This window comes from Haematobia irritans, chromosome 1 (assembly GCF_050003625.1).
Source record: "Haematobia irritans isolate KBUSLIRL chromosome 1, ASM5000362v1, whole genome shotgun sequence".
NCBI classification, from domain to species: Eukaryota; Metazoa; Arthropoda; class Insecta; order Diptera; family Muscidae; genus Haematobia; species Haematobia irritans.
In genome coordinates, this window is record NC_134397.1 from 114,326,418 (window position 1) to 114,470,596 (window position 144,179).

General features: G+C 32.4%; 1 long non-coding RNA gene and 1 other non-coding gene across 2 annotated transcripts; both read right to left on the reverse strand.

The window, feature by feature from the left end:
* Positions 1-47,220: 47,220 nt before the first annotated feature.
* Positions 47,221-105,310, reverse strand: LOC142241504 (uncharacterized). Its single transcript, XR_012723660.1, has 4 exons — positions 104,725-105,310; positions 81,570-81,619; positions 59,443-59,548; positions 47,221-47,571 (listed from the first exon to the last, which is right to left on the reverse strand). It is a non-coding gene; the product is annotated as an uncharacterized LOC142241504 (long non-coding RNA).
* A 24,888-nt stretch (positions 105,311-130,198) lies between these two features.
* Positions 130,199-130,271, reverse strand: TRNAK-UUU (transfer RNA lysine (anticodon UUU)). Its single transcript has one exon. It is a non-coding gene; the product is annotated as a tRNA-Lys (tRNA).
* Between the last annotated feature and the right edge of the window lie 13,908 nt (positions 130,272-144,179).

Sequence of the window (144,179 nt, forward strand, 5' to 3'; positions counted from 1 at the left end):
GTAAATGTCTAATTGAGTCTCGAGTATCTGGCTATCACTACAACCTAATCTATCCATCTTAAAAAAATTATTCTGTACACGCACAGAAAAAACTTGTGTGGACATGGTTGCCGCATCCATTTAATGCTTATCTAGACCATGAAATTGCCCGAAAACCATGTATTTGGTCTTTGTAAAAATAATTTTCAAGCAGAGAAAAATGTATGCTAAAAATGTAATAAGCATTTAAATTGTTCTCAAATGCCGCAAACATGTTCTTTTATAATATATAATGATAGAATTTGAGACCATTACATGGTCGGGAAAATCATATACCTGACCATTATTTTTTTTTTTACTTTTTCGCAGAGAAAAAAGGATTTTTATAGGTTACATATAGATATGTTAGAACCATTACATGGTCATAAAGACCATATACATTGTTTTCGTGACCATTTAAGTTTTTAACTTTCTTGCAGCGAAAAAAGTTTATAAAAACATTGAGTAGGTACACACGATTTTCATTTTGCGCGTCAGTCGCGTGTTGAATGTTGCTTGGAATGGACGGAGAATACGGAATTACTGTGTTTTGTGTTTATTTATTCAGAAGTGACACGTGGTTTTATGTTAACACAAACAAGTATAAACGGCCGTAAGTTCGGCCAGGTCGAATCTTATGTACCCTCCACCATGGATTGCGTAGAAACTTCTACGAAAGACTGTCATCCACAATCGAATTACTTGGGTTGTGGTATCTTAAATCGTTTTCTAAATTGTGAGTTAGTCCATACGTGGTATATACTAGACAAAAAAGGTATGTGTAGGTAAGTCTACAAATAATTATGAATCGATATGGACTTTTGCACGGTACGTAGGGAGCCAGCATTGAAATATGGGGGTCGCTTATATGGGGGTTATATACAATTAGTGATATGGACTAATTTTTGTGTGATCCCCAATTTTTGATCGATCCCCAATTTATCTGTGGGCTATATATAACTATAGACCGATATGGACCTAGTTAGGCATGGTTGTTAACGGCCATATACTAGCACAATGTACCAAATTTCAACTGACTCGGATGAAATTTGCTCCTCCAAGTGGCTCCAAAACCAAATCTCGGGATCGGTTTATATGGGGGCTATATATGATTATGGACTGATATGGGCCACTTGTGGCATGGTTGTTAAATATCATATACTACCACCACGTACCAAATTTAAACCAGATCGGATGAATTTTGCTTCTCCAAAAGGCACCGGAGGTCAAATCTGGGGATTGGTTTATATGGGTGCTATATATAATTATGGACTGATATGAACCAATTCCTGCATGGTTATTAGATACCATATACTAACATCACGTACCAAATTTCAACCGAATCGGATGAATTTTGCTCTTCGAAGGGGCTCGGGAGGTCAAATCTGGGGATCGGTTTATATGGGGGCTATATATAATTATTGACCTATGTGGACTAATTTTTGCATAGTTGTTAGAGGCCATATACTAACACCATGTACCAAATTTCAGCCGGATCGGATGAAATTACTTCTCTTAGAGCAATCGCAAGCCAAATTTGGGGTAATTAAGGACCGATGTGGACGAATTTGTGCATAGTTATTAGAGACCATATACTAATACCATGTACCAAATTTCAGCCGGTTTGCTTCTCTTAGAGGCTCCGAAAGCCAAATCGGGGGATCGGTTTATATGGGGCTATATATAATTATGGACCGATGCGGACCAATTTTTGCATGGTTGTTAGAGGCCATATACTAACACCATGTACCAAATTTCACCCGGATCTTATGAAATTTTCGTTTCTTAGAGGCTCCGCAAGCCAAATCGGGGGATCGGTTTATATGGGGGCTATATATAATTATGGACCGATGTGGACCAATTTTCGCATGGTCATTAGAGAACATATACCAATACCATATACCGAATTTCAGCCGGATCGGATGAAATTTGCTTCTCTTAGATGATCCGCAAGCCAAATCGGGGGATCGGTTTATATGGGGGCTATATATAATTATGGACCGATGTGGACCAATTTTTGCATGGTTTTTAGAGACCCTATACTAACACTATGTACCAAATTTCAGCCGGATCGGATGAAATTTGGTTCTCTTAGAGGCCTCGCAAGCCAAATCGGGGGATCGGTTTATATGGGGGCTATATATAATTATGGACCGATGTGGACCAATTTTTGCATGGTTTTTAGAGACCCTATACTAACACTATGTACCAAATTTCAGCCGGATCGGATGAAATTTGGTTCTCTTAGAGGCTCCGCAAGCCAAATCGGGGGATCGGTTTATATGGGCGCTATATAAAATTATGGACCGATGTGGACCAATTTTTGCACGGTTGTTAGAGACCCTATACTAACACTATGTACCAAATTTCAGCCTGGTCGGATGAAATTTGCTTCTCTTAGAGGCCTCGCAAGCCAAATCGGGGGATCGGTTTATATGGGGGCTATATATAATTATGGACCGATGTGGACCAATTTTTGCATGGTTGTTAGAGATCATATACTAACACCATGTACCAAATTTCAGCCGGATCGGATGAAATTTGCTCCTCTTAGAGGGTCTGCAAGCCAAATTTGGGGGTCCGTTTATATGGGGGCTATACGTAAAAGTGGACCGATATGGCCCATTTGCAATACCTTCCGACCTACATCAATAACAACTGCTTGTGCCAAGTTTCAAGTCGATAGCTTGTTTCGTTCGGAAGTTAGCGTGATTTCAACAGACGGACGGACGGACATGCTCAGATCGACTCAGAATTTCACCACGACCCAGAATATATATACTTTATGGGGTCTTAGAACAATATTTCGATGTGTTACAAACGGAATGACAAAGTTAATATACCCCCATCCTATGGTGGAGGGTATAAAAAGGAAAGTGTAATTGAAAACAAGTATATACGGCCGTAAGTTCGGCCAGGTCGAATCTTATGTACCCTCCACCATGGATTGCGTAGAAACTTCTACGAAAGACTGTCATCCACAATCGAAATACTTGGGTTGTGGTATCTTAAAACTTCCTAACATCGTTTTCTAAATTGTGAGTTAGTCCATAGGTGGTATATATTAGACAAAAAAGTTATGTGTAGTTAAGTCTACAAATAATTACGAATGGATATGGACTTTTTGCACGGTTTTGCTTTTTGCTTTTTTCAAAATAGCTATTTTATTAATCCATTTCATTCTATATATATATGACAAAAATAGCTTAATTGTAATTCTCAAATTATTATACCCAGCTAAAATTATCAGGGTCTATCATATAAGTTTACAGGAGTAGCAACAAGTCACACTCAAATATGAATAAGTAAAAAGTAAAATAAAAAGTTAAATTAGATCGCCACAAAAATTAGGATGATTATAAAAAAGGCAATTCTCTCAAATTGAATTATGTAAAGCTTAAACTAAACTTAAAACTAAAAGGTAAAAGAAGAAAAAGAATAAAGAAAAACTTATAGCCTAATATTTACAGTATATATAATATTTACAAGGACTTTACAAAATGTAAACTTTTCTATTGTTCAATATTAAAAATCAAATTGTTGAGCTCAAGAGATTCATGTCTTCTGTGATAATATAATAAATTGTTATTAGAAAATAATAAATTAGCTTCCAAGAGAAAAATTAAACCACACGGATGAAAAAGGCTGTTTTTCATATGTTTGGCTATAAACATTATATGTTTGGAACACAATTTTTTTAACACAATATTTTTGAGTGCAAGCATATAATGTTCATAAACTAGCATAACATGTTTGGGACATATATGTTAATATGTTAGAACATGTTATGTTTGGGACATAAAATTTTTGTAAATATAATATGCTTGGATGCAAACATATATTAATTTAGAAATAGCCTATAAACATATATGTGTTTAGTAGCGTGGAGCGCTATTTAACAGGGAGCGATATTGAATTAAGTTGGTGGTTGTTGCTTGTTATTACAAAATTAACATTTTATTTTTCCTTGGGCAATTGATCAGCTACTTCTTTGATCCTTACAAACTGTGTGGTCCGCTGTTCGAATCCCCGTCCGGCAAAAGGTAAAATTAAAATAAAAAAAATCATACAATTGAATAATTTCTTCTACAATGTTTGTATTACAGAAAAAGGTGCTAAGAACTAAAAAATCTCGTGGAAGTGAGAAAGATGTGGGGGAATATACAATTGGGCAGAAACAAAATTTTGAGCATTCAGGTCGAAAACCTATGTTGTTAGCACCTATATTACCTGTTTATTTTCATAATTCATTATGATTGTAAATATATAAATAAATAAATAAAATTTTGAGCACAATATTGTTTGGGAGAATTTTTTTTAAGCATATAATATTTTTGGGTGCAAAATGCTTCCAAACTATGTTCACATAATAACATATTGTTTTTTGGAAGACAACATTATTGAATTTGGATGCAAAAATACAAAATGTTTGGAACTTAGACTACCCAAACATATATTGTTTAGACCAATATGCTTTCAAACATATTATATATTGGAAGAGATCAAACATATAAATGTTTGGGCAATACCCAAAAATATATATGCTTGAAGCAAAATATGTTTGGGAGTATATGTTACAGAAGCGATTTTTTGTGAGCGTGCAGCTGGTCTCAAATGCCTTGCCATTATACCATTATTAACATCATACGCATGGCAGAATAAGCCCCTTATTATAGGATTACCGAGGTCTTGACTTTTTTCGAGTTCCGCAAGAGCATTTTGTGTCATAAACACGTCAATCCTGGGAAAATTAATTTTATCATAAATTACCCTGCAGGAAGGTCTCCTTATTGATCCATCAGTTAATCGCGTAAAACGAAGGCCAAGGCACGTCGAAATCACTCTTCTCTCCCATCTACGGATTTTCTCCATCCATTGAGAAGAAATACTGGACCAAGCACAAAATGCATATGATATAATGGGTCTAATAATTTGAGTATAGATCATCAATTTAATTCTTTTATCCAGTCCTCCCCTCATTCGTAAAACCCGACTATATCCAAAATACGCCCTCTTTGCCTTCCTAAGCACCCCTTCCACATGTCGTCCAAAGTCTAGTTTGGAGTCATATATAACACCCAAGTATTTTATACAATCCTGAATCTGTATTACCTCATCCCCAATTTTCAGAATGGGCGAAAATCTTCTGAAATTTGGATATACCTCACCTGGTCTCCCTGTAAAAACAATCGCAGTACATTTGGAGACATTAAGACCCAATCCCCATCTCTCAAAATATTGTCGAAGAATCTCCAGATATCGATTCAACTCTCTAAGCACATCATCAGCATAGGTTAGTAACAAACCTTCACCAGTAGGGCCAGGGATGTCACTGACAAAGATATTGTACAATATTGGTGCCAAAAGTGAACCTTGCGGAACACCTCTCAAAACCGGATATTGCCCAGATATCTTGTCTCCAACTCTGACCCTATATACTCTTTCTTTCAAGAAGGCTGCCACCATCCTACACGTCTGATGATCAAAACCAAAGACTGCAACTTATGCAGTAAGCCCGCGTGCCAAACCGAATCGAATGCCTTTGCGAAATCCAATCCGACCGCTAAGGTCCCATACTTCCTCTCAAGACCTCCAATGACATAGTCAGTAAAGGCCATGAGAGCATGTTGAGTACCAAGATCAGATCTGAATCCGAATTGGCAATCTCTTAGGATGCTCACCTCATCAACCCTTTTTGCACGGTACGTAGAGAGCCGGAATTGAAATATGGGGGTCACTTATATGGGGGCTATATCCAATTATGAACTTGATATGGACCAATTTTTGTGTGATTGGAAATCGATTTATCTGAGGGATATATATATATATATATATATATATATATATATATATATATATACATGGTTGTTAACGGTTGTTATATATACACAGTCTTACACAAGTTTACATACGGTTTAAGAAATATATATATATATATATATATATATATATATATATATATATATATATATATATATATATATATATATATATATATATATATATATATATATATATGTATACATATATATATATATATATATATATATATATATATATATATATATATATATATATATATATATATATATATATATATATATATATATATATATATATATATATATATATATATATATATATATATATATATATATATATATATATATATATATATATATATATATATATATATATATATATATATATATATATATATATATATATATATATATATATATATATATATATATATATATATATATACATGGTTGTTAACGATCATATACTAGCACAATGTACCAAATTTCAACTCACTCGGATGAAATTTGCTCCACCAAGAGGCTCCAAAACCAAATCTCGCGATCGGTTTATATGGGGCTATATATGATTATGGACTGATATGGACAACTTTTGGCATGGTTGTTAAATATCATATACGATCACCACGTACCAAATTTCAAGCAGATCGGATGAATTTTGCTTCTCCAAAAGGCACCGGAGGTCAAATCTGGGGATCGGTTTTTATGGGAGCTATATATAATTATGGGCTGATAGGAACCAATTCCTGCATGGTTGTTGGATAATACTAACATCTCGTACCAAATTTCAACCGAATGGGAAGAATTTTGCTCTTCCAAGGGGCTCTGGAGGTCAAATCTGGGGATCAGTTTATATGGGGCCTATATATAATTATGGACCGATTTCGACCAATTTTTGCATGATTTTTACAGACCATATACCAACACCATGTACCAAATTTCAGCCGGATCGGATGAAATTTTCTTCTCTTTGAGGCTCCGCAAGCCAAATCTGGGGATCAGGTTATATGGGGCCTATATATAATTATGGACCGATTTCGACCAATTTTTGCATGATTTTTACAGACCATATACCAACACCATGTACCAAATTTCAGCCGGATCGGATGAAATTTTCTTCTCTTTGAGGCTCCACAAGCCAAATCTGGGGATCGGTTTATATGGGGGCTATATATAATTATGAATCGATGTGCACCAATTTTTGCATGGTTGTTGGAGACCATATACCAACACCATATACCAAATTTCAGCCGGATCGGATGAAATATGCTTCTGTTAGAGGCTCCACAAGCCAAATCTGAGGGTCCCTTTATATGGGGGCTATACGTAAAAGTGGACCGATATGGCCCATTTTCAATACCATCCGACCTACATCGATAACAACTACTTGTGCCAAGTTTCAAGTCGATAGCTTGTTTCGTTCGGAAGTTAGCGTGATTTCAACAGACGGACGGACGGACGGACGGACATGCTTAGATCGACTGAGAATTTCACCACGACCCAGAATATATATACTTTATGGGGTCTTAGAGCAATATTTCGATGTGTTACAAACGGAATGACAAAGTTAATATACCCCCATCCTATGATGGAGGGTATAAACATTTACCTGGTTTTGTTCTGCATTTTGCTTATGGTATAATTTATTTTTATTTGCAGTTACATGATGCCTGCGTTTGTACATTTGATGGGAACGACGTAAATATGGAATGATTACTTATTGTTGAAATTGAACCAAAATAGAGTGTGTAAAAATATGTGATGTTTGCTTGCACGACATTTTAAATACAAATAAATAAAGTTAATTTTGTGTTTTGCTTTCTCAAGTGGCGCCCTTTTTTCGACGACGAAAAAAGTTTTTTTAAAGATCAAAACATTTTAGGTTGTGACCATGTTCTTTTAATTGGAAGAAAAAACATTTTTGACGAATACCATAACATTTTAGATCGTGACCATTGTATTTTGATTCAAACTAAATTCTTTTTATCAATATAATAATATTTTAGATGAGGACAATTTTATTTTTCTTAGAACCATGTTCACTGAGCAAACATGGTTGCATGTGAAAATGTTACATGGTCGCCGCAAAAATAGCTCCTATCATGTTATTCTGCTCTTCGAACATGATTGTGACATTCATGTTTCTTCTCTGCGTGTGGCAAATATGCGCGGAATATGTGGTAAACTAGATCAGCGTTGCCACAATTGTTTCACCAAAAACCGCTAGATTTGCCCAAAAAAATAGCTTAAAAATCTAAAAAAGCTAGATTTTTTTGTATCAAAAGTCACATTTTTGATTGAAATTTAACCAACTTAAAGGCTTTATTTCACTTAAAATGCATATTATTTTAATTGTATTCATTTTAATTCTACTTCTGTGAGACTGTAACAATATCTAAGTCATATTAGCTCTGTTTGCGTACTCGATACATTTTGATTACTATCACACATTTTTACTGGAAGTCCTTCGTTTACATTTCCCATTAAAAACATTTTTCCCAGTAAAAACTTGCAATTATCAGCTGGTTAATCATCAACAAATCTAATGTGCGATATACTCGTAATAAGTTTGATCTGCCAAAAAATGTGCCTACCAGAAATATTGACTTTAGACCCCATAAAATATATACCGATCGACTCGGCATCACCTCCTGAGTCGATCTAGCGCTTGGTGTCCTTCCGTCCGTCCGTCCATGTATTTGTTGTTCGCAGGATTCCAGTCGCAATTATTAACCGATTTTGATAAAATTTGGTATGTGGCGTTTTTTTGGTACGACGACGAATGCTATATAGAACTAATAAACCGGATCAAATTTAGATATAGCTCCCATATATATGTATCGCCCGATTTCGATAAATGGGGTCAGATTGCGTTCATTTACTAACCGAACGGCGTTTTCCACAAAGTAATCCAATAGACCACCCATTAAGTGTGTCAAATATCATCGAAATCGGATCAGAATTAGATACACCCTCAAAAAAATCGCTTCTGTAACATATACTCCCAAACATATTTTGCTTCAAACATATAAATTTTTGGGTATTGCCCAACCATTTATATGTTTGATTTCTTCCAATATATAATATGTTTGAAAGCATATTGGTCTAAACAGTATAATACGTTTGGGTAGTCTAAGCTCCAAACATTTTGTATTTTTCCATCCAAATTCAATAATGTTGTCTTCCAAAAAACTATATGTTCTTATGTGAACATATAATATGTTTGGAAACATTTTGAACCCAAAAATATTATAGCTTAGAAGAATTTTCTCCCAAAGAAGATTATGCTCAATTTTTTTTTTCTGCCTAATTGTATATTCTCTCACATTTTTCTCACTTTTTCTGTAATACAAACATTTTAGAAGAAATTATTATATTTTATAATTTTTTTAATTTTACCTTTTGCCGGACGGGGATTCGAACAGCGGACCACACAGTTTGTAAGCCAGCGCACTAACCACTGGCCTAAGTAGCTGTTATGGTCATCAAGAGATAATTATCGTTATAAGTTATATTTATATAGCATAGCTTGTGGCGCCCACGAGCCGATGCAAACATAACATTGTTTAACAACATAACATTGTTAAACATACATTTGTTGGCAGCGTGGAGCAGTGGTTGGTCGTCCGCCATGCGTTACAGAGGTCCTGGGTTCGATCCCTGCTTCGGCCAACACCATTTTTTTTTTATATATTTTTTAACATATATTCCATATACGTTCGGAAGTTCCCGAAAAGGTGTTCAGCATTACATACTATTATATTAAATTTTTACTACGAAATTGTAAAGTGTGTTTTATAAAAGACTTAAAGTCAGAAAAGAAAAGTGCTTGATATAAACGAAATGGACTGAGTTCAAATCAAATATTATTTTTTTATTGCAACAATAAAAATTGTGTAACAAATAAAGGTTTTTGTATACAAGTTTAAAATTTTTGAAGAAATTCAAAAACTCTTACAAAGGTTAGGTTAGGTTAGGTTATGTGGCAGCCCTATGTATCGGGCTCACTTAGACTATTCAGTCCATTGTGATACCACAGTGGTGAACTTCTCTCTTATCACTGAGTGCTGCCCGATTCCATGTTAAACTCAATGACAAGGGACCTCCTTTTTATAGCCGAGTCCGAACGGCGTTCAACATTCCAGTGAAACCACTTAGAGAAGCTTTGAAACCCTCAGAAATGTCACCAGCATTACTGAGGTGGGATAATCCACCGCTGAAAAAACTTTTTGGTGTTCGGTCGTAGCAGGAATCGAACCCACGACCTTGTGTATGCAAGGCGGACATGCTAACCATTGCACCACGGTGGCTCCCTAAAACTCTTACAAAAGAAGAACGTGAAGTCGAGTATATATAAATATTTTTCCATCGAATCCTAAGGTTAACGATAACCATTCAAAAGCACATTATATTTAAATTCTAAACAGTAATTTTAAAACAGCACATAAATTTATTTTGGTGTGAACAATTGTTTGCTAGCATGTAACACCATTAATTTAGAAATACACATAAATATGAATTTTTATTAACGAATAATTTTCTACTTAATTTAATTCTTAAGGCTGGTATAAATTGGCATTATCACGTTAAAATGGCCATGTTTACCCTTTTACTTTTCTTTAACAATTTCTTTTAAAGAAAATAAATTTATTCAATTTTTGCTTTGGACCTTTCCCCACCATGTTATAATACAATTTACCGGATAAAGTTGTAATGTTATTCTGGTTTTGCCGCTAAAATGAGAAATAATTTTAGCGGCAAAACTCGAACTCATTGCCCACTTTTATTTTCGAAAAAAAAAAAAATCCGTCAACTCCTCATTAATAAAGAGGAACTAATCTTTGTTTTTATAGATCTTCAAAGGTCGATACTTTCAATGAAGTCGTGTTGTCGTTATAATTAAGTGATTTGACTTAAAAATGGGTATCATAATATGAAAGAACAAATTTTGGACTAAGGTCAACTTGACTTTAATAACTCAGAAAAATTCTTTAAAATTAATGAAACTGTCTTTAAATTTGTTGCATTTTTCCATCTTGACTACAAGGCAAAAATCATTCAAATATAGGATATGTTTTTCAATACTTTATTTTAAAGACATTTTTTACTTGAAACAGCATAATTTCTACTGGAAGTCTTGTTTTTAACGGACATTTTATAGAATATGAAAAAAAAAAAGCTGAAAAAGCGAAAAATTGAAATGTGCTTCGTAGAGTCAAGTACACAAAACCCCATTTAAAAGAGAATTGTGTCTTAAAAGCATCCCTACTTGTATTCTCCGCTTCTTTGGTTCGGAATCAATATCAAAATTGTTAAAGTGGAGACACAATCTTTGGAACCGGACATGCTTTTGATTCAGTGTATAGTGCCCTTTCGTTAGTTTTTATGAAGATCCCTTTAATTACATTTGTTTGAATATTTTGACTTACTCTCCTACGTTCCGATTTGTTTTGACGAAACAAACAAATTGTGCCCGTAATGCGAAAATGATAAACAAAACTCATGCTCTTTTTTTTAAATATATTTTATCTTGGTTCCGAATGAATTTTCTCTCCGAATACGCATTTTAATATTTTACTTAAGCATATACAATTTTTGGCTAAGTCTTATATTACAACATATATATTTTTACTCATAATATGTAAATTTATACTTGTTTATATTCACACATAGTATTTTTTTCCTATATTAATTAAATTTTCTTTGTGTATATATATTTGTAATGCGCCAATTGGTTACTTTCATTATTTTACTTCCAGCATACACTTTGTCTCACTTTGTAAACACATATATGTTTATGGGCTATTTCTAAATTAATATATGTTTGCATCCAAGCATATTATATTTACAAACATTTTATGTCCCAAACATAATATGTTCTAACATATTAACATATATGTCCCAAACATTTATGCTAGTTTATGAACATTATATGTTTGCACTCAAAAATATTGTGTTTAAAAATTTGAGTTCCAAACATATAATGTTTATACCCAAACATATGAAAAACAGTCTTTTTCGTCCGTGTATAGCTCCCAGTTATATGTATCGCCCGATTTTCCCGAATTTGGCCCTTATTTATCAACCGATCTGACTCAAAGTTGGCCTAATCTATTTTTCTATAGTACTTACTATATGTGCAAAAAATCATTGAAATCGGTTCAGATTTAGCTATAGCTCCCATACATATGTATCGCCCGATTTTCAGAAATTTGGCCAAAAAACCCTTATTTATCAACCGATCTTACCCAAATTTGGCTTACTATAATATTCTATAGTACGGACTATATGTGCAATGTATCATCCAAATCGGTTCAGATTTAGATATAGCTCCCATATATATGTAGCGCCCAATTTTCCAAAATTTGCCCCTTCTTACCTTATTTTGTACCGTAGTGGCCTCATTTATAAACCGATTTTACTCAAATTAAGCACAAGGTAATCTCCTGTGATATCAACAAAACCTGAAAAATATAATCCAAATCGGCTCAGATTTAGATATAGTTCCCATATATATGTATCGCCCGTTTTTGAAAAATTTATCCCATACAAATTTATTTCTGACCATAATAGCTTTATTTAGTACCCGATCTTACTCTAATTTAGCACAAGGTAACCTTCTGTGGTATCAACCAAATCTGGGAAATATCATCGAAATCGGTTCAGATTTAGATAGCTCCCATATATATGCATCGATCGATTTGTCCAAATTTGGCCATAATACTCTTATTTATTAACCAATGTTGCTCAAATTTCAAATGTACGTGTATTAGCTGATCGTATTTAGACTTAAGGTGGGTATTAAGATCGAGTTTAGCCGCTAAAAACGTCATTTTTTCACGATTACTTTTCTTTAATAATCCATTTTAAGGAATACAAACTTTGTGAAAATTTGCTTTGGGCTTTTCCCCATCAAGTTATAAAAAAAGTTGCAACAAATATGTATAATTTCATGCATTTTTCTTACTGATTTAGTTTTCACTTTAGCGATTTTAGCGGCTAAACTCAAACTTAATACTCACCTTTACATGTAAATCTTACATATATCTATTATCCTATTTTCAGAAATTTGGCATTATTACCCACACTAATTGAGCGATTTCATATTTTTTAATAATGGACTCAATACACGCACAGAAAACCCATGTTTGGATATTGTTGCCGCATTCATTTAATGCTTATCTAGAGCATGTAATTGCCGCGAAAACCATGTATTTTGTCTTTGTAAAAATAGTTTTCGAGCGGAGAAAAATGTATGGTGGCAATAAGCATTTCAATGGTTCTCAAATACCGCAAACATGTTCTATTATTTAAATGATAGAATTTGAGACCATTAAATGGTCGGGAAAATCATGTGCCTGACCATTAAATTTTTTTACTTTTTTACAGGGAAAAAAGTATTTTTATAGGTTAAGTATAGACATGTCTAGAACCATTACATGGCCATAAAGACCATTTACATTTTTTCGTGACCATTTAATTTTTTAACTTTTTTGCAGCGAAAAGAATTTTATAAAAACATTGGGCAGGTACACACGATTTTCATTTTGCGCGTCAGTCGTGTGTTGATTATTTCTTGGAATGGACGGAGAATACGGATTTACTGTGTTTTGTGCTAATTTATTTATTCAGAAGTGGCACGTGATTTTATGTGAACACAAAAAAGGAAATTGTAGTTGAAAAAAAATTTACCTGTTTTTTGTTCTGCATTTTGATATATGGGATAATTTATTTTTATCTGCAGTTACAGCAGCGTTTGTTCATTTGCACGACGCAAATATGGAATGATTACTTATTATTGAAATAGAGCCAAAATAGAGTGTGTAAAAATATGTGATGTTTGCTTGCACGACATAGTAAATACAAATAAACAATGAATTAGTTTATAAATAAATAAAAACAAATAAATAAAGTTAATTTTGTGTTTTCTGTTCTCAAGTGGCGTCCTTTTTTCGACGATGAAAAAAGTTTTTTCATAAAGATCAAAACATTTTAAATCGTGACCATTGTCTTTTCATTCAAACAAAATTCTTTTTATCAATATCATAACATTTTAGATGAGGACAATTATATTTTTCTTAGAACCATGTTCACTGAGCCAACATGGTTGCAGGTTAAAATGTTACATGGTCGCCGCAAAAATAGCTCCTATCATATTATTTTGCTCTTCGAATATGATTGTGACAATCATGATTCTTCTCTGCGTGTATTAGTGGCATACTAAATCTGTAGGTTCAGAATCAACTACAGCTCCTAATATCAGACATTTCTGTTCAGATTGTGATAAAACTACCATGTACCCCTTAATGTTCTTAAATGTGGATATGCGGTTTTTCCCCAAACCTATACTATTGATACCCAACAAACAATGTTTACTAATTCAGTAGGGGTGGTTTTGGGTATGATATAGTCGGCCACGCCCGACTTTATGCTTTACTCACTTGTTTACTGTTGCAAATGAAGGAACACTTTCATCTAACACATTCACCATATCATTATGAATTTCTTGTCCCGATAAACCTTTTTTATGTAAATACAGCACGCATTTCTAATTTTTCCATTGTAACAAAATTGCGGATGCGTCTTTTTTGAACACCTGTTTCTATATGAAGGAGTTGCCAGATCGAAACAAAATTTAACATGTGTTCATAATAGAGATGGAAATTTACAAAACACTTAACTTTTTTCTGTTTATACCGCGCTTTTTGTGATAGACTAAGAAGTTTTAATTACTTACAACCGCTGAATTAATGATAAATTCGTGAAGTTGTACACTTCTTCTAATTTTACCCAAGAGAATAAAACCCATTCTTACTGCCTTGTAAGTTTATACTGAATAACTATTATTGGAAAATTACCCAAACAAACCTATTGTTGTCCAATTTTCGTAAATGCAAAACCATTCCATTAATAAATAGCAGATTTGTTTTTATCGCGGGTTTAAAAATGTTTTGATCCTATCATACGATATTTTTATTGTATTTTTTTGATGTTAAAAAAATAATTCCACATTCAAAACTTTATTACCTTAATCATTCCAAAGATATTGTACACTAATGAATTTGGTATTGATTTCGAGTCAAATTTGAATTTATTAGTTTTTTTCAGCTTTTTCTTCATGAGCTATCAAAGTGCTTTAAAAACGTGCGAACGGCAACTTAAATTTCCAAATTCAGACTCGACTTGAAGTAGAAATTATTCTATGTATACGTTTTTAAAATTAAGTGTTGAAAAACATCTTCTATTTTTGAACGCTTTTATGGTTTGTGGTCAAGATACAAAAACTCCACAAATTTAAACACCATTTCATTAATTTTAAGAATTTTTTAGAGTTGATCATAGCCTTCTTTCATGTAAAGATACCCATTTTTAAGTTGAATCACTCAACTAGAAGGACAAAACGACTTTATCGGCTTTTGGACCAGGAAAACAGTTTATTTTAAGGACATGAAATCTTTGGCCTCACAACAATATTTTTTCAGTGTACAAAGCAATTCACATCTACTATTTTAATTTAGTATTTAATTTAGTAATATCATAATAACTTGATAATATTATAATAACATAAAAGGATAAAATGATAATATTCCTAATAATTTACTGACAGTTTATTTAAGGAATTTGTATGGCAATAGTAGATTTAAAGTTTGCGATAACTTTTATGAATATGAGGAAAAAACTTTACAACAAGGTGCTTTTGCTGCAAAAATGCCCGCATAATGGCTGGAATCATTATTAATGTTTCAATTGAGCTCTGAAATATGTGGAAAACCTTATTCATTCTTCCTATAAAAAAAATAATGAAAAGTTTGTAAATATACCGATGCCTGAGGTGAATCCTGATTTCTATAGTTCCCGAACTGTAACTTCCACCTCTCAACGTGGTTTTAGTCTAAGGCATGTATTTGATAATGAGGTGCTCAATAGTATGATGACAATAAAGTCAAACGCTGTCGGTACTGACGAAATTTGTCCAAATTTGTCAAGCTTATTACTCCGAGTATACTTAAATACATTACCCATATTATAAATACTATTATAACAACTAGTTCATTTCCAACACTGTGGAAACTGGCCACGATTATACTTGTTCCAAAGGGTGCCAACGAATTCCGTCCTACTGCGATTTTACCATTTATCTCGAAAGTGTTTGAAAGACTTGTTAATCTACAAATTCTCCAATATTATAACTGACCGTCAATCTGGATTCAGACCGATGCATAGCTGTCTTACTGCCTTAGTAGACGTTGTAGAATCGATACGTAACAATCTTGACAAAATTAAAAAAAAAATCTTTCATTCGAATGCTTTTGACACTGTCCACTATCCGACTTTGTATTATAAACTCATCCACTTGTTTTCTTTCTCTGAATCTACTGTACGATTAATGTCTAGCTACTTGGAAGACAGAAAGCAACTAACTGTTTATGGTAACAATGCATCGTCACAGTTGACAACAAACAAAAAGGGGTGTTCCTCAGGGGTCCATACTTGGACCCTTGCTATATACGATGTACTCAAATGATTTACCGATCCAGCTAGAACATACCAACATAAGAATGTATGTTGATGATGTCCAGCTATAGGTTAGGTTAGGTTAGGTTAGGTTAGGTTATGTGGCAGCCCGATGTATCAGGCTCACTTAGACTATTCAGTCCATTGTGATACCACAGTGGTGAACTTCTCTCTTATCACTGAGTGCTGCCCGATTCCATGTTAAGCTCAATGACAAGGGACCTCCTTTTTATAGCCGAGTCCGAACGGCGTTCCACATTCCAGTGAAACCACTTAGAGAAGCTTTGAAAACCTCAGAAATGTCACCATCATTACTGAGGTGGGATAATCCACCGCTGAAAAACTTTTTGGTGTTCGGTCGTAGCAGGAATCGAACCCACGACCTTGTGTATGCAAGGCGGGCATGCTAACCATTGCACCACGGTGGCTCCCGCTATATACATCTGCCACTACTGATACAATCGATAGGTGTGTAATGAATGTTAACAATGATCTCAACAAGATCCTGGATTGGGCGAATGGCAATGGCCTGGCCCTAAACCCCAATAAATCGAAGGCAATTTTGATTCATAAGAAGTCCACAAGTGTGGGCAATGTTAAAATATTTATGGGTAACTGCCAAATAGAACTTGTCAAGAAAGTGAAGAACTTTCAATGAGAATTTAACATGGTCTGATCATATTAATGCTAACTGCGGTAAAATATACGGTATGTTGCGTAATCTTTGGTATACTCAATCGTTTACACCTTTTTGTATAAGACGGCTGTTGGCCAAATCCTATGTTCTGCCCACTTTATTGTATTGTTGTGAAAATTTCTCTGGATGTAACACCACTGACTTAAAAAGACTAACAACCACGTTCAACAAGATTGCCCGCTATGTCTTCGGATTGAAACGTTACGATAGTGGGATACAAAATTTTTGGTAACCCTTTTGACAAATACGTTCAACTCAGAACTCTGATATTCCTCCAAAAAATTATACACACAAAGGAACCATCATACCTCTATGAACGATTAACATTCGCTAGAACCAACCGTGGTAACAATTTGATACAGCCTCCACATAGAAGTCTGACCGGCAGTTTTATATATATGCGACACGTCTCTGGAATCAGTTACCCAATCAACTTCAACTTATATACAACACAGCGCAGTTCAAGACGAAGCTAACGAAATATCTAATTCAGGGCAATTAAATAACAAAACAAAATAAATATAAAAAGCAATATTAATATCTAATTTAGTATCATATTATATGTAATCCCTATTCATTGTTATTATTATTATATTATCTTTCTACTTATTATATTTGTTATAACATTACTGATTCTAATACTCATTATAAGATATATATCTTTTGTATTAGGAAACCAAAATAAATAAATAAATAAATGGTTTGCTACCTAAAAAGTGTCTAAGTTTTAAAGAAGCCGCGTCTTTGGCTCGAATTCAATACCAAACTTTTAAGACGTGTGGTTCTTCATTTAAGATGTTTGGCTAACCTAAAAATGCTGCTTTGAGCTTTGCATTTCCTTTTCGGTAATTTCAACATTTCGTACTGGTACAATATTTTTGAGCACATTTATAACTCCTAACAAAAGTTTTGTCTCTACACTAACGATTTTGGTATTGATTCCGAGCCAAAGAAACGGAGAGTTGAAGTAAAGACAAATTTAAGACACAACTCGCTTTTAAATTTAAGTTTCGCGTACTTAATTCTAGGAAACAAAGGTTAATCTATGGGTTTTTAATTTTTTTCATGTGCTATCAGTCCTTTAAAATCATGTTTAGGTTAGGTTAAGGTTAGGTTAAAGTGGCAGCCCGATTAAATTTCAGGCTCACTTAGACTATTCAGTCCATTGTGATACCACATTTAACTAAAAGTACCTATTACATATGGGCACTTCTAGTCTTAACCACTGAACCTTCTCTATTATTTACTTTTGTGGAACCAACCAGATTGCTCCAAAAACATTAACAAACTGCTTAAGTTAACGTTTTCCAGGTCAGCCAGTAATCTAAAGCTATATGCTCCTAAAATTCGCTTACGCCTTACACAAAAAGCAGGACACTCACACAAGAGGTGTTTAATTGATTCCTTTTCCTTCACATCATGACAGCTTATACAATAGTCACTATACTTCGCACCTATAGTTTTTGCAAATTCGCCTATCAGGCAGCGACCCGTTATAGCAGATATCAGGAGTGCTATCTGACGCCTAGCATATCTAGTGTGCGGTTTAAATTTAAATGGGGCCATATTTGCTTGGTGTCGTTGCAACCCTTGCAATTTTCCCATCGAATATTGGCCATCATAACAGCCTTCTCACGCAGCAAGAGCTTGCAGGTGGCCAGAGGCATACCAACAGATTCTAGTTCCCCTGGAATATGTAAGGTAGTTCCTAGCCTTGCTAACACATCTGCTTCGCAGTTCCCCGGTATGTTCCTATGGCCAGGCACCCATATTAGGTGAATATTGTACTGCTCAGCCATCTCGTTGAGAGATTTGGGGCAGTCTATGACCGTTTTTGAGTTAAGGAACACAGAGTCCAAGGATTTTATTGCAGGTTGACTGTCTGAGTATATATTAATGCCAATATTTGTTGGAATATTACTTCTCAGCCAATTCGCCACCTCTCTTATTGCCAATATTTCAGCCTGAAAAACACTACAGTGATTAGGTAATCTTTTCGCTATTCGAATTTCCAGATCTTTAGAATATACTCCGAACCCCACTTGTCCATTCAATTTGGAGCCATCAGTATAGAAATATATATATCTTTTATTCCCCGGGGTCTGTGTACACCACGCCTCACTGTTGGGGATTAGAGTCTCAAACTTTTTGTCGAAAAGTGGTTTTGCCAGGGTGTAATCCACTACGTTAGGCACATCTGGCATTACTTTGAGGACCGAACTATGACCGTAACTTTTTTCCGACCACAGCGATAGCTCGCGCAACCGCACAGCCGTTGTTGCAGCTGACTGTTTGGCCAAAATGTCTAAAGGCAATAGATGTAGCATGACATTAAGGAGTCTGTTCCTGTCTTACTAAATGCGCCTGAGATACATATGCTCGCCATACGCTGAACTTTATCTAAACAAGTCGGTTTCTGAAGTGCCGGCCACCAGACTACAACACCATATAGCATTATAGGTCTAACTACTGCCGTGTATAGCCAATGCACAATTTTTGGTCTTAGTCCCCACTTTTTCCCTATTGCCTTTTTGCACGAGTACAAAGCTACGGTGGCTTTTCTCGCCCTCTCTTCAATATTAAGCCTAAAATTCAGCTTCCTGTCCAAAATAACGCCAAGGTATTTTGCACACTCACCAAAGGGAATTTCAGTACCCCCTAACGAAGTGGGCCTAACCGTGGGTGTTTTGCGATCTTTGCAGTACATGACTAGTTCTGTCTTTGCTGGATTTACACCAAGACCATTATCTTTCGCCCATTTCTCAGTCATCCGGAGAGCTCTCTGTATAATATCTCTGATTGTGGATGGGAATTTTCCCCTGACTGCTAGCGCCACATCATCTGCGTATGCCACCACTTTTATTCTTTCTTTTTCTAGGGAAACCAGAAGGTTGTTTATAGCAACATTCCAAAGAAGAGGTGATAGAACTCCTCCTTGGGGAGTGCCTCTGTTCACATACCTTTGCATGTTCGCTTGCCCTAGTGTGGCTGAAATACGTCTCTTTATTAGAAGTTCGTCTAACAGCCTAAGTATACCTGGATCAACATTCAGAGTTGTCAGTCCATTTAATATCGAGCTCGGATAGACATTATTGAACGCCCCTTCGATGTTTAGAAACGCCACGGTTGTGTATTCTTTGACAGATAGTGAGCTTTCAATAAAGCTGACTAGTTCATGCAATGCGGTCTCAAACTTGAATTATTAAAGCCAAGTTGACCTTAGTCAAACAAAGTTTCCTTTCATTTTTAGATCGAATCACTTAACTACAAGGACAAAACGACTGCATTGAAAAGTTTATCAACAGAGAAATGCGTTTAAGGACATGTAATCTTTGGCAATATTTGACTATATTTTTTTAGTGTGTTCACATTAAAAAAAAATCAAAATGTGCTAATAATATAATATAATATTATATAATATATTTTATATAATATATTTTTTAAAGCTCAAAGATTTTATGTCCTTAAAATGCAACTGTCATTTTTTCGTAGCATAGAGTCGCATTTCTCCGACACAAAAAATTTTTGCTAAACCAAAAGTTTATAAACTACACACAAAAATTGTTTTTCTGATTCCATCACGAAATTAATTGACCCAATTATTTTTTCAATTGAAATGTTTTCAATCACAGAAATGATAGAATCAATTAAAAAATTTATTGAAGGCCAATTAAAAATTTTAATTGATCCAAAATTTATTGATTCTATTAATATTTGTGATTGATTTTTGTTTCAGTTAAAAAAAAATGTTGAATCAATTAAATTTTTAATTGAATATTTTTTAGAACTCAATTAAGACTTTAATTGGAAAAAAATTCGTGAAAATTTTTTTCTGCTTATTCATTAAAGACGTTTTGTTCTTAGAGTTAAGAGGTTCGTGTGTAAAAGGTCGACTTGTACTGAGGACAATAAATCTGAAACAAATCTTCAATATTAACGAAATCGTCTTAAAATTGAATTATTTAATGTATCTTGAATAAAGCTAAGAAACATTTAACGAGAGGGGACGTTTTCCAAGGCTGTTTCATAGAGAAAGCTTCCATCGTGAAGTTAACAACGACACATTTTGTTTCTTCAAAATCTATAAAATGTACTGTATATTTTTAGTCTCTTGCTTCTTTTACGTTTTCTACTGATTTTTGATTTTTGCATCGAAAATGAAAATCACTTTGAATGGCGGAACATGGGATAAAAACAAGTGGATTTCAAAAACGATTTCGAATATCTCCCTATACTCGAAACAGCTAGAAGTCGCAAGTGTAATCTTGATGTTTGAAACATTGAATGTGGCGATCTATTAGTTTTGAAGATGAGCGGTAGCAATTTACCGTTTTCTCTTTTGATCTATTAAAATCCCAAATTATAATCTGATAGTTTTCAATCATAATTAGACCTCCATCCAGGACATTAAATATTTGGAAGTTTTTCTCAAGTCATTCCTTTTTATGTACATCCAAAAATACTCTTCTTAAGATGGGCTTAATTTTCACATCAAAAGAAGTTCTTTTAGAATTTCCCGGGATCCCGGTCAAAGGGAAACTTGCTTCGATGTGGAATATATTTAGACATTTAAATAAATTAGAAATCGCCTAAAGCTACGGTTATAAGGCGCTGTCTGGACAACTAACAATGTATATTATGTATGTTATACTAAAATAAGAAACATTTTGTAATTACAAACTGCAAAAAGATTTTACAATGGTCACAATGAACAGTCTCTTCCGATATAGGGATTTTTTTGTAACATTAAAACAGAGTCACTAGATGCACATTTTCGGTCAATATTCGCAGAAGGAATACACCATCTATATTTAAAATTAAAGTAACTATTATAATAAAAGTTGCCATTTTTGTATTTCATAAACACATCCATGCAACAATTATGAAAATATTTTGAAATTATGCAATTGCAAAAGTGGTTATATAATGTAAAATTGCCCATTGTTTATAAAGGTTTACTTAGTCTGTCAGTCTATTGGAATGCCGGTTTACAGAAATAACATATGACGATAAAAAATTAGGACGAGCAACATTCTTTTAACCAATTGGTAGGCCGTTAGAACCTGGGCTCGAACCCACGGCTATTTATGTCGGACAAGGCAACTATTACTACTTGGAACATATTCAAATAGGAGAATGCAAGTTCCAAAGTACACCTAGACCTCGCTTTGCGTCGTTTCGTTTTAGGTTAGGTTAGGTTAAAGTGGCAGCCCGATTAAGATTCAGGCTCACTTAGACTATTCAGTCCATTGTGATACCACATTAACTAAAAGTACCTATTACATATGGGCACTTCTAGTTTTAACCGTTGAACCTTCTCGATTATTTTCTTCTGTTGAACCAACCAGATTGTTCCAAAAACATTAGCAGACTGCTCAAGTTAACGTTTTCCAGGTCCGCTAGTAATCTGAAGCTATATGCCCCTAAAATTTGCTTACGCCTTACACAAAATGCAGGACACTCACACAAGAGGTGTTTTATTGATTCCTTTTCCTCCGCATCATGACAGCTCATACAATAGTCATTATACTTCGCACCTATAGTTTTTGCAAAATCGCCTATCAGGCAGCGACCCGTTATAGCAGATATCAGGAGTGATATCTGGCGTCTCGAGAACACTAGCATATCTAATGTGCGGTTTAAGTTTAAATGGGGCCATATTTGCTTGGTGTCGTTACAACCCTTACAATTCTCCCATCGAACATTTGCCATCATGACAGCCTTCTCACGCAGTAAGAGCTTGCAGGTAGCCAGAGGCACACCACACAACAGATTCTAGTTCCACTGGAATATGTAAGGTAGATCCTAGCCTTGCTAGCTCATCTGCTTCGCAGTTCCCCGGTATGTTCCTGTGGCCAGGCACCCATATTAGGTGAATATTGTGCTGCTCAGCCATCTCATTGAGAGATTTGCGGCAGTCGATGGCCGTTTTCGAGGTGAGGAACACAGAGTCCAAGGATTTTATTGCAGGTTGACTGTCTGAGTATATATTAATGCCAATATTGCTTGGAGCATTACTTCTCAGCCAATTCACCACTTCTCTTATTGCTAATATTTCAGCCTGAAAAATACTACAGTGATCAGGTAATCTTTTCGCTATTCGAAGTTCCAGATCTTTAGAATATACTCCGAAACCCACTTGGCCATCCAATTTGGAGCCATCAGTGTAGAAATCTATATATCTTTTATTCCCCGGGGTCCGTGTACACCACGCCTCACTGTTGGGAATTAGAGTCTCAAACTTTTTGTCGAAAAGTGGACTCGCCAAAGTGTAATCCACTACGTTAGGCACATCTGGCATTATTTTGAGGACCGAACTGTGACCGTAACTTTTTTCCGACCACAGCGGTAGCTCGCGCAACCGCACAGCCGTTGTTGCAGCTGACTGTTTGGCCAAAATGTCTAAAGGCAATAGATGCAGTATGACATTAAGGGAGTTTGTTCCTGTCTTGCTGAATGCACCTGAGATACACAAGCACGCCATACGCTGAACTTTGTCTAAACTTGTCGGCTGGTGAAGTGCCGGCCACCAGACTACAACACCATATAGCATTATAGGCCTAACCACTGCCGTGTATAGCCAATGTACAATTTTTGGTTTTAGTCCCCACTTTTTCCCTATTGCCTTTTTGCACGAGTATAAAGCTACCGTTGCTTTCCTCGTCCTTTCTTCAATATTAAGCTTAAAGTTCAGCTTCCTGTCCAAAATAACGCCAAGGTATTTTGCACACTCCCTAAAGGGAATTTCAATACCCCCTAAGGAAATGGGCCTAACCGTGGGAGTTTTGCGATCTTTGCAGTACATGACTAATTCTGTCTTTGCAGGATTTACCCCAAGACCATTATCTTTCGCCCATTTCTCAGTCATCCGGAGGGCTCTCTGTATAATATCTCTAACTGTTGATGGGAATTTTCCCCTGACTGCTAGCGCCACATCATCTGCGTATGCCACCACTTGTACCCTTTCTTTTCCTAGGGAAACCAGAAGGTTGTTTATAGCAACATTCCAAAGAAGAGGTGATAGAACTCCTCCTTGAGGAGTGCCTCTGTTCACATATCTTTGTATATTTGCTTGTCCTAGTGTGGCTGAAATGCGTCTCTTCCTTAGAAGTTCGTCTAACCGTCTAAGTATACGTGGATCAACATTCAGAGTTGTCAGTCCATTTAATATCGAGCTCGGATGGACGTTATTGAACGCCCCTTCGATGTCAAGAAATGCCACGATTATGTATTGTTTGACAGATAGTGAGCTTTCAATAAAGCTGACTAGTTCATGTAATGCGGTCTCAGTAGACCTGCCTTTCGAGTATGCATGTTGTCGTTTCGAGAGCAAACTTGAATCGACGCTAGTTCTAAGATAAATGTCTATCATCCTCTCCAGAGTCTTAAGTAGGAATGATGATAAGCTGATTGGTCGGAAATCCTTCGCATTCGAGTGAGAGGCTTTTCCCGCTTTAGGTATGAAAACGACTTTAGATTCTCTCCACTTTCGTGGAATATATGCTAAGTTGATACATCCTATATATATCGCCGACAACCAGGGGATAATTCTGTCAGCCACCGCTTTTAACTCCGCCGGAGTAATTCTATCAGGTCCGGGGGATTTGAATGATCCAAAGCTATTTAACGCCCATTTCATTCTAGATTCTGATACAATTTCCTCGATAGGAAACGACCGCTGAGCCACTGTGGCACCGCCAGTTCATGGTTCAACCGTCTGATTTCCGGGAAAATGTGTGTCCAATAGTACCTCCAGCGTCTCCTCACTGGACGTTGTCCAATTGCCCTCCGATGTTTTAATGAAACCTGGAGAGGAGCTCGTGGATGCTAGCACCTTCCGTAGTCTGGAAGCCTCGGACGTTTTCTCAATGCTGCTGCAGTAATCATTCCAAGAGTTATGCTGAGCCTTTCTCAGTTCTCGCTTGTATCCTCTCAGATTCTTCTTGTAAGCGTCCCAATCCACAGGAGCTCTGGTGGACTTTGCTTTGCTTTGCTTCCTGCACGATTTCCTCATATTACCTAACTCCGTAGACCACCATGGTGGTCGATTTTTCCCCCTTGGCTTCCCTTTAGGGCATGCAGCTTTCAGTGAAATGTTGAAGGCTTTAGTAATCCTCTCCACTGCGTGTTCGATAACTTGCACAGTGCTCATATTTGTCTCTGGTATTTCCGGTATCATCATATTGAACGATTCCCTATACATATTCCAGTCAGCTTTCCTAACATTTGGCGGAAATATGGTCTTGGTGGTATGAACATCAAATTTGAAACTGATTCAGTTCTTGCGAGGCCAAGGTGATGTCCAAAACCTCTTGCCTGTTTTTAGTGACAAAGGTTGGGGCATCTCCCTTGTTGCAAACTACCAGATTAGTACGCAAAATAAACTCTATTAGCGACTCTCCCCTTGCATTAGTATCACTACTTTCCCATATACTATGATGCGCATTCGCATCGCATCCCATAATGAGTTTCGTCTTTGTTTTCAGTGACTCCTCAACTAAGGTCTTAACGGCACATGGAGGCATCTCCCTGTCATGTCCCATATAGACCGAAGATATCCAATATTTGCATTTGGCTATTTCTAAATTGGCAACGACAGTGTCTGCATTGCACATTGAAGGAAGCAGAAACAAATTAAGCTCGTTTTTAGCAATTATACAGGCTCGAATTACATCATTACCAGTATACTGCAATATTTTGAACCCCGGAGTACTTAATTCACATATTTTGTTTCTATAAACATATGGTTCTTGAATAAGAACTATGTCTATGTCCCCTTTCATCAGGAGAACTTTTAAGGCAGCACATGCAGCCTTACAATGATGAAGATTTATCTGGAGGATCCGTAGGACCATCGAGATTTTCAACAACCGTCACATCAGCCGCTTCAATCGAGTCATCAAGAATGTCCTCTTCAGAGATATCGGTGACTCTCGCAATAACCATAGGTTCAACTTTGGTGAGTTCTGAGGCAGTAGAAGCCTCCTCACGCATACGGTATCTATCCATGTCTTCAAATGTCGTGGTATCGACATTTGAAGACATGGATCCTCGACTTCGCAAGAGGATCCGCTTACTTCTGATTCAGACAGAGGCTTGTCCATTTCTGAATCCTTTAGCTGATCGTTTGTATACACTTTCATTTGGATATAATGAAAGCCATAACCTACACGGCGCTGAGACTTTGCTAGATGTGGCAAAGACTGAGTGTTCAATATAAACACTGCATGCCGTTTTGTCCCATCCACTTCATCCAAACGGCCAACCTTCCAATTAGCTGTTGGAAGATCTGGATTGCATTGTTTCAGTCTATTTAAAATAGATTCAGGGTCAGGAGGGTTTGCAGGTATCCACGCATGTGCTCTTGGTCTAGCCGGTATGTCTTTCTTCTCGACTAACTCTAGAGCAGCTCCTTCCCAAACTTCACCAATTAGTATCAGAGCAGCTTTAAAACATTCTATAGACCTCTGGTCCTCAAATGCGACTAGCTTAAATCGTCCTTGATACCAACCAGCCTCTTGGTGTCGAGGATCTGGGCCGGGAAACTTTTCCAGCACCTGTGAGTAGACGCCAGACAAAGCATTCTCAATTTCCCCCCATTTTTGCTTTGGAACCATACCGTCTAATGCCCCTTTATTTATGATAGCCATCACAAGGCTGTCTTTAGCAACTGAGGCAAACGATCGTTGATCCCTTTTGGAGGATGGCAGCTCATCCGGTGATCGTTCCCTTTTTCCAGCCTCAAGAATTCCTTGAGCCCATTTTAAGGAATCGCTTTGTTTAGCCGACAACGTGCTTTGGTCGACTGATCCTAATTTCTTTAGGATAAACAAAGCATTTCTGCGTTCCTTGAATCTCTTTCGTGAGGGATTACCTCCTTTTGATGCCGTTACCTTGGTAAAGTTTCGACTTGTCAAATTGTCGCCACCTGTCGACCCGTCTACAGGTCGACTAATTGGGCCTAACTCTTGGTCATTGCCCAAATTTATAACTCCAGTCGATACCTGTCCACTGGGCCCTGAAGTTAGCAACCCAGTGGATGTCTTTGAATTTCTCTGCATGGTGGCCTAATATCCCACCACACTTGAAATTCGTAGAAGGTACTTATTACGATGATTTTATCCGCTATTAAAAAACACGTCCGTTCCGTTCGACGGTTGAATATTATTATATTTCGTTTTGCGTTGTTTCGAAGTTGCGTCGCTGCTGAAATAGTACTAGTTTTCACTCTGCGTCGTTAGATTTTCGAAGTTGCGTTGTTATCCATCTCCAATCTTTGCATGGTTTGCCATAGAAACTCAAAATTCACTTTGCGTCGTTGCAGTTTGCATCGTGTTTTGTTTTTGGATCGTATCTGCGACGCAAAGCGAGGTCTAGGTGTAATTGAAAATTTTTACTCAAATCATTTCATAGTTTATCTTATCTAAACAAAAATACCAAAAACAATTAAGTTATATTTTTTTCTCAAATGGATGAGCCTCAAAATCTACACAAAATGGACTTGAAGTCCCTTATTTAAAAAGAAAATGGCAGTTGAAAATAGTTAAAGTAGATTTTGGAAGTGTTTACCCAATGGTACTAAAAATAATGTTTTTGTAGTATTTACCCCTCCATTTTATGTAAAGTACTGCAAAGAAAACTTCACGGGAATTCCCGCACTTAATTCCCGGGAAAGCGGGAGCGAAAACATAGCGATTTCCAGGGAATTCCCGGGAACGGGATCGCGGGAAAAAACCCTATTTATATTACACCCAAAGAAATGTTTATGTGGATCGTAATATTTTAATCATCCTTAGAGGACTTTGGTATTGCGATGCGACTTCCTTAACAAGTAGATATTTTAAGGAGCTGACTATCTTTAAATCTATACTAAATAAAAGTTCACTTGGATCGAAGAATTTTGACCTTCCCTTAAGGATTTTGATACTGAATGTGGCTTCTCTATAGAGAATTTCATTTTTTTATAAAATAAATAAAATTTAAATTAGGATACCCATATCATTTATCGTATTTTCATTCCCTTTTTGCGTTATATTAATAAGGCTATTCATGTACAATAGAGCTTCGGCATTCGGCCAAAAATCGATAATGGGCCACGAATCGGCCTTTGGTGTCCAGAGGACGATTAACCGAAGCTTTTGGAACAATTTATTTCATTTCGAATTGTCCCAGAGTTGAATTTTTCTCGGTCAAACACCCAGTACAAATAAAATGTAAAAAATTAACCCTAGGATAGGCTGCTTGGTCTGGCCAGACCAAATTTGACTTTGAGAGCTTAGTGATCGAAAGCTTATCGCCTATCCTAGGGTTAATATCAAACTACTAAATTTGGAATGCTTAAAAGCCTGTTAGCTCTATAAAATATTATAAGGACTGAAATACTTTTTATTGTTGTTTTTATGCCTTTGTTCAACAAAATATGCTAATATTGAACTAAACCACTCCATATTTCATCAATTACAAATATCAGGAAAATAATAGGCTTCGGCTGGTTATTGCTTTTTTTTGCCGAACATTGGCTTCGGCCAAAAAAAAAAACCTGCTTCGGTCGAGCTACGAAATTCCAAAATTTAAATTTTCACTTTAACGTATTTTCTAGGACTGATCTAAACAAACTTCATCGGAAGTTGAAACAATTGGTGGAGGATGCCGGTATGCTCTTTAGGAGAAATGTTAGTGGAACAACTTCCAATATTTTTTTCCCGGGATTCTTTCAGTGCATGACAAACCTATGTAAAATTCTTTTCTTCTCCTGCAGCACTTGCGGATCTAAAGTCAACAATATCATTGCTTTTTTATCTGATTTTTTTTTGTTGCAGTATGACTGATATGTAATGCAACCAACTTGAGATTGCTGCCATTTGTAAACCGCCACAACCACAGCCACACTGAAAAAAACAGTGGACCCACCAGGAAGAAAAATTTTGGTTAATTTTAGAAAATTTCGATTATTTTTAGAAATTTTTAACTAAACAGTACTACAAACGCTGACATCACGCCGATATCACAAAAATAAGTAGATATTTTTCGACAAATTCAAAAAAAATTATTAGACATAATTAATTTTTTTTTACTTGTTAAAGAAAATTTTATAATTTGAAGGAAAAAATTGGAGTTCAAAATTGCAAGAATATCTTTAGTGCCATACGAAGTTCAAGATGTCTTGAACTATTTTGTGGTAGACACGAATTTAGTTAATCTTTATGCTTTGTGTATAATTTTTCCTCTGTTTTAGTTAATTTAACCAACATACACAACAAAATATTAAAGTCATGGAAACTTTCTTAAAACGTAATAATTATGTAAACTCAAAGAGGCTTAAATCGGCTTTAGTGAATTATAGGGTTAATTTTTTTTTTTTTTTGAGTGCACCGTTCATTTTATTGTTTACAAGCTTACAAAAGCGTTTGAATTTTTTACATTCAGAAATAAAGTTATAAAGTTAATTCATGCGTGAATTCCATTACGAAATGGCTATCGTTATCTAGCATTTAAATGTGAATAAATCTTTAGCTTCTCGTGCCATTGCTCGTTACCGCGATACTGTCAATGTTGCAGCGTGTCCAAAAAGTGGACGAAACTAAGAAGTCCACGGCGCAGTTGTGGAAAACATGTTCGTGAGTTAAACATACATATCACGAGAACGGATGCAATACATATTGAAAAATGATCTTGGACTAAGGCCCTTGAAATACCAAATAGTGAACGTTAGACTGGAAAGAGCCAAGGTGTTGCTTCGCTTGGTAAACTTCATTCGCTTAAGGAATTTGGTTTTCCCCGTCGAGAAGCCATTCCAAAATGAGCAGTTTTTGAACAAACAAAATGATCGGGGTTGCTTGCCAAGAGGTCAGCTTAAAATGGTATGGACTGTCGTAATGGCATTTGGAGGTCTTGCCAGTTCCTGCATTCTTGTAATCAAAGTAGAGGTCTTATAAATATGATTCAATCGTAACGCCGTTCGGACTCGGCTATAAAAAGGAGGTCCCTTGTCATTGAGCTTAACATGGAATCGGGCATCACTCAGTGATAAGAGATAAGAGATAAGTTAACCAATAGACTGAATAGTCTAAATGAGCCTAATAGTCTAAATGAGCCTAACCTAACCTATCGTTTCTAAAATAGCATGAGTCACTTTCTCAGTCAAAGGATGAATAGAGAAAAAATCAGTCACCTAGCCTTTGATTACAAGAATACAGACCGACAGACAGACAAACAGATGAAAATGCTCCAGGCAAATCGAATCAGTGAGCGATTATGAGTGGATTAAAATAAATCAGACAACAAACCACCTACACTCAAAAAAAAGTGAACTCACTATTTCACTAAAGCCAATTTAACTATATTTTAGTTCATGAAATTATTATATTTGGAGAAAGTTTCATGTACTCTAATAATTATACCCTTCACCACTACTGTGGTACAGGGTATAATAAGTTTGTGCATTTGTATGTAACGCCAAGAAGGAGTAATCATAGACCAACCTTTTAGTATACGGATCGGCTTAGAATTAAATTCTGAGTCGATTTAGCGATGTCCGTCTGTCTGTCTGTCCGTCTGTCTGTCCGTCTGTCTGTCTGTCTGTCTGTCTGTCTGTTGATGTATTTTTGTGTGCAAAGTACAGCTCGCAGTTTTAGTCCGATTGTCCTAAAATTTGGTATAGGGTCCTGTTTCGGCTCAAAGACGATCCCTATTGATTTTGGAAAAAATCGGTTCAGATTTAGATATAGCTGCCATATATATTTTTCGCCGATCTGGTCATAATTGACGTGTATATCAACCGATCTTCCTCAAATTCCGTACATCCGAATATTTTATGGGTCTCGAAAAACTTGCAAAATACCAGCCAAATCGGTTCAGATTTAGATATAGCTCTCATATATAGCTTTTGCCCGATTTACACTCATTTGCCCAAAGAGGCCAATTTTTAACTCCGATTTGGTTGAAATTTTGCACAGGGAGTAGATTTAGCATTGTAACTATGCGTGCCAAATTTGGTTGACATCGGTTCAGATTTGGATATATCTCCCATATATAGCTTTCGCCCGATTTACACTCATATGACCACAGAGGCCAATTTTTAACTCCGATTTAGTTGAAATTTTGCGCAGGGAGTAGAATTAGCATTGAAACTATGCGTGCCAAATTTGGTTGAAATCGGTTCAGATTTGGATATATCTCCCATATATAGCTTTCGCCCGATTTACACTCATATGACCACAGAGGCCAATTTTTTGCTCCGATTTAGTTGAAATTTTGCACAGGGAGTAGAATTAGCATTGTAGCTATGCGTGCCAAATTTGGTTGAAATCGGTTCAGATTTAGATATATCTCCCATATATAGCTTTCGCCCGATTTACACTCATATGACCACAGAGGCCAATTTTTAACTCCGATTTAGTTGAAATTTTGCACAGAGAGTATAATTAGCATTGTTGCTATGCGTGCCAAATTTGGTTGAAATCGGTTCAGATTTAGATATAGCTCCCATATATATGTTTTTCTGATTTCGACAAAAATGGTCAAAATACCAACAATTTCCTTGTAAAATCGCCACTGCTTAGCCGCAAAGTTGTAAAAATGACTCTAATTTTCCTAAACTTCTAATACATATATATCGAGCGATAAATCATAAATAAACTTTTGCAAAGTTTCCTTAAAATTGCTTCAGATTTAAATGTTTCCCATATTTTTTTACTAACATTGTGTTCCATCCTAGTGCATTAGCCGACTTAAATTTTGAGTCTATAGATTTTGTAGAAGTCTATCAAATTCTTCCAGATCGAGTGATATTTAAATGTATGTATTTGGGACAAACCTTTATATATAGCCCCAAACACATTTGACGGGTGTGATATGGTATCGAAAATTTAGATCTACAAAGTGGTGCAGGGTATAATATAGTCGGCCCCGCCCGACTTTAGACTTTTCTTACTGGTTTTTTGAGTACGTTAGTTAAATAAACTAAAAGACGGGAAAAAATTGTACACAAATGAAGTAAAAAGTTTTACTAAATTCGTACTTCTCACAAAATAGTTCATTATTTCTTTAAATTTGTAAATTTTACTACAACAGCGTCCATCATGAACTTCGTATGTCACTAAAGACATTCTTGCAATTTTGAACTCCAGTTTTTTCCTTCAAACCACAAAATTTTCTTTAAAAAGTGAAAAAAATTATTTATGTCTAATAAATTTTCTTGAATTTGTCGAAAAATATTTACTTATTTTTGTGATATCAGCGTGATGCCAGCGCTTGTAATACTGTTTAGTTAAAAATTTCTAAAACTATTCAAAATTTTCTAAAATTAATCTAAAGTTTTCTTCCTGGTGGGTTCACTGTTTTTTCAGTGTACACTTTTATTTGAAGAATGCAACTACAGATAAACACATCGGCTGCATTGTAATATTTGTGTGGAAAACAGCGTATACATATATGTCGCAGATATGCAAAAATTTGCAAATGTTATTTATGCACTACTTTTCGGGGCATTTTGCAAATGACTTCTTAAATGAGATTAGAGTGATACTTGCTGATTCAAAAAAGTTGCAGTCCAAAAAATTTCACTTGGTTTTTAATTTCCATCAAAAAGGTAGCCTTTATTTTATTATTTAGTAGAATACTCGCTTTGTTTTCGTAAAAACAAAATTTTTCATATAACACTACTATTTTTCTACACCATCTACTCCATCGGCGAACCGGACCCAACTGGTTGTTTCACTTGTCCTAAAGGAAGAGGACTTAACTTTTTTTGGTGAAACAATCGGTGAAATTAACATGGGTTGCTTTCAACTCATCAATTAACCATAGGGGAACTGCATCAATTTCCCCTAACTAGCCGCAAAAATGAGTAAATATTTTTCGAAAAATTCAAGAAAATTTATAAGAAAAAATTAATTTTGTTCATTTGATAAAGAAAATGTTGTAGCTTGAAGGAAAAAAATGGAGTTCAAAATTGCAAAAATGTCTTTAGTGCCATACGAAGTTAAAGATGGGCACATTTCTAGTAAAATTTACAAATTTAGAGAAATAATGAACTATTTTGTGAGAAATACGAATTTAGTAGGTTAGGTTAGGTGGCAGCCCGATGTATCAGGCTCACTTAGACTATTCAGTCCATTGTGATACCACATTGGTGAACTTCTCTTTTATCACTGAGTGCTGCCCGATTCCACGTTAAGCTCAAAAGGAGGTCCTTTTTATAGCCGAGTCCGAACGGCGTTCCACATTGCAGTGAAACCACTTAGAGAAGCTTTGAAACCCTCAGAAATGTCACCAGCTTTAATTGTGTCTAATTTTTTCCGTTTTTTAGTTTATTTAACTAACGTACATAAAATTAGACTAAAGGAAACTTTCTCCAAACATAATAATTCCATGAACTAAAATAAAGTTAAATTGGCTTTAGTGAAATAGAGAGTTCACTTTTTTTGAGCGTAATGTCTAGTTCCATTGCTTTAGATGTTATGTTTAGATCTGTCGCTGTTACAGATGTCCAGCAAAAAAATTGGAAGATGTTCGAAAGGCACAACTTTAAAAGCACTTCCAAAAATGTCCTCGCAAAGGTATTCTCCACAGGAAGTTATTTTAATACAATTTTTTATAACTCGCTTTTTTCATATTTTTAATTGTTAATTTAACTTTTTTTGTTTCAAATTGGTTAAAAACAGAGTATGAATTCATAAAATGGTACAAATTATTAAAATTTTGTCGAAAGAATGCTAAACCAATGTACAAAAAGTGCGATTTTTTGAAAATATTTTAGGTGAAACGTTTCAGACAAACGTTAGGTTAAAGTGACAGCCCGATTCAGATTCAGGCTCACTTAGACTATTCAGTCTATTGTGATAAACGTTAGAATGCATTAAAATCAAAAAAAAAATATGTGTATATAAAAATATTTATTTGGCAAAATATTACAAAATTTTTTAATTCATATCCAAAACACTGAATTCAAATCACACCTTATGAAGTGTTACAAATTCATATGACAAGCCCATGTTAACTTCATCGCTTCTGCACCAATTTTGCACCACTTCCGGATCCAAAAAGTACATTTTCACAACTTTTTGACAACACTTTTCTTCCCGGGTAAATGTAAATAAAGACAAATGCATGAAGTGGCCAAAGACAATAAACTTGAGGAAGATAGGAAATTGGCTTGCGTCATACCAAATGTTGCATTTACCATGTTAGTTCAATACATGTTTGTAATCTTTTAGTTGTTTTTCGTTTTTATTTTTTAAATGAAAAATTTAATTTTCTTAATGAAATGATGCTAAATTTTAGCCAACAACAAAATAAATTACATTTTCCCCTTTATGGAAATTTATTTCGTGCACTTAATTTCTTTTTATTTGCATTTTAATGCTATGTCAATACTTGTCGTATACGCGTTTGGTTCGAGTATTAAACTAATGTGGTAAATGGTTTGATGTGCTCAGTAGCCAATCTCCCATCTTCCTCTTCTATAATCTTTGGAAGTGGCTACCAATCAGCTATAAACAACCAGTCTCATGACAAGTATAAAATTCCAACTACTTGAAAATAGGGGTCAATTGGTATCCAAAAAACTGAAGGGTGTTTTTTACGAAGAAAGTTATGGCATTTTCTATTTCTGTGACGTTGAAATTTATTATTTATTTTTGTCGTGTCAGGTTGGTGGTATAGAAAGCCGTGCGATGGTCTTCTACACATATACATATGCTGAAACATTTTTGTCTTGGAATAATGAAAATCTTTTGATTTAGGAATTAAAAAATATTTATTTATAGTTTTATTTTGATTTTTTTTTATAAAAAATGATCACATTTAAGAAAAAGTAAACGTCCACAAACGTATTTGCACTGTTTTCGTTGAACTGTGAACCACACAAACCTCTCTAGAACCGAATTTGTCTTTCAAATACCAGAACAAATTCGGATCTACAGGGTAGATGTAGAACATAAACGCTATTAAAAGCGTTTAACAATTTTAAACACCATTTCGCAAAATGCAATCCATTAATGAATTAGAAATTCATTCATGTTAATGTTCTGCATAACAGCCATACTAACTTTTATCCTTTCGTGATAATATGGAACATGGTGAATGAGGTCATATCCAATGAATTGTTATTGACATGTAATCACCTAAAATGGAAAAATAAAATATATTATTAATAACAAAAACACACACACACATACACATCATTTTATAAAAATTATAAAATTTTCTAAAACAATTATGGACGCACTACATGAATAGGTTACAAGATATAAGCGTGTTACACGCTTACCTTGTCGCAGGGACCAAGAGTTACAAAAATAGAAACTAGGCTAATTGGGCCTACGCAAATTTGAAAAAAAATGCAAATATTGTTGCACACCTTTAATGATAGGTTGTTCATGGAGCCCGGCCATTTTAGTAGCTTGTCGAATGAATATTTCCATGTTAGACCACAAACCTCCAACAATGTCGTGGTGATGATGTCCATGTTGTTCCTATGAAGAATTTCCTTAATAACCCATAATTCATAGGTATTTCATTTAATGCTTTCGTCAAAAGCATTTCTCCTGGTTTTCATTTTCCATGGAAGTGACAACTTTTCTGGCCATAATTGCCCCCTTCATAGTCCACTTTGTCGAAATTGGTTTTCTAATGGAATAGAACTTTTGAAAGTTCTTACATGTTTGACACTCCAAATTGGACTGAATAAATTTCTCATTTCTTGGATGACAAGTTACGTTTGTGATAAGAACCATGAACACGTACACGCACTCCGGACGAATGAATCAATTATGATTTATACACCCAGGTGCTCATTGTTAAGTCGTTTTTCAAAAAGGAAACTTTTGACTTAAAGATTTGATAAAGCATAATGACGAAGTGACGAAGTCTTTAGTAATTACTTCCCTTCCCATTAATATCTTAACAAAAAATATTATAGCAAATACATATAACAAATTTCTACATTATGAGATAGCAAATCAAAGGAAAAGGGGTGTGAGTTTTAATGGGCAGCATTATAAGGTAGCAGAGTCGAGAGGTTTTTGTTGAGATTTAATGTAACCCAATGAACATATTGGTTTAACTTTTGAATATAAGCTTTAGTTATAAATTCGACTCGACACCATTGGATAGGTCGTAAACAGATTTGCCAAAAATTGAAGGACAAAGGAATTTGTGAATAAAAGAAAAATTAGATTTGTTTCTTATTTCGTTTATGACAAATTTTAAAGTTTTGTAGTCTTGTAGTTGTTGCCCTTTCATTATAATTATTTGTAGATTTTGTAATGCTTGAGGTCATATTGTAATAAACCAAATAAAATCAGGATTTTTATAGTGTTTTATTGTTAAAATCTTTCCAATATTTCGAACAACACCTCAGGGATTAATTTCCTTTGTTAAAGTTAATTTCCCTGGGGATGGACAACGATGGTGTTCGATATATTGAAAAGATTTCAACAATAAAACACTTTAAAAATCACACCAGATATTAAGGAACCGTTGAAACATTGAACTACCCAGCAAAAAAATTTGGAAGTTCTTCTACACTAATAGAAAAAATTGCGTTCCGCAATCGTGAACGGACGGTGACAAAATGAAACGGAAACGTTGACAAAAAAAATCAAAACGGAATGATCACGATTTCGTCCACGGGCGTTCACGATTTCATGAACGGCATTCGTTTTTCTTTGGCCATGAAAATTCTTAAAATAATCCTTAGACGTTGTTATGGCAACTCCGCCGGTGGTGCAATGTGCTAAGGCGACTGCTAACGCGTATGGTGCAGACGACACAGGTTCGAGTCACGGTAGCGGAAATCTTTTTTTTTTTTTTTAATTTTGTTTTTAAATTCGTAACCATTACGTTTTCAGATCATGAACGCTGGTTGTTGTTTTGACAACGCATGGTGCCATTTTAACGTTGTCAGATTGACCCCATATGTTCTCAGTTTGACAACACACTTTCATGAACGGATCGTTTTGAAATGACCACGCCGTTCATGATTTTTTCTATGGGTGTAAAGACACAACTTTAAATGAACTTCCAAAAATGTTCTCCCACAGATGTTCTTTATTTTAATTACTCAGGAAGTTCTTTTAATTCATTTTTTTATAACTCGCTTTTTCATATTTTTAAAAAGTAATTTTAACTTTTTTTGTTTCAAATAGGTTAGAAATGTAGTAAGGATTTAAAATATGGTGCAAATTATTTAAATTTTGTCAAAAAAGAAAATGAAAAATTGCGCATTTTTGAAAATAATTTAGGTTAAGCGTTTCAGACAAGCGTTAGAATGCATTAAAAATCATAAAAAATTAAAAAGTATTTTTTTTATCAAAATATCACAAAATTTTTCAAATCACATCCAAAACACTGAATTCGGATCACACTTTAAGAAGCAATGCATATTCAGTGCAACGGCTGTTGAAATGGTGGACATCCGACCTATGACAAGGCCATGTTAAATTCATCGCTTCTGTGCCATTTTCATTACTTTTTTGGCGACGCTTTTTTTGCTGGGTACATACTGCTAATGTGCTCCAAAGAATGCGAAAGCAGTCCCGTCGGCCGAAACGAATATTGGCACTTTCGTCTGAGACTACCTATAAAACCACACGATTAAAGGGCTTTGTTAAGTATCTTGAATTATTGGACCGATTCTGTCGCTAATTAAAAAACAAGGCACTTCTTGGTGAAGAACAAAATTGAAATTTAACCAAGATCACACCTACTGCATTGTCACAATGAACTTGGTCGAATTGTGCAGCTTATTTTAATGTATTATCATGATTTGGCACCGTGCGACTTTGAAGTTGACACTAACAACCGTAGGTTAGCTTAGGTGGCAGCCCGATGTATCAGGTATCACAATGGACATTCAGTCCATTGTGATACCACATTGGTGAACTTCTCTCTTATCACTGAGTGCTGCCCGATTCCATGTTAAGCTCAATGTCAAGGGACCTCCTTTTTATAGCGGAGTCCGAACGGCGTTCCACATTGCAGTGATACCACTTAAAGAAGCTTTGAAACCCTCAGAAATGTCACCAGCATTACTGAGGTGGGATAATCCACCGCTGAAAAACTTTTTGGTGTTCGGTCGAAGCAGGAATTGAACCCTCGACCTTGTGTATGCAAGGCGGGCATGCTAACCATTGCACCACGGTGACTCCCCTAACAACCCTAAAAATTGTTGTTTTAAAAAATGCATTTGACTATTATGATTAAGAAGGACACTTTGAGATTAAATGTTTCCTGATGGAAGAATTAGTGATATATTTCCAAAAGTCTAAAAATATGTACACAGCGAAACCTGTCAAATTTGGACACACTTAAAAGCGGACCCAAAAGTGGACAACTTTCGGCAAACATTTTCTATATTATAGCATTAAAATTAACTTTTCATTCACCCAGAGAAGGAATATGATCACCCCAAACATGTTTCAAGAGCAAAATGTTTTGTACGCTGAACATGGAACATGTTTGTCGCAACCATGTTATTTTCTCAAAAATTATGTACTTGATATCGGCAACCATGTATCTGTTTGCCGAATATAAACAATATTTGTGCGAGAAAAAATAATATTTTTACATGCTCAACGTCCAAAAATAATATTTTGTTTGCGTGTAAGTGTACACCTCCCACATGTGCATAAAATTTAGGCCACCGTGAGTGTCCACTTTTGAGAGGTTTCACTGTATTTAAATTATGGATGGTAATGATAATCGCAAATCCTACATTTAGATTTTATTCAAAATTGGAATAGGGCTATTTTTGACATTTGCTAGACTCAATATTTTGATGTTACGGGTTTTCCAAATTTGTGATAGTAGATATTTCGACATGTTAAGTTTTGAAAAAGTCGATTTTAAACTTTTTTTAGGCTCGAGTCCTCACGAACTGATTTCACAATTGTAGAAAAATGTCTTAGAGAAGCAGAGTAAAATTACAAATTAGCGCTTGGTCCCCCCAAAAAAACTTATGTCCGTTTCTAGTCCAAATGCTGTAATCTAATGCTGTACGTTCCAAAAATTCGCTTACGCCTTACACAAAATGAAGGACACTCACACAAGAGGTGTTTAATTGATTCGTTTTCCTCCGCATCATGACAGCTCATGCAGAACTCATTATATTTCGCGCCATGAGTTTTTGCAAATTCGCCTATCAGGCAGCGACCCGTTATAGCAGGAGTGATATCTGACGTCTTGAAAACACTAACATATCTAGTGTTTAGATGGTGCTATATTTGCTTAGTGTTGATGCAACCTTTGCAATTCTCCCATCGGACATTTGCCATAAAAACAGCCTTCTGACGCAGTATGGGCTTGCAGGTAGCCAAGAGTTTCTATTTCCGCCGGAATATGAAAGATAGTTCATAGCCTTGCTAACTCATCCGATTCTCTGTTCCCTGGTATGTTCCTGTGGCCAGGCACCCATATTAGGTGAATATTGTAGGGTTCAGCCATCTCATTGAGAGATTTGCGGCAATTGATGACTGTTTTCGAGTTAAGGAGTCCAAGGATTTTATTGCAGGTTGACTGTCTGAGTATATATTAATGCCAACATTTATTGGAGCATTACTTCTCAGCCAATTTGCCACCTCTTTTATTGCTAAAATTTCACCCTGAAAAACACTACAGTGATTAGATGATCGTTTCGTTATTTTAAATTCCAGGTCTTTAAAATATACTCCGAAACACATTTCTCCATTCATTTTGAAGCCATCGGTGTAGAAATCCATATAACGTTTATGCCCAGGGGTCTGTGTGCTCCACGCCGCATTGTTGGGATTTGTTTGCTTTTATAATTTCAGGCTTTCTCGCTTTCATGGTCACATACAACTATAAATAAATAAAAGATGACAACCACAGTAAGTCCATTATAAGCAACGACTAACACTCGACCAAAGTGCAAAAAGAAAATGTTATGTTTATACTCAAAGTATTAATAAAATTCTTTTCAACGCAAACAAGTCGAAAAATTAAATGATCATGAAACAAATACACATAGTCATTATAACCATGTAATGATTCTGGATGTATCTAAACGTAAACGATAGAAAAGTCAATAAGAATTTATTTGCATATTATAGTTATTCTATTGTACTTGGACAACTTCAGAGTTAAAAGTATAAAGATGTTATCCGATGTCATCAGCACGCACAGAAAAAACTTGTTTGGACATGGTTGCCGCATTCATTTAATGCTTATCTAGAGCATCTAATTGCCGCGACAACCATGTATTTTGTCTTTTTAAAAATAGTTTTCGAGCGGAGAAAAATGTATGGTGGCAATAAGCATTTGAATGGTTGTCAAATACCACAAACATGATCTATCATTTAAATGATAGAATTTGAGACCATTAAATGGTCGGGAAAATCATGTACCTGACCATTCAATGTTTTGACTTTTTTACAGGGAAAAAAGTATTTTTATAGGTTAAGTATAGACATGTCTAGAACCTTTGCATGGCCATAAACACCATGTACATTATTTTCGTGACCATTTAAATTTTTTGCAGCGAAAAGAATTTTATAAAAACATTGAGCAGGTACACACGATTTTCATTTTGCGCGTCAGTCGTGTGTTGATTGTTTCTTGGAGTGGACGAAGAATACGGATTTACTGTGTTTTGTGTTAATTTATTTATTCAGAAGTGGCACGTGGTTTTATGTGAACACAAAAAAGGAAAGTGTAATTGAAAAAAACTTACCTGTTTTTTGTTCTGCATTTTGCTTTATGGATCATTAATTTTTATTTGCAGTTACATGATGTCTGCGTTTGTACATTTGATGGGCACTAGTGTTGGGAAAGTAACGAGTATTTGATTACAAGTACTCGTTACTGACTAATTTTTTGAGTACTCGTTACTAGTAAAAGAGTACTCAATATCTTCAATGCCCGTTTTTTTCTTCTGACGGTAAGTAAGTTGGCGGTTTGGAAGTAAAATTCTTGACTTCTTGGAAAATATTAATTGAAGTTTTCGAAAATCGTTTTATCAGTTAAAATAACACGAAAAGGATATATTGATTCACCTTTGAACAAAGTGAAAAATTTATCTGATTTCTCAAAAAAGTTTGCATTAGAAAAAATTTGCATTGGGTGTAGGTGGGAGCTATAATTTAAAGCATCACATGGATCACGTCTCATGCGAATAGTATGAATAATAATGTCGTTGACTTCAGCTGGTTCAATCCAATTGTTTTCAGAGAACCCTGACGAAAAAATTCCAAATAGTGAATACGAAATTGGCTCTAAATATTTGAATGATTGGTGAAAATCTTTTTATAACGAGACCCATATATCTACAACACCACATTTTATAACACTAGAATAAAACTGGATAATGTAATTTGCTTTTCTATACTGTTTTTAAATTTAAAAAAGAGGAAGATATTATTAAAAAGTGCCCACAATGTCTTTTTTAATTTTTTTACAAAAGTAACGAGTAGTAACGAGTACTCAATTGAAAAGTAACGAGTAGTAACGAGTAGTCAAAAGTAATCAAAATTTACAACACTAATGGGCACGATGTAAATATAGAATAATTACTTATTGTTGAAATTGAAATGAAATAGAGTGTGTAAAAATATATGATGTTTGCTTGAAAGGCATTATAAATACAAATAAACAAGGAATTACTTTATAAATACATAAAAACGAAAACAAAAAGTTAATTTTGTGTTTTCTTTTCTCAAGTGGCGTCCTTTTTTCGACCATGAAAAAAGTTTTTTCATAAAGATCAAAACATTTTAGGTTGTGACCATGTTCTTTCAACTAGAAGAAAAACATTTTTAATGAATACCATAACATTTTAAATTGTGACCATTGTCTCTTCATTCAAAAAAAAAATCTTTTTATCAATATAATAACATTTTAGATGAGGACAATTATATTTTTCTTAGAACCATGTTCACTGAGCAAACATGGTTGCAGGTTAAAATGTTACGTGGTCGTCGCAAAAATAGCTCCTATCATATTATTTTGCTCTTCGAATATGATTGTGACAATCATGTTTCTTCTGTGGGTGAGGTTGTACTTTCTAACTCAACGAAATCTTTTCTGGGTTATTCTGTTGATTGGCAAATTATATGATAAGATAAGATTCCAAACCAAAACATATCCACAATTCCACCCCACTACAATTATGCCACTGTCCCCATGCACTCCTCTTTACCTTAAAGTGAACTTCAAACAAGAATATTTTATAGATAACTTGCTACCATCCACTATCCACAACTTGTCCATTACTCATGTTTTTTTTGCTATAGATACATTTCCCCAGCGTTTTGTTGTTGCTCTCGTTTATCTAAATGATTGTATATGGATTTAATTGTATGTTGAGAGAATTTTCAGTGTGATTTTTTTCTTGTTTTAAATATTTTACCGCAGTAGTTTTTCGTGAGTTTGTTTTGTATTTTTCTAAAGTAAAAAAGCCGCCTTAATTTTAGATAATGGACAAGTTGTCGTATCGCTTGGCCTTTTTTTTCTAATGAAGGATTGGAGTATAGTGTTTATTTATTGTTTTTTTTTCGGCAGAAAGCAAAAGTTTTTTCTTGCTGTTGCTGTGTCGGAAAAATGGAAAGAAATAGAATGGATTTGTGTCCTAATAAAATGGAATCAATCAGATGTGTCATTATTGATATATGTGGAAACATAGGGGGAAGTACAACCATACCGTGGACTTTTAATATATATAAAAATATAAGAAAATAAAATGCATTAACTTAATTGAAAAAATTAAATATGGTTATTCATTTAGTTTTATGGATTTAATTGCAGATGTACTATCAAAGATATTTTGGCCAAGAGCTTATAGAATGAAACCCATGGTGAAAGGTGTACAAGCTGCAGGCAAACTCTATATACAAAAGACTGGAATTGAACCCACGAACGGGAAGGTTCGTGGATTCTATAAGGAAATTGTGATTCTTATTTTTGGAAGTAACTCACGTTCTACTGGGCAAAGAAAAAAGTATTTTATAACCATGACAAAACACAAAAGCTGACATCGCAATCGATGGCTATGAATTGCTATATCATCCATGGTCCTCTTCTAACTTGGCGGCTACTTTGTTTCTAAACTCGAAAAATCACTCGATGGGCACAACTATCAGTCAAATAAGAAGGTATTCTACACCGTAGAGATTTATCAGTGTGAGAAATCCTCATTCACAGATATCCTGTATAGGGATTTATAAGCAAATCTTTGAAACAGCATAGATTTATAACGTTTTTTGGTAAATATGACTTATCTTTCGAAATAAAAGGAACGAAATCAATTTTCTTTCCTTTGAAATACACAAGAAAGCTGACATAAAGGGTGATTTGGTCAATATAAACTTGACGTATTTCTTTCAATTTTGCATGTAAAAAACCTGAACACCCCTCATTTTGAAGGTGTGTGTGTGTGTAGAATGTTGCTCTTATTTTGATTTTGGAATTCACTCTTCAGTTGTCAAAATGCCGTCCAAGCAAGAAGAGCAGCGTATCAAAATTTTGATCGCGCATCGCGAAAATCCGAGCTACTCGCGCGCAAAGCTGGCAAAATCGCTAAAAGTTGCCAAATCAATCGTTACAAATGTAATTAAAGTGTTTGGGGAACGTTTGTCGACAGCCAGGAAGTCTGTATCGGGGGGAAATCGAAAACCGGAAGCCGCTGAGACGACAAAGAGAGTTGCCGGTAGTTTCAAGCGAAACCCTAACCTCTCTCCGAGATGCCGCAAATAAGCTGGGTGTATCGTCTACAACCGTGCATCGAGCCAAAAAACAAGCCGGACTATCGACTTACAAGAAGGTAGTGACTCCAAATCGCGATGATAAACAAAATACGAGGGCCAAAGCGCGATCCCGGAGGCTGTACACGACGATGCTGACGAAGTTTGACTGCGTGGTAATGGACGACGAAACCTACGTCAAAGCCGACTACAAGCAGCTTCCGGGACAGGAGTTTTATACGGCAAAAGGAAGGGGAAATGTAGCAGATATTTTCAAGCACATAAAACTGTCAAAGTTCGCAAAGAAATATCTGGTTTGGCAAGCCATCTGTACCTATGGCTTGAAAAGCAGCATTTTCATAGCTTCCGGGACTGTCAACCAAGAAATTTACGTGAAAGAGTGTTTGAATAAACGTCTGCTGCCTTTCCTGAAGAAACACGGTTGTTCCGTACTGTTTTGGCCGGATTTGGCATCTTGCCATTACGGTAAAAAGGCCATGGAGTGGTACGCCGCCAACAACGTGCAGGTGGTTCCCAAGGACAAGAACCCTCCCAACACGCCAGAGCTCCGCCCAATTGAGAAATACTGGGCTATTGTCAAGCGGAACCTAAAGAAGACCAAAAAACTGCTAAGGACGAGCAGCAGTTCAAGGCAAACTGGCTTTCTGCGGCGAAGGAGGTGGACAAGGTGGCTGTACAAAATCTGATGGCAGGTGTCAAGCGTGAGGCCCGGCAATTCGGATTTGGAAAAGCGAAAGCCTAACTGAATATTTTTCCTGAATTTTATACTAATTGAACTTGAAAAAGAAATTTAATTTGATTTTTTAAATAAACGATTTCACCGATTTACACGCGTTTTCCCTTGACCAAATTTTGACCGTATCACCCTTTAGGGAGACAGGATATTAAATCCAGTAAAAAGTGTTCTAGGCAGGCTGATGTTTTGAGAACTCGTCGAATATTTCCATTAATTTAGGACGACGAGATGGTTCCATCTCCTAATTTCCTTAAAGAATATAAAATTTTGCACACCAGATTCTTTAAGTGCAAATTAACTTCAAAGAGATTTCTCATTCTTCAAAGGGAAAACAAGCAAAATCATTATAAATTAATTTGCACGCAGAGAAGAAATCATATTCGAAGAGCAAAATAATATAAAAAACATGTTTTTTCTGTGCGTGTGGGGCGTCTATACTTTCTCGTTCAAATAGACATGTTATAGATTAATGCTCACAATCCATAATATGTGGATTTTACCGAATAATTATTGAAACTCATTTTGGATGGTATGCTAGTTTAGGTCCGATGGTTCCTCAGGTCCATTTCCACACGCACAGAAAAAACATGCTTGGACATGGTTGCCGCATCCATTTAATGCTTATCTAGGACATGTAATTGTCGCGAAAACCATGTATTTTGTCTTTGTAAAAATAATTTTCGAACAGAGAAAAATGTATGCTGGCAATAAACATTTAAATGGTTGTCAAATGCCGCAAACATATTCTATTATTTAAATGATAGCATTTGATACCATTACATGATCGGGAAGATCATGTACCTGACCATTATTTTTTTTTACTTTTTTTGCAGGGAAAAAAGTATTTTTTAGGTTACGTATAGACATGTCTAGAATCATTACATGGCCATAAAGACCATGTACATTGTTTTCTTGACCGTTTAATTTTTTAACTTTTTTGCAGCGAAAAGAACTTTATAAAAACATTGAGCAGGTACACACGATTTTCATTTTGCGCGTCAGTCGTGTGTTGATTGTTTCTTGGAATGGACGGAGAATACGGCATTACTGTGTTTTGTGTTAATTTATTTATTCAAAAGTGGAACGTGGTTTTATGTGAACACAAAAAAGGAAAGTGTAATTGAAAAAATGTACCTGTTCTTTCTGCATTTTGATATATGGTATAATTTATTATACCCACCACCATAGGATGGTGACGGGGGTATAATAAGTTTGTCATTCCGTTTGTAACACATCGAAATATCGATTTCCGACTATATAAAGTATATATATTCTTGATCAGGGAGAAATTCTAAGACGATATAACGATGTCCGTCTGTCTGTTGTAGTCACGCTACAGTCTTCAATAATGAAGCAATCGTGCTGAAATTTTGCACAAACTCGTCTTTTGTCTGCAGGCAGGTCAAGTTCGAAGATGGGCAATATCGGTCTAGGTTTTGATATAGTCCCCATATAAACCGACCTCCCGATTTGGTGTCTTGGGCTTATAGGAATCGTAGTTTTTATCCAATTTGCCTGAAATTTGAAATCTAGAGGTATTTTATGAACATAAAGAGGTGTGCCAAAAATGGTGAGTATCGGTCCATGTTTTGGTATAGCCCCAAATAGACCGATCTCCCGATTTTACTTCTTGGGCTTATAGATACCGCAGTTTTTATTCAATTTACCTGAAATTGGAAATCTAGAGGTACTGTAGGACCACAAATACGTGTGCCAAAAATTGTGAGTATGGGTCCATGTTTTGGTATGGTCCCCATATAAAACGACCTCCCGATTTGGGGTCTTGGGCTTATAGAAACCGTAGTTTTTATCCAATTTGTCTGAAATTGGAAATCTATAGGTATTTTAGGACCATAAAAAGGCGTGCCGAAAATGGTGAGTATCAGTCCATATTTTAGTATAGCCCCCATAAGAACGATCTCCCAATTTAACTCCTTAGGTTTGTAGAAACCGTAGTTTTTATCCGATTTGACTGAAATTCTAAATATTCTGTTTTTAAGGCTCACAAAAACGTGTATCGGATTAAGTTTTTATCGGTCCATTTGGTAATACCTCCATATAGACCGACTTCACTTCTTGAGGGTGAAGAAGGCGCACTGATCATGAAAATTGCTTGAAACTCAATGTAAAATTTCCAGATTTTACTTCTACAGATTTAAGATTTCAAATCAAGACGTTGTTTTATAATTTTCTTGCACACTTACAAGAGATGTTAATGATTCCTCTAAAACTCAAACAAAAATGGTTCTTATAAATCCAGAATCTGATATAGTGTCCTCATAGGTGAAATCTTTAAATTTATCTTCGGGAAGTGTCCTCAAGCCCTCCTGAAATTTCAAAGGAAACCCTAATATTTGGTGGGTATTTAAGATTCGGCCCGTCCGAACTTAGTGCTGTATATACTTGTTTTTATTTGCAGTTACATGATGTCTGCGTTGGTACATTTTATGGGCACGAAATAAATATGGAATGATTACTTATTGTTGAAATTGAACCAAAATAGAGTGTGTAAAAATATGTGATGTTTGCTTGCACGACATTTTAAATACAAATAAATAAAGTTAATTTTGTGTTTTGCTTTCTCAAGTGGCGCCCTTTTTTCGACGACGAAAAAGTTTTTTCATAAAGATCAAAACATTTTAGGACATGGTCACGTTCTTTTAACTGGAAGAAAAACATTTTTGACGAATACCATAACATTTTAAATCGTGACCATTGTCTTTGATTCAAACTATATTCTTTTTATCAATATAATAACATTTTACACGAGGACAATTTTATTTTTCTTAGAACCATGTTCACTGAGCAAACATGGTTGCAGCGGAAAAAGTTACATGGTCGCCCCAAAAATATCTACTATCATATTATTTTGCTCTTCGAATAGGATTGTGACAATCATGTTTCTTCTCTGCGTGCATACTACTATAAAATGTATCCTTGTATTGACTGTACTTAGTTATTTCCGCCTTTAGTTACCAAATTTTACTTTCCAGCTTTGTCATAGTTCCAATTTGTCTAATCCCGTCCTGAGATTCGCATACATAATCCAATGGCTCATCTTAATATCTATAAAGAAAGAAATGCAAGAAATCAATTAGTAAATTACCAAAAAAAATTACAAATTAATTTGAACCTTAAGTTAAAACAATATTCATAGTTAAATTCTAAATACTTTGTTGCTTAGTATACCTTCCCACCATTAACTACAAACCAAAGATATAATTTGATTGAATACACATGCTACTGTTTGTCTATTCCAATCTATGATTAAAAGTTGATATGAACTGTGTAACCAAATACGCTGCAGTACAAATATTTGAAAATTAATTGACATTTGTGTGCACGTCCATGAAATGTAAGTGAAATTACCACACCAATTACTCTACAGAAAGAACTCAAGTGGATGGCGCCACATTTAATCGATGTGAATGAATGTGCACGTTGAACCCTTTTCCGTGCCGGCGCCGCCACCGCCAATAGAAAGAAATCATAACGGCAACATGACGAGATATTCATGTCTAAAAACAATTACAAAGTCAACAAAAGCTGTATTGGTAATTTTCAAGAAAAACGAAAAGAAAAACATAGAAATCAACCAAGTCAAAAAGAACAATCCTTTAGAGATGTTTGCAGAGCGAAAGGACATGTACACTGCAAACGTATCAATGATTTGTATTTTAAGGTGATGTATAATGCACTGAATGATAGAATAACTAGTGTCCTAAAATTCCGATTACTGATTTCCTACACTGGGGAAAATTTGGACAATGGCCGTAGTACATTTCACTTTGGCTATAGTCACTGCAATGAAGGATTTTTGGATGATGCGAAGAGTTCCATGAAATAATTCAGCAATTAATTAAAATATGTATATAATGAATTATTACTTCAAAATAAAGATAAAATATGGAAATAAATTGCTTTGGAACTTGGTCCTATGGGTGATAAATAAATTATATATAAATTTCCATTTGTGCCACTAAATGCCATTTTTCTCCCACCCCTTTTTCATATTATGCCACTTTTTAATCAATTCTTTTTTATCCAGGGAATTTATTTATAAAATTTTGTCGTACATTCCGTTAATATTACGGATATTAATATTACGATATCGGTGTCTTACGATATCGAGTTTAAGTGTTACATGAAGTCATCAAAGACGGGATACAGTCATTAACAATTAATTCAAATTTATTAATTATTTCAAGACTAGTGTCATTTCGCCATAAATATCCCAGAAAAAAAATGTTGGGATTCTTTCTACACTCAAAAAAATGTGAACCCACCAGAAAGGAAACTTTTGGTTAATTTTAGACAACTTTGATTAATTTTAGAAGTTTTTAACTAAACTATATTACAAATGCAGATACCAATTTCACAAAAATAAGTAAATATTTTTCGACAAATTCAAGAAAATTTATTAGACATAATTATTTTTTTTTTTTTCACTTGTAAAAAAAAAATTTTTAGTGTGAAGGGAAAAATTGGAGTTCAAAATTACAAAAATGTCTTTAGTGTCATACGAAGTTCAAGATAGCTGCATAATTTGTAAAATGATGCAAATAATTTAATAAATCCTTAACTTTTCGTTTGGGAGACACGAATTTAGTAAAATTGTATGCTTCATTTGTGTATAATATTTTTAGTTAATTTAACTAACGTACACAAAAAATTATTAAAGTCAAGAAAACTTTCTCAAAACACAATAATTGCATGAACTAAAATAGAGTTAAATTGACTTTGGTGCCATATAGGGTTCACTTAACTTAATTTTAACTTCACAAAAAGTTCTTTACACAGTTATCGAAATTAAAAAAAAAAACATTTTTCAAAATTTTACTGTGTAACAGTGAGGACAAATAAAATAATGAACATTTCTAAAAGATATTCGTATAGAACTCTTCCATTTCTATGCAGATGTGGAAATTACCTGCCAACATTTTCTGAATTTGACGGCGCTTCTGGGAATCCCCACCACGTCGTAAACAATCGTATACGACATCCAAAACTCGTCCGAAAAGCGCCATGCCAAGTTACTACAAAAAAGTATCGCACGAGTGCAATTATTAGGTGCCTTTTTTAATAAATTTAGAACGACGCCAATAAGAGCCCCTTCAAACAATCAGAAAGAGTGCATTTTAAGTGCATAGTTGTAAAAGAATCATTGTGGTTAAGTCAAACACGATCGTTTAGATATTTATTAATTTTATTAAATATTTATAACATTTATACCAATATCACAACACATTTAACATAATTTTTTCATTAATAATAGAATGATGTTGATTTACAAGTGGCAAGTTACATGTTGCAGCGTCCATCATCCAGTGTTTTATTCTCGATGGAGGCAGCGTGTCTGTAAAATATCTGAAAAACAATCACTTTATTCCATTTGGAAAGTCAAAAATTGTTCACCAATATACCTTTTACAATGTTAGGCGAAATAACTATGTTTTCAGAACTTCATTATCGTTTTTATTTAAATAAATTATAAGAAGCTATTTGCGCTTGGTGTTTCACAAAATATAAAATGGCTCTTGTAACAATAGTGATGGCAAAATACTTTCATGTACATTTCATACTTTTTGATACGCTTCCCCCATCACAGTTGGAGATTGTTGCAGTGTCACTTACGAGTCTGTGGTAGCGATGAAGATGAAATGGAACTTTGAAATGCTGGCAGGGTTGGAATGAAATATTTTCTAGTATTATTCAAAACGTCCTTATGTGTGGGAAAAGTCGAAAGATAGATTGTTTTCCCATTTTTTTAAATTATATCCGAATTTCTGTAGTAGCTTCACTTCTGAAGGACCAATGTGAAACAAATGCAGCGTATTCTTAAGAAATGGCTTCCGTCCTATGGCTTCGTGCAAAAATTGAACTAAATTGTATTCCATTTTTTTTTTTCAAAATTTCCATAAAATTTCTTCTGCCTTAGTTAGCAATCAACTTATTTGAACGATCATTGACATTTTTGAACCATACTTGGAATAAAGAAAATTCCATTGAACTGCGTAAAATTCATCGCTCCTGAGCCAAGTTTGCACCACTCTCGCATTCCAAAGGAGCATTTTCGTTGCCTTTTTGTTGGTTGGGATAAAATCTTTACATTATAGCGAATTTTGACAAGCCTTGAGTTGAAGTGCAATTATTAAAATTACAAGGTATTAATCATGAAGTTCTTGTGCTATTGATCCGCTCTATGTACACAGAAAAAATTTCCGTAGTTAAACTAACGCTAAATTTATCATATTTTTATTGTAAAAAAATTATTTGTTAGTAGTTAAATTTTATTACTTTTTGCGAAATTTTCCACAGCCCAATGAAATTTTCGTTTTTTTAAGTATGTCTCAAATATTTTATAAACTAAACGTGAGTATAAAGTTCGATGACCGTACAAATAAGTTCAATACGAACTAAAGCAAATGAAACTTTTCGTACTATTCCCAAAAATAGTAAGTATGGTTAAAATGGTCATGATTTGACGCCAATGATTTTCTTCTTAACTTTTAGTTAATATTTTCTTCTATAAGAGGATGTTTTTTCGTGAACTGTAGTTAACAAGTACAACAGGACATTAAATTTTCCTGGTTTTAACAACGCTTTGGGGAAATCTCAAAATGTGTAGCAAAATTTAGTTCAATTTTCATACGAGTTAGTTTATTCTTCCTATAAAACAGTTTACTTTTTTTTCCGGTGTATAAGTCATAAATGAACTTTGGGGGCTTTTTACGTTAGAGAATTATAGGAACATGAAAGTTTTAACTTAATTTCGTTGTTAAAGGTTTTGAAAAAATAAGTTTTGTTAAGCAGAAGAGAATAATTGGGTTATTCTACGGCATAAACTGCAAACTATTTTCAGTCTTATAACCGGACATCCTGAATATTAAAAAAAAACTACTTTCTAAGCATTTTTATTTCAGTGTATATCTACTGGTTAGTTTTCCTTTCGCCATATATGTATGTAAGAAACGCATAGAGATAAACGGTATAGAAACAAAAGGGGGCAAAGAGTCAAAGGACAATCACAGCTTGATAGCAAAATTGTTTTGTTCAACAATTTCAAAGTTGAACTGGAAAGAGCCGAATTTATGCATGTTTCACTACCCCGCTCGGTAGTCCATATAAAGAACGGACAACGTAAAGGGAAAGGACAAGATATGAATGCAAGCAGCGAATATTACATTTTTGTTTGGTACATGTCTCAGCTGCATTATTTCTACCACATTTGTTATGAGGCCATGAAGGAAGAATGAAGGAAGGTACGTATGTACTCATATACACACACACACACACTTATATACACATGTACTTCCATGTCCTTTTGGAAATTTTATGTGTTTTTGCCATTCTTTCCCCTAATTTATGTTTCAGGACAATGAGGGGTTGCTTGCAAGAATGTCTGTATAGCCGACAAAACTGGGCGACAGCAAGCAGAATACATCGATCGCATCCTACATCCCATGAAAAAAAAACACAAAACAATGGTCTGCAAATGATAAATAAAAATGGCACATGACTTTCACAAAAAAGGCAAATTAAAGAGAGTCATCTGAAGCACCGCTCTCTATATGGAAGTAGAACAAATTTGTTTGGTTGGTCTTTAATTTAAATCGTTAGACAAATTTGTAGATTATAGCAACTATAGGTGGATAAATTAAAACATTATTTGCTTTAGGTTAAATCATTTAAAATTATCAAATGTTATCAATTGAAAAATTTAGTTTAAATTTAAAACGAATTTCTATTAAAAATTCAATTGCTTCAATTAAACATTTGATCAGTTTTCCCATTAAATAATTCATTAAAAATTCTGTTATTTAAGAGGATTAATTGTTTAAGATATTTTTTTCAATAAGAAAATTTAAGAATCTTCAATTTAAATTAATAGTAAAAATGTTAAGTGTTTCCAATGAAATAATTATTTGGTTCAATTAAATTGTTGACTAAGTTTAGTCAATTTTCCATTTAAAAATAATTATTTAAAGTGCAAAATTCATATTTGTCATTAAAGCAAATCTGTAAAAAAAGTTAATCGATTCATGATTTAATCCAAAAACGAAAATAAAATTCCGAGTGAATCTAAACTTTTTTTCAAAACTTGATTTCTAATCTTCATGTTAAAATAATAACAAAAATGTTTCCAATTAAAAATTATTTGGTTCAATGAAATTTTTAGATAAGTTTAATCAATTTTCCAATTAAAAATTATGCAAAATAATTTTTTAACCATTGAAGCAATTTCGTAGAAAAAAATGTATCAATTCATGATTGAATCCCAAACACGAAAATAAAATTCTGAGCAATATGGCCATATGGGTGATAACATACATACTCGTACTTATGTAACCTATATTCAAATCTGAGCCATAAATCTTCAAAAATGAGTTCCTATTTTAGATGACAAACGCACTTAACTAGCGATGTGAACCTGGAAGGGCACATGGGAAGAAAGTCACACATTGGACGTATGAATGATAAAGGCATCAAATTCACCATCACCATAAATCCTGAAGATCGTAAAATATTTTAGATACATTCTGTCTTCTGAACGCTCATCATATAAAAACGTGGGAAAAGCGTTTAAAAAGACCATTATTAAACTCGTGTATAACAAATTGGGCCGTTTTAGACCTTTATCAGAATATTTTTATAGGGTAAAAAATTAGTCTTCGTGATGTATAAAAAGTAGAACCCGAAGGCATCCATACTTTGCATGGAAAAAAAATGATTATTTCTTTCAGTTCCCAGAAAAGTACGAATACATGCAAATGTAGGTACACGGACGAAAAAGACTGTTTTTTATATGTTTGGGTGTAAAAATTATATGTTTCGAACTAAAATAAACACAATATTTTTAAGTGCAAGCATATAATGTTCATAAACTAGCATAACATGTTTGGGACGTATATGTTAATATGTTAGAACTATTAGAATTATGTTAGAATCGTGTTTGGGACATAAAATGTTGGTAAATATAATAAGCTTAGATGCAAACATATATTAATTTAGAAATAGTCTATAAACATATATGTGTTTAGAAAGAGATACCTAGAGAGTATGCTGCAAGTAAAATGATGGAAGTGACCAATTGAATTTCATTAAAATTTTTTCCTACCAGTTTATGCCCTATGGTTAAACATAATATGTTTGAACAATACAAACAATATTTTTTTTGGGCCAACGCTGAAATTTTAATTTTCTTTTCGCGGTATATTAATAGAGCTATTCTCGTACAAACAAATGACAGTTTAAAAATCCAAATTATGACGGATACTTCAAAGTATAAAATGTTTTCTTAATTCTAAAAAAAAAAAACAAAAAACATTAAAAAAACATAAATAATAAATAAGTCTTAGCCTATATTTCAAGCGTTTATATCTTAAATGTAAAAATTCAATATTTCAGTTAATTTAAGGACGATTTCTTTAAATCAAAAACGCGTTTCTTTAAAAAAATTTGGAAAAATTTGCCTTAGTTCAAAGACATGCGACTTTAACTGAGGGACGCAAATTTGCAAAATTTGTGTCCTAAATTTAATGGAAAAAAAATTTTGAGGCAAAGATTATAAACTTTATTTAATTTACAATTTCATTATTTTAAAGAATTTTCTCTTTAATATTTTGTAAATTGTGCATCCTTAAATTTAGGTTGTGTAATCTTTAATATCTCGTAAATATTTTTCCAGTGAAGGGAATGATACAAAATATGCTGTCTTTGGACTTGACCTGCCTGCAGAAAAACAAGTCCATAGGAAGATGACATGGCAACTTACTACACTCAAAATAAAGTGACCCTCCCAGAGCACTAAACCAATTTAACAATATTTTAGCTCATGGAAATTATTATGTTTTATTTAAATCTCCCCTAAAGTGGCAAGGGTTCCTTCACTTATTTCTTTACTTTAGTTAAATGTACTAACAAAGAGAAAAATTTTATACACAAATAAAGAATAAAAATTATCTAATTTCGCATTTCCCACAAAATAATTAAAAATTTACGTACTTTCTAAAAATAATCATGAACTTCGAACGGGGCTAAAGGCATTTCTGCAATTTCTACCTCCAACTATTTTTTCGTATACCACTAAAGACATTTTAACAATTTTTAACTCCAATTTCTTCCTTCAAAATATGAAATAATTAAAAAAAATGTTCTTCAATTTGACAAAAAAGGTATTAACTTATTTGTAACATGTTGCATTCTTTCAAATATTTTAGTTAAAAATTCATAATATAAACCAATAATTTCTTTCACGGTGGGTTCACTTTTATTTGAGTGCAGCATTGCACATTGCAATATTATACAATGTGTGTATTTGTTTAATTAAAAAACTAAAAAGTTCTAAGTTCTTATTGATAATCCTTGGAAATCTAAGAGCACTGTACAACAGGAGTCACCATTAATTTAATTTAAATTTTATTTTATATTTTCAACACAATATTTTTCTCTTTCTCTCGATTACAACACATCAAAATTAAGCTATTATAATATAATAAAATAGCACAAGCAAAGAATATTAAAAATTCATCTCACATTGTGTAGCAACTATACGGTAATGGTGCTGCAAAATCGCATACTTATAATCACATTTATGATCCCAGATTAGAGTACATAATACCATAAGGCGGGACGCCTAATACATGATAACAAACAAACGCCTTCTTAGAGTATGTAAACCAAAACTCACTTTTGTAAAACACTTTGTAAATGACCAGAAGTCAGCAGTTAAGCTGGCTGGGTTTAGTGTGTGTGCACTTTTAAATTCACCAGCTTAGAAAGAGTTTACACAATCACGCACTCCTCAGCATTACCTCATTCGAAAATTAAAATCCGGCTTAACTAGTCATTTTATTTTTTTTCTTGTTCTAAATACGTATGCTTATAAGGAAATGTATTGGATTTTTGTATATATTTTAAAGTGGGTTATATCCGTGAGATAACCGACGACGATTTAAGAAAGAGTGTTCAAGGGAAGTGAAAAAGAACACAAAATTAAGGCCCAAAATATACCAACAGGAAAGAGGGATGATTATTGTTGTTGTTATCGCAATAATGATGGTGTGGTGGTTGTGGTAGCAGTGGTGATAATGACGATGATGGGTGAAAGGAACAGTGCTATGCTCTTTGGCTCACGTGATATGAGTATAGGGGGGTGTGCGTGTGTATTGTTCTCTTGTTTACTCAATCTCTTGTTTAAGCCAAATGCCTGTGAATATGAGCCAATGTTATACACTCATGAGCACAGATTATACAAATAATACAAGCAACGCCAACAAACAAATAAACATCCTCGGCACAACATCGTTTGCTATGTTAACGATGATGACAGAAAATGTTCTAAAATTGTGATGGTGGTCGGTCGTATGTGTGAATTTCATATCCAAAATTTGCTCCATTTTAACAGGTAGCTGAAAGTATTGTCAGCTTTAATCGAATGAAATCTAACAGAGGTCATTTAAAGAATATGTTGATAACACTAGTCTGCAAAATGGTTGAACAATGGGACATCTCTACCACTAATATGAATTACAACAACGCTTTATATTGCCAACATATTTCCTTGAAATATCAAAGAATTAAGAGCCATCAACAAATGCTAAAAAATGGTAACGATCTATGATATTCTTAATTTATTATTTTTTTACCTCGGCTATTTTATTTGAATATCAGTTATCTGGGGACGTTTGCTATATTAATATATAAAAATTAACCTCTCATAAGTGGACACCTCCCAAATGTGGACAAAATTTAGGCGACCGTGGATGTCCACCTTTCAGAGGTTTCACTGTATTGTATTTTCAGATATATCGTAATTCTTTAAAGTTAGACAAATTTTCCAAACATAATAGATATGTTTGTTAACTGAGATTTTGAGATATTCTTTAGATTAAAGATAAACACAAAACTATGATTATTTTGCATCATTATTCAATTGACTTTAACTGATTTTTGTAGGTATTGTTATAGTTTTTTCAGCTATGGTGAATTTCCATTGTTGCAAAGAAGCTACACGAAAAAGCAATAATTCTTTCCTCCCTAACGAAATTTTAGACAAACGCAGTTCGTTTCTAATTTGCTTTTCGTTGAAAGGAAGTGTATTTGGAAGAAAAGTATTTACTTTTTGTGATAAACGTTTATTCTTTTCCAGGATGTAAAAACAATTTCATAAAGACTAACTCAAAAAATTTTTTTCTGACTAATTGCATTTTCCCTCACATCTTTCTCACTTCCACGAAGTTTTTAGTTCTTAGCACCTTTTTCTGTAATACAAACAATGTAGAAGAAATTATACTATTTTATTAATTTTTAAAAATTTTTTACCTTTCGCCTGGACGGAGAATCGAACCGCGGACCATGCACTTTGTAAGCCAACACACTAACCACTGAGCTATGTACCTGTTATGGTCATCAATAGATAAATATCCATATAAGTTATATTTATATAGCATAGCTTGCGGCGCCCACGAACCGAATAAACAAAGTTTATTTAACAGAAACAAACATTTAGTTTGGCACCGTGGTGCAGTGGTTGCTACGTCTGACTTGCATGCCAAGGTCGTGGGTTCGATTCCTGCTTCGACCAAAGTTTTTTTACATATATTCCAGATATGGTCGGAAGATTCCGAAAAAATGTTCAACATTACATTCTACTACATTAAATTTTTACTATGAACTGTAAAATGTGTCTTATTAAAAACCTAAAGTCAGAAAATAACAGTGTTTGATATAAACGAAATGGACTGTATTGTTGGTTCAAGAATAAGTTTTTTATTAAAAAAACTAACATTTTGTAACAAACGAATTTTTTTTGGTGATAAAAGTGTATACTTTTCGAAGCAATTCAAAAAACTCTAATAAAAGAAAAACGTTTTCGGTACACGTTTTCCAAACGTTTTTTTCTTTGCGTGTACGTGAATATACATGAACAATCAATAAAAACTCAATCAATAAAAACTTGGATTGTTGAATTACATTTTTGAAGATAATTCAAAAACGTTTTAATTTATTTTTTAACAATTCGTCTCTGAAATATATTTACCCCTAATAAAAAATTAATAGGAAATATCTTGCTTTCCAATAAACATCTATATAATTTCTTTAATATCGAATAATACTGCTTAATATTTCAACTGTTATAAAATCTCTTTTGTTGAAATTTGTCATTATTATTATTAATTGTTCTCATTTTCGTTTTCATTTCCAATTCTTTTGTTTTACTAACTTTACATTTATTTTTCATATATTTCTTTGAACTTTTTTGAAACTGAATGGTGTTAGACTTTTATGAAGTATATAAAAAAGTAAATAAACCTCTCTTACTTCAAAGACCTAGGACTTTACCTCAAGGTTACGATATCTAATTTAAAGAAAAAAAATTAAAGGGATTTCCAAACGGAAATTACTTGCAGTGAATATCACCAGCATATCTGAGAGGACCCGAGAATGAAGCCGCCGAGTCGCTCTGTAGCTGACTATTTTTTGCCATTCGGCACCGTCACCGATTAATTATCACTAAGTAATGAACATATTTTTGTTTAAATCTGGAAGATTGTTTATAATTGCCTATTTTCAGAAACAATGCAGTTTTAATCCAAACTTATTCAACACGTTTCTGTAACAATTCACTGAAAAAATATAACCGTGAGGCCAAAGATTTTTTGTCCTTAAAATACGAGTGCAAGTTTTGCGTAGCATAGTTTTTTTTCAAAATTAATTAAATCGACTATAAAGCTAAAAAGCGTTCAAAAGAGGAGATTGTTGAAATTTATATTAAGAAATTTTTTACTTTAAACACACTGAAAAAAAAGCATGTCCGGTTCCAAAAAGTTTGCCTTTACACTAATGATTTTAGTATTGATTCCGATCCAAAGAAGCGGAGAATTGAAGTAAGGATACTTTTAAGACAGAATTATCTTTTAAATTTAAGTTTTGCGTACTTAATTCTAGGCAGCAAATTATAATTTATTCGTTTTTCTATTTTTTTCTTCATGTGCAATTAAAGTCCTTTAAAAGCGTGTTAGCGACAACATAAATTTTCAAATTAAGTTTCGACTTCAAGTAGAAATTTTGCTGTCTCAAGTGAAAACCGTCTTTAAAATAAACTGTTGAAAAACATTTCCTTTTTTTAAACGCTTTTTTGCTTTGTTGTCAAGATGCAAAAAGACAACAAATTTAAAGACAATTTCTTTAATTGTGAAGAATTTTTCGGAATTATTAAAGACAAGTTGACCTTAGTCAAACAAAATTTTCTTTTATTTTAAGTTACATAGTTTCAATTTGAATCACTTAACTATAAAGAAAAAACGACTTTATAGAAAAGTTCATCGTCTTTCGGGCAAGGAAAAAACCGTATATCAGTGAAATGCGTCTTCTATGCTAAGCAACAAATGCATTCGTATTTTAAGGACATGAAATCTTTGGTCTCGCGATAATATTTTTTCAGTGCACGTTTTAAAAGACTCTGATACAACATGAAGAAAGAAAGCCTTAAAAACGAATAAATTCAAAATTGTCTCTTAGCACTCAAATTTAAAAGAGAATTTTGTCTTAAATCTTTTCCTGCATCAATTCTCCCCTTCTTTGACTCGGAATCAATACCAAATTCATATGTGTAAAGATAAAATCTTTGAAACCTAATACCTTCAATTTGATTTTTTCATGGACAAGACACGCCGGCGAGGAGTGTTATGATATATTTTTGTAGCCTAGTGTATCGTTCTACCGATTGATAAAGTATAAATAAATACATATTCTAATAATTAAATAAATTAGTATATATGCATGGATTTGCATGTACATAGGTACGATAACATTTCTCACTAGAGAAAATGTGCATGTGTGTGGGCTGTTTAGCATAGAGATTCGAACCGAAGCATGTTTGTTCTATTTATGATAATTAAAAATTATTATACACATGCTAATGTATATATTTACCTGTTTAGTTTCTTCGTCTTATGGTTTCCAAAAGAATTCTACGGCCGTCCAAAGTCGTGAGCGATACATATTCCTCCGACCAAAGCTATTCCACAATCATAGTAAACTAAAATTAAAGCCAATAGAAAAAAAAACGAAATCATTAGGATTTGCTGTGTGGGTTAAAAAATAAATAGACAAATAAAATAGAAAATAAAAAAGTTCAGAGTTTTATGTTGTTTTTGCAATCTCTCTCATGATTCCGCTATCTTTGCACATTTGTGCGCATACTCTAAAACCCCAAAAGGGTACATTACAAAAAAATTTTAGACCCGTAGAGATAGACACACACGCACATAGTCGCCACCAGATGAGAGCTAATCATTCTCTCAAATCACAAAAAAAAAAATCTCAAATAAGTATACGCTCATTGAGAGTATGGCAAAGTCCAAAAGGAAGAAATATTTCTAGGCTTTGTTGTTATTGATGATTGTACTTTTATATACTTCCACTTTGGTGAATAACCAAAACAACAACAACAATAACAACAAGAATCATTCACAAAACTTTGTGATTTTTTTCAAAGAAATAAAAACCAAAACAATGTCATTTGCAACAAATATATACACTGATTACCTCTTGTCTTGCTCTTTATTTCTCCCACTAGGTTTTTATTCTAAAGGAGTAACACCAATCTCCTTTTGATGTTTGGTGTATTGTTGTTATTGGATCCCTGCATGTCATCGTCAATGCTTTATTTATAAACAAGCCAGACAGACATAGGACAAAGTTGTTTTCAATTCTTTAAAGGTAACTACGGACGAACTAAGATCGTTTACCTTTTAGGGGCAACAGAAATAACAGCAACATTGGAGATGGAAGCAAAACCTACAAATCATCAAAAAATGGGGAAATTGCCATTTTATAATATTTTGAAGGATATTATTGGTAAAAAATAAAAATAACAATCACCATGTATTAAATTCGTTAATTTAAAGATAGATTAAATAATCTAAACACTCCCAATCAAGTCCGTTTGGCGTCTCAATAAAAGCCACAATTTATGTTTAAATTCGTACTTTCGTTGCTCAAGAAGTGAAACTAGGTAGGGATACAAAAGTAGAAAATCCACAAACACAACCATAGCGGTTGTCGGTAAATGGTCACTTGTTTTTTGTTTATATCTTATGAGACGAGTGAAATTCATGACTGCTGCTAGCCGTTCGACTAGGATGCCCAAAACAGCTGGCATTGCAGTTGAACGAAAGCTTTCGTTTCGGATATGAGAAATTTGCTGAAAAATCTATTCTAATTTTTTTGGGGATAAATACACTGTTAGAAAAATATGTTTTTCATATGTTCCGATATAAACAAAATGTGTTTCGGGCAAAATTTTAAAACACAATATATTTAAGTGCGAACATGTAATGTTCCTAAACTAGCACTAAATGTTTGGGACATCTATGTTAATATGTTAGAATATATTATGTTTGGGGCATGAATGTTTCATAAAAATCATATGTGTGAATGCAAACATATATACATTTACAAATTTCGACTAAACATACATATGTTGTGATATTTTATTCAAAGCGACAGAGAGAGTATTTATAGAGATAGAAATAGAGATGGAAACCGGGAGAGTTGTCCAAAGATATCAACATAAAACAGCAAAAGAATCAAAAGAGAACAATTTCTGTGAAACCGCTTGTATGTTAAATATTATTTAATTTGAATAAAGAGAACAGACATTCGGAACCAAGAGAATAGACATTTGAAAAACAAACAGCATATGTTTCCGCCTTGAGAGCAGCATTTTATGTTATATATGTGTGGACATGTGTTTTGTTTATCATTTTGGCATTATGGGCACAATTTTTTCTTGGTTCGTTAAAAGAAATCAGGGGTCTGGATAAAAATAACGAAAGCGCTCTATACTCTTTTTAGAGTTGGGACAGTAAAATGAAATAAGGAGGAAATAGTGAAAAATTACACAGTAAAATGTATAAAAACAAAGTTTAGTTCCTCTTTATTAATAAGTAGTCCACGAGGAGTCGACGGACACCATCAAATATAAAAGCGGGCATTAAGTTCGAGTTTTACAGCTAAAACAATTTAAAAAGTTTATTTTCTTCAAAATTAATTGTTAAAGAAAAATAAAAGGCATTTTAGAGCGATGGTGTTAAATGCTAGTAAAAAATTGTTCACGCCTAAATAAATTTATGTTTATATTATAAAATTATTTATGTATGTTTATACTCGACTCCACGTTCTTCTTTTGTTAGAGTTTTTGAATTCCTTCCAAATTTTAAAGTTTTGTACCAAAAACAGTTTTTTGTTACAAAATTGTTATTTTTGCAATAAAAAATAATATTTTATGCAAAAATCAGTCAATTTCGTTTATATCAAGCACTGTTACTGACTATAAATCTTTAATAACCCACATTTCGAAGTTTCATTATAAAAATTTAATATAGTATAAATATAAATGTGTAAATTAAAAACAAAAAAACAAAGTGTTCGGTCGGAGCAGGCATTGAACCCACGACCCTTTGCATGCAAGGCAGACATGCTAACCACTGCTCCACGTGGCAAACAAATGTATGTTTCTGTTAAATAATGTTATGTTTGCATGGGCTCGTGGGCGCTGCAAACTATGCTATATAAATGTAACTTATAACGATAATTATCTGCTGGTGACTATAACAGCTACGTAGCCCAGTGGATAATAGTGTGTTGGCTTACAAACTGTATGGTCCTCGGATCGATTCTCCGTGCAGGCGAAAGGTAAAATTTAAAAAAAATTATAAAAGTGAATAATTTCTTCAACATTATTTGTATTACAGAAAAGGGTGCCAAGAACTAAAAATTTTCGTGGAAGTGAAAATTACGAGTATGTTGGGGAATGAGCACAATCGTGTTTGGGAAAAATTCTTCCAAGCATATAATATTTTTGGCTCAAAATCCTTCCAAACATATAATATGTTCACATAAAACAAACATATTAATGTTTCGGCAGTATCCAATAATATATGTGCTTCCTGCAAAATGTGTTTGGAACATATTTTAAAGAAGAGATTTTTTTGAGGGTGTGGCTATTAATAATACGGCTTTACGTGTTTCTTTTATTGAACTGGACTGTGAAAATTAAAAATTAAATTCCGCAACAATATGCGCAAAAAAGAAACTTTTGAAGGCAAGATTTACAATACACGGATGAAAAAGGCTGTTTTTCATATGTTTGGCTATAAACATTATATGTTTGGAACACAAATTTTTAAACACAAATTTTTGAGTGCAAGCATATAATGTTCATAAACAAGCATAACATGTTTGGGACATATATGTTAATATGATAGAACATATTATGTTTGGGACATAAAATGTTTGTAAATATAATATGCTTGGATGCAAACATATATTAATTTAGAAATAGCCTATAAACATATATGTGTTTAGTAGCTTGGAGCGCTATTTCACAGGGAGCGATATTGAATTAAGTTGGTGGTTGTTACTTGTTATTACAAAATTAACATTTTATTTTTCCTTGGGCAATTGATCAGCTACTTCTTTGATCCTTACAAACTGTGTGGTCCGCTGTTCGAATCCCCGTCCGGCAAAAGGTAAAATTAAAATAAAAAAATCATACAATTGAATAATTTCTTCTACAATGTTTGTATTACAGAAAAAGGTGCTAAGAACTAAAAAATCTCGTGGAAGTGAGAAAGATGTGGGGGAATATACAATTGGGCAGAAACAAAATTTTGAGCATTCAGGTCGAAAACCTATGTTGTTAGCACCTATATTACCTGTTTATTTTCATAATTCGTTATGATTGTAAATATATAAATAAATAAATAAAATTTTGAGCACAATATTGGTTGGGAGAATTTTTTTAAGCATATAATATTTTTGGGTGCAAAATGCTTCCAAACATATTATATGTTCACATAATAACATATTGTTTTTTGGAAGACAACATTATTGAATTTGGATGCAAAAATACAAAATGTTTGGAACTTAGAGTGCCCAAACATATATTGTTTAGACTAATATGCTTTCAAACATATTATATATTGGAAGAGATCAAACATATAAATGTTTGGGCAATACCCAAAAATGTATATGCTTGAAGCAAAATATGTTTGGGAGTATATGTTACAGAAGCGATTTTTTGTAAGCGTGTAATCTTCACATTAGAAAATTAAATTTTTAATGATTCCCAAAAACGACTCCTATAAATTGTATGGCTCTAAGAAATGAAACATTTGGACAGACCCATGTCAACTACCATCAGAAAAAGTTAACGATAATTACTGTAGACGATTTAACCTTGTTTTAGTTCATGGAAATTAATTGATTACTTTAAATGCAAGAACTAAAAATCAGAGAAATATTTTGTGCAAGTAAAAATATTACTAAAGTCGAAATTTGCACAAAATAGATCATATTATTTTAAAATTAATACAATTTACTTAAATTTTCTAAAATGAGTAAATTTTTCTTAAATTATTGCTATCTCGTATATCGCTAAAGATATTTTAAGAATACTGAAAAAACAATGAACCCACCAGGAAAGAAAATCTTAGGTAATTGTAGAAAAACTAGATTAATTTTTAGGAAATTTTAACTAAATTGTATTAGAAACGCAGATGTCACGCCGATTTCACAAAAATAAGTAAATAATTTTCTACAAATTCAAGGAAATTTATTAGACAAAATTATTATTTTTCACTTACTAAAGAAAGTTTCAAAATTGAAAAAAAATCTTTAGTGCCATATGAAGTTCAATATGGGTGCATTTTTGGTACAATTTACAAATTTTAAGAAATTCTGTACTATGTTGTGGGACACACGAATTTAGTTCATCTTTATGCTTCATTTATGTATAATTTTTTCCTCTGTTTTAGTTAATTTAACTAACTAACCTCAAAAATTATTAAAGCCATGGAAACTTTCTTAAAACGTAATAATTCCATGAACTAAAATAGAATCAAATAGGTTTTAGTGAAATATAGGGTTCATTTTTTGTTTTCAGTGAAGAATCAAATAATGCTTCAAAATAAACCATATTCGGTTCATCGGCGTTTTTTGCAAAATTGGATATTGCTTGGTGGGGTTTATAATCAAAAAGTCAAGTTTAAATATCGATTTTAAATGTGCTAAAAGTTATGTAATCCGATTATATTGGTTACTCGCACAAAAACAAAAGTCCAGAAAGTCTGGAAGGTTATTCTGGACTTTTGTTTTTTGGGCGAGTAACCAATATGATCGGAATACATTTTTTGTATATTGATTATAATGTAGTATTAATTATTTTACTAAATCGAAAAGAATGGTAACATAAGAATAAAATCTCATTTCTCAACAAAAATAATACCATAAGAAATTTTCTCAATTAAATATCGGTCATAATGCTATCAATCAAATGTACAATGCTATCGGCATTATTATTTATGACTTAAAGAGATAACAAATAGCAAAATGTTTATAATTTCAAACGATCGTAAATATTTAGATAGGAATTTGGTATGTTAGTGAAAGTTAGCAATATTTATCAAGTAACTAAAGTAAATGTTTATGTAATAAATAAAATGAATAATGTAGACATACTGGGGACATTCATAATCGGATTTTTCTGGGAAATAGTTCTTATCTCAAACACATATGACGAGGGTCTAATTTCACAGATGATTACATTGCCTTTAATGAAAATACAAATTAAAATGGAGACTATATACTTTTTTTTAATTTGAAAGAAGAGGATGGTTAGGTTAGGTGGCAGTCCGATGTATCAGGCTCACTTAGACTATTCAGTCCATTGTGGTACCACATTGGTGAACTTCTCTCTTATTACTGAGTGCTGCCCGATTCCATGTTAAGCTCAATGACAAGGGACCTCCTTTTTATAGCTAAGTCCGAACGGCGTTCCACAATGCAGTTAAACCACTTAGAGAAGCTTTGAAACCCTCAGAAATGTCACCAGCATTACTGAGGTGGGATAATCCACCGCTGAAAAACTTTTTGGTGTTCGGTCGAAGCAGGAATCGAACCCACGACCTAGTGTATGCAAGGCGGACATGCTAACCATTGCACCACGGTGGCTCCCACGGTGGGGAAGAGGATAAATCTAAATCTTTGCCGGCAAATGTTTTTGTTAGCCCATCTTAAAGAAAATATATATCTTATTTAATTTAATGAAAGTGCAAAATCTATGCTTTAAACTGCTTTGAATTAAATTTAATACTCTATTTTAAAATTTTGTGTTTCTGTTTTAAAGTTGTATGTCATTGAGGTAAAGCAAATTTTACTTAAATTAAAGTGAAATTAATTTTTAGTCGAAGAAATTATATTTAAACTAACTGAATTGTTGAATCTTTAAAGTTTTTTTTTTTTTTTGAAATTAAGAAATTATTTTTCATTTTAAAAAATTATAAGAGCTACAATTTATATTTTTAAATTGACATTTATTTGTACACGAATAGCTTTATTACTTTATCCCAAAAACATTCAATAAATTAGATACACACAAAATAATATTATAATTTTTGAACTTCCAATAAATTGTTGTTAAAGAAAATATTTAAGTTCAACAAAATTTTTGTTGATATAACAAAATTGGTTCCTAATGTGACAAAATATTACTAAAATTGTAATTGTATTTAGCTCAAATTTAAAAATAATTTTAATTGTATTGATAAAAAAAATTCATTGATTTTTTGTGTGTATATATCCCAATAGTGTAAAACAGCTAGATAGCTTCCTAAACATGTTGTATTAATATTAAAGATGACGTATCTTTGTATCGGAATCAATACCATAAACGGTAAGACTAATTTTATAGAACCTAGATTTAAAGCTAAATATATTGACATATAAGAAGTTTCATGTTTTTATGAAACGTACAATACTAGGTTAGGTGGCAGCCCGATGTATCAGGCTCACTTAGACTATTCAGTCCATTGAGAAGTTCACCACATTGGTGAACTTCTCTCTTATCACTGAGTGCTGCCCGATTCCATGTTAAGCTCAATGACAAGGACCTCCCTTTTACAGCCGAGTCCGAACGGCGTTCCACATTGCAGTGAAACCACTTAGAGAAGCTTTGAAACCCTCAGAAATGTCACCAGCATTACTGAGGTGGGATAATCCACCGCTGAAAAATTTTTGGTGTTCGGTCGAAGCAGGAATCGAACCCACGACCTTGTGTATGCAAGGCGGGCATGCTAACCATTGCACCGCGGTGGCTCCCAATACTAAATACTCTGCAATACTAAAAACAACACTTAAATGACATCAGAAAGCCAACGATACAAGAAAAAATAAATTTGTAACTACAAAGTTGTTGTATTTATGCATTGCGGAAAAGTGTTTCGCATATCGTAACTTGTCGTAGTTGGGTCCCAAAATTCAGGTTGCATAATCTTTCATATTAGGTCAATATTTTTTCAGTATATGGGAGATCAAAATTAAACTATTTCTTGTAATATTGGGTGATACCAAAGTATTGAATTAAGGTTTTGCAGAAGTCTCATCATCGGATTACTATTTCCCTATTACGAACCCATGACAAGAGAACTCCTTTTCATCGTAGTTACCTTAAATGAAAATAATGCAATATTTAATTTTATAAAAACAAAAGCATATTCTCATTTACTTCACGTTCACATTAGTACCTCACACAGAAAGCAGATGTTGCAAAATTCTGCCATCTAATCATGAGAATTTCAATCTATCGCTTAACCTCCAAAGTCTATGGAGAATTTATCATGAATAAGCAATAACCATGGCCTTGAGTTTTTCCATATTCCACAGTTAAGGGGAAACCTCATTGCACATCACTGAGTGAGAGTGTTTATAGCCAATTCAAAGAGGAAATAGAAGAACAGATACAAGAAAATACCAGGAAAGGAAAATCATTTGTCATTCTTGGACAGTGGTGAATGCTAACTGAATATATCCCCTGAAGAAAGTTTGTCAATGAAGGTCATTTCCGTTTGCCAATGACAAATAGGAAGTCAATGATAGAAAATATTTGTGGAAAACAAGCAATATTACTGGACTGGATTTGTGGTGGGAATCGGAACACAAATAGAAAAAGTTAACGGGAACGGAAAAAAGAAGTCGGTCTGTGTATATAAATGATTGTCAACATCAATCCAATAGAATTAGTGATGTTGGACACATTTGAGAGGAATTATTAATGAACATCTATCGTACTTCATTTAAAATTTTAAAAAGATTTGGCGAAGGGAATGCTCTGTCCATTAGAAGTTAGCATATCAGATCCATATAAGTCATCTCCCCAGCCATATATATACTTAACTGTATTAAATCATGTAGGTGTGTATAGTTTTCAATTAGGGGGATACAAAAGTTGAAAATCGACTTTTTGTCGAAAAGTCAATTTTTTATAACTTTCAAATTTTTGTTATTTTTGAAAACCGACTTCAAAAGTCGATTTGTTGCCAAAAAATAAACAGAAAAAATTCATGAACATTTTTCCAATTAAAATCTTAATTGAGTTTTAACAAATATTCAATCAAAATTTAATTGTTTCAACAAAATTTTTAATAGAAAAAAATTATTAATATAAATACATTTTTTTTATTGGATCAATTAATTTTCTACTTAATTTTACTTAATTTTTTAATAGATGCTATCATTTCTGTGATTGAAGATATTTCAAAAAAAAATTAATTAGACCAATTAATTTCGTGTTTGAAGACAAAAAATATTTTTTGTGTGAAAAATAACGAAAAAGTCTACATGGATCAAAAGGGGAACATGGCATGTATATTTCTATGGTACACCGAAAGAATTTTCTTCGCAAAAAGAACGAAAAATTTCGTTAAAAGTACGAAATTTGTCATTGTTTTACAACCAAAGAAACTTTTCATTAAAAGTACGAAATATTTCGTACTTTTTACGAAGAAAAGTTCTTCCAAAATTTTCGTAGTTTGTAAGAAAAAAATTGGTACTTTTTATGAAGAATCTTCGTACTTTTTATGAAAAATCTTCGTACTTTTTATGAAACAATTTCGTTCTTTTTATGAAAATGTTTCGTACTTTTTATGAAAAATTTTCGTAGTTTTTATGAAAAATGTTCGTACTTTTTATGAAAAACTTTCGTACTTTTTTCTGAAAAATGTTCGAACTTTTAGAAAAAAAAATTATAGTCGAAAGTGCATTTGGTTGTAGTTGCAAGTGTGAAAAATGACATCACTACTTTACATCTTAAGTTTTTGAATAATTTTTAGTTTTATTGCTTCACTTTTATTCATAGCGCGCTATCATCCAAATGAGAAGTATCATAGACTTGCATAAAAAATAGAATAGAGGAATACACTCAAGCACATTATAAAAGACAATTTAATGCCGCGAACGGAAATTTTACAACTTCAATGAAACTTCTTCGTTATTTCAAAGAAAATGTTTCGTACTTTTTATGAAGAAATTTTAACGCAGAATGTTTCGTAAAATATTCTTAAAAACTTCTTCACAAAATTCATGAAATATGAAGAAAGTTTCGTTAAAAGTACGAACTTTTTACGAAGAAAAGTTAATGTAGAATGTTTCGTAGAAGTTTCGTATATTCGTAAAATGTTCTTCGTAAAATTTACGAAAATGAATGAAAATTTCGTTATTTTAATGAAGAATTCAGGAAGAATAGTTAATGAAGAATTCTTCGTAAAATTAACGAAGAGAATTCTTTCGGTGTATGCACATACTCTTAGAGAGACTGTATCATTTATTTTAAATGAGATACGTTCACTCAAAATAGTGTGAACTCTGTCGGGCACTAAAGACAATTTACCTCTATGTTAGTTCATGGAATGGGGAAAGTTTCCTTGACTTTAATAATTTTCTGAGTACGTTAGTTAAATGAATTAATAAAGGGGGGAAATTATACAAAAATGAATCACAAAGATTTACTAAATTTGTGCCTCCCACAAAATAATTAAGAATTTCTTATAATATGCAAATTTTACCAAAAAAGCGCTCATCTTGAACTTTTGTGTTGTCTTATTTTTGTGATATTGGCATGTTTGTTATAAAATTTTGTTAGTATTAACCAAAATATTTCTTCTTGGGGGATTCACCTAGTTTTGAGTGATATGAATGTGTAAAATAATACGATTTAACCACAGCTCAAAAATTTCAGAAAGTCGAAAAATTAAATTTTGAAAAGTCAACTTTTCCAGAATTGCGAAAAATGACGAAGGTGGAAAGGCAACCTTTTGAAGTTGATTACAATCCCTATCTTGGATAAGGCATTTTATTTCCCATAAATTAAAAAATCAACTTTCATCAAAAAAAAAAATCGAATCGAATTCTAATAATATGTCCACTAAAAAAGTTTATTTGTATCCAAATATATTGACCTTCCGTTGAAGATTATGGTATTGATTCCGAGCCGTCATATTAAAATTAGGATACAGATCTTTAAAAAAAATTATCCTCTTTTTGCGATTTAGTACAAAGCCATTCACATACAAATAAATCTCAGTTTAAAAGTCCAAATTATGAAAGATACACGGAAAAAGTTCAGTAGTTAAACTAACGCTAAATTTAACTTATTTTTATTGCAAAGAACATTTTTTACTAGTAGTTAAATTTTATTATATTTTTGTCGAAATTTTCTACAGCTTAATGAAATCTTATTTTTTGTAAGTATGTCTCAAACATATTATGAACTAAACGTGGGTATAAAGTTCAATGACCGTACACATAAGTTCAATATGAATTACGAAAAGGAACATTTTCGTACAATTCCCAAAAATAGTAAGAATGAATTACAGTATGGTCATGATTTGGCCCCAATGATTTTCTTCTTTAATTTTAGTTAATTTTTCCTTCTATGAGAGGATGTAATTTCGTGAATTGCTGTTAAAAAGTATAGCAGGGAAATCCCAGAACACAAAGTACAATTTAGTTGAATTTTCGCGCGAGGAAATTCATTCTTCTGTTTATTTTTTTTCATCATTTGCAAACCAAATATTCAAAATCCTCAAAATATATCTTAAACCATATTTGAAGCATTTTATCTTAAACCGAATATTCAAAATTTCAGTTAATTTAAAGATTATTTCTTTAAATAAAAAAAAATTGATGGCTATAACGAAAATAAGTCTTACTACAAAGACTTTAATCGTGGAATTGCTTTTAATTGAAATTTATTTGTAATAAATTTGTCTTTAAAATTGTGCAAATTGAATGCCCTGATATTTAGCTTGCATACTTTTTCATTAAATGTCAAAATTTTTTTCAGTAAATATAGCCTGATTGTATTTACTTTACATCAAATAATGCTCATTGGGGACAATCAGCTAATCAGAAAATATTTAAAGACAAAAAAAACAACGACTTAAAATTTTGTTTCGAAGTAAGTAATTATATTGCATTTACAGTACATCATCATTTCTTTTACTACTTAACACATTTTCTCCATGTTTCTCCAATACAAAATACTGCTGTTGATAAAATTCAATCTAAATTGGCTATTTAAAGATCATAATGATATTCGCATAATGTGTATCTGTTACTAAACAAATCTGTCTCTCTGCTAAGTATTTCACATACCTAAAACAATTGCCATTACCCTCGCTGTGTTTGTATTACTTCTTGTCAACTTAATTCTTGCCATGTTTTATGATTTACCTTTTACTCTGCTGTTTGTTTACAATTTTTACGCGAAACAACAAATATTGAACACAAAAAAAAAAAACAAAAAGGCAAAGTTAAATGAATTTGGCGCGCGATCCTCAATGGTTGTTTCGGCGAAATATATAAATAATGGATGCTTCAAATGGATCGACGCATTGGAAGGCCACTGACTTCAAGACAATGTTGCAAAAGAAAATATGTCCAGGAATGAATGTATAGACGGATATACTGAACTGTATGCGCATGTGTGTATTCCTTTTTTGGGTGAGTTTTGGCCAGGCATTGCATTAACAGTGATGAGTAAATATAAAATAATGGTACTTTTTTGTACTCTCTTAATACGGAAAAACTATATTTTATGATTATTTGTAAATTAGGAGTCATAAAGAGGATTTACAAACAACAAAATTAAAAAACAAAAATTTTGGTTCCATTTCCGAGAAAAGAAATTTGAGAGATCTTTAAAGCAGAACGATTTATACAAACCCATCAATCAGCATGGTGTATTTTAGAAAAGCTGAACTAAAATATTTTTCAAATGGCAATATGATGCAAATAAGTTAATACCTGATTTTTTTCTAAATATCATTTCTTTCTGTTGCTTAATAAAAGTTCATATTTTGAAGGACAAAAATTGAGTTAAAAATTCTTAAAATGTCTTTAGGGCTATATGACACAATTTATATAGTAATTATTAGTAATATAAAATTTACTCATTTTAGAATAATATGAATTATTTTTAGTAAATAATGATTTTAGTAATATGAATTATTATTTTAGTGTTCTTGATTTGTATAAAACTTGTTTCTCATTTCCAAGTTCAAGTTAAAAAGTAAGCGAAAAATAATTAAAGTAAGCAAAATTTAACTGAAACCAATGAATTTTCATTATCTAAAATAAAGTTGAATAGGCTACCAAAATATTCGTTGGTATTTTTCTGAGGGCACGTCTGGTAGAAAATTAATCCGATGGAGAACAAATGCAATTAGGATCTGATATATTTTTTTCTTTTATTTAAATACACATCTTTGATCATACCAGTATGGTGTTAGGTACGAAAAGAAAAGACACATAGTTTTGTCGAGGAGGTTAAGAATAAATCGGCTATTAAAATAAGTTCCTAGGTAAAATAGAAGCATGCAATAGATAACCATTGATTTTTACTGAATTCAGTTTAGGGATTTGACGGATGTGAATCACACAAAATTAATCGTATTTATTATTATTATTATTTTTCAGAAAATGTTCCATTGTTATTCACTTTGTGAATTGCCCATCTCTATCGCATAATTGTTTACTTTTAAGTTTGTTGAGCTTAAGTTGTTTTTTTTTTGTTTTTGAGAAGTTATTGTTATGACGTGTTTGTTTGAGTTTACAGTTTTTATTGCCTAAACATATTCAGGTATGTACACTAACATACATCCATAAAAGGAAGTGTTGCCAAATCTGTGTGGAATGTGTAATTTTTTTGAGAATTATATTCATGTTTAATTTTTAGAACGAAATAAATGGAGCACTTGAATAATCATTTTTATCTTCAAATAAGGGTGTAGCCCTCATAAGTGAAAATTAAAAAAAAGATTTTAGCAAAAGAAAATCTAAAGGTATGTATGTTACACCCAAAGAAAAAAATAGACGAACGAAGTTCCCCTTTCTACCAAAGAGAATACTTTATAATAATAATTTAATAGCAATTAAAACCGAGTTTGTAACAAATGATTGTCTCTAAACATGTTTAGTTGCTATTACAGATTTTTTTACTGTCAAAAGATACACTGAAAAAAAAGCATGGCCGGTTCCAAAGATTTTGTCTTTACTTTAAAAATTTTGGTATTGATTCCGAGCCAAAGAAGCGGAGAATACAAGTAAGGATACTTTTAAGACACAATTCTCTTTTAAATTTGTGTTTTGTGTACTTGCTTCTAGGAAGCAATTTTTCGCTTTTTCAATTTTTTTCTTCATATGCTTTCAATTTCCTTTAAAAACGAGTTAACGACAACTTTATTTTCCAAATTAAGACTCAACTTCCAGTAGAAATTATGCATTGTTTCAAATAAAAAAGTCTTTAAAATAAAGTTTTAAAAAACATGTCCTATATTTGGATGATTTTTTGCTTTGTAGCCAAAAAGACAACAAATTTAAAGACAATTTCATTAAATTTAAAGAATTTTTCTGAATTATTAAAGTCAAGTTGACCTTAGCCCAAACATTTTTTCTTTCATGTTATGATACCTATTTTTAAGTGAAATTACTTAATTATAAGGATAATACGACTTCATTGAAAAGTTTATCGCCTTTTGGACAAGAAAAAAAAAACTTTATATTTGAGAAATGCTTCTTCTATGTTAAGCATTCGTATTTTAAAGACATGAAATCTTTGACCTAGTGACAATATTTTTTTCAGTGTATCTTCGCTTGTTTAAAATTTCGTGTCCCGGAAAAGGAAAATCTTCTTTTAGTGTATATATTCTACATGACAAATACACATATTTCGACGGTGTGTAAACAAACTTAGTGTTAAAGATCTAGCTTGGAACAGCAGGATGCAACTAAAACTTAACATTTTCAATAGTATTTTAATCCAATTGATTTATTTTACTTGAACGTAGTTTCATTAAATATAATTTAGTGAAAACCATAAATGTATATAATTTAGATTTTGTTTTTGGTATGTTTTTTAATGGGCTTTTTTTTTAAATACGAATAAAACGCATATTGAATTATTCCATTCGTTTCATCCAACGTTTCGCTGGGATTATTTCCAGCCTCATCAGTGATTATTTATTTATTGGATCTGGCAACAATATATTATGAAAACACATTAGATCTTATCTAAAATTCTATTATTTTCCATAAAATTTAACTTGCCACCGTGGTGCAATGGTTAGCATGCCCGCCTTGCATACACAAGGTCGTGGGTTCGATTCCTGCTACGACCGAACACAAAAAAAGTGGATTATCCCACCTCAGTAATGCTGGTAACATTTCTGAGGGTTTCAAAACTTCTCTAAGTGGTTTCACTGGAATGTGGAACGCCGTTCGGACTCGGCTATAAAAAGGAGGTCCCTTGTCATTGAGCTTAACATGGAATCGGGCAGCACTCAGTGATAAGAGAGAAGTTCACCACTGTGGTATCACAATGGACTGAATAGTCTAAGTGAGCCTGATACATCGGGCTGTCACATAACCTAACCTAACCTAACCTAACTTGCATTCAATTTTCGTCAATTACTTTTGCAAAAAATACGTCTATTAATACACTGAAAAAAAGCATGCCCGGTTCCAAATATTTTGTCTTTACTTTAAAAATTTTTGTATTGATTCCGAGCCAAAGAAAAGGAGAATACAAGTAAGGATACTTTTAAGGCACAATTCTCTTTTAAATTTAGGTTCTGTGTAATTGCTTCTGGGAAGAAAATTTTAATTTTTCGCTTTTTTAGCTTTTTTTCTTCATATGCCATCAAAGTCCTTTAAAACAAGTTAACGGCAACTTTATTTTCCAAATTAAGACTCCAGTAGAAATTATGCTATGTTTCAAGTAAAAGACGTTTTTAAAATAAAGTGTTGAAAAACATGTCCTATATTTGAACGATTTTTTGTTTAGTAGTCAAGATGCAAAAAGACAACAAATTTAAAAACAATTTCATTAAATTTAAAGATTTTTCTGAATTATTAAAGTCAAGCTGACCTTAGCCCAAACATTTTTTTCTTTCATATTATGATACCCATTTTTAAGAGAAATCACTTAATTATAAGGACAAAAGGACTTCATTGAAAAGTTTATGGACTTTTGGACAAGGAAAAAATCTTTATATTAGAGAAATGCGTATTCTATGCTAAGCAAAATTTGCATTCGTATTTTAAAGACATGAAATCTTTGACCTCACAACAATATTTTTTCAGTGTACGATACTAATATAGCTCGATATAAAAAGGTCGATAAACCAAATTAACTTGCAATTTAGATTAGTTTAACTTAATCTATTCTAAATTAAATAAAAAAACATTGACCTATATGTTGAAGATTTAGGACAAATTTGTTTAAAATAATATTTTCTTTAATAAATGTGTTAATTAAATTAAGGACACGAATCTTTGAAGTTTGTGTCTTTTCGTTGAAGTAGAAAACATTTGAAGTGGGGTAATTTTTCCTTAAAGCTAAGAAAAATATTTTTGATTTTTATAAACTAAGTTTTATTTTGAAGATTTTACCTGATTTTACCTCTTTGCTGTAAAATGTCTTTACTTTATATTAAGAAAATATATTTTCTTAGAGACACCTGTTATAGCGTGGATTTTTAAAATGACATTAATGCGTACGTGAACGACTTTTTTAATATATCGCAAAAAGAGAGAGAGAGAGAACATGAAATGCGACCAATATCTTATTTTAGTATTATAAAGTTTACGTTTAATGCTAGGTTAGGTTAGAGTCCAGAATCCTTAAGGGCGGTCTAAAATCTTTCGACTTTTTTATTTAATTTTATTTTTTTTTTAATTGATTTCAATTAACATGGTTTATTTTAATTTATTTTAATTTAAATAATTTTAAGTTACTATAATTTAATATATCTTTTTATTTAATACAAATGAATTTATTATGATCTGTTTAAACGACATTTAAAAGTCGAATTCTTTTTCATGTTATATTTATGTGTTTTAAAAAAATTACCAAAATCTTGCGATAATTTAACAAAATTGTACTCCACGTTTTGAGAATTCAATAATACGTTGGTAAAAATAAGGAAACTTAAATGACCTGGTATGCTTCTTAGCTACCATATACGAAATGACACCTTCTCATATGTTAATAGAAACAATGGACTAAAGATAAACAAAAAAAAAATAATCGGTGTCAAATCATGACCAGTTCATTTTTACTATCATTAAATTAAATTCATTTAATTATCACTTAAAAATGGATTATGGTTTGAAATTTAATACTAAATAAAAGTAATCCAAACCACATTTAATCATTGCAAAGGAAAATAGTCTATTTGAACTATAGAAACGTACAAACACTTCCGATTTTAAATTATCTTCAAGAAGGAAAAATTTAAAGCACAGTGAGTACATTAATATCGAATTTTATTGATATAATAATAACATACTTCTACACTTAGTGTACTCCAGTTTCATTATTTTTCCAAGTTTGTCCAAGAGTAATAAAAGTTCTAAACTACTTCATGCACATGTGGCACATGTTCCTTATCCACTTCAGAATATAATGACCACCTTAGAGAATACACTGCAAAGTGGACACTTCCTCACATATGGACCAAATGTTTATTTATTCCGGTTATGGTTTACTTTCCTACCTCTTTCGAGTTCGTTTTTTTTATATTTCTATTTTTACCCTGATATTTTTATGTAATGTGTTTATAACTCTATCGCATGATATAAGAAGGCAGAGAGAGGCTAACATGGCTTTTATAACACAATCGTAAACACTTTGCTTTTTACCACCTTCCCCTTTGGAAGAGTCTGTCTATTGGCAGGAATAGCACTTCCTTGTGTTGTTTTTATTAAAAAACAAAAAAACAGTTTCCCTTACAATTAGGCAACATTTTCTGAAAACACTTCATAGCTAAAATATATATTAACTACATTGTAACCGAATGGCCTTAGTTAAGAACACAAACAGCCTAACGAAGGGAGCAAGCAAGGGGCGAAGTGTAGTCCCTTTTGTGGCATAATTTTCTGAATAGCCTTCATTATGAGCGTATGATAACGCAATCTACTGAGAGGAGGGAAAAAAGTTCATTGCCCATTGAAAGCAGCAGGAGCAAAGTGTGCGGCACATAAATGAACAGCAAGTCCCTGGTTGTCCTGGAGAACTAGAGAGAAAAAGTTCCAATATAGTCTAGCACAAAAATATATCCCTTAGGCATGACATGGTTAGTGGAATGACATCTTTATGTGATATTTATGCAAATTATAACAGTTTCAACCATACATTTTAGACATTAAACATTACAGAGAGAGAAAAAACCCTAACATAATGGTAGCCAATGTAAAGAAACCAGCTATTTTTCTCCCTCACACACACAGATAGGCTGATTCTTTTAAATAGATCGACCCACTGATAGTATTGGGGCCAGGGAAAGTATGCATGTATATGACAAAGATAAACTCTAAGATGTTTTATATCTGTGTAGTGTGTTTGTGTGCTTTTGTTTAGAAATTTTCATTAAAATAAAATTTATGCTAGAATATGTAAATTGAGGCACTAAATGAAAAAGAGAAGAGGACTTCCAGTCATTGACACACATTCAAGCATTTTCAACACCATACTCAGAGGAAACTGAGAATCATTTTTTTTATTTCGAAAATATGCTATATTTGAAATTCAATCTTTTTGTAGGTTTTGTTATCCAGTTGTCGGGCCGAAAAAATAAATGTGGTCAAAAATAATTGTATCTATTACTTAGAAATAAAAAAAATAGTTAATTAATATAGCTACTTTTGTAGTTTAGTCAACGCATGGTTTTTAGTTGCGATCAAAACAACAGTAATGATTGAAGAAAAAACCGACAATAACAAAAAACCGAAGGAAAAAATAATTAAATTAACTATCTGTTAATTGATTATGATTTTTATACCTTCACCAGATCATGTGCTTTTAAATGGGTACACCAGAAATATTTACGATTGCAAATTGACCTTGTGCGTTGACTCAAAATAGGGCTCAGACAAAAATACATAGGAGAAATGTAACTTTCCTGTGTATACACTGAAAAAAATATTGTCGTGAGGTCAAAGATTTCATGTCTTTAAAATACGAATGCAAATTTTGCTTAGTATAGAATACGCATTTCTCTAATATAAAGATTTTTTCCTTGTCCAAAACTTTTCAATGCAGTCGTATTGTCCTCATAATTAAGTGATTTGACTTAAAGATTGGTATCATAACATGAAAGAAAAAATGTTTGGGCTAAGGTCAACTTGACTTTAGTAATTCAGAAAAATTCTTTAAAATTAATGAAATTGTCTTTAAATTTCTTGTTTTTGCATCTTGAATACAAAGTAAAAAATCGTTCAAATATAGGACAAGTTTTGCCACACTTTATTTTAAAGACGTTTTTTACTTGAAACACAGCATAATTTCTACTAGAAGTCGAGTCTCAATTTCGAAGATAAAGTTGTCGTTAACTCGTTTTTAAAGGACTTTGATAGCATATGAAGAAAAAAAAGCTGAAAAAACGAAAAATTAAAATTTGCTTCTTATGCTTTGGTCACATTAGGCAAATATTTGACATAAATCAAAAAGAATCCGTCGCCACAGCCAAACCATCTGATGTTTGATATAACATCATGGTAGGATTATTTTTCAAAAACCGTATCCACATATTTGGAAAATGGTTCTGGAAAAATGTTTGACACTCATTTTGGTCAAATATTTGCCTAGTGTGACCATAGCCTTAGAAGCAAGTACACAAATCCCAAATTTAAAAGAGAATTTTGTCTTAAAAGTATCCCTACTTGTAATCTCCGCTTCTTTGGTTCGGAATCAATGCCAAAATTTTTAAAGTAAAGACAAAATCTTTGGAACCGGCCATGCCTTTTTTCAGTGTATAATCAATAGTCATATTTTTAGTCAGCATCCCGTGTAAAAATTGGGGGATCTAATCAAATATGATTAGATCTCAAAATTGGCCCCTTTAGATATAAGTAGATATACCCACATATGATGAAATGGAATTAGATATAAATGTATATAATTTCATATATGACCACATCTAATATCAGATCCACTTATATATAGGTATAGATATAATTATATCTAAGGCCTAGATGGCCAATATTGAGATCTATTTCCATAGTAATTAGATATGATTAGATCTTAACATTTTTCGGATCTACTCATATCTAATTGTGTCAAATTAAATCTCTCAATTTTTACTCGGCATTACATTTGTTTATAGTGCTACAGAAAAAATCAAAATATAATCATAATTAATAAATTAACTACTATTAATTGATTAACATTTGAAAACTTGCACCTGATCATGTGCATCGGAGTTGCCAAGCTAGGGTCTTCCTTCAAATTTGGGGTTTGTTTTTCAATGGTGAGAAAATCAAATCGAATATGACGACTCATCTCGACTCAAATGTAGCTGTCACACGGACGAAAAAGATTGTTTTTCATATGTTTCGTTGTAAAAATTATAAAAATATAAAAATTATGTTTAAGTGCAAGCATATAATATTCATAAACAAGCATAACATGTTTGGGGTATATATGTTAATAAGTTAGAACTTATTATGTTTTCGACATTACATTTTCTGAAATATAATATCTCTGCATGCAACCATATATCAATTTGTAAATTTCGTATAAACATACATATATTTAGAAACGTCAGAGAGAGCGAGTGAGAAAAAAGATAAAGATGGCAACGAAGATAACGAAAGACATGTATAGATATGTAAATCTGTAGTTTAATTAAAAGCAATAAAAGTGTCATGAGCAAATGTTAATGATTATCTATTGACTTATATATTTTATTTATATTTCAGACATTTTCTACAAGCAAACAAATGTTTAGAAACTAGAATACACTATTTGGAGCCTTAAACTTAAGCATTAGAAATCGAAAAGAGAAAAAAAATAAAGGTGAACTCAATCTTTTGTACATATGCTTATGGTGAAATATATATGTTTAGGGTGAAACATAACATGTTTGCACAGTACAAAGTACAGTTTTTTGTTTGAAAAAATTCTGAAAATATATATGCTTGAAGCAGAATATGTTTGGGGGTATATGTTACATACACACAAAAAAATTTCACGAAAAATTTTCCAATTAAAATTTTAATTGAGTTTTAAAAAATATTCAATTAAAAATTTAATTGATTCAACAAATTCTTTAATTGAAACAAAAATCAATCACAAAAATAATAGTATCAATTAATTTTTTAATTGGATCAATTAACTTTTTAATTGACCTTCAATTAATTTTTTAATTGATACTACCATTTCTGTGATTGAAGACATTTCAATTAAAAATTAATTGGATCAATTAATTTCGTGATTGAATCAGAAAAAAATTTTTTGTGTGTAGGCGATATTTTTAGGGTGCCAAAATTTTCAACCGTCCAACCACAATCAATTAGTATTAAGTTGTTATAGCAAGTTTGCAACAAAATTAGCTTAGAAAATTGTAATGAAATGTAGGATTGATTGTAAGAGATTAATTTTATAATGGATAATTGGCCGCCGCCCAATAGACAAAAAAATCGCTTCTCTAACATATGTTCCAAACATATTTTGCAGGAAACACATATATTATTGGATACTGCCGAAACATTAATATGTTTGTTTTATGTGAACATATTATATGTTTGGAGGCATTTTGAGCCCAAAAATATTATATGATTGGAAGAATTTTCCCCAAAGAAGATTGGCGAAAATTTTCACTTCCACGAAATTTTTTAGTTCTTGGCACCTTTTTCTGTAAGTTGGCATTATCGCTCTAAAATGACCCTGTTTTGCCTTTCATTCATTTTTTATGAAGATCCCTTTGTAATTTTTGTATATTTTCCACCGTTTTTTTTTTTTAATTTCTTTTGCCTGAATATTTTGACTTACTCCTCGTACGTTCCGATTTCTTTTCACGAACCAAGAAAAAAATTGTGCCCATAATGCCAAAATGATAAACAAAACACATGTCCACATATACATAAAATGTTGCTCTCAAGGCAAAAACATATACTGTTTTTTTCAAATGTCTATTCTCTTGGTTCCGAATGTCTATTCTCTTTACTGCGAATACTCATTCTAATATTCAAATTAAATAATATTTAGACTTAAGCATATCAAATTTTTGGGCTTATCATAAAACAGTTTTCCGAAACAACATACAAGCGGTTTCACAGAAATTGCTCTCTTTTGATTCTCTCGCTGTGTTATGTTGATATCTTTGGTCAACACTCCCGGTTTCCATCTCTATTGCTTTCTCTATACTCTCTCTCTCTGTCGCTCTCTGAATAAAATATCACAACATATATACGTTTACTCGAAATTTGTAAATGTATATATGTTTGCATTCACTCATGTTATTTTTATGAAACATTCATGCCCCAAATATAATATATTCTAACATATTAACATATGTGTCCCAAACATTTAGTGTTAGTTTAGGAACATTACATGTTTTCACTTAAATATATTGTGTTTAAAACTTGTGCCCGAAACACATTTTTTTTATATCGGAACATATGAAAAACATATTTTTATAACAGTGCATATATAAGATATACTAAACAGATGTCTTCTGGATAATTCGGATTACAGCGATATTCCATCCATGTAAAAAAAAAAAATTTATTATATACTCTAAAAAAGAAATTTTGTGATTGATTTATATTTTAATTAAAAAATTTGTTGAATTAATTAAATTGTTAATTGAATATTTTTGAAAATGAAAGTAAAATTTTAATTGGAAATATTTTGATGAACATTTGTTCTGCATACATACCTCAACTTTCCTTCATACAATGATTTCGATTTTATTGGTTCCTTTTAAACCTGTAAAGAAATAAATGACATTTGATTAAAAGTTTGGAAAAAATATTCAATATTTAAAATTTACCACATTAGAAAAGTTAGTTATTCCATCAAGGGATAACTAAGTTAAGTAAGTTAAGTTAAAGTGACAGAATTGAGTACAGCCTTCGGAGATACCATTTTATAAACAAATGTATCAAGTAGTTTATATGATTTATAGATTATAATTCATTTTAAAGAACATTTTAAAGAACATCAGAACAATTCAATTGCTCTTAGTGGAAACCCAATGGTCTAATCTTTTTTTATATTACGTGAACATTTGATTTTCATGCTTTTAAAAATCTCATCGAAAAAAATCTTCAACGTTTATTTTAAATGGCTACATAATCAAATAATCCACTATTCTAAAATTTACGAATGCACCATTTCTACATAACGCCATCAACACTCTAACCTAACCTAACACTCCAAGAGGAAAACGAAAACTGGTGTGAACTACTTTTATACCTCTCATGTTAATGGAATTTCAAAAGTTTTCTTTAGATAACTATTTAGATTATAAAAATTGGGAATTATACGTTGCAAACTTTTCTAAGAATTAGAGCAATATAAAATATATTCATATCTACGTTATCCGTAATAACTTTTAATACCTCGACTGAAACTCCGAAAAACCTTTAACTTGCACAAATATTGCATTTTCACCAACTCTTCCATATTTTTAAAGCTACGAATACAATCACGTACATATGCATATATCTAATAAATATTTTATGCATGTGTAATTGTAATTGTTATTTGGTTCCAACCATTGCATGATAATCCATTAGAACACACGACACGATAAAAAAAATATTAAATCATTGCAGTCTCAGAATAGCAAACAGGAGGATGCTGTGGGCGAGTCCTTAAAGTCAACAAACTTGCCACCAGAAACGCCCCCATTTATAAATTTGAAAAATTTAATAAAATTGTCAAAATCTCATATGAGTTATTTGTTACACCAACTCTGGCTGTGCTTTGCGTCTACATACATGCAGAAGCGAAATTTTTGGTTACAAAGATTATTACATTTTTGTTCTAGTAGATTTATGAACTCAACATAAAATGTAATAGCAATATGAATTATGTATATTAAGGCGGGTCGCCTGCGAGAAGTAAGTTCATTAGCATGAATGTTTATTATTGTAAATAAAAAAGCAAAGATTATATGAACATGTAGTCAAAAGGTGAGACATTTTAAGGAAACATGTAAATGCTGGGATTCCTTTCACGAAGTTATTTGATAAACTTTTTTTCTTAATTGACATTGCAGAAGTCAATTAAAATTTTAATTGATCCAACTAATTAATAATTTTATTCGATGCAATTAATTCATGTGATTGATTTTTGTTTTGATAAAAATATTAATTCCTAAAATTCCGAAAAGTCAAGTCCAGATTTAATCGAAATTCACGTAGCGTTGTAGAAAACTTGTTCGTAAGCTGAACATAATGCGAGAACGATTGAAAAATGAGCTTGATCTAAAGCCATTGAAGTGGAAGAGCTCACCAATGTTAAAAAAAAAGTTAGAACGGAAGAACCCAAGGAGTTGCTGGGCTTGCACTAAAGTGGTCAGTTACCAAATTCATACCCTACTTCTATATATCGAGCGAAAACATAGTCGAAAGAAAAGCAGTCACTCGAATTCGAATAAATTTGGGTTTCTCTATTTTCGAAAGTTTGTTTATATTTTTTAAAGAAAGCTTTCGATTTGTTTTGTTTTGTTATTGTTGGTTTTGTTCTTTAAGCATTGTTGTTGTTTTTTTTTATTTCAGCTTAAAACCATACATTGACTAAACTACAAGAGTAGCTTAACCAACAGAGGAAAAGAATGTTTGTCAAATTTATTTGGGCAAAGCCCTATAGACTGCAAGATGGTTGGATGGACGCACGTTTCGGAATTACCACATTCCTCATCAGCATCCTCTACTTGCAGCAAAACTATCTACCAATTATCAGAATAAATTCAGGCAGTTTATTAAACCCAACAAAAACCACACTTGAACCCTTCGATATATAACAAACGAGCTATTAGTTTTCTCCAATTAAACGTCACTCCAAAAATATCAGTTTGTGAACAAACAAAATGATCGCATTTACTTGAGATCAGTTGAAAATTTACACCTTCGGTTGGGCACCAGAACTCAATCGCCGACGATGGTAAATGTTTGGGCTCCCACTCGCTCCACTCTTGTATATATCGACCATGGAATCGTGAAACTCCTAAAAACAGTATTGACAGACATTTCAGGCATGCCCATGGACCCGTGTAAATCAAGAATGCCTTAAAAAAGAAGATCATCAAAATTTCCGGATATCAATCCGTTGGAATTTTGCGCATGGGCCATTTTAGAGAGTAAGGTTGGCACTAAAAAAATACTAAAGTATTGATCATCTCAAGACGGCGCTTCGCTAGAAATTGGTCACACTACCGCAGAGGCACTTTCATGCACACTAAAAAATAAAAGTTTACTTGGATCTAGAGATTTTAAACTACTCTTAAAGATTTTGATATTGAATCCAACCATAGATTCGGCTTCTTTTAAATAGAGACTTTTTCAGAAAGCTGTTTAGCCTAGATTTCTACACTCAAAAAAAGTTTACCTGGATCCAATAATTTTGACCTTCCCTTAAGGGTTTTGTATTGATTCCAAGCCAAAGATGCGGCTTCTTTAAAATAAAGACGTTTTTCAGGGACCTATTTGGCATTGAATCTAGGGTCAATAAATTTAAAATTAGGATACAGATCTCATTTATGGAATTTCCATTTCCTTTTTGCGATATATGGTTAGGTTAGCCAGCACGATGTATCAGACTCACTTAGACTATTCAGTCCATTGTGATACCACATTGGTGAACTTCTCTCTTATTATTATATATTGCGATATATGAGTAGAGCTATTTATGTACAAACAAATGCCAAATTAAAATTAATTCCAAAAACTTTAAACCAAATATACAAAATCCTCAATATAAGTTCATAGACCACGACTTTGACAGAGGGTCTCAAATTTCTAAAAGTTGTGTCCTAAATTTAATAAAAAAAATTGTTTGGAGCAAAGATTATAAACTTTCTTTTAATTAATATTTTATTATATTAAAGAAATTTTTCTTTAATATTGTTTACCACGTAAATATTTTTCCAGTGAAGGCTCTAAAGTATTAAAATTAAGATACAGATGCCATTTTTTGATTTTTTTTCGAATTTGGCGATATATCAATGAAGCTATTAAAGTTAAAGTAAATGCCAGTTTAAAAATCAAAATTATGGCAGATGCTTAAAATAAAAAATATTTTATTTTTTGCTTCACAAAAATTTTAAACCAGATATGCATAATACTAAAAATGAGTAATAGGCTAAGTTTGAATCGTTTTTATCTTTAATCCAAAAAATTACTTTACTTCAAAGGAGGGGTGCTAATTTCAAAGATTTGTGTTCTAAATTTAATGAAAGTAATTTTTGAAGCAATTTTCTTTCTATATAAAATTTCATTGTTACAAACTTGCTTTTATTGTATTCGACCTGTATTTATAATTGGAAAAATAAAATATGATTATTTGAAAGAAAGTTGTCCTTAATATTGTGTAATTTGGTTACATAATCTTTCAACAATACAAAAATGTAACGTTTTATATTATTTTTTATATGTTCTGCATTAAGTTTAAATAGAGATATATTTGTTGAAATTATAATAAGGTAGTTTTAGAAAATGTTACATTGTCATACGGATTTACTAATTTTAAATCAAATTAACTACCAGAGGCCAGAGATGTCCTTAAAATTTGAATGCGACTTTTGTTTAATATAGAAGACGCATTTTTCTAATATAAAGGTTTTTTCTAGTCCAAAAGTAGATAAACTTTTCATTAGAATAGTTTTGACCGTATAGTGAAACGATTTGACTTGAAAGAAAATTTCGTTTGACTAAGGTCAACTTGGTTTCATAATTCTGAAAAATTGTTTAAAAATAATGAAATCTTATTTAAGTTTGGTGATTTTTTTGTATCTTCACTATTAAGTAAAAAGGGTTAAAAACGTTTTTACTTGAAACTTAGCATAATTTCCACTCGAGTCTGAAATTTGAAAAATTTAAGAAACGAAAAAATTAAAATTTGTTTCCTAAAATCAAGTATGCAAAACTCAAATTTAAAAGTAAAATTGTGTCTTAAGCATCCTTTTACCAAAAATCATTAGTCTAAAGACAAAATCTTTGGAACCGGACATGCTTTTTTCAGTGTATAAATATTTCCATTTGAGAGCAGATAAATCTTCTGGCATGAGTCGACTATATGTTAAAAAATAGGAGAAAAGCCTACAAAAAAAAAACTATTTCTTGTCTTCAATCACGAAATTAATTGCAACAATTAATTTTTAATTGAAATGTCTTCAATCACAGAAATTATAGTATCAAAAATTAATTGATCCAATTAAAAAATTAATTAATGCTATTCATTTTTGTGATTGGTTCAATTAAAAAATTTGCTGAATCAATTAAAAATTTAATTGAATATTTTTTTACAACTCAATTAAGATTTTAACTGGAGAAATGTTCGTGAATTTTTTTCTGTGTATGGAGTTCTTAATTAATCCCAAAGTCACAAAGTCAACAATAAATCAGCTGATTGTTTTCCACTACCTGTATTAGTGATCCCAGTCATATGTTCTAAAGGTTTAATCACATTCTGACTTCTTGATACTAATAAAATTCTCACCACCATTAATACTCATAGATGTATGCCCCATTCTTTATGTTCGTTGGGTATAATTGTTTGCTGGGCTTAAAGGTTTTACAAAATCTATGAATTTTTGTCTCACAGACATACAAATATTTTCTATTTTATCTTCCCATAAAACTCAGTATTTATTGACTATATATAAATTAAACATTTAATGTTTCAACATTGATTCTTTGTCTTTGGGTCAATGGCATCTATAGTATTGACATTAATTTTTAATTCATTTTGTTATAATTTATTTAAATAGCATTATCACCATCTCAACGTATTGTTTGAGATGTTTTGTGAATGTATACACGTGAGAGTGTTTCGATACACTATGTTAATTTTATTATAGAAAACTATTTAATGACGCTTTAGTATTGTTTAACTAATTTAACTTTTGTTTAAATTGGGTATTTATAAATATGGAATTATTTATTTGACATTGTGTGAGTAGGTTTTGTTTTCTGTTTCAAACGTTGACTTAATTTACCTAAACAAGTTTAGGGCGGATTGTCAATACGGTATTAGAACATATATGTCAATCAAGGTCTACAAAAATATTTTTTGTTTTAATGATGTAAAGAAACTACAGGAGATCAAAGGTGTGTAACCTAGCACAGAAGGCGGAACGTAGTTAAAATTCAATCCCATTTTAACCTTGGCTATGTAACATTCAATTTAGATTGAATGAGTTACTGTCAATGCGATATAAAAAGTTTTAATGATTATTTCCTCACAACACGGACGAAAAAGACTGTTTTCATATGTTTCGGAGTAAAAATTATGTGTTTGGAACTGAAATTGTTAGCACATTATTTTAAGTGCAAGTGTATAATGTTCATAATATGTTATATTTGGGACAAATATGAAAATCAGCTTAAAAATTGGCTCGCTACATTTTTTTCACAAAACTTTTTCCAAAGAAAAAAAAAAAGATTATTTGATCCTCTGTAAAGGATACTTAATATTAAGTTAAAATGAGCTAATTTTGAAGTTGAACTTATAGAGAACGTATAGAGCCAAAGACATTTGTCTTTGTTTGAACGATGTGATTTTCGTAGAAATTGGGAAGAATGCATTCTATATTTTAGTTAATATTTTTCTATATTTATGTACCACTATACTACAGAATAAAAAAATGTAACTGAATTGAATTCATATAACATATGGAATGACTTTCCACTCATTTGGACAAATCTTACATATTTGTAGTAAACCTTTTACTTCAAAAATAGAACTGCTTACTTACGTTTTTAGATACAATTTTATTTATTTATATAGGTGCATTTTTTCTTCAATAAAAGACATGTTGTATTAATATATTAAATACATTTATTAAGAATCAACAGCATCGACTGGCCTTGAAATATTACACTGAAAAAACAGTGAACCCACCAGGAAGACAACTTTTGGTTAATTTTAGAAAATTTTGAATATTTTTGGAAATGTTAAACTAAACAGTAATACAAACGCTGATACCACGATGATATCACAAAAATATGTAAAATTTTTTCTACAAATTAGAGAAAATTTATTAGACTTAATTAATTTTTTCATTTGTTTAAGAAAATTTTGTAGTTTGAAGGAAAAAAATTGGTGTTCAAAATTGCAAAAATGTCTTTAGTGACATACGAAGTTCATGATGGACGCATTTGTATTAATTAATCTTACACAACACGATGGGAGCCACCGTGGTGCAATGGTTAGCATGCCCTCCTTGCATACACAAGGTCGTGGGTTCGATTCCTACTACGACCGAACACCAAAAAGTTTTTCAGCGGTGGATTATCCCACCTCAGTAATGCTGGTGACATTTCTGAGGGTTTCAAAACTTCTCTAAGTGGTTTCACTAGAATGTGGAACGCCGTTCGGACTCGGCTATAAAAAGGAGGTCCCTTGTCATTGAGCTTAACATGGAATCGGGCAGCACTCAGTGATAAGAGAGAAGTTCACCACTGTGGTATCACAATGGACTGAATAGTCTAAGTGAGCCTGATACATCGGGCTGCCACATAACCTAACCTAACCTACACAACACGATTCCAAAAAACAATCCACGCGCAAACATATTGTTTACATCGATGACAGGTATCGATTACAGGTAGATAAAAGAAATATAGGAAAATTTCCTATATTCTAACAAGTGTGTTTTCTTAAATTTTGAAAGGATTGAATACTTCTTAGTACGAATGAACTAAAATATTTTTCTATGCCAAGTGTTATTCTTATGTATGATAAGCTTTCTATAATAAAGGAAGTCAGAATTATCATTTTATAAGAAATTTTACTAAATTTGAGGAAACTCGGGTTTAACAATGCAAATGTTATCAGTGGAAAAAATTGTCTTGTTCAGTTGTAAATTCTTATACAGTATTAGTAAAATTCCATGTTTTATTCTAGTTAATGGACTATTCATAACTGCTTTAAGTTTAGGATTTTTTACTGAAACAAGTAAATTTTATTATTTCACACAAAAATTTAACTTAATGGAAATAAAATGGCTAAACTAAATTTTTGAAAATTAGTTCGTTTAGTTTCGAAGGCAATTTTTTTCTGGGTGCAACTTTTACTAAAAACTAAGACAAACTCTAAGGGCAACAATCTTTTCTTTTCGAATAATAAACAAAATCTCCAGAGAAGCCAAAAACCAACAAAATTGTTCATAAAACTACAGGTACGCCATTACCTTTTGACCTTCATTTAGCTGCCGTTGATACATTTACTAAGGGCTAAATGGACCTCTTACATGTTCCACGTAATCATAACACGAATCAAATTTATTACAATTCCGCTGCTATGTTATCGTTGTGCCAATGTTTACTTGGAAATGTTGCAATGGAACGGTGATGACGATTTGGCCGGTGTGGCCAGTGAATGAGTTTGTCAATGTGTGTACTTTTGTTTGTTCCACCCAAATAAAAATCAAAAAACAAAGAGGAAATATTCTACCTACAAACTAATGTTGTCCCTTTGGTTTTATTTTTGGCTGTAAAAGGTAAATTAGTTACACTGAACTACTAAATTAGTAGGTATACCATGGAAATGTAAAAACAAATACACGCACACACACACACAATCACTAGTTAACACAAAGGACATAGACCTATCAGAAAAAATATGTATTTGCTTGTGGGTAGGTAAATCGCCTAAAAATGTTGCATAGTTAGTGGTAGTGATTACCAAGAATTTAAGCAATAAATGTTTACCTTTTTTCTATGGAAATATTTTATTAATTTAATTTATATACTTTCGATGATTTAAAATTATCTTTATCAAACTATTGAAATCTGCACTATAATTATAAGACATTGTCTTGCTGTGTAGAAATATACAAATAAATAAATAAATAAAACAATATGGCCCTCACAATAATAGTCTAAATTAGAACATTGCGTATAATAATATTTGGCATTTTCAAAAGTTCTAAAAATGAGTGCTGGGTTACTATATTTTCAACAAAAAGTGTTATTTTGAATTGCTCGTTATTTCGGTAGGTGTATATTTTGAAACTTTTATAACATGTTCTTGTAAATCGTGCGAAATCCCATTCGAAGAAAAGCATTTACTACACTGAAAAACAGCATAAAATTACCCATTAAAAATATGAAAAAATCGCGTTTTAAAAAAATTGAATGACAAGAACTTCCTGTGTAGTTAAAATAAATAACATCATTGAGAGTACATCTTCTGGAAGTGCTTTTAAAGTTGTGCCGTTGGAAGAACTTCCAATTTTTTTTGCTGGGAAAACATGGACCGATCCACACCACATTCGCTACGCCTATTTACGGACTTAAAATAACTCTAAATTTTGAATATCAGGCACTTTGGATATAATTGCAGTGTATAGAAGTCCAAAAATCAATAATTTTTTTTTTTGATTCAATCACGAAATTAATTGATCCAATTAATTTTTTAATTGAAATGTCTTCAATCACAAAAATGATAGCATCAATCATAGTTTTAATTGGGAATGCAGAAATACTTGATTAAAAAATTACTTGATTTTATTAGCAAATTTCAATTAATTTTGTAATTGGTTTAATTAAAAATTTAATTGATGTTGATTGCAAAACTCATGTCTTGGATAAACTAGTTCTCACAGTTGGTAGAAATCTACCAAAAATTGTAGTTTTTTTTACTGATTGGTAGAATTCATTATGTTCTGGTAGATTTTGCAAAATATTCCTCTCCAAAACTAAGAGGTACTTCATAACTTGTCTATACACACAAAAAAATAATTCATTTATTTTATGAATAGTGTTCCCAAAATTTTTCCAAACACGGAATTCATAAATTGTATGAAAAAAGTTCATAAATTAAAAAATACAAGTTTTCATTGACTACGAATGTATACATAATATTAATGAAATTTGTAATTTTATAAATGAAGTATACATAATTTTCGACATTGAAAAATGTGTATTTTTACATAATATATATTAAAAATGTCATGGATTAAATATAGCTCTTGTTTTCTTTTTTCTTTTTCGATTTTCCCCTAATTCTTAATTGGTCAAAATGTACGAACCCATTTATTAAAAACCGCATTAAAGTCCTGCGAGTAAAAAACATTTTATAATATTTTTTATTACTTATAAATATGAGCACCAATGCTTCCAGTTAATTAATAAAATTGTTTTATTTCGTCAACCTTTTTCAGCAATAAATAATCTTCGAATCGCGACGGCGACTCAAACTGAACTGAAAAACGAAGCACAGCAAAGCCACATGTTGCCTTCAAAAACGTTTGGTTTTTGTCTTGTATTGTATACATATGAGAGTATGTTGTGTCTCTCTCATGCTAAGAGAAAACCGGTATTTTTGGATATATTATTTAAAGATTCATTAATTTTATGGAAGAATCCATGTGCATTATTAAAAATTGCTTAATTTCATAACAAGTATTTACGAATAAAAAAATACATCTATTTCATGAAAGAGTCCATAAATTTTCAAAAATGTACACATTTATGTACAAATTCATATTTTATTTTTTTGTGTGTAGAAATAAAATTTTTACGAAATTTTATTTAGAAAAAATTTTGAAAAAAAATCTGTAGAAATACAATTTTGACAAAATTTTATTTAGAAAAAAAAAAATTTTAAAAAATTCTATGGAAATAAAATGTTGACAAAACTTTCTAAAGAAATACATTTTTGCAAAATATTTTTTTTTTGTTTGGTAGTTTTTGGTAAAATTTTCTCCACATTTTGGTAGATTTTTTGCCTCAAGTGGCAAGTGCTTGGGTATCCAGTACTAAAAGAAAACAAACCGAATACTATTTTCAAAAAACGACGACAGTCTAGCTTGAAAGGCAAAAAAAAACATGGATTTATTTTCTACACCCACAAAATTTTTTTTTGATTCAATCACGAAATTAATTGATCCATTTAATTTTTAATTGAAATGTCTTCAATCACAGAAATGGTAGTATCAATTAAGAAATTAATTGAAGGTCAATTAAAAAATTAATTGATACTATTAATTTTCGTGATTGATTTTTGTTTCAATTAAAAAAATTGTTGATTCAATTAAATTTTTAATTAAATATTTTTTAAAACTCAATTAATATTTTAATTGGAAAAATTTTCGTAAAATTTTTTTCTGTGTAGGAAACGAAATTTTAAACCAATGAAGTTTTAATTTTTTTGTTAAAATTGTTTCTTTTAGGCTAAACAAAGTTCGTTGGGGTTGAACGTGTCAACGGGTACCATAAACAAAAAATATAGTTGCCGTAAATGAGTCGATTTTTCAATAAAATTCGTTGGTCCCTTTTAGTAAATTTCGTTTAACAGAAAAAAAATTATTAATTGTATATTTTATATTTATTCAATATATTTCATTTCGGGCGAATGGTATTTTGTTGTGTGTATGCATACATTGATTTAAAACAAGTATATACAGCAGTAAGTTCGGCCGGGCCGAATCTTAAATACCCACCACCATGAACCAAATATTAGGGTTTCCTTTGAAATTTCAGGAGGGCTTGAGGACTTGAGGACACTTCCCGAAGATAAATTTAAAGGTTTCATCCATGAGGACTATATCAGATTCTGGATTTATAAGAACCATTTTTGTTTGAGTTTTAGAGGAATCATTAACGTCTCTTGTAAGTGTGCAAGAAAATTATAAAATAACGTCTTGATTTGAAATCTTAAATCTGTAGAAGTAAAATCTGGTTGTTTTACATTGAGTTTCAAGCAATTTTCATCATCAGTGCGCCTTCTACACCCTCAAGAAGTGAAGTCGGTCTATATGGAGGCATTACCAAATGGACCTATAAAAACCTAATCCGATACACGTTTTTGTGAGCCTAAAATACCAGAATATTTACAATTTCAGGCAAATCAGATAAAAACTACGGTTTCTAGAAACCCAAGGAGTTTAATCGGGAGATCGTTCTTGTGGGGGCTATACTGAAATATGGACCGATGCTCACCGTTTTCGGCACACTTCTTTATGACCCGAAAATACCTCTAGATTTCCAATTTCAGGCAAATAGGATAAAAACTTCGGATTCTAGAAGCCCAAGAAGTAAAATCGGGAAATCGGTCTATATGGGGGCTATACCAAAATATGGACCGATCCTCACCATTTTCGGCACACTTCTTTATGGTCCTAAAATACCTCCAGATTTCCAATTTCAGACAAATTGGATAAAAAATAAGTTTTCTATAAGCCCAAGACCCCAAATCGGGAGGTCGTTTTATATGGGGAACATACCAAAACATGGACCGATACTCACAATTTTTGGCACACGTATTTGTGGTCCTACAATACCTCTAGATTTCCAATTTCCGGTAAATTGAATAAAAACTGCGATTTCTATAAGCCAAAGAAGTAAAATCGGGAGATGGGTCTTTATGGGGGCTATACCAAAATATGGACCGATACTCACAATTTTTGGCACACGTATTTGTGGTCCTACAATACCTCTAGATTTCCATTTTCAGGTAAATTGAATAAAAACTGCGGTTTCTATAAGCCCAAGAAGTAAAATCGGGAGATCGGTCTATATGGGGGCTATACCAAAATATGGACCGATACTCACAATTTTTGGCACACGTATTTGTGGTCCTACAATACCTCTAGATTTCCAATTTCCGGTAAATTGAATAAAAACTGCGATTTCTATAAGCCAAAGAAGTAAAATCGGGAGATGGGTCTATATGGGGGCTATACCAAAATATGGACCAATACTCACAATTTTCGGCACACGTATTTGTGGTCCGACAATACCTCTAGATTTCCAATTTCAGGTAAATTGAATAAAAACTGCGGTTTCTATAAGCCCAAGAGGTAAAATCGGGAGATCGGTCTATATGGGGGCTATGCCAAAACGTGGACCGATACTCACCATTTTTGGCACACCTCTTTACGGTCACAAAATACCTCCAGATTTCAAATTTCAGGCAAATTGGATAAAAACTACGGTTTCTATAAGCCCAAGACCCCAAATCGGGAGGTCGGTTTATATGGGGACTATATCAAAACCTGGACCGATACAGCCCATCTTCGAACTTGACCTGCCTGCAGACAAAAGACGAGTTTGTGCAAAATTTCAGCACGATTGCTTCATTATTGAAGACTGTAGCGTGATTACAACAGACAGACAGACAGACAGACAGACGGACAGACGGACATCGTTATATCGTCTTAGAATTTCTCCCTGATCAAGAATATATATACTTTATATAGTCGGAAATCGATATTTCGATGCGTTACAAACGGAATGACAAACTTATTATACCCCCGTCACCATTCTATGGTGGTGGGTATAAAAATAAATAATTAAGTCCTATGGGAGCCACCGTGGTGCAATGGTTAGCATGCCCGTCTTGCATACACAAGGTTGTGGGTTTGACCGAACACCAAAACGTTTTTCAGCGGTGGATTATCCCACCTAAGTAATGCTGGTGACATTTCTGAGGGTTTCAAAGCTTCTCTAAGTGGTTTCACTGCAATGTGGAACGCCGTTCAGACTCGGCTATAAAAGAAGGTCCCTTGTCATTGAGCTTAACATGGAATCGGGCAGCACTCAGTGATAAGAAAGAAGTTCGCCAATGTGGTATCACAATGGACTGAATAGTCTAATCCTACTACCAACGTACACCACCTATAGATCATTCACCATAAACTTTTGCACTTTAAACATAAACGTAAATAAATCTTCTTCTCTGTTTGCTCTCCCCGAAAGTAGCCAAGAACTTAATCGAACTGGGTGCGGTTCTTATGAGAGAAAACAGGATAAAAGGATACGTGCATGCATCTTTAAAGTATCACGTATTTGAATACAACATGAATTTCATGTTGACACTAAAGATAATTCAACCTGAAGCAATGCCGCCGCTACTTTTCCGATAAGGAGAAAAGGAAAAGCCAACTTTTTTTGCTACAGGCAAGTGTTTTGTCTCAGATGCAAGCACACACACACACATACACAGTCAGTTGTGTTCACTTAGGATACAGATGTATGCAGGAGGATTGCAAGGCTCATAGTTATACTCTGACATACATATAGCCATCCGATTTATATCAGGCTTTGGTCCATTTGGTTTTATCGTTCAGCAGTGATGGTGATGGTGGTAGTGGTAGTGGTGGATGTAAGGATATAAAAATTATAGCTGAAGGCTATATCCCACTTTGCTTTGTATGGCCAAGAAGTCTAAATTACCGGCGGCAATGCAATCAGATGTGAACTTGTATAAGGATGAATTTCTCCGTTTGCGTTGTGTGTGAGTGAGAGATATTGCTATAAAATTACATTCACTTGCGTTCTAAATTCTCTTATGCTCCTCGCTCTCATGTGCAATGAAAGAATGACCTTAACGTAAAGCAAAAAATTTATGGGATTTCTTTTTCATTAGGTTCGGATAAAAAATTTAATCTGATGCGCCATATTGTATACAAATACTCGAAATCGACAAAGAAACACTCTCACAGCATACAGGCCACATATTCGTATCATTGCCTTACACATTCAGATGCAAGCATAGGGGTGTAAAGCCAACAACTACCAAAAGGGGTGGTTGTTTTTCAGTTGAGAGAGGAATAAGTAGATATTGAGTGTGTATGTCCGTGTGTGTGTATTGGATAATGCATTCTACAAAGTTGTCATTGCATTCAAAAATTGCATTAAATTTGTTACAGATATGCATTTGTGAATGTATGTGTGTGTGTCGCTTTGCATTGTGCTAGAGTGTTTACATTTTCCCTTTTCCCCATGACAAGTGTTAATGGATATTGAAATGATAATTAAATAAAGCGCATCACATTTTCAGCTAATTGAATGTGTTGGCAAAAGTTCCAGATAGCAAATCGTCTAAATTGAATTCATTGTCATTATTATTGTGTACGTGATCCTCTGGCTACTGAAAATGAGTAATAAAATACTTGCAACATATTGCATTGGACATTTGTTATATTTATGAATAATCCATTTATAGTTGGGACTACATAATTGAATATATACAGTTAACCATTTTTTATACATTACACTGAAAAAAAAATATTTATATACACTCAAAAAAAAAGTGAACTCTCTATTTCACTAAAGCCAATTTTACTTTAACTTAGTTCATGGAATTATTTTGTTTGGAGAAAGTATTAAATTAACTAAAACCGAGGAAAAAAATATACACAAATAAAGGATAAAGATTAACTAAATTCGTGTCTTCCACAAAATAGTTCAGTATTTCTTTAATTTTCTAAATTTTACTACAAATGCGCTCATCATGAACTTCGTATGTCACTAAAGATGTTCTTGCAATTTTGAACTCCAATTTTTTCCTTCAAACTACAAAATTTTTGAAAAAACGTAATTATGTCTAATAAATTTTCTTGAATTTGTCGAAACATATTTACTTATTTTTATGACATCGGTGTGATGCCAGCGTTTGTTGTACTGTTTAGTTTAAATTTTCTAAAAATATTCAAAATTTTCTAAAACTAACCGAAATTTTTCTTCCTGTTTGGTTCACTGTTTTTCAGTATAATATTAAAGATTACGCAACGTACATTTTAGGGTGCGCAATTTACAAACAACTAAGGACAAATTTCTTTAAAATAATGAAATTTTAATTAAGATAAAGTTTATAATCTTTGCATTAAACATTTTTTTTCAATGAATTTAGGACACAAATTTTGGAAATTAGCGTCCCTCAGTTAAGGTCGTTTATCTTTGAACTAAGGCCAATTTTCCTTAAAGTAAAGAAACACTTTTTTTTTTTAAAGAAATCGTCCTTAAATGAACTGAAATGTTGAATCTTAAAATTTTAGATAAAAACGCTTCAAATATGGACTAAGACTTATTTTGAGGATTTAGCGTCTTTGCTTTAAAGTTTTTTTAGAATTAAGAAAACATTTTGTATGTCGATGTATCGGTTATAATTTGGATATTTAAAGTGTCATTTATTTGTACGTGAATAGCTTTATGAATATACCGCGAAAAGATAATGAAAATTGGATAAATGGAATTTCTATCTTAATTTTAATTTTATTGATCCTGAATTTAAAGCAACATAGATCGCTAAAAAATTTATTTTAAAGAAGCCGCATCTTTGGCTCGGAATCAATACCAAAATCCTTAAGGGAAGGTCAAAATCTTTGGATCCAAGTAAACTTTTTTTTTGAGTGTAGGTACAGAAAATGATCATTGGGCAGAACGGCTAAATTGTTGATTATCAACAATACGGACATTTAGACCAACTAACATTGTTTGCCTAAAAGCATTTTCCCGTTATCTTCTCACTGCCACATGATTTTTGACATCAGAAAAAATTCAACTATTTTCTTATATGCGGGTTTTCCTATGGGGAATTATTGTTTAGGTTAGGTTAGGTTAGGTGGCAGCCCGATGCATCAGGCTCACTTAGACTATTCAGTCCATTGTGATACCACATTGGTGAACTTCTCTCTTATCACTGAGTGCTGCCCGATTCCATGTTAAGCTCAATGACAAGGGACCTCCTTTTTATAGCCGAACGGCGTTCCACATTGCAGTGAAACCACTTAGAGAAGCTTTGAAACCCTCAGAAATGTCACCAGCATTACTGAGGTGGGATAATCCACCGCTGAAAAATTATTGTTTATAAAATATGTTTTATACAAATTTGGTTTTGAATGTAAATCAAAAATGAAGTTTTATTATTTAAAATTTTTTTTTTAAACTAACAAAGAAAATTTATTAACAAAACAAATGTTCTTAGTTTCATCAGTTCCTAGAAAAAACAGATTTTGCAAACAATAGTTTGAATCCACAACGTGTGATCTGGAAGTAGTGCAAATGAGGATCATCTCCATGGACTTGTCATAGAACTCAAATACTTCGCTTTCGGATCCTTTGTATTGTTTTAGAAGTCTTCTCTTGGAAGTTATTTTGAATGAAAAACTTACAAAATCAATTTACAAGTATATCTGTTTATTTTTATAAATATTATTTTACTGCTTAAATTCAAATTCATTCAATTTTAAAATCATTCTGGCTCCGACTGGGGGTTGAACTTATTGAACACGAAACTATTTATTATTATGCATGGGAAAAAGGAGGCAAGTTTGAATCTCACTGCACTGTATTACAACTTTCTCTTTTATAATACAAAGAAAGTACAATCAATTATCAGATTTTATGTTCTTTTTAATTTGCCCGGACGAAGAATCGAACCACACACCATCCGTTTTGTAATCTAACACCTTATCCAATGGCCCACTATACTCATCAACACACAAATATCGTTATAGCCATTAACACACACGTAACGTATACATCCAAACATGTCTATTAATTAGGGCTGTTACCAGGGATAAATCCCGTCCCGAAATCCCAGGTTTTTGATTTTGAATCCCGTGATTTTTCGGGATCCCGAAAAAATAATTCTAATTTGTTAAATTTGTGGCTTTTTAGCATTATTTATTAATAAATTGGAGTCTTCTTTCAGTGCAAACGGCCCTTAGATTTCATACCAGACAAATTGAGTTAATAAACATTTAACATATGCTACACCTTGAGTAAGAATTATACATGAGGTATATTATAAAAAGCACAATTTCATCAAAAATCAAAGTAACCGATAAGGTTCTCCTTTGAACAATGAGTTCATGTAAAATGGAATTCGTGCCACACAAAATAAAAATCAATGATAAATGGTCCGTGGACAATATGACAAGATCTGATAAAATTTTGGATGCCTTGATAATTTTAAGAAATTACTTAAAATGAAGAAAAACAAAAGGATTAAAGCAAGTGTACAAAAATATGCCTAATCTAATCATAATCCTTAAAAAGTTTTGCTGAGTAAGATAGCGATATGAAATTGCTGTTTAATTTAGTTTTTCATAATACTTTCTTTTTCCATTCTTCATATTGTTGGCCTAATTGCTCGTTAAGTATGATAGCAATTTGAAATTGCTTTTTAATTTACTCTTATGTTCTTTTGTTGTCTTTTGTAATATGTTAACATTGAATTAAACTAATCAATTTTTAGCACTGTAGATTGTTATTACTTAAAATATTTAAAGAATCCCGACAAAACCCCGGAAATTCCGGGGATGCCGGGATTCTACATTTTGAAATCCCGAATCCTGGGATTTATAAAAATCGATCCCGAATGACAGCCCTACTATAAATAGACCAGCGTGTTATGGCACACACAAGCGTATTTAAAAAATCTTCGTTTAAAGAGAACAAAAAACTTTAGTGGCAAATGTCGAATGCCCCCATTCGGAAACGGAAGTAGTATAATTTTACATATATTCAAAAATTATGCATACATGAAAAGGTCATCTTAGTCAGTTAGTTTTTAAATGAAATTGCTTCAATCTTCGAAATAAAAATACTAATCTCCGATACATGCAAGGCCGTATTCAGGTGGGGGGGGGGGGATGAGGGGGATCAAACCCCACCCCCCCCCCCCCCGAAATGAATGAATATTTTTGTATAAATAAATATATATTTTTAGCTGCATAGAAAAATCTTATCGAAGATGTTGAAGAAAAGCTGGAGGTTTTATTTTGAAAAACGCTTACCTATAAAACTTGCAGAAATCATAGAATACTAGTTGAAAAGCCCGTCAAACGACGGTCGAACAAAATAAATTGTTTTTGTTCTCGCACCACAAATTTCATTTTTGGAAAATGTCTTTCTGCTTTTTATTTGTGTTTGTTGTTATTTTTGTGAACATGACTCGCTTTGTTTGGCCATAGCAACAACAACGAAACAGCCAAACACACATGTGTAAATGAAATGGCGCAAAACCTGTGAAAAGAACCTGCCTAATTCAGCGATGGAAGCACTTGGAGAGTGCAATAAAGAGATATTTCCAAACGTGCATATTCTTTTAAAAATTTTGGTCACTTTGCCAGTTACTCAGGGATGGAAAATACAATTTTTAAGAAAGTACAAAAAAGGTATTTTTTGAGCGGAAAGGTACTTTTTACTAAATTTCAACAAAAATTTCACTGGAAAATTATTGTCAAGAGACTATATTTTAAGAAAATAAAATTTTGACAAAATTTTCTATTTAAATAAAATTTTGCAAAAATTTTCTATAGAAATAAAATTTTGCAAAAAAAATCTGTAGAAAAAAAATGTTGCAAAATTTTTTCTATAGAAATAAAATTTTGCAAAAATTTTCTATAGAAATAAAATTTGTACAAAATTTTATATTGAAATAAAATTTTGACAAAATTTTCTATAAAAATAAAATTTTACAAAAATTCTATATAGAAATAAAATTTTGACAACATTTTCTACCGAAATAAAAACCCGATAATATAGAATCGCATTCTTTTTTCGACTAAAACGTTCTTGAAGTTCAATAAAATCCTGTTTTTGACTATGTCTTTTACAAAATCGAGATTTTCTTCCCACATGAACATGTCTGTTTTGCCATATTTGTAAAAGACTATTAGCAAATAAGGTTGATAAAGACTTTCTCAAAATATTAAATTATTTTGTCAAAGCTATTGTACCATAAATCTGATATCGACTCAAAAATGTCTACACAAAAGGTACTAAATCATTCGCGGGGGTACTACGGTACTGACCGGGGTGAAAAAGTATTGAAAAATGTACTATAGTACTGCATTTTCCATCCCTGCAGTTACTACGTACTCATCCGAACTTTCATTTTCAACAATGAAGAGATTAAAGACGTATCTTAGAAATTCGACTAGCGAGAGTATACTCAATGGATTGGCACTAATGTGCCGACTGAAGAAGTAATTGATTTATTTGCTGCCCAAAAAGCCCGTCGGCTCAATTTAATATTATAAAAATATTGTATACATACCTATGCATAAATAAAATTTTCTACACATGAGATTATATGAATATTTTTTTTTAAGTTGAATTGACATTTTTCAAATTCAATGTTTTTCTATGAACAGATTTAATTAAAACTTGTTAGTGAACAACATAAAATTGGGTAGCATATATCGATAAGAGAGAAGTTCATCACCTTTTATATCTGTGGACTTCCACTGTACCTAACCTAACCTAATTGAAACAATTTAATCTCCAACATGTTTAATTAGATATATTATTTATTGAACTAAAATATTAATCTTTTAATTATAAAAAAAAATTAGTTTTCGATTTTAAAATTTCAGAACCCTGTTTGCTAGGTTTTAGAACCAATTTGCAATATAGTAGAGGCATTTGGTTAACCCAATTATTTTTAATTCGTCCTACATATCTTTTTAAAAATAGAATAATTATAATAAATTCAAAATATTTGTTGACACAATATATCCAAACAATATTTTCTCGGTGTCTAGGTTTTAAAAGATTCTAAAACGCCAACTAATAGATTATATACATGTATATATCGAACTATAATCATTTCATCCATACCGGTCATTAAGCCAACGAGATTTGACGTATAAAACTCAACGTAATCATGACCTATGAAATGAACTTTAACGACTACTGCCCACTTTCCTGTATATTGCGTTGTTGCGATATTACAAAATACCATTGTGTAATAATTATAAAAATTTATAGACTGTTCTATTTCGATATTTTTCAATAACCACATTAAGAAATAGTTAATATGAAACACAAGTTTAAAAGATCTTTTGCAGAGTTATTTTACAGTAGCAAAAGTAGAAATTAAAATCTTGTGCAGTTAAATTGATGGGGATAAATATTGAAATTGATTTCATAAAATGCAATTTGTTATTTATATCGTTTAAAAATAACATCTGAGTTTTGTAAATCATATAAAAAATATATGAGATAAAAATGTTAAAAAATCAAAAATGCACAGGGATATGTACACTGAAAAAAGCATGTCCGGTTAAAAAGATTGTGGTTTTAATGATTTTGATTCCGAGCAAAGGAGCGGAGGATTGAATTAAGGTTACATTTATTACACAACCTCCTTTTAAATTAGAATTTTGCGTACTTGATTGTAGGAAACAAAGCTACGAGCTATCAAATATCAAAGTCCATTAAGAACATATTAACGATAACTTATATTTCCAAATTCAGATTCGACTGCGAGAAAAATTGTGATATATTTCAAATAAAAAACGTCTTTAAAATAAAGTGTTAAAAAAACATGTCTTATTTCTAAACGCATTTAAGATTTGTAGCCACGATGCAAAAAGTCAACAAATTTAAAGACGATTTAATTTATTTTGAAGATTTTTTCAGTAGTATTAAAGCAAAGTTGACCTTATTAAACAGATATTTTCATTCATGTGGGGATACCCAATTATAAGTTAAATCACTTATCTATAAGGACGAAACGATTTCTATAAAAATATTATCGAAAAGTCGATAATAGAAAAAAACTTTATATCAGAGAAATGCGCGTTCTATGCTAGGCAAGGTCGTGGGTTCGATTCCTGCTACGACCGAACACCAAAAAGTTTTTCAGCGGTGGATTATCCCACCTCAGTAATGCTGGTGACATTTCTGAGGGTTTCAACGCTTCTCTAAGTGGTTTCACTCGAATGTGGAACGCCGTTCGGACTCGGCTATAAAAAGGAGGTCCCTTGTCATTGAGCTTAACATGGAATCGAACAGCACTCAGTGATAAGAGAGAAGTTCACCACTGTGGTATCACAATGGACTGAATAGTCTAAGTGAGCCTTATACATCGGGCTGCCACATAACCTAACCTATCCTAACCTAACTTAACAATATCGTTAAGGAAATTATTTACATTAAGAAAATATTTAGTGTGGACAATTTTATATTACTTTAATTTTACATTACTTTAAGTTTCAGGCTCACATGGACTGAATAGTCTAGTGAGTCTGTAACTTAATCGGGCTGCCACTTTAACCTAACCTTACCTAACATTACTTTATTTTTATTGTCATATAAAAATATGTGATTGATTTACGTTAAATCAAATAAATTTGAATCAATAAAAACAATAAATTGAAGCAATTAATTTCGTGATTGAAACCAAAAAAAAAACATATTTTCCTATGCTACTACATGTAATAGCATTTTGAGGATTTTTTTCAAGCATTACTCATTCATTATAGCTAATATCATTGGTACCAAAAGTCCCAGAGTTGATTTTCCAAAATTGAAAAGGTCTATCTATTCATCCAAATTGGCCAAATAGTCGAATTTTACATCTATATTCCAATTACTTTTCTACATTTAAACTCTTTTCTATTAGCAATCAGAAGCATCATCGACCTTAATGAACATTTTAAGCAACAATTATTCACAGAAGAATTTGTTTCCTATGTTCAATTGAGGTTTTTATTACTAATTCCGAGCCACAGATGTAGATTTTTTGGAATTAAGATATTTATTAGGGATCACTCTGGCTTTAAATCTATACAAACAAAATACCACGAAAATGTTTCCAATTTTTTAATAGAGTTTTAAACAATATACAATTAAAAAATTAATTGAATCAACAATTTTTTTTAATTGAAACAAAAATCAATCACAAAAATGGGTTGTATAAATTAATTTGTTTAATAGACATTGTTGATTGATACTATCAATTAAAAATTGGTTGGATCAATTAATTTCATGATTGAAAACAAAATATATTTTTTGTGTGTAGGATCAAAAAAATAAAAATAAAAATAGGATACAAATCTCATTCATCGAATTTTCATTCAATATAAATAAAACTATTCATGTTCAAACAAATGGCAAAAAGATGATTACTTTAAATTAATTTTTTTTTCTTTACTTTAAGGAAATTTTGCCTTACTTCAAAGACCTCCGACTTTAAAAGATGGACGAAAATTGTGTCCTAAAGTTAATGGAAAAAAATTTGAAGCAAAGATTATAAACTTTCTTTTAATTGAAATGTAATTATTTTAAAGGAATTTGACCCTAATATTGTATGAATTGCGTATACTAACATTTCGTTTGCATAATCTTCCATACTAGGCCAATATTTTTTCAGTGCAGAACTATAGAGTCCTGGACTTTTTATGCACTATGAATTAACAATACTATACAACTAAATGATGGAATTTGTAATTAATAATGATCTAGCTAGATTAATAAAAACGATGGGATCTAAAAGTTTCTTTTTTTTGTGGAAAGGGCTGCTTACTTTCCCGATTCCATTAGTCCGAATCTATTTCTGACTTATAATGGTCAACCAATATTTAATGAAATTATTTTTATACAGCTGCTATATATCAACGAAAGCAATGCTTGAACTTGCCCAGATTAATATGTCTACTCGGCCAATTTCGATTTGATTAAGAATATTTGATATATTTTTTTTTTCTTTCGTTTTTGATACTCAGTGCGCAAAACGGAAAATGGCGCTTTCCCCAGGGTCCTTTCTAAAAATCAGTGCACGTACAATATCCATGTGCTGAAATGCTCATCAAATCATTTATAGTCGTTGATATATTCCAATTTCTCAAATGAAATGAAAAGCTCTCACCAAATCCCTTTTTACCCGTATCTAGCATTATGATTTCTCTCTTAAACATACACGCAAACACATACACACATACACATGAAAAAATATTATTTTGATGACATCCTTGATGGCAACTCTGTTTCAGGGCTTCCGTAAAACGAGTACAGACGACACTGAGACGAGACGGCAATAACAATCAGGAATAGCTAAATACAACAACAACAAAAACTTGAAAATGCTTTTAACACTATAACGCGCGTTTTGACATTTAGAGAGGGTGGGGGTGGTGAGGGTAAGTAAAAGGACTAAAGGCCATTATGAATTTCTGAGCAAAATACCACTGAAAAAAGGTGATGAAAAGGATATACGAAGCATGCGCATTAAAATATTAGGAAATCGAAGAATGATACTAAAACTTTAGCTTTATCACTTTTTTTATGAAAGAAAAATATTATTTAAAAAAATCGTATAAAATATTCGTATTCGTTTCTTACCAACTATTCACTATTTGGAGTGGGTTATTACATTCATCCATTTAATTACGAGGTTTGAATTAGCTTTGAGGATTGAAACCTTTTTTTCAGCAAATTGTTAATAAATTATTTTCACATTTAATTTTAAAATTGTATTTGAAAATTTTATTTTTTTATGTTTAGCACTTCGTAAGGCACTTATAACGTCAAGGATTTATTTTCATATCCTTTGAAATCATAAATGAATGATTTTGTGTAGTTAGCGACGGCAAATGCCGACTATTGGCCTCCCATTATCCGCACAGAATTAATTCCTGTTGAAAGTCACTTTATGTGTGTGAGTGTATCAGTGTGGAATGTGTTGAGGTCCGTTAGGGCTGCTGTATGCTCTTTGACGGCAACTTTTGGTGTATGCGTATGACGACCTCTACCCTACATCTTGCTTGCTCAACGACAGATACTAAACTGAAATATTGCCAAGTGGCTAACGTGTGAACAGACCTTTAATGCCTGCTCACCCAAAAGCGAATCGACAAACTCTGGACGCAGCATTCTCTGAGCTCAAAAGTTAGGTAGAATTATCCGAACCACCATGCAAGTAACCATTCTATATCGAAGAAACAATAACAACAACTGGCAGAAAAAGCAAACAGGCCGTCAGTCACAGCCAACAGTCAACAACAATGGTAACCCTCAAAATTCAAGCAACCAGTAAGCAGCCTCATTTTGCCAGTCAGCCAGCCAGCCAGCCATTCACATATAAACTAGACCGACACCAGTATTTCCAGCCACGATTTAAGCTTACTCTCTTGATTAGTCTTTACTCTCATTTCTCTAAATTGTCAGTCTCATTTAACTAAGAATAACTCTCCTTATTTTCATATTGTATTAGATGGACCAACCGAATGTGTTGAGGTTTGTTTTAACATACCATCAAAATTTCGCATATTCTTCAAATTCTAATAAGATCGATTTTTGAGCTATCTTCGGGAAGTTTGAAGCAAAATGAATTTCATTACACTCAAAAAAGTTCGCTTTGATTCAAAAATTTTATTCATGCGCTAAGGATTTTGGTGTTGATTCCGAGATGCTGCTTCTTAAAAATAAAGTCAGTTTTTAGGGAACTATCTTGGCTCAATAAATTTAAAACTACGATAAAGATATACATTTTCGTTCTCTTCTTACCATATACCCAGCAAAAAACTTGGAAGTTCTTCCAAAGACACAACTTTAAAAGCACTTCCAGAAGATGTACTCCCAATGATGTTCTTTATTTTAACTACACAGGAAGTTCTTTTAATTCTTTTAAATGTGTAATGTTAACTTTTTTGTTTCAAATAGGTTAAAAACAGAGTAAGAATTCATAAAATGGTACAAATTATTTAAATTTTGTTGAAAAAATTGCTAAATCCAATCTGAAAAAATTGTGCATTTTTGAAAATATTTGAGAAGAAACGTTTCAGACAAGCGTTAGCATCCATTAAAAATCGTAAAAATTATTTATTTGACAAAACATCACAGAATTTTTTAATTTACATCCAAAACATTGAATTTGGATCTTACCTAAAGAAGTGATGCAAATTCAGTGCAACGGCTGTTGAAATAGAGGACTTCCGTCCTATGACAAGCCCATGTTAAATTCATCGCTTCATTACTTTTTTGGTCACGCTTTTTTTGCTGGGTATTAACAAAGCTAGCCGTCTACACTCAAAAAAGTGAACCCTATATGGCGCTATAGCCAATTTAATTGTATTTTATTTCATGGAATCATTATGTTTTGAGAAAATGTACATGATTTTAATCAATTTTTATGTACGTTAATGAAATGAACTAAAAAAGAGTACAAATGTATACACAAATGATGCGTAAATATGTTAAGTATTTCCCACTAAATAGTTCAAAATTTCTTAAAATTTTTAAATTTGACCATAAATGTGTCCATCGTGAATTTCATATGGCGCTAGCGACATTCTTGCAATTTTAAGCTCCAGTTTCAAACTACGAAATCCTCCCTAACAAGTGAACAAAACTAATTACTTCTACAAAATTTTCGTGAAATGGTTGCAAAATATCTACTTATTTTTGTGTTTGCAATACAGTATAGTTAAAATTTTCTAAAATTAACGAAAATTCCTCTTCCTGGTGGGTTCACTAATTATTGAGTGTATAAATAAATGCCAGAAAAGTTTGAAAATCCACTTTATTACAGATACATCAAAGTAAAAACGTCTTCTTCTTCCCAAAATTCTTTTAACCCAAGGCCATCAAAATAAGGATTAGCCAATTGTTTGAAGCTTTTTGATCTTTAATCTATAGATTCAATATCTCAGTTTATTTAATGATTATTTCTTCAAATCAAAAATGTTGCGAAAAATGTGTTTCCTAATATTAAGGGAAATTTTCTTTACAAAGACATGCGATATCAACGGAGAACGTACACCCAGAAAAAAGTGATCCCTTCTTTAAGTTAAAATGAACTCATTGTGAAGAAAGTTGAACTTCGTATAGCGCCAAAGACATTTTTATTTGTTTGAACGATGTGATTTTCGTAGAAATTAGGAATAATGCATTTCATATATTAGTTAACATTTTCCTATATTTATATACCACTATACTACAGAATGAAAAAATTTAACTAATTTGAATTCATATATGGAATGATTTTATAGAAATTTTTTCATTCATTTCGACAAATCTTACACATTTGTGGTAAAACTTTTACTTCATAATTAGAACTGCTTACCTTCGTTTTTAAATACAATTTTATTTATTCCTATAAGCAATTTTATCTTCAATAAAAGACATGTTTTATTAATATATTGAATATATTTATTAAGAATCAACAGCATCGAATCTCTTTGAAGTAATAGTTTATTAATCCACTATTTCCAATTTCCGTGTGATATTATCGACTGTAAAACGCACTTTTTCTTCTTCTTGTACTTTTCACTTTTAATAAGTTGCTGCCTAACGATTTTGTCCTCCTTTTACAATTTCAATACCTACAAATATAAAAAAAAAATCATAAACAAATTTTTTTCCAAAAGTTTAGGGTCACTGAATATTACCTGATAATTGAAGATTCCAAAATGAAGACAAATGAAAGGGTTGTTATTCTGCTGGTGTTTTCTTTCTTTATACACTATCACGAACATTGATAGATTTATTAAAAAAAAAAAACGAAATTTTTTCTCACTAATTTAAAATAACAAATATTTTATATATTTTATTTGTTATTTATTATATTATTTTACCATATTATTTTTTAACAATCTCTCCGTATACCAAAACAACGCGATTCCAACTAAAAAAACAACCGACGCGCAAATATATCGATTACACCCACGCGCAAACACATCGATTACGATGACAGGTATCGATTACAGGTAGACAATAGAAATTTAGGAAAATTTCCTATATTCTAACAAGTGTGTTTCCTTAAGTTTTGAAAGGATTGCATACTTCTTAGTACGAATGAACTAAAATATTTTTCTATGCCAAGTGTTGTTCGTATGTATGAAAAACTTTCTATTAAAGGAAGTCGCAATTATCATTTTATAAGAAATTTTACTAATTTTTAAGAAACTTGGTTTTAGTTCGTTTTTTGTTTATTTTTACGAATGCTTTGTTATCGGTGAATAAAATTTTCTTTTTCAGTAGTAAATTCTTATACCCAGCGAAGAAAATAGTATGAGTAAAATTCCATGCCTTATTCTAGTTAATGAACTATTCCTAACTGCTTACAGTTTAGGATTTTTTTACTGAAACGAGTAAATTTTATTATTTTTCACAAAAATTTACCTTAATGGAAATAAAATGGATAAACTATATTGATGAAAATTGTTTCCTTTAGATTCGAAGGCACTTTTTTCTGGGTGTAAACTTCATAGATTCATTTTCCTTTTTTTTAGAAAAATTCCCTTATTTGCCTTTGTACCGTTTATAATAACGTCAATTGCATAATTATTATTATTTTTTCGACCGCACACCAAGGAGTTATTTGGCGGTGAATTATTCCCTCTCAGTATGCTAGTGACAGTTCAGAAAGTCTCAAAGCTTCTCAATTGGTTTCACTGTAATGTTAAAAGCCGGTCGAACTCGCACTGAGAAAACACTAATAGCTTTGGCATTGATCACGAACCTAAGAAACGGACAATTGAAGTGTGAATACCTATAAGACACAAATCTCTTATAAAATTGAGTTTTGCGTACATGAGACTAGAAAACAAGTTTATTTGTTTTTTTTTCAACTCTTTTCTTCATGTGCAAAAAATATTGTCCTGAGGTCAAAGATTTCAAGTCTTTAAAATACGATTCTCTAAGCAAAATTCTTTGATCTCACGAAAATATTTTTCAATGTATACTGTTTAGAAAGGCATAAAAAATTAATATACGTAGTTGTCCATGTCAGTTAAATTTTTCGTTTTCATATTTTTGCAGTGTACGTACTATACATATATTCGGGCGAACATCTATTTAGCCTCTTTATTCGCTAAACTTTATAGGACTGGATTGTTGTTACATTACCGAAGTATTATGTGGGTACCATGCAGTAATTACCAGTTTCAAACCGGCACATTTTTCTTATGCTCTCATCATTACCAATCTCTCTTTCTCTATGCGCTCTCTTTTTTAATGCTCTTGGAGTTGAAAATATGCACATCCTAAAAAGTCCTGTTCTCTTTATAATTTAATTCAGCAAATATTTAGCTCTCTCTCCTTTTGATCCATAAAACCTAGACGAGTACTCACATGCACACACACACAACCTCTTTCGACTCTGTTTGTATATGAGAGTGTGTTACTTGATGTGAGACTGGTGGTTGTGCGTGTTTGAGGCAAAGTCAACACCGCACTCCACAGCCATACATAGTTGTTTATTGTTTCAACATTTCTTTAATTCAGCCATTTAAGTGAACCCCATTTCCATATTTATCTGTTCTATTATGTTGTTGTGTACAACAACATGATGTCAATGAATTCCTTGTTCTTCTGCTGCTGGCCTTTTTTATAGCTCTTACCATCCTGCCTCTGTCTGAAAACATGTACTAGTTTCTATTAGAATCTATATGCGGTATACAATTATGTTATGGGGGAGTGGGCTGGTGCGTGGGGGGGGGGGGCTGTGAATGTATATGTTAGTATCCTTATTTTCCACTTGTGTGCGCGCGAGTGTGTATGTATGTATATGTGCGATAGTATACATCCGATTCTCTTTGACATATTTAAGAATGGAAATCAAAGTGGCGTAATTTAAAGGCTCATTAATCAAACAGTTTAGAATGCAATAACGAGTTGTTGACTGCATGTTCAAGCATTTGCAATGTTTGGTGTTGCTACTGATGCCGCTAATGCTGGTGTTGCATGCACGCATGTCCCCCACTCACACACACACATACACACATACATCTTCTTTCAATTCACAGACTCGCAAAAAGGAAATGGAGGTGGGCGAGACATTGAGATGGAGACAGCCAAAGCAGACACTTAAGTTAACCACTGTATAATAATGTTGGTTTAGTTGCAAATTCTACTGAAAGATTTTATAGCTTTCGTTAATGCATAATTTATTAAATACAAATTTGTCTTCGGTCACACTTGGCTGTGTGAACCTCATTAGGGCAATTTTTTCTGGGATGAAACCAAGTAAGCTGTATGTCATTTATGGCGATACAGAACATCAAATTTGGTAAAATTCAAAGCAATTCTCACTTTTTTTCGTAAAGGAAATGAAAATGACTTCCATCAAATGGAGTTTTATTATATTGCTGGTAATTACAATTGCAATTTATTGGTAGGTTTGTGAATAACAAAAATAGTATTTTTCGCAGGAGGAAAAGTTATTTAATCGACTAACTAATCACTGCCTTTAAGCCACTTTAGCCTTAGTTTGTTCATGAACATTATTTGGCTTTCCTAATGTTAGAAAATTTCCTCCACTTTAATAATTTTTTACTTAATTTAGAGAACTTAACTATATAAGTAAGGAAGGTCTAAAGTCCGGCGGAACCGACTATATTATACCCCTCACCATTTTGAAGACCAAAGTTTTTGATACCCGTACCGATTTGGACAAAATTTTTTGCACTTCTACGAAATCTCTAGACGTATGAAATTTCGCAAATGTGAATGTATGATTTATCGGACTATTTAGCAGTGGTGAGTTTACAAGGATATGGGCCAGATCCTGTCAAAATAGGTTGTCAATATTTAACGAAATCGGCCGACTTCTAAATTACGATGAGTTGGATATGGCAAAACTGGGAAAATCATTCATCATATATGGGTATATATTTAAATCTGAACTGATTTGGATCAAATTCGACAAACTTAAATATAATATTAAATATATTCTTTGTTTTAAATATCATGTCAATTGCAGTAAAATCTCAATGAAAATGTGTGTAAAATATGAAATTTTCTACCATATTTTCGCAAATTTGGTGTACATATACATATATGGGTTCAAGTTTAGTAAACATTACTAAAGTGTTAAATCTACCCTCTGTGCAAGGTCATGACTTTAATAATTATGAACAAAAATTCTTCAAAATTAATGAACTTGTCCTTAAATTTGTTGTCTTCTGCATCTTGACGACAAAGGAAAAAAAAACGTTCAAAAACAAGAGATGTTTTTCAACACGTTATTTTAAAGAGGATGTTTACTTGAAACATTGGAAAATTTCTACTTGAAGTCGAGTGTGAATTAAACTGAAACTTAAGTTGTTAATCACATGTCAAAAGACTTTGATAGCACATGAAGAAAAACGCTGAAGGAAAGGAATAAATTAGAACTTGTTTCATAGAATCAAATTAATATGAATCTCTAGACCAAATATATGTGGGAGCTATATCTTAATCTAAACCGATTTGGCTCATATTTTGAGTTTTTTACGGTTTTACGATGTATATAATTTGGAAAGATCGGTTGATAAAAACGTCAGTTATGATCAGAGTACAGAAAGAAAGTATGCCCCGTTCCACAGATTTTGTCTTTTCACTAATCATTGGTATTGATTCCGAGCCAAAGAAGCGGAGAATTGAAGTAAGGATACCTTAAATTTTCTCAATTCTCGCTTAAATTTGAGCTTTGCGTACTTGATTCTAGGAAAGAAATATTAATTCATTCGTGTGTTTTGCTTTTTTTCTTCATGTGCTATGAAAGCAGTTTAAAAAGTTCTAAGAACAACTTACATTTCCAAAGTCAGACTCGACTTCAAGTATAAATTATGCAGTTTTTTCAATTAAAAACATATTTAAAATTAAGTTATTAAAAACATCTATAATTTTGAACGATACAAGGTAGAAAAAGTCAACAAATTTAAAGACAATTTATGTTAATTAGTTTCGAAAAGTTTTTAGAATTATTAAAGCTAAGTTGACCTTAGTCAATCTAAATTTTCTTTCAATTAAAAGGTGGGGAAGCAATTCGAAGTCCAATTCATGAAATTTTTCCATCGATCTCAATGACTTGGGCACGATGCGTTGTCTTGGTGGAACAACACTTTTTTCTTCTTCATATGGGGCCGTTCTGCCGCGATTTCGACCTTCAAACGCTCCAATAACGCCATATGATAGTCACTGTTGATCCCTTCTCAAGATAATCGATAAAAATTATTCCATGCTCATACCAAAAAACAGAGGCCATTACTTTGCCAGAGGACTTTTGAGTCTTTCCACGCTTCCAAGACGGTTCACCGGTCGCTGTCCACTCAGCCGACTGTCGATTGGACTCAGGAGTGTAGTGATGGAGCCATGTTCCATCCATTGTCACATATGGACGGAAAAACTCGGGTGTATTACGAGTTAACAGCTGCAAACACCGCTCAGAATCATCAACAAGTTTTTGTTTTGGTCAAATGTGAGTTCGCGCGGCACCCATTTTGCACAGAGCTTCCGCATATCCAAATATTGATGAATGATATGACCAACACATTCCTTTGATATCTTTAAGGCCTCTGGTATCTCGATCAACTTCATTTTACGGCCATTCAAAATCATTTTGTGGATTTTTTTTGATGTTTTCGTCGGTAACCACCTCTTTCGGGCGTCCACTGGGTTCACCGTCCTCCGTGCTCATTTCACCACGCTTGAATTTTGCATACCAATGAACTATTGTTGATTTCCCTGGGGCAGAGTCCGGAAACTCATTATCAAGCCAAGTTTTTGCTTCCACCGTATTTTTTCCCTTCAGAAAACAGTATTTTATCAGAAAACGAAATTCCTTTTTTCATTTTTTCACAATAACAAAAGTTGCTTCACAAAAGACGCTCTATCTCACAAACTAATTGACTTACAGATGTCAAATTTTTTACACGAATCATTTGAAGGTTGGTACTATATAAAAATAATATGCATTTAATACTAGCGACGCCATCTATGTGTCAGACCGGGGACTTATCAGCCAACCTGTTAATAAAGCTATTCACGTACAAACAAATGCAAGTTTAGAAATCCAAATTATAACGGATACTTTAAAGTAAAAAATGTTTTCTTAAAACTTTAAACCAAAGATGCTAAAACCCTCAAAATAAGTCATATCCTATATTGGAAGAGTTTTTAACTTAAATCTGAATATTAATATTTCGGTTAATTTATGGAAGCTTTCTTAAAACCTAAAATGTGTTTCCTTACGTTAAAAAAATTGCCATAGTTGAAAGGAATATAACGTTAACTGAGGAACGCAAATTTAAAAGAATGCATCTTGTACTCTAAGCTAAATTAGCTTTCGTATTTTAACGACATGAAATATTCAGCCTTACGACAATATTTTTTTCAATTTAAGTTGCCATCTATTGTTTTCTTCAACACAGCCACGTATTTAACCCATCTGAAACTTAACTTAACATGAAAGGAATCTGAAAACATTCCAAATTATTTCGTTGGATATTTATAACTTCTATATATATAATTTTTGTTGTATATTTATAATTTCTATATAGTACAAAAAAAAAAACTATTTATTCATATTTCCTCCAACCTTCCACAATTCGAAGCAAGATGGTTCACTTTCTGTAACACGTAAAGATTCTGTGATTATCTTTTTCGGCGGCAAATGAATATTCTTTGAAAATATTATATAACACAAAAACTCTATGTCAGGTATTTCCCATAATTCTATAGAACTCTCACATTGACATTAACAGGTACGTACAAAAATGACGGCTGAAAATCGACATCTTTGCAGAACAATTGAGCATAAACGAAATATTAAAAAGTCTATGTGTATATTGAGTTTACAAATAATGACACCTTTTTAAATAGCATATGACCTTGCAAACGCAATTGTCCTGCCATAATCTCAATATATAATAGCGAGTTTTATGGGTACATCAGTGCTCAACAATTAAAAAATTTATAATTCTAACTAAAGAAAATTAACTCCAAAGACAAAACTTTTCCTCTATCATAGTTTACTATCTGATCTGATTTCATACCACATTGATTTAAACAATTAACACATTTTTATTGTATGACAATTCGGAAGATAGTGTCTGTGCATGGTTTCGATGTTTGGTATATATAAAATATTTTCATATTATCTCTCTTTCAAATGTTCAATTGTATTCGAGTAGAGTTAATACGAACATAACATCTCGCCCATCCAATGATACTGTCTGCTGTCAAACAGGGTTCACTTAAATGGAATGATAACATTTCATTTTATATAGAAGCAGCAAAAATGCGTGACAAAAAATCTAAATGTTATATTTTCCAATCCGGAAGTGGTGAAAATCGGATCAGAGCACAGAAGAAATTTTTTTTAGTAACCGCTGCACTGATCAAATTTGTTCTTTTGACGCGATGATAACATATTTCAGTATTTGGGATTTCATTCCAAGAATAAGTTTTGTTGTTAGTTTCTTCTTCAATATTTGTATTATTGTTTTGATTTCAGCTTAAAACCATTTGTTTACTAAACAAAAAGAGAACAAAATGAAGGGTATAAAAATATGACTAATATCCCATCAAAAAATAATTATAAAATTGAAAGCACCCAAATTATAGTGTTCATACTGTAGGCAGTACTATTCTGCGTAAAGTCTAAAGCGAGCGACAATTTTTTTACAATATGGAAGTGCTGAAATTAGCGCAATTAGGGTAAGCGGGTGCTTCCTCCTTCATTTACCAAGTTGCACTTCTGTAAGCAAGAGCTTTTTGTGTTTTTTTATACCCTTCACCACTACTGTGGTACACGGTATAATAAGTTTGTGCATTTGTATGTAACGCCAAGAAGGAGTAATCATAGACCAACCTTTTAGTATACGGATCGGCTTAGAATTAAATTCTGAGTCGATTTAGCGATGTCCGTCTGTCTGTTGATGTATTTTTGTGTGCAAAGTACAGCTCGCAGTTTTAGTCCGATTGTCCTAAAATTTGGTGTAGGGTCCTGTTTCGGCTCAAAGACGATCCCTATTGATTTTGGAAAAAATCGGTTCAGACTTAGATATAGCTGCCATATATATTTTTCACCGATCTGGTCATAATTGGCGTGTATATCAACCGATCTTCCTCAAATTCCTTACATCCGAATATTTTATGAGTCTCGAAAAAACTTGCAAAATATCAGCCAAATCGGTTCAGATTTAGATATAGCTCCCATATATAGCATTCGCCCGATTTGCACTCATTTGCCCACAGAGGCCAATTTTTTTCCTCCGATTTAGTTGAAATTTTGCATAGGGAGTAGAATTAGCATTGTAACTATGCGTGCCAAATTTGATTGAAATCGGTTTAGATTTGGATATATCTCCCACATATAGCTTTCGCCCGATTTACACTCATATGACCACAGAGGCCTATTTTTAACTCCGATTTAGTTGAAATTTTGCACAGGGAGTAGAATTAGCATTGTATCTATGCGTTCCAAATTTGGTTGACATCGGTTCAGATTGAGATATAGCTCCCATATATATGATTTTCTGATTTCGACAAAAATGGTCAAAATACAAAAATTTTCCTTGTAAAATCGCCACTGCTTAGTTGAAAAGTTGTAAAAATGACTCTAATTTTCCTAAACTTCTAATAAATATACATCGAGCGATAAGTCATAAATAAACTTTTGCGAAGTTTCCTTAAAATTGTTTCAGATTTAAATGTTTCCCAAATTTTTTGACTAAAATTGTGTTCCACCCTAGTGCATTAGCCAACTTAAATTTTCAGTCTATAGATTTTGTAAAAGTCTATCAAATTCTGTCCAAATCGAGCGATATTTAAATGTTTGTATTTGGGACAAACCTTTATATATAGCACCCAACACATTTGACGGATGTGATATGGTATCGAAAATTAGATCTACAAAGTGGTGCAGGGTATAATATAGTCGGCCCCGCCCGACTTTAGATTTTCCTTACTTGTTTTTTATCACGACTTCTTACGAACGAACTATTTTGTGCGAAGACATATTAGTAAAAATAAATCAGTTGATGTATTGTGTTTGAAGGATAAAGACGTGTTTTGCGAACGATTCAATTCATTTTGTCTTCTTTTGTTTTGTATATTGTTGAATTTAAATCAAGGTAACAATAACTCTTATGGAAGACAAATGTTTGTTCATTTAATACATATAGCCCCCATACAAACCGATCCCCAGATTTGACCTCCGGAGCCTCCTAGAGGAGCAAAAGTCATCCGATTCGATTGAAATTTGGTACGTGGTGTTAGTATATGGTCTCTAACAACCATGCAAGAATTGGTCCATATCGGTCCATAATTATATATAGCCCCCATATAAATCGATCCCCAGATTTGTCCTCCGGAGACTCTTGGAAGAGCAAAATTCATCCGATCCGGTTGAAATTTGGAACATGGTGTTAGAATGTGGTCTCTAAGAAAAACGCAAGAATTGGTCCATATCGGTCCATAATTATATATAGTCCCCATATAAACCGTTCCCCAGATTTGATCTCCGAAGCCTCTTGGAGGAGCAAAATTCATCCGATCCGGTTGAAATTTGCAACGTGGTGTTAGTATAAGGCCGCTAATAACCATGCCAACATTGGTCCGTATCGGTCTATAGTTATATATAGCCGATCCCCAATCACACAAAAATCGGTCCATATCGGTTCATAATCATGGTTGTCACTCGAGCCAAAAATAATCTACCAAAATTTTATTTTTATATAAAACATTGTCAAAATGTTATTTCTATAGAAAATTTTGTCAGAATTTTATTTCTATAGAAAATTTTATCAAAATTTTATTTCTATAAATAATTTTTTCCAAATTTAATTCTATAGAAAATTTTGTCAAAATTTTATTTCTATAGAAAATTTTGTCAAAATTTTATTTCTATAGAAACTTTCAACTTAATTATATACGTATTTTATCGGCCTTTTTAGTTTAATATATACCACGTATGGACTATGTGGTATATATTACGGTGTTAGGAAGTTTTAAGATACCTTGCCATCGGCAAGTGTTACCGCAACCCAAGTAATTCGATTGTGGATGACAGTCTTCAGTAGAAGTTTCTATGCAATCCATGGTGTAGGGTACATAAGCTTCGGCCTGGCCGAACTTACGGCCGTATATACTTGTTTTTTATTAATTTTCTATCTTTCTTCAATCAAAAAAAGTTTAATTGAATCCAAAGGTTTTGGACTTCCCTTAAGGATTTTGGCATTGATTCCGAGCCAAAGGAGATTTTTAGGGACCTTTGTGGCTTTAAATGTAGGATCAATAAAATTAAAATTAGGATACAAATCTCATAAAGCAACTCACGTAGAAACAAATGTCAGTTACAAAATTATAATATATATATATATATATATATATATATTTACATGAACAAAATATTTTCTTAATTCCAAAAAAAAACGTTATACCGAAGATGGTGCAACGGTTAGCATGCCCGCCTTGCATACACAAGGTGGTGAGTTCGATTCCTGCTCCGACCGAACACCAAAAAGTTTTCAGCGGTGGATTGGCCCACCTCACCTGGTGACCTAAGATACAAAATCCTCAAAATAAGTCTTATCCTATATTTGAAGCGTTTTTATCTTAAAACTAAAGATTATTCATAAAAAATCATTAACGTGCACTCTAAACCAGTGATAGCTATCACGCTCTTTTTATTTTATAAGCCTTATATAAAAATAGGTATTCATTAATCATTAATAACACTATTATAGTTATCATGCGTTTTTAGTGATCAGGTGGCAACACATGTCGTTACATCTTGTCATTTTCATCGTAGTGATGAAGATCGAATTATAACCGGTTGATCTTAATAAAAATAAAGTCTCAACATTTTAATGATTTTGTGGCGAAACAGAATTTTCCTGGCTAAATTAATTTATAAAGAATGCATTATTCACAATATACAATCATTTTATAATTAGTCAATATGTTAGTATCACTATTAATCGAACCGGATTGTATTCGAATACAAAGTCAATTGTTATTAAAATCATCACTTATCTAATGGAATTCATCTATTTAATTTCTCGAGCTAATTTTCGACGCATTTTTCATTAAAGTAATAAAAGGAAGTTTAAGATGACGTTAAATTTACATAATATTGGTAGGTATGAATTTTGTACGTCTATTTCTGCAGTTCTCTTATTTGGATTAGTAGTTTGAAAAATGACATCAAAATAGGGTTTTTATAAGAAAAGATCGCCCATTTTATACGCATTGGTATATAATGATATACAAAATAGCATAAAACAGCGATAAATTAATAGGTATTGCCCAAACAAAGCACACCCAGAAAAAAGTGCCTTCGAAACTAAAGGAAAAAATTTTCATCAATATAGTTTATCCATTTTATTTCCATTAAGGTAAATTTTTGTGAAAAATAATAAAATTTACTCGTTTCAGTAAAAAAATCCTAAACTGTAAGCAGTTAGGAATAGTTCATTAACTAGAATAAGGCATGGAATTTTACTCATACTATTTTCTTCGCTGAGTATAAGAATTTACTACTGAAAAAGAAAATTTTATTCACCGATAACAAAGCATTCGTAAAAATAAACAAAAACCGAACTAAAACCAAGTTTCCTCAAAATTAGTAAAATTTCTTATAAAATGATAATTGCGACTTCCTTTATAATAGAAAGTTTTTCATACATACGAACAACACTTGGCATAGAAAAATATTTTAGTTCATTCGTACTAAGAAGTATGCAATCCTTTCAAAACTTAAGGAAACACACTTGTTAGAATATAGGAAATTTTCCTAAATTTCTATTGTCTACCTATAATCGATACCTGTTATCGTAATCGATCTGTTTGCGCGTGGGTGTAATCGATATATTTGCGCGTCGGTTGTTTTTTTAGTTGGAATCGCGTTGTTTTGGTATACGAAGAGATTGTTAAAAAATAATATGGTAAAATAATATAATAAATAACAAATAAAATATATAAAATATTTGTTATTTTAAATTAGTGAGAAAAATTTTCGTTTTTTTAAATAAATCTATCAATGTTCGTGATAGTGTATAAAGAAAGAAAACACCAGCAGAATAACAACCCTTTCATTTGTCTTCATTTTGGAATCTTCAATTATCAGGTAATATTCAGTGACGCTAACCTTTTGCAACAAAAATGTTTTATGATTTTTTTATATTTGTAGGTATTGAAATTGTAAAAGGAGGACAAAATCGTTAGGCAGCAACTTATTAAAAGTGAAAAGTACAAGAAGAAGAAAAAGTGCGTTTTGCAGTTGATAATATCACACGGAAATTGGAAATAGTGGAATAATAAACTAATATTTCACAGAGATTCGATGCTGTTGATTCTTAATAAATATATTCAATATAAATATTAATAAAACATGTCTTTTATTGAAGATAAAAATGCTTATAGAAATAAATAAAATTGTATTTAAAAACGAAGGTAAGCAGTTCTAATTATGAAGTAAAAGTTTTACCACAAATGTGTAAGATTTGTCGAAATGAATGAAAAAATTTCAATAAAATCATTCCATATATGAATTCAATTCAGTTAAATTTGTTCATTCTGTAGTATAGTGGTATATAAATATAGGAAAATGTTAACTAATATATGGAATGCATTATTCCTAATTTCTACGAAAATCACATCGTTCAAACAAATAAAAATGTCTTTGGCGCTATACGAAGTTCAACTTTCTTCACAATGAGTTCATTTTAACTTAAAGAAGGGGTCACTTTTTTCTGGGTGCATTTTGCAATTTTATAAAAGAGTTAAAGAAGGGTACATCCTACAATAAATTTTTACAATTTACCAAAGACTTGTTAAAGGTTTGGTAAGCTATTAATCGTTTATGAATGCTATTTTTCACGAAATAGTTTATCAATCGTTTATAAACGTCAATTAACTTTTTATGAATACGGCTGTCAATATTTCAGTTAATTTAAGAAAGATTTATTCAAATGAAAAATTTGTTTCTTTACTTTAAGAAAAAAATATGCCTTAGATCAAAGAAATGCAACTTTAACGGAGGGACACAAGTTTCCAAAATTTGTGTCCTAAATTCAAATTTTGGTTGCGTAATCTTTAATACTACGTAAATATTTTTTTTCAGTGTTGTGACATTTAATTATATATTTTTCGCATAATTGGATGAAATTAAGCATTATATACGATTTGTTGAAAAGAACTTTATCGGCAATGAAAAACTTCGGATAGAGCATCCCTGGATGTGCTTATAAAAGAAAAACTTCCAAGTTTTGCTGGGAATACCAGAGTTTACAATGGCCATAAATGATTATCCTGAAGACATAATCTACTGGGCCCCATACAAATATAATTTTAATAATTCTGAAGTATATTCACCGACCTTCGTATATATTCTATATTTAATAAGTTGCATAACATTATATGAAGTTTTATTATTTCGCTTCGGTTATTAGCTAATCATAAACACAAATTATATTGTAAACAATTAATATTAGAGAATAACATTTTGTAAACCTTAAATTTTTATTGTATTCTTCAATTCTATCACTCAAAACCTCCATAGATTTTTTGTGTAGATAATTCAACAAAATCCATTTACAAAATATATTTCGAGCATATCATAATTAATGCTAATTGATTGCAATGATTTTCTAGTTCAATTGTTGTTGCAATCGAATTAACAGCTATTTATTGTCTACACTCATACTAGCACATCAAGGATACACACTCTCAATAGCCTAGGTATTATACGCATACATGTAAGTTTGTTTATGGACGACTCTTTTCATCTTCAATTTGAAAATCGTGTTCAACAGCGAAACTAAATCGATTTAAAAGATCTACCATATTTATATGGAAGATGTGTTGATTTTATTTCTTAGATACTTTCAAACTGTGTCGAGACATTTTTTGAATCTCCAAGTGGTATTTTTTTTCTATTTTACAAGTTTTTTTTTTTTTTTTGATTGAATAAATTTTTCGTTTTCCTAAAAAGAAACGTAAACACTTTTACGCTAGTGCCAGTAATTCGTGTACAAATAGTAGCGTATTTTTATTTCTATTTCTCCATGAATGAAGGTGCTAATTTCATGAGAGTTCAATTAGTGAAGCAATATTTTTTTCCCCTATAACGTCAGGGTTTAGTTTCGATGGCGGAAGACTGGAGTAAAAGTATTTATGGGTATCACTTATAACAAAACTAGTGTGACGTGCGACAAACCAAAAAAATTATTAATAAATAAATATTTTATTAATTTCATTAAATCTAATCGTATGTTTTTAAAGTAAGGCAACTTTTCCTTCCGTAATTAAAACATTTTTGATTTAAACAAATTTCTTTAAATAAACTCAGATATAGAAATGAATATTTTGATAAAAATACGATAGTTTTAGTTTCTTTTCCAATATAAGAAATCAGGAGGCTTTATTGACAAACTGCACTGAAAAAAATATTGACCTAATATAAAAGATTATGCAACTTAAATTTTAGGACTCAAAATTTACGCAATGCTAAGGACAAAATTCTTTAAAACAATGACATTTCAATTAAAAGAAAGTTTATAATCCTTGCTACAAAATTTTTTTACAGTAAATTTAGGACACAAGTCTTGAAATTTTGCGTCTCTCTGCTGAAGTTGTAGATCTTTGAAGTAAGGCAAATTTTCCTTAAAATACAGGAAAAACATTTTTAATTTAAAGAAATCGTCTTTAACTCAACTGACATATTGAATTTTTAAATTTAAGATAAAAACGCTTCAAATATAGGCTAAGACTTATTTTAAGGATTTGCATCGTTGGTTTAAAGTTTTTTTTTTACAATTAAGAAAACTGTTTGAACTTCGAAGTGCCTGGCATAATTTGGATTCTGAAATTGGAATTTGTTTGTACATAAACACTTTTATTAATATATCGTAAAACGAAAATAAAAACTGAATGAGAAGTTGTAGATCTTTAAGTAAGGCAAATTTTCCTTAAAATACAGGAAAAACATTTTTAATTTAAAGAAATCGTCTTTAACTCAACCGACATATTGAATTTTTAAATTTAAGATAAAAACGCTTCAAATATAGGCTAAGACTTATTTTAAGGATTTGCATCTTTGGTTTAAAGTTTTTTGTTTTACAATTAAGAAAACTGTTTGTACTTCGAAGTGCCTGGCATAATTTGGATTCTGAAATTGGAATTTGTTTGTACATAAACACCTTTATTAATATATCGTAAAACGAAAATAAAAACTGAATGAGATCTGTATCCAATTTTAATTTTATTGATCCTAGATTTAAAGCCAGAGAGGTCCGTACAAAATATCTTTATTTTAAAGAAGCCCCATCTTTGGCTCGGAATCAATACCAAAATCCTTAAGGGAAGGTCAAAATCTTTGGATCCAAGTAAAATTTTTTTTGAGTGTGGTAAACGATATTACCTAATACGTAATTGGAGAAGAAATATTGAACCGCATGGAGAAATATTTAACCGCAGCAATTGTCTCGATAACGAGTGTCAAGAGTGGCGCCCATGACAATATAAACTAATATTTTAAATTTGATTAACGGCCATTTTCATATATCTCTGTTAGACTTTAACTCCCAGTTAACAGAAAGTAAAATCGAAATAGCTTCTCTCCGGTTAACTTTAAATGAAAAATTTTTAGCAGTTAAGTTCCTAACTGGCATATGGAATATATAGACATGATGACAGACATGTCCATAGTACGGTTTAAAAGTTCGTTAGCTAACGTAGCACTAACGGAGCTTCCTGAAAATGGGGGTAAAAAGTATTATAAACAATGGGAATAGCCTTTTTATTGATTTTGAAAAATTAATAAACACGATCAGTATCTTAATTTTAATTTTGTTGAGCCTAGATTTAAAGCTATATACCTCCCTAAAACATGCGTTCATTTTAAAGAAGCAGCATCTTTGAGTCGGATTAAATTTGCTCAAGAGGCTCCGTAATTCAAATCTGGGGGTTGTTTATATGGGGGACTTTGCCTAAAAGTGGTCCGATATGGTCAATTTGCAATACCATCCGACCTACATCAATAACAACGAATTGTGCCAATTTTCCAATTTCCGTTTCGTTCGGAAGTTAGAGTAATTTCATTTTTGAGCTACACCTCAAAAACACGTGTGCTTGCATCCTACGATTTTGACCATCCTTTAAAGATTTTGGCATTGATTCCTAGCCAAAGACGCAGCTTCTTAAAAATAAAGGCACTTGTCTTTAGTGCCATACGAAGTTCACGATGGGCACATTGTTGGTAAAATTTAAATTTCAAAATATTCTGAATTTTGATTTGAGTACAGTGCACTCACGGTAACGTGAATACGCATTTTCTTACACTACCCAGCAAAAAAATGGAAGTTCTTCTAAAGGCACAACTTCAAAAGCACTTCCAAAAATGTCCTCCCAAAGATGTTCTTTATTTTAACTGCACAGGAAGTTCATTTGAGTCAATATGTCTTTGAAGTACCCAACTTTACCTATCGTAATAAAAACAATTTTGATTTAAAGAAATACTCTCTACTATTTCCATTCGATAAACTGTCAATAAATTATTATCAATATGGGTAATAGTCTTTTTAAAAATGAAATATTGAATCTATGAATTAAAAATAAAAAAATTCAAATATAGGCTAAGACCTATATTGAAAATTTTACATCCTTACTGAAATTAAGAAAAAATGTTTGCTACTTTGAAATATCTGCCATAATTTCTTTTTTGAAACGGACATTATTAGTATCCCAGCAAAAAATTTTGAAGTTCTTCTAGAGGTACAACTTTAAAAGCACTTCCAAAAATGTCCTCCCAAATATGTTATTTATTTTAACTACGCAGGTAGTTCTTTTAATTCTATTTTTTATAACTCGCTGTTTTCATATTTTTAATAGGCAATTTTTACTTTTTTTGTTTCACATAGGTTAAAAACAGAGTAAGAATTAAAAAACTGGTAAAAATAATTTAAATTTTGTTGAACAAAATCCATTCTAAAAAAATTGGGATTTTTTGAAAATATTTGAGTTTAAATGATAAGAAGTCATGCAAATTCAGTGCAACGGCTATTGAAATGGTGGACATCCGTCCTATGACAAACCCATATTAAATTCATCGCTTCTGTGCCAATTTTGCACGACTTCCGGATCCACAAAGAACATTTTCTCTACTTTTTTGGCGACGGTTTGTTTGCTGGGATGTGAATAGTTTTTTCATGTACCGCAACAAGAAAATGAAAATTCAAAGAACACGATGTGTATCCTAATTTTAATTTCATAGAGCCTACCTCGCTAAAACCTCTTTATTTTAAAGAAGTCAATATCAAAATACATAACACTGAAAAAATTAATGCCGTGAGGTCAAAGATTTCATGTCCTTAAACTACGAATGCAAATTTTACTTAGCAATGTGTCTTCTACATTTCTCTAATATAAAGTTTTTTCCTTGTCCAAAAGTCGATAAACTTTTCAATGAAGTCGTATTGTCCTTATAATTAAGTGATTTGACTTAATAATGGGTATCATAACATGAAAGAAAAATTTTTTGGGCTAAGTTCAACTCCTTTTTTAAAGGACTTTGATAGCATATGAAGAAAAAAGCTGAAAAAACGAAAAATTAAAATTTGCTTCCTAGAAGCAAGTACACAAATCCCAAATTTAAAAGAGAATTGTGTCTTAAATGTATCCTTACTTGTATTCTCCACTTCTTTGGCTCGGAATCAATACCAAAATTGTTAAAGAAAAGACAAAATCTTTGGAACAGGGCATGCTTTCTTCAGTGAAAGCAAGGTAAAAATGTTTGGTTAACTTTTTTTAAGTGCAAACTACGGTTCAAATGACAAGGCTACCCATTTTAAATATGGAATTTTAAACATTGTATTTGCACACAAAAAAAATTGAATCAAAATAAAAATCAATTATTCGCATAATTGAATGAAAAAATGAAATCAAATACGATTTTTAGTTAATCAATTACGAAAATAGTTGATTGAATGGAAAAGTGTATAAAAAATTCGAATTCCTCGATAATTGAATTCATAATACATCAATTACTATGTTCAATTGGACCAAGTGTAAAAGTTATTGATTTAAGTACACTAAGTACAACATTTTCCAAACAACTGTCAACAAGCACATATATTTCGACGTTACTAGGCAACAAAAAAATAAATACTATAATTTAAACAGGATATATTGTTATTGGGATATTAGTCTCTGAAGCACACGGGTGTCTATGACGCAGCACATCCAAAAAATCTTCGCGTTCCTTGGAGAAGCTGTGTGAAAACGATAGAGAAATGTCAGTCACACATTCACGAGAGAGCATAAATTACTCATAAATTTTAGGTATAAATTTTATTGTGAAAGAGAATTTTACCATACACGAGATCGTGATTTTGAAGAAATTTTACTCTCGCGCAATCACAAACAGATTTTGTTTTTCTCAAACGGTCATTCACTATATATTTTTTTCAGTCCCATTCACATATTGGTATTGGTTTGAACTCACGATTGTCACGCGCACAACTCTAATGCCAGTGTTTACTTTGAAAACGTGGTTCGATTCTCCGTCCGAAAAAAGGTAGACGTTTTGTAAATGTATAAATTAAAATACATATGTGCTTCTAAACTGTTTGTATTACATTACCCAACAAAAAAAAAATTGAAGTTGTTCCACAAACATTTCTTTCTTTTAAATCCCAGAATCCCCCATCGATTTTTTTCAACTTCCGATGCAGTCTTTTTGAACAAGTCCAGCAACATTTCTTCTAAAGCGCATCATGGGATCCCCCAATTATTTTTTCCCACTCCCGATGCAGTCCTTTTGGACAAGTCCACAAACATTTCTTCTAAAGCGCATCTTGGGATGCCCCAATGCTTTTTTCTACTTCCGCTGCAGTCCTTGTGGACAAGCCTATTTTAAGTGTAAATTTTTAACAATTAAATTTTGCAAAAAAAAAACAAGTATATAAGGCCGCAAGTTCGGCCAGGCCGAATCTTATGTACACCCAGAGTAGGAATATGATCACCTTAAGCATGTTTTAAGAGCAAAATGTTATCTTTGGGTGGTGACCATGTAACATGATTTTCGCAACCATGTTATTTTATCCGAAATCATATATCTGATTTCGGCAAGCAGATTATATTTGACGAGAAAATAACATTTTAGTGACAAACATGTTACATGGTCACCATACAAAAATAACATTTTGCTCTTAAAACATGTTTGAGGTGATCATATTCCTTCTCTGCGTGTACCCACCACCATGGATTGCGTAGAAACTTCTACGAAAGACTATCATCCACAATCGAATTACTTGGGTTGTGGTATCTTAAAACTTCTTAACATCGTTTTCTAAATTGTGATTTAGTCCATACATGGTATATATTAGACAAAAAAGTTATGTATAGTTAAGTCTACAAATAATTACGAATCGATATGGACTTTTTGTACGTACACCCATAGAAAAAATCATGCACGGCGTGCTCATTTCAAAACGATTCGTTCATGAAAGTGAATCAACACACATGTGGTGTCAAACTGAGAACAGGCGGTGTCAATCTGACAACGATAAAATGACACCATGCGTTGTCAAAACAACAACCAGCGTTCATGATCTGAAAACGTTATGGTTACGACTTTATAAACAAAATTAAAAAAAGATTTCCGCTAGCGTGACTCGAACCTGTGTTTTCTGCACCATACGCGTTAACATTCGCCTTAGCACATTGCACCACCGAGGAGTTGCCATAATAACGTCTAACGATTATTTTAAGACTTATCATGGCCAAAGAAAAACGAATGCCGTTCATGAAATCGTGAACGCCCGTGGACGAAATTGTGAACATTCCGTTTTGATTTTTTGTGAACGTTTCCGTTTCATTTTGTCACCGTCCGTTCACGACTATGCAACGTAATTTTTTCTATTAGTGTAGAGAGCCAGAATTGAAATATGGGGGTCGCTTATATGGGGGCTATATAAAATTATGAACTTGATATGGACCAATTTTTGTGTGATTGGGGATCGATTTATCTGAGGGCCATATATAACTATAGACCGATATGGACCTAGTTAGGCACAATGTACCAAATTTCAAGTCACTCGGATTAAATTTGCTCCTCCAAGAGGTTCCAAAACCAAATCTCGGGATCGGTTTATATGGGGCTATGCACGATTATGGACTGATATGGACCACTTTTGGCATGGTTGTTAAATATCATATACTACCACCACGTACCAAATTTCAAGCAGATCGGATGAATTTTGCTTCTCCAAAAGGCACCGGAGGTCAAATCTGGGGATCGGTTTATATGGGAGCTATATATAATTATGGACTGATAGGAACCAATTCCTGCATGGTTGTTGGATACCATATACCAACATCACGTACCAAATTCCAACCGAATGGGAAGAATTTTGCCCTTCCAAGGGGATCTGGAGGTCAAATCTGGGGATCGGTTTATATGGGGCCTACATATAATTATGGACCGATATCGACCAATTTTTGCATGGGAGTTTGAGGCCATATACTAACATCACGTACCAAATTTCAGCCGGATCGGATGAAACTTGCTTCTCTTAGAGGCCTCGCAAGCCACATCGGAGGATCGGTTTATATGGGGGCTATATGTAATTATGGACCGATGTGGACCAATTTTTGCATGGTTGTTAGAGACCATATAATAACACCATGTACCAAATTTCAGCCGGATCGGATGAAATTTGCTTCTCTTAGAGGCCTCGCAAGCCAAATCGGGGGATCGGTTTATATGGGGGCTATATATAATTATGGACCGATGTGGACCAATTTTTGGATGGTTGTTAGAGACCATATACTGACACCATGTACCAAATTTCAGCCGGATCGGATGAAATTTGCTTCTCTTAGGGGCCTCGCAAGCCAAATTTTGGGGTCCGTTTATATGGGGGCTATACGTAAAAGTGGACCGATATGGCCCATTTGCAATACCATCCGACCTACAGCAATAGCAACTACTTGTGCCAAGTTTCAAGTCGATAGCTTGTTTCGTTCGGAAGTTAGCGTGATTTCAACAGACGGACGGACGGACGGACGGACATGCTCAGATCGACTCAGAATTTCACCACGACCCAGAATATATATACTTTATGGGGTCTTAGAGCAATATTTCGATGTGTTACAAACGGAATGACAAAGTTAATATACCCCCCATCCTATGGTGGTGGGTATAAAAATAGAAAATTAATAAAAAAATAGAAAATTAATAAAAAAGTAAAATAATAATAATAATAATAATAAACAAAAAATAAATTTCATCCCCGCTGGGATTTGAACCTATGCCGTTTGACGTTTTCGCTTCCATGGAAGGTTTTGCAAATTACGAGAATTTTTATTATTTTTTTGATTTTTAATAGAAAAAAATATATTTACACGAAAATATATGCCGAGAATAAAAAATAAAAATGACGAATAACATAAAAAAATATTTTTTTAGAAAAATATTTGATAAAAAAATTGCCGCTGGTGAGATTTGAACCTGCGTTTCTAATTTTTTCGTTCATACTAATAAAGAACATCTCGAGAAGCAATTAGAATGTTATTCCTTGGTGTCGTATTGCGATCATATCACAAACATTTGAATTAACCTTTCGACGCTTTATCTCAAATGGGGTTTGTGGCTGAGTGTGTTAAGGCGTTCTGTTATGGTGCCGTCAAACCCAGGTTCAAACCCTGGTCGGAGCGAAAAAGTTTTTCAAATTGTAAAAAATTAGATAATAGGAAAATAATAGTGTAATAAAAAAAATATGGTTGAAAAAGAAAAGAAATTGGTTGTCAAAAAAATCATTTTTTCGCTTTTTAAATTTCTTCATTCAAATTAACTTCCAGGGCACAACTTCTAAAGCAATGCAAAGGATCCAAAAAGGGAGTACATCCGTCCTATGACAAGGCCATGTAGAATTCATTGGAGATGATCCAAGTTTGCACTACTTCCGGATCACAGATTGGGGATCCAAACTACTTTTTTGGAAGCTCTTTTTTGCTGGGAATCAATTGGAAATGAGAATGGTATAGATAATTCAAAATCAGTTTTTATGACTCCCCACTAAAGAAAGGAAAAAAATAAATTATCTATTGAAATTATTCCTATTATACACAATTCGGTAAACATGCGTTATTTATAATAAAAATCATGCACATATTTTTCGAGGTGTATTTATGCTTATAAAAATTAGCATTCTATGGACTTGATTGCCATCACAATCAAATCAATTATAAGGGTATAAGGGATTGGTCTAGGCTAAAAAATGTAATAAACATTGTACTCAGTTCAATTACGGTCGTAATTAAAAACGTCGAATATTTTAAGTATTTATGTATTTGGATTGATTACAGTCTCATTTGAATTGAATGAAATTCCAATTACCTTTCTACTCAATACAAATATCCCATTATTTGAAATTAATTTTACAACGACAACGACAATTTGGGTAATTGACTTCATGTTTTTTGTAATAAGCTGAAAATCAAATACAAAAATAATTGAAATCACAATTTTTGTATTTGATTCAAATAGTCACTTTTTTCTGTGCAGGGAAATGTTTTTAATCTCTTAATTTAAAACTTTATTGGAAATACGGCATCGTAGACGAAATTGAAAAGCTCGCGTACGCTGGGCATTTACCGAAGGGCTCTAAACTAAATATGCGATATTTCTGAAATATAAAATCTATAGAAAATCTTTTTTAATAATTCACCATGGAAATGATTTTTCCGTTTAAGGTAGATTCTATGTTCGATTTTCGCATTAAGTTCGAGTTTAGCCGCTAAAGTGAAAAATAAATCAGTAAGAAAAGGCATAAAATTGTACACATTTGTTGCAAATTTTATTATAACTTGATGGGGAATAGCCCAAAGCAAATTTTCACAAAGTTTTCATTCCTCAAAATGGATTATTAAAGAAAAGTAATCGTGAAAAACTGACGATTTTAGCGGCTAAACTCGAACTTAATACCCACCTTAAATCATGACTTTATTACGGCGAAATTTCCTTCTATTTGGGCAATTGAGACGGAAACTCCCTTTTTTTATTTATTTATTTTTACTTCTTATTAAAAACAAAAAAAATTTTCGTCGCCCGAGCAGGGACTTGAACCCTGGACCCTTGGATTAAAAGTCCAATGCTCTACCGACTGAGCTACCCGGGCACATGCTGCACTTGTGGCAAAATAAATATAAAACATTGAGCACGTGACATAATATACTAGAGAAAATGAATTAACCAAATGTTCGCCTTGCGGTTACTAGTAGAAGCTATATGGGTTATTATCCTCTACACAAACCTCTTGTGTTTTATGATAATACGAAAGATGTCGCTTAAGTAGTAGACAAACGAAATTATTTGAAGGCAAAAACCAAAATTATTTTTTTTTTACCAAATGTTTTTACCATTGTTCGTCTTGGAATCATTTTCATCGCTTTTGAATTTAAATTTTTTTCTTACATTTCGCAATAACATACATATTTATTTTTGTTAAACAAAAATGGTTTTTTAGGATAATTAGAAGAATATACACAGAAAAATTTTTCGTAGTTAATTTTCATCGCTTTTGAATTTAACTGCAAAAAAACTAACGCTAAATTTAACTTATTTTTATTGGAAAAACATTATTTGGTAGTACACTGAAAAGAAGCATGCCCGGTTCCAAAGATTTTGTCTTTACTTTAAAAATTTTGGTATTGATTCCGAGCCAAAGAAGCGGAGAATACAAGTAGGGATACTTTTAAGACACAATTCTCTTTTAAATTTGGGTTTTGTGTACTTGCTTCTAGGAAGCAAATTTAAATTTTTCGTTTTTCAGCTTTTTTTCTTCGTGAACTGCAGTTAAAAAGTACAACAGGGCATTAAAATTTCCTGGTTTTAACAACGCTTTGTGGAAATCTCAAAATGTGGAGTAAAATTTAGTTCAATTTTCGTTCGAGGTAGTTCATTCTTCCTATAAAACAGTTCACTTTTTTCGGTGTAGTGAGGGAAGGTATGAGTGAATTTAAGTTCACAGTCAGAGAATGAAGCCGACCCATTTATATCGGCGGCGGCTGGCGCTAAATTTTTGACTCCGGCGGCTTGACGATTAAGCCGATACAAATTAATCTTCAAATTAATTTGAAGTTACCCGAATGGCAATCAGATTAGTTGTACAATCAATCTTACTATCAAATTTCCATTTCATTCAAAATTTGTGAGCTAAAGTTTTGCAAAATAATTTTAGCAACTCGATACTGATTGGAGGGTTCAAAGTTTTAGCCAAATATACAGCAGTTATTAATAAATTTTCCTGCACCAAAACAAAGTTTACTATTGTTTATGAAAAATGAACTAACCCATAGTAAGAATGACAACGATTTGGCACCAACGATTTGTTTCATCTAGATAAGATCATGATTTTCTTATAAATTAGTTCGTGTATTGCATCGTATTTTAGTTCATTATTACTACGCCTTGGAAAGAATTTTCTTACACTCATTCAAAATATTCCTGCTATCCGGAAACATGAACAATTTCTTGGGAAAAATATATTAAGAAATTGGTTTGAAATAAATTGTTTGTCAGTATAATTTTCAAAAAAAAAAAAAAATAGAGAAAATGAGGAATCAAAGGCACAACAAGCCTGTATACAACTAAGAAATTTTTCGTACAATACAAGTCAATTTTCTATAACCATATATACATAAAGGGTGGTTAAAATTTCAAGGGCCGAAGTTGATTTTGAATAAAACACAAACTATTTAGGAAATTATTGTAATTTTATTTTATTATGATATATTGGTATTACTCAATTATGTATGGAACAAAATATCGGCCAAATGGGCGCCGCGACCACGGTGGCACACCTTCATCCGATGGTCCAAATTTTCGATGACGCTGAGGCATAATGGAGGTTCTATTCCGTTAATGTGCCGAATTATCTCATCCTTTAGCTCTTGAATTGTTGCTGGCTTATCGACGTACACGTCTTCTTTCATATAACCCCACAGAAAAAAGTCCAACGGTGTCAAATCACATGATCTTGGCGGCCAATTGACATCGCCATTGCGTAAGATAACACGGCCATTGAATTTGTTGCGCAAAAGAGCCATTGTTTCGTTAGCTGTGTGGCAAGTGGCCATCCTGCTGAAACCACATATCGTCCACATCCATATCTTCCAATTCGGGCCATAAAAAGTTCGTTATCATCTCACTATAGCGAAGACCATTCACAGTAACTGCCTGACCGGCCTGATTTTGGAAAAACTACGGCCCGATGATGCCGCCAGTCCATAAACCGCACCAAACAGTCACTCTTTGTGGGTGCATTGGTTTTACGACAATTACTCTTGGATTCTCATTCGCCCAAATGCGGCAATTCTGTTTATTGACGAATCCACTGAGGTGAAAATGTGTCTCATCACTGAAGATGATTTTCTTCGAAAATTGATCGTCCACTGTTGCCATTTCTTGGAACCATTTAACACGTTGTTGGATTGTGTATCTCTTCATGGTTCAAATTGTGTATCTCTTCATGGTTCAACATCGGCCCTTACAATTTAACCATATTTCAAAAAATTATTTTTATATTACACAAAACTACGGCTTATGATATACAATAAAGGAAATATTTTTATTCGTACGTTGGATGCAGTTACTTCTCGATTGTTAATAATTGCTTCTTCAAAAGAGTAATATTCTATGTTAGTAAGACTAAATTAATTAATTTAAATTTTCTATCCATATGAAAGATATATGGCATAAGTTGCTATATTCTTTGCATTTTTATCCAATTTCATCGATTTGGCTAGTTTTTGTTGTGTGGATTTGCTTTAAGTATCTGGAATTACAAAGTTATAAAAAATATTATCAAATTCTATCGTATATTGATTTTTAACTTACGGGTTTCAAGAGTATCTTCCTGAGCAAATAAGAATAGCATTAAACAGTAAGAAAATTCCAAAAAATTACCATTAGAAGGCCTGTCTACCTACAAATGAAAATTATTTTTAATAAGTTGAAAATTTGGTTTTATTACCAACGGACGAAATACCGATTATAGAAAAACTAGCCACATTGAAAAAAAATCCATCCGGTACATTTTTTTTTTTATTATTTTCATCTATGGATTAAACCCTTACAGACTAACAGTAATATATTACATTATATACATATCGTTTGTTAATATATCAAGTATTTAATAATAATGTTATCTTTTTCTTCACATTGTATTTCTCTTCTGACAAATCAAGATAATAATAAAATTTATTGAATTCTTTACAAAGACGGCGAAGTGGATCGTTGTTTTCAAAGTTCGTTCGAAAGTATTCAATGTGGAGCAGTTCAAAGTTGCGGGTAGGTCTAAAGGGTACATTGAATGATATGCTGTTAATAAGGAAGTCAGATTTAAATCTTCCGTTAATTAAAGCAACCATAAAACAGATATTCAGCATGGTACGTCTACTTTTCAGTGTAGGTAATTTGATGAGCGATAGTCTTTCTTTGTAAGACGGCAAGGTTTGAGGTGTCCAGTTATTAGTGGAATCATATCCATGAACTAATGGGACATTTGTGAAATTCTTCTCAGAATTATTTGAAATAAAAGATATTGGACATAATTTCCACTTGTCAGTATCGAGTTTAGTTTAGCCGCTAAAACCGCTATTTTTCACGATTAAATTTCTTTATTAACCTATTTTAACGAATATAAACTTTATAAATAACTTGCTTTTGGCTATTCTTTATTAAGTTGTATTAAAATTTACATCGAAGACGTATGATTTTATACTTTTCTTATTGATTTATTTTTGATTTTAGCGGCTAAACTCGAACTTAGTACCCACCTTCAGGAATTGCTGTAACATAAAAAATATAGATTAAAAAAATGGTTTCATCTCCAATCTGTGATCTAGATGTAGAATAAATATATTTTTCATGTAAATTAATTTAAAATCAATGATAATTTTAAATGATTAACAAAAATTCCTTAATCGGCGATTTGTTTTTTAGTTCTATATTTTTTTTTATCAACATAGTGCTTTTGTTTTCTCTACATCACAACATTCACTGCTCAGTTTCTAAACACCAATACCTCACGCAATTTTTTGTTTTCAATAAAAACACAAAATGTTTCTACAAACTCCCTCACACAATGCAATGATTTCATTATTCTCTTCTCACTTAATTTCCCAGTAGCACACACGCACAGAAAAAACATGTTTCGACATGGTTGCCGCATCCATTTAATGCTTATCTAGAGTATGTAATTGTCGCGAAAACCATTTTGTCTTTTTAAATATAATTTTCGAGCGGAGAAAAATATATGTTGCCAATAAGCATTTAAATGTTTCCCAGATGCCGCGAACATGCCCTATTATTTAAATGATAGAATTTGAGACAATTACATGGTCGGGAAAATCATGTACCTGACCATTCAATTTTATTTTAATTTTTTGTAGGGAAAAAAGTATTTTTAAAGGTTACGTATAGACATGTCTAGAACCATTATATGGCCACAAAAGACCATGTACATTGTTTTCGCGACCATTTAATTTTTTAATTTTTTTCCAGCGAAAAGAATTTTATAAAAACATTGACAGGTACACACGATTTTCATTTTGCTCGTCAGTAGTGGTTTGATTGTTTCTTGGAATGGACGGAGAATACGCAATTACTGTGTTTTGTGTTTATTTATTTATTCAGAAGTGGCACGTGGTTTTATGTGAATACAAAACAGTAAAGTGTAATTGAAAAAATGTACCTCGTTTTTGTTCTGCATTTTGATATATGGTATAATTTATTTTTATTTGTAGTTACATGATGTCTGCGTTGACACATTTTATGGACACAAGCCCAATAAAAACAGGATGAGCGATTTTCAAATGCAACAACTTTTCAGTTTGAGGGTAAATATAATTTTCAACATAAATTCAACTTGACTTGAAATAGCTCATCTTCAATACATCTTCAAATTGTTTGCGAATTACTTCCAATTTGCCAAAATGTTGACGAAATCTTTGAAAAGGTGTTGAAGATAATATGAGAAAACTTTGACAAAACACTACCCTAAAATGCAACGAAAAAACCATGTGGTTTTCAATACTTATTTGTGCAACGAAGTTCGTGGTCAATTGCAAGAAATAAAAAAAATGGAAAATTTTAGACAAATAACCAAATAGTTTATAAAAATAGGTAAGTGAAAATAAAAAATTAAATAAAACTTTAAGGAAGTCACTAAATGTATATCTCTTTGCAGAAAACTAAAGTTATGGATTCTACGTTCTTGAAAACATTAAAAAGCTGACCGATGAAAAAATGGTGGACAATTAACTGGAACTGCTTCAAATAGTTTATAATAATTGGTACGTCAATATGAAAAATTAAATCAAAACTTTAGAGAAGTCACTAGATTTAAATCTCTTTGCAGAAAACTAAAATCTTTGGATGATACATTCTTGCTAACAATAAAAAGCTGACTAATGAAAAATGAGTGGCTTATCGACAAGAAAAAGTTTCCAGAAACATTACAAGTGCAACCAATTAAAATCGTTAAAAACAACAACTTCTGGATGAAAATGTGCATCACATCGTCAGTTTAATTCATATGCTATTATCAGATTAAAATTGGTATTTTGTGAATTCCTTCTGCTGGAAATCAATTCTAACACGCGGTCCAGTACGTTCCTAATTTCAAATTGCCCGCAGGTTAATAAATTTTAATGCTGTTTTATGACACCAAAAGGAAGGAAATCGAATTATCAATGCTAAAGTGTTTACTAATAATGTTTAAGATATTTAAAGTTTTGTTGTTTGTTTGTTTTTTTTTTTTTTTTCTTATTTGTTGATATGTTTAATAAGATTATTATTTATCAATTGGTATTGTAGTGTATTATGTAGTGTAGTGTATTATTATATATTTTATTTTGATGAAAATGAATAAATTATACAAAATTCATAGAATTTTGGTTTTGACTTTCAATTTGAAATGGGGATATCATTCATACAAATTTATGTTGAAAAGTATTTGCAACGATGTTAATTTTGAATTTGACTCGCATCGAAAATTGTTTGATAAATTATTGAGTAGCGATGCATTTCAATTTGAGGATAACACTTGAGATATTATTGCTAATGTGTTGAATTTCACTGTTGAGGGTAATGTCTGTTTTTTGTTGAGAACGCGATTTTCTCAACAATTTCTCAACTTGAATATTACCCTAATGCTTTGAAAAAATGTTTGAAAAATTGTTGAAATTTAGCATTTTTCAAACGTTTGTGTTTATTGGGAGTAAATATTGAACGATTTCTTATTATTGAAATTGAACCAAAATAGAGTGTGTAAAAATATATGATGTTTGCTTGCACGACATTATAAATACAAATAAACAATGATTTAATTTATAAATAAATAAAAACCAATAAATAAAATTAATGTTGTGTTTTCTTTTCTCAAGTAGCGTCCTTTTACGACGAAAAAAAGTTTTTTTTTTCATAAAGATCAAAACATTTTAGATTGTGACCATGTTCTTTTAACTGGAAGAAACCCATTTTTGACAAATACCATAACATTTTAGATAATGACCATTTTCTTTTGATTCAAACAAAATTATTTGTATCACTATAATAACATTTTAGATGAGGACAATTTTATTTTTCTTAGAACCATGTTCACTGAGCCAACATGGTTGCAGGTGAAAATGTTCCAAATTTACGAGGAATCTATAAAAAATGATATACATCCGTCAAGGATTATATTAACTACTTGTTATTCTACTTTATCCAAAATTTTCAATGTGAGGAAAAATACTCCAACTTATAATAAAGAGGGGAATAAGCTGTAGGTAGCCATCATACGAATCTATAATGTTGTTAAGTTAATTTTTACTACAAAAATTGTTCTTAGGAAATTGTCCACATTTCGTACTAAAATTTGTATATTGCCTGTGTATTTTTATAATACAATCAACGATGCATTAACTACTGTGTTGGAAATTTATTTAAGGAAAAATCCTTCCCATTTCGTAGTTAGTGAAGTTCGCTAAGTTTATTTTTGTTGTTGTTACGAAAAATGAACTATATTACAGTAAATTTTTTGATCTATGTGGAAGTTAAAAAGGTCCTTAAATTTACAAGACACTTTTTTTCTGTGTGATTTAAATCAATATTTTTGATTAAATTTAAGTCGAGATGAGTCGACATATTCGGCGTCGACTGGCAAAAAATGGTCGGCGGCGGCTTCATTCTCTGTTTACAGTGGAGCTAAGGGCTGGGAAGAGGAAAAAAAAAAACGAAAACTCGACGGGCAACTTCACAAAATTCTTATAGCAACTTGATATTGATTGATTATGGGTGGAAGGTTCCAAATTTTGGCAGAAAATTCAACAATTACTAATATTTTATTCTGATTTAAATTAATATGATTAATTAATTGGCATCTACAATGAAAAAACAGTGAACCCACTAGGTAGAAAACTTTTGGTTAATTTTGAAAATTTTTTAATATTTTTAGAAAATGTGAACTAAACAGTATTACAAACGATGGAATCACGCCGATATCAAAAAATTGGTAAATAATTTTCGACAAATTCAAGAAAATTTATAATTTTTTTCGTTTGATAAAGAAAATTTGAAAGAAAAATTGGAGTTCATGATGGACGAATTTGTAGTAAAATTTACAAATTTAAAGAAATAATGAACTATTTCGTGAAAAATATGAATTTAGTAAATCTTTATGTTTAATTTGTGCATAAATTTTTCACGTTTTTTAGGTAATTTAACAAAAGTACGGAAAAAATTATTAGAGTAAAGGAAACATTCTCCAAACATAACAATTCCATGAACTAAAATAAAGTTAAATTGGCTTTAGTGAAATAGAAAGTTCACGTTTTTAGTGTAAATTAGAGTCGAGATGAGTCGGCTGAAATCCGTTGGTTGCGTAGTATGACACACTCAAAACAAGTGAACCCTCTATTTCACTAAAGGCAATTTAACTTTATATTATCCCTTGGAATTATTATGTTTGGAGAAAGTTTCCTTTACTCTAATAATTTTTTAGGTACGTTAATTATATGAACTAAAAACTTATACACAAAATGAAGCATAAAGAATTACTAAATGCGTACTTCTCAAAAAATAGTTCATTAAAGACATTCTTGCAATTTTGAACTCCAATTTTTTCCTTCAAACCACAAAATTTTATTCAACAAGTGAAAAAAAATTAACTATGTCAAATAAATTTTCTTGAGTTTGTTGAAAAAAATTTTATTTATTTGTTTGATATCGGCGTGATGTCAGCGTTTGTATTACTATTTAGTTAAAATTTTCAAATAAATAATTTTCTAAAATGAACCAAAATTTTTCTTCCTGGTGGGTTCACTGTTTTTTTTTTATTGTTGGTTTATTCTTCAATCATTATTCACCAAGAAACAAGTGACCCTTTCTTTAAGTTAAAATGAACTAATTTTTAAGAAAGTTGAACTTCGTATAGCGCCAATGAATTTTTTTTTTGTTTGAACCTATTTGAGGATTGCATCGATGTCTGAAAAACGCAGTTTATTATTCAAATAATACCAATGTTGTTTGTCCAACCAACTTCCGTTTCCGTTTAGTGCTGAATTGGTCGCCTTTTGATTTCGGTCAAATATTTGCCTATACACCGAAGGAATTCTCTTCGTTAATTTTTCGAAACATTCTTTATAAACTATTCTTCCTGAATGCTTCATTAAAACAACGAAATTTTCGTTAATTTTCGAAAATTTTACGAAGAACCTTTTTGGAATATACGACACGACTACGAAATATTCTACATTAAATTTTCTTCGTATTCATTCAAGTTCATTTTTGTAACAAAAATGTATTCCAATTTTAATATTCCTAGATGTGGCTCAGAATCCATCTATAAATGAGCTTTAGAATTATTGCATTTGTTTTAGAGAATTTAGTAAAACGTTGGACAAAAAATTTGTATAGAAATTAGCAAAATACTAATACTCAGTAAAATCTGAGAATTTGACAAAAAAAAAGAACTGATGGAAAGAGGAAAATTGTGTGAGCTGGTCTAACTGGTAATGATAAGTTAGAGTTTTCTAATATAAAAAAGAAAATAGCAGTGATGAACATGCCATTTTGTTTTAAAAAAAGTTGGAAAAGGACGAGCATTGAGAGATATGGTAAATTTTATGTGGGACATTTCGAAGAATTCGTCTTTTACTTACTTTATGCAAGGTAACATTTGGAAGAAAAAATCAAGTATGTACCCGGGAAAATTAAAAATTCCCTATTTGATATACTGCCATGGCCAACGGATTTAAATAAATTGGTACGTTTCTTTAAATCCCAAATCATATTGCTAAACTGACGGAATTGAAGTTGAGCTTTCCACTGGCGAAAAATTGCATCCACATTTTATCGTACCTTTAATTGTAGGCGATAACCACGCAAAACAAATATTTCGAATGTTGTGAACAGAAATAGGAAACAAGTCCCCGGATATTTCTATGAATAACCTAAACAGAAGGCACAATAAAATATCAGCAAGGGAAATATTAACATTTGCTATATATTTACCAATAATGCTCGGTGACCTTGTACCTGATTATGATGAGGTGTGGGTCTTTCTCTTAGTTTCAGTGGGTATAACAGATAATACTCTTTTATTTCAAGTTAAAGATTTTTCGATAAATTCCTTCAATGAGCTTGTTGGAGAATAACACAACACTTTATACTTGAAGCTATTTAACGACACATTGAAACCCCAATTTTACATTTTGTCTTACTATGCCGAAGTGATGAAGTTATGCGGACCACCAAGAAAGTTTTGGAGCTTCCATTATGAAGCCAGACACAGAATATAAATATAAGCAGTATGCAAGATTAATTAGCTCATGAAAAAACGTTTGCTAATTTTTCAGTCTATTTGTTCAAGTATATATATTTACCTTCAAGAATGCCGAAGAGACACTCTTCGAAACGTCCCAAGATACCTTTCTTTAAATGGTTAGCTAATGAAAAAGTGTGAAGTCGATTTTGAGCTTTCCCATCGACCATACGGCCGATTTCAAATTAAACTTTTTGGCTATTTCAAAAATGTAAATATCGCCCATTTCAAAATGTTATCTTTATTCAATTGTTAACTAGCCTACATTTTTACCTTTAAGAATGTCGAAGTGACCCTCTTCGAAGCGGACGAAGTGATTTTTTTTAAATGGCCGAAAAGTTAGCTAGTTTAGGTTAGGTTAAAGTAGCAGCCCGATTAAGTTTCAGGCTCACTTAGACTATTCAGTCCATTGTGATACCACATTTAACTAAAAGTACCTATTACATATGGGCACTTCTAGTCTTAACCACTGAACCTTCTCTATTATTTTCTTTTGTTGAACCAACCAGATTGTTTCAAAAACATTAACAGACGCTTAAGTTAACGTTTTCCAGGTCCGCCTGTAATCTAAAGCTATATGCCCCTAAAATTCGCTTGCGCATTACATAAAATGCAGGACACTCACACAAGAGGTTTTTAGTTGATTAATTTTCCTCCGCATCTTGACAGCTCATACAGTACTCATTATACTTCGCACCAATAGTTTTTGGAAATTAGCCTAGCAGATATCAGGAGTGATATCTGAAGCCTTGATAGGGATGCCAGATTTTGAAGAGGCAAAAAGAGCACATTCAGCTTATAAGAAGAGCACATACGAAAAGAATAGAGCACACTTTTTCAAATAAAAGAAAAACATTTATTTCTAATTTATTGAAATATAATTCATTTAAACATAGCAAAAAGGTTCATACCATAAACATAAAATAACCCACTTTCAACTCAAGCTAATTTTCTTACAATACTTTGTAAGTCATTTTTTTTTGGTGTTTTTGTGAAAAACGTTATTGAAGAAGTTTGTTTACATTTAGAACAGAGCACAAAGTACTTTATATATTCTACGACTCGGATATATAAAGTAACTATTTAATTAGAAAATAACGGCTAGGAAAATCTATTAGTGCGACATTTACGTATTTTCGGTTACTTTTACCATTTATTGAATCGCGCTTGATTAATATTTGTTGTGATGCAAAAAAAAAGAGCACTTTTGCGTGCTCTTTTGGCCTGTCTTGTTTTAAGAGCACATTTTGTAAAAAAGAGCACATGTGCTCTTTAAAAGAGCACGTCTGGCATCCCTAAGCCTTGAGAACACTAGCATATCTAGTGTGCGGTTCAAGTTTAAATGGGGACACATTTGCTTGGTGTCGTTACAACCCTTGCTATTCTCCCATCGAACATTTGCCATCATGAAAGCCTTCTAACGCAGTAAGAGCTTGTAGGTAGCCAAAGACATACCAACAGATTCTAGTTCCCTTGGAATATGTAAGGTAGTACCTAGCCTTGCTAACTCATCTGCTTCGCAGTTCCCCGGTATGTTCCTATGACCATTCACCCATATTAGGTGAATATTGTACTGCTCAGCCATCTCGTTAAGAGATTTGCGGTAGTCGATGGCCGTTTTCGAGTTAAGGAACACAGAGTCCAAGGATTTTTTGCAGGTTGACTGTCTGAGTATATATTAATGCCAACATTTTTTGGAATATTAGTTCTCAGTCAATTCGCCACCTCTCTTATTGCTAATATTTCAGCCTGAAAAACACTACACTGCTCGCTACTCGAAGTTCCAGATCTTTAGAATATACTCCGAAACCCACTTGTCCATCCAATTTGGAGCCATCAGTGTAGAAATCTATATATCGTATACCCCGGGGTCCGTGTACACCACGCCTCACTGTTGGTAATTAGAGTCTCAAACTTTTTGTGAAAAGTGGTTTCGCCAGATTGTAGTCCACTACGTTAGGCACATCTGGCATTATTTGGAGCGCCGAACTGTGACCGTACATTTTTTCCGACCACAGCGATAGCTCGCTCAACCGCACAGCCGTTGTTGCAGCTCACTGTTTGGCCAAAATGTCTAAAGGCAATAGATGCAACATGAGATTAAGGGAAAATGTGTGTCCAATAGTACCTCCATCGTCTCCTTACTGGACGTTGTCCAAATGCCCTCCGATGTTTTAATGAAACCTGGAGCGAAGATAGTGGATGCTAGTACCTTCCGTAGTCTGGAAGTCTCGGGCGTATCCTCAATACTGCTGCAGTAAACTTTGAGCGGATGACTTATGTTTGAGCTGAGCCTTTCTCAGTTCTCGCTTGTATCCTCTCAGATTCTTCTTGTAAGCGTCCCAATCCTCAGGAGCTCTGGTGGACTTTGCTTTGTTAAAGAGCTGCCTGAAGGATTTCTTCATATTACTTACCTCCGTAGACCACCAGTACGAAGTACGAACAGCCAATCTGAAACTGATGTAGCGATGATCTGAGAAGCTATGTTCCCTCAAAACTGTTTTTGGTGACGAAGGTTGGTGCATCTCCCTTATCGCAAACTACCAGATTAGTACGCAAAAAAACTATATTAGCGACTCTCCCCTTGCATTAGTATCACTACTTCCTCAAATACTATGATGTACATTTGCATCGCATCCCATAATGAGTTTTGTCTTTGTTTTTAGTGACTCCTTAACTAAGGTCTTAACGGTACATGGAGGCATCTCCCTATCATGTCCCATGTAGACCGAAGATACCCAGTATTTGCATTTGGATATCTCTAGGCTGGCTACGACAGTGTCTGCATTGCTCAATGAAGGAAGCAGAAACAAGTTTAGTTCGTTTTTAGCAATTATATACATTTTCGATCTATATCTTTATCGGTATTATGCAAAAGTTTGAAACCCGTAGTGCTTAATTCACAGATCTTGTTCTTATATATGTATGGTTCTTGAATAAGAACTACATCTATGTCTCCTTTCATCAGGAGAACTTTTAAGGCAGCACAAGCGGCCTTACAATGGTGAAGATTTATCTGGAGGAATCGTAGAACCATCCAAATTTTCAACTACCGTCTCATTAGCCGCTTCAATTGAGTCATCAAGGGCTTCCTCTCGGTGACTCCCGCAACAACCCGCGGTTCAGCTTTGGTGAGGTTTGAGCCTATAGGGACTTCCCGCATACGATGTTCGTCAATGTCTACAGCTTTTATGTCTCCTACGGCTCCGCAGGATTATTCTTCTTCTGACTCTACCGGAGGATTGTTCGTTTCGGAATCCTTTGACTGATCGATTTGTATACCTAAATATGGATATCATGAAAGCCATAACTTACACGTCCTTGGGTCTGGGCTAGATGTGGCAGCGACTCAATGTTCAATATAAACACCGCATGTCGACTTGGTCCACCCACCTCATCCAAACGACCAACCTTCCAATCGGCGGTTGGAAGATCTAGGTTGCATTCCTTTAGTCTGTTTAATATTGACTCAGGATTAGGAGGATTTGTAGGTATCCATGCATGTGCTCTAGGTTTAGACGGTATGTCTTTTCTATCGACTAACTCCAAAGCGGCTCCTTCCCAAACTTAATCAATTAGCATCAAAGCAGCTTTAAAGCAATCCATAGCAATCATTGATACCATCCAGCATCTTGCTGTCGAGGACTTGGTCTGAGTAGACACCAGACACCGCGTTCTCAATTTCCCCTCATTTTTGCTTTGGAACCATACCGTCCAATGCTTCTTTATTAATGATAGCCATCACAAGGCTTTTTTGCAACTGAGGCAAACGATCTTGATCCCGTTTAGGGGATGGCAGTTCATCCGGTGATCGCTCCTTTTTGCCAGCTTCAAGAAACTTTAGGATAAACAAAGCATTTCTGCGTTCCTTTAATCTCTCTCGTGAGGGATTACCTCCTTTTGATGTCGTTACCTTAGAAAAGGTTCGACTAGCCAAAGTGTCGCCACCTGTCGACACGTCTACAGGTCGACTAATTGGCCTCACTCTTGGTCACTGCCCAAATTTATAACTTCAGTCGATACCCGTCCACTGTGCCCTGAAGTTAGCAACCCAGTGGATGACTTTCAATTTCGCTGCATGGTGGTTTATTTTTCCACACGTGAAATTCGTAATAGGTACCTATTACCTAATCCGATATTAAAAAAACACGTCCGTTCAGTTCGACGGTTGAAATATAATAAAAGTTAAGTAGGATACATTGATGATAGTCTATA